At 41.5% G+C, this 144,179-nt stretch overlaps 2 protein-coding genes across 2 annotated transcripts in view; one reads left to right on the top strand and one right to left on the bottom strand.

The window, feature by feature from the left end:
• Window positions 1–44,108: 44,108 nt before the first annotated feature.
• LOC124802858 lies at window positions 44,109–108,513 on the top strand. The gene is made up of 5 exons (XM_047263891.1): window positions 44,109–44,358; window positions 72,278–72,490; window positions 73,855–73,974; window positions 85,861–86,036; window positions 107,986–108,513. Exons 1-5 carry the CDS (start codon window positions 44,262–44,264, stop codon window positions 108,037–108,039), a joined length of 660 nt encoding a protein of 219 aa, XP_047119847.1. The 5' UTR covers window positions 44,109–44,261; the 3' UTR covers window positions 108,040–108,513.
• A 35,539-nt stretch (window positions 108,514–144,052) lies between these two features.
• Window positions 144,053–144,179, bottom strand: part of LOC124802709 (39S ribosomal protein L4, mitochondrial) — a gene marked incomplete in the record, with an annotated part of 43,183 nt that continues 43,056 nt past the window's right edge. Inside the window, 1 exon segment of the mRNA XM_047263671.1 lies at window positions 144,053–144,179. This exon segment is cut by the window's right edge and continues 187 nt beyond it.

Genomic DNA, 144,179 nt, shown 5'->3' with positions numbered 1-144,179 from the left:
AAATTCTAGAGATTCATATAGCTGTAATTATGGGTTGTAAGCTGTCTAAAATTCATCAAACAGTCTCTCTTACTTATGAAGAAAAGTGTACCTATAGCAACAAATGCAGCCAATAGAAAGTGAAAAAAAGATTAAATTTCATATTTAAAACAAATATTTTGTTATGTTTTTGAAATTCCACTGCTATGAGTGTTAATCCTGAATCCTTCCCAGTCATGTTCACAAAGTTCTAATAATTTATTTGTAAAAATTATAGACAGTGGAAATTAAAATGTCCTGTGGTGCCTCTCCTGCTCCAGGTCGGCCTGTTTGATGTCCTGCCACCTTAAAAGACTAGTTGACCATGTACTGGTTGGATATGATCACGTAGAACAGTTCATGATTCAGACACTGTAACGAAACTCCTAAAGAAGTAGAGGCTACTATGTAATAGGTGTAAAACAAAGCATGCAGCTATAGATAAAGAGAAGCTGAACGAAGCATGTCCAGCTGACAAGAGAGTGATGCATAAAGGCTCCAATGACCACTGTAGCAGAATATTGTGAAAAGATATTTCTCCAAGTCAAAAGAAATTCTGGTTCTATGTAAAGGCAGTTAGCGGCACAAAAGTTTGTGTCCAGTCGTTCATAGATGAGACAAGATCTGAAATGATGAGTAGCAAAGCAAAAGCAGAAATGCTTAACTGTGTTTTCAACTGCTCCATTACAAAGGAAAACCCGGGAGTACTGCCCCAGTTTAATTCTTGTAGCACTGAAAAAGTAAGTGGACTAGATAACAGTATCAGTGACGTTGAGAAACATTTGAAATCATTAAAACTGAACAAAGTCATTACAAATTACTGGCCAAACCCCACTGAAAATTTTCTTCTGGGGATTAGGTGGAAACAGTAACATAGCAGGTCGTGAACTGCGTGGCATAATCTCACTAAACTCAGTGTTACAAAGACATCACAAGTGAGTGGTCTTTCCAATCCATAAAACTGTGACCAGCACAATTTCAAACAATAGGCTTGACTTTCCCAATTTTTTTTTTTTTTTTTTTTTTTTTTGCATAATTAACACTGTCGAATCTTTTGGTCGGACACAGATAGTTAATTATTATTTTTAGTACCTCATTGGAAAAAGTAGCATGAAAAATTTAATTATCATCTTGTTCATGTGTCTATTGTTCTCGACTTCAAGGTGCTTTTCAGAGTTATTATTCACAGTTATGAGTTCAGAGCTCAGAGCACTGTTGAGCAGTGGAATGAGTAATAAAAATTTTACTTCACAATATTTCCATGTTATGTGTCATTGATCCAAGGACAGGTGTGGGATGTAGAAAATCAAGAGTGATGGGAATGAGGATTGCTAGTCTTCAGCTCGTAGTCTGTTGTGGCAATAAATATTACTACTTGGGCAGTGGCTTGTGTTTTGGAGAGGAATGGAGAGGGATGAGAACGTTAGCAGCAGGGACAGGCTCGCATCACCCCACATTGCTTGTTGCAAGCATACATTCAGAAACAAACCTATTGTTCTGTTTCATCTGACGGTCCTTAACCTATTGTTCTCCGTAGTGGATTATGACACCCTGGGGATAATCTGCCCTTCCAAGAAACCGCCAACCAACCCTTCCCCCTCCTCCACCCCTCCCTCTCCTCCTCCGTTTCCCCTCCTGCTCCTGCACCTCTCTGGGAACTTCCCTCACCGATGCAAGCACACTTATGATATCAAATTAATTGACTAATTGTTTAAATCGATCAATTAATTAACTCCTCCCCCTCTGGGAAATCCCACAGCCCTCCCCCTTCCCTCCCCTACTTGTAAATTGGAGCAAAAAAGACTCAGCTGATCGGCCATTTGGTGGGAAACACATTGCAGTGTATGGAATATTGTTTAAACAATTTATAGTAGACAAGGCAATGTGTGAAATATTGTTTATTTAAACAATTTATAGAATACGATGTAGTGAATGGAATATAGTTTATTTATTTAAAGTATTTGGCGGGAAATCGATTGTAGTGTGTGGATTATTGTATAAACAATTTCGGGTGGACTAGGCAATGTGTGGAATATTGCTTATTTAAACAGTTTACAGGATACAAGGCAGTGTTTCGAATATGGTTTATTTATTTATTTAAAGAATTTGTCGAGAAATTACTGCAGTGTATGGAATAGTGTTTATGTATACACTTTGTGGATGACAAGGAAGTAAGGAATATTTAAACAATTGTGGCGCTTTTTTATTCCAATCACGCAAGGAAACGCTGAGTGGATTTAACTTATATTTGCTGCTTGAGTTAGGGACGTTAAGGCGTTTATTATTTATTTTCCTCACTTTTGGAGACAGAACAATTACACATGTATAAGTTCTCGAAACCACAGCAGATCGTGAAGAAAACACAAACAAAATTCGAAGCGTTGTCCTACTGATGAGAAAAATGGCTGAAATTTCTGGTGAATTGTTCTAAAACAATAGTGGTAGGTGGGGGACAGCATCCCACTTGTTCGAACCAGAGGGCAATGGTCTATTGAATTTGTCTCTGAACTTTCGAACAAAAAAGACGTGACTCTCAGACGTCACGGAACTTACTGTAGGTACTTTACACCTGTCTTGTTCGAATCAGTCAGTAGAGGCTCCTACACCCCTCACAAATGGTGTCTTGTGACTCTGACGTCATGGAACTTCCTGTGAATGGAGCATTATGATTGGTTCTTACTGAATTTACCCGCCTAGTTGCTGCTGCCGGTATGGGCGCACTGCCTGCCACTCTCTGCTGATGGACAAATTACGAGAAATTCAGCGGCAAACTATTTTTGACGGATTGAGAAACATACAGCAGTCATATTGCACTGACAGTTAAACCCTGCAGAAATGGTCTATAGATCATGAATGGAATGAAGTGTGGTGTAGTAACCACTATTTGGGGTCTCCCGCGTGTCTTCGTCAGGGTACCGTCACGAAAGTCAAAACTGCCCTATGTCCTAATTACATAGCACGCTACTAAATACCATCGATCACAGACCGGTTATTGGCCTCCTTTAATCTCGTATCATGAAGTGGCGGCATTGTGTTGATTGGGAGGTTCCAGACTCGCTTCCTATCTCTGTCTCTCTTAAGAGGCCACTCTCTGTTTGTCTGTGTGAACCAACGTCTTGAAACACGCAGATGGAGGTTTTCATCTCTCCTCAGAATACTGTGTTCCTATTGGCTAATACTGGAAGCAAAGGGAGAGCTGACGCAATTTCGATATCAAAAATACACTCCTGGAAATGGAAAAAAGAACACATTGACACCGGTGTGTCAGACCCACCATACTTGCTCCGGACACTGCGAGAGGGCTGTACAAGCAATGATCACACGCACGGCACAGCGGACACACCAGGAACCGCGGTGTTGGCCGTCGAATGGCGCTAGCTGCGCAGCATTTGTGCACCGCCGCCGTCAGTGTCAGCCAGTTTGCCGTGGCATACGGAGCTCCATCGCAGTCTTTAACACTGGTAGCATGCCGCGACAGCGTGGACGTGAACCGTATGTGCAGTTGACGGACTTTGAGCGAGGGCGTATAGTGGGCATGCGGGAGGCCGGGTGGACGTACCGCCGAATTGCTCAACACGTGGGGCGTGAGGTCTCCACAGTACATCGATGTTGTCGCCAGTCGTCGGCGGAAGGTGCACGTGCCCGTCGACCTGGGACCGGACCGCAGCGACGCACGGATGCACGCCAAGACCGTAGGATCCTACGCAGTGCCGTAGGGGACCGCACCGCCACTTCCCAGCAAATTAGGGACACTGTTGCTGCTGGGGTATCGGCGAGGACCATTCGCAACCGTCTCCACGAAGCTGGGCTACGGTCCCGCACACCGTTAGGCCGTCTTCCGCTCACGCCCCAACATCGTGCAGCCCGCCTCCAGTGGTGTCGCGACAGGCGTGAATGGAGGGACGAATGGAGACGTGTCATCTTCAGCGATGATAGTCGCTTCTGCCTTGGTGCCAATGATGGTCATATGCGTGTTTGGCGCCGTGCAGGTGAGCGCCACAATCAGGACTGCATACGACCGAGGCACACAGGGCCAACACCCGGCATCATGGTGTGGGGAGCGATCTCCTACACTGGCCGTACACCACTGGTGATCGCCGAGGGGACACTGAATAGTGCACGGTACATCCAAACCGTCATCGAACCCATCGTTCTACCATTCCTAGACCGGCAAGGGAACTTGCTGTTCCAACAGGACAATGCACGTCCGCATGTATCCCGTGCCACCCAACGTGCTCTAGAAGGTGTAAGTCAACTACCCTGGCCAGCAAGATCTCCGGATCTGTCCCCCATTGAGCATGTTTGGGACTGGATGAAGCGTCGTCTCACGCGGTCTGCACGTCCAGCACGAACGCTGGTCCAACTGAGGCGCCAGGTGGAAATGGCATGGCAAGCCGTTCCACAGGACTACATCCAGCATCTCTACGATCGTCTCCATGGGAGAATAGCAGCCTGCATTGCTGCGAAAGGTGGATATACACTGTACTAGTGCCGACATTGTGCATGCTCTGTTGCCTGTGTCTATGTGCCTGTGGTTCTGTCAGTGTGATCATGTGATGTATCTGACCCCAGGAATGTGTCAATAAAGTTTCCCCTTCCTGGGACAATGAATTCACGGTGTTCTTATTTCAATTTCCAGGAGTGTAGAGTGAAATAATCCTTTTGTGCTACCCTATCAAATTAATTGTTTAACAATTTAGAAGAGGTAAATAGATGGCTTGAAACACTCATGTCCACTTTATGGTGATGCTTCGTGATAAAACATATTTTCAACGTTTGAGTATCACATGCAAACGCTATGCAAATCAAGTAATGAAATTTCCGCCACAAATAGATTGTCGCGCTAAGTATATCCGAGGTCATATACGCACCGACGTTTGAGAGCACAAACACCCTCCTCCAACACAACTTTTCCACTAAACATATCAGGAGAAAAAAATCCAATCGATAACATAAACTCTCGATCGCGAAGATTGCGCTGTCTGGCGACTGTCTGGAACTTCGCTCCTTCCGCTGCTGGCAGGGACATCGCACCGTCTCGCGAGCGAGGAGGGACCAATACACGTATCGAGTATGCTGGCAGCTGCGCATCCGCCTCCCAGCATGCACACGCCCGCCATCCCAAACGACCAGAGGTGAGAGAAGACTGTCACCAAGCGGTCAACTGACCAATGTATATGGGTGGAATAATCGTCCAGCACAAACACCCATTATTCTATATCTTCTCATGCAATGCAGACGCCTGTTTCTATCGCCACTCACCCAACACACTGCTCACATCGCTAGCTCCCACTGCCACAGGCAAGAGCAGACAGGTCGGCACAAGTCTGAGCTAATCCCTTAACTCCGGTCGTCGACTCCTCGTGGCCATTCTTGCTGTGGCAAAGTCATTATGTGGTAATCAACAGCATACCAGTGGACAGATGGGATGGAAATGACACTGTTGATATGGGGCGATGTACTGTAATAAGCACTTTAGTTGATGGTGAGATCAGTTTTAGCGATTTTACCAGTTTCTCCATAATTTAAACACCAAGTTGATGGTGAGATCAGTTTTAGCGATTTTACCAGTTTCTCCATAACTTAAACACCAACCAATGAAATGGCTGATTCTGCCCAGTTTCTATATCATTGTTATACCACCTGTCTACTAGTTACAAATGTAGATACATGACTATGCAGTATGACCATTGCTAATTCTCAGACATATACTCGGAAGTGTACCAGACAGCATTCTATACAGATGCAGTTAGGTTACTACATATTTCTAGCACTTAGATTATTGTGTTATGGGAGCTATCCACGACACAAGCATGCACACAGACATACAGGAAACAGAGCAAATGCACTGCAACTGTAAAATGTGCAGTTGGAGGTCGCTGGATGCATTCGAGTACAGTGATATACTATAACGTCCGACCAGAAAAATGGTGCATTTGTGCTGCGTGTTGATAACTGTACTACATTTACAAACAATTTTAAAATACGTGGCGAGAAGTGATGTCTTGTTTGCATGGGCAGTAGTGACATAAAATCGATAAAATTACGAAAAATGACGGAAAATATCGTTTAAATTGAGGTAAAATACACCAGAAAAGGGGGGTGGGGCGGAATTGAGGAGTGATAAGGGAGTACTTGCATGTCTTCTGCTCGGTACAGGAAAATTCTTCTGCAGGGGAACGAGTATGCGACAGCATGAGGAATACGAGGAAAGGTTATCATGGAAGCCCTGGATACCAGGGAAATAGTTATTTTTCGTCATCAGTGGTAAGACTTGTTGGAACGGAATGTTTAACGTCAATGACCACCAGATGTAGAGTAATAAACTTATATAACCCGGGTACAAGCTCAGGTGCGACCCCAAAGTTATCGGCAGCTGCCTTATACAGTTTTATTGAGTGTCCTTAGCTAAAGAGCATTGTATTACTAGCAGTGGAGACTGCAATATACAACTGCAGAATGGATCGAATGTTTGACCCAGTGCAAGAGTGTTTAGGTATTTTAAACCCTAACAGTCAGTATTTACAATGAGTCTCTTTGTTCTCTCCACCAATCACAATAATAAAGTGCCGGCTAACAAATATCTCGCAGAACAGTTGGTGTATAGTTTTTAGCAACATTCTACCATATGTCTGTTGAAGTGATACATTCAAGTTAACTGCTGTTTTTTTATGCTTTCTTGGAAAACAGAACCACTTGTCTCTAAACTGGCATGCATCTGCGTTAAAGGATGATAGAAAGTAGATGGAGTGATCCGTTGAGAGGGGTTGTACCAAGGTACGATTTAATGGTAGACTGATAATGCATTCTAGAGAGAGGGAGATGTTGCTGCAGGTCATTTATCACGAATTTCACCATTTTTTACCATTATTCTCTCGGGATACACCAGTTGTGTGGTATAACGTGCGATCGACTTGTATGCAATTGCGTATTTTGTGCGGGACTTAGAGCAATATCTACCTGCAATCGGTAACAGGAAACGTCTCCCCACCACTGTCAGCAGGGGACTTCCAACACAAGTGTGATGAATCATGTTCACCGATGGAAAACCTATTTCAGCACCCTCCTCTAGAGTCTAGACGAACGAAGGTGTATCCAAAGTACTCCATTTCTCTGTCATATCTTGGACATAAATCGAGTCTTCAGTTTCATATAGATACAAAGAGACTGTTACTATACTTTTCATGATCGTCCTATCCAAAATACATGCATGTGTATCATTGGGGAGAGGGCAAGTTTAGGATTTTTAGTAGTAGTAAGATGGGAAAATATTCTCATAAAAAATCAAAGTGTGGTGTCACCGCCACACACCACACTTGCTAGGTGGTAGCCTTTAAATCGGCCGCGGTCCATTAGTATATGCCGGACCCGCGTGTCGCCACGGTCAGTGATCGCAGACCGAGCGCCACCACACGGCGTACTGGCACTCGCCCCAGTTGTACAGCCGACGTAGCTAGCTACAGTTCACTGACCAATACGCTCTCATTTGCCGAGACGATAGTTAGCATAGCCTTCAGCTACATTTGCTACGACCTAGCAAGGCGCCGTATTCAATTGATATTGAGATTCTATTAATGTATCATCATGAGCGATATTCTACAAATGTGGATTAAAGTTAAGTATTCCAGAAGCTACGTACTTTTCTTTATAGCATTCATTACGTATCCTGTTTCAGCCCTCACTCCAGCCTGTGTGAGTTTAAGCACGTGCCTTTCGGCTTCCTCTCCTTGTGTCTAGGCTGTCTTGTCTAGACACAACATACTTGGCGACTCGGATACGAACGGTCGTATTGCTCTAATTTACTTGTGTCATGGCTTTGCCACAATCTCCAGATGTACTGTCCGAATTTTATCGCTTGCAGAATCAGCAGACGCAGGCGTTATTGGATGCCCTTGGACAGCTCGTCCAGGGTCAACGTGCACTGCAAAACGATGCGGCCGCCGCCGCTCCACCGCTACCGCAGCCACAACACGCAGTTGCACCACCTTTTCGTCAATTCGATGCGGCGATGGAAAGCTGGATGGAGTGGTCACGCCAATTTGGATTCCATCTCGCCGCCTACAGAATTCAAGGTAACGAGCGGCAGCCTTTCCTATTATCGTGCGTCGGCGTGTCCACGTACCGTGTGATAGTCAAATTGTTTCCCCGATGCGACGTAGCAACTCTGTCCTACGAAGAAATTTTGTCTGCATTAGACGCATATTTCAAAGAATCAGTCAATGTAGTTGCAAAACGGTATACGTTCTTTTGTACAAAACGTACGGCCGGTCAAACTAATCAGGAGTGGGTTGCAACTTTGCAAGGCCTTACTAGGGATTGTGCTTTTGAGTGTGAATGTGGACTCCCTTATTCAGATACTATGGTACGTGATGCAATTGCACAGAACGTTTCTGATGTTCGTATACGGGAGCAAATTTTGAAACTAGTCAATCCCTCCCTTCAACAAGTGATGGACATATTGGATAGGGAAGACACACTTGACTTTGCTCAGGAATCATTTGCAACTTCGCCAGCTGTGTGTCACAATAACCGGCCCGCCGGGCGAGCTGCACGGAATTGTAAACAGCCCTCGCGCTCGTTCGCGCAGCTGCCGCCCAGCTATCAATCACGTGTCCCGCGGCAGCAAGCAAATGCAGTGAAATCATGCCCGCGGTGTGCTACTAGACATTCGCGTGAAAATTGCCAGTCACGCCAAGATATTTGCTTCTTCTGTAATAAAAAAGGACATGTTCAGAGTGTTTGCCAGAAAAAGCTCAGAACGGACACTCACAAACATTCCAGGCCCTTTGCTTCGCGCCGGAATCGAACCAAGAATACTCAGGCTCGTGAACCTTCGCCCATGGACATTCATGTAGTTAATTCCACTCTGCCCAGTGCCACTCTCTCTAAAAGTGACTGTGTGCGTCCCACAAAAAGTGTGCGTCGACGTCGCCGGAAATCGCGTCAATTAGCAAGTGATTCTGTACCAGTGTCTGTTCAAATTGCACGAGACAGTCGCTCTTGTCGTCAGCAGGACAGTAAACTTTTTGTAGATTTGGACATTCATGGCAATGTGATCCCATTCCAGCTCGATACCGGAGCTGCAGTTTCTTTGATCAATAAAGACACGTACAAACAACTGGGCACACCTCCGTTGCGTCCCGCAAATGTTACGTTAAATGGTTATTCAGGTCAGAATATCCCTGTGTTAGGACAGTGCAGCCTTCTTGCCATATACAAGGGACAAACAAAACTTGTCATTTTACGTACTTCTTTCTTCTTCTGCAGTGAACTTGTTTGGTTTAGATTTATTTCAGTTGTTTAACTTGTCTATAGTAAATCAGATCCTCTCAGTGAACCAGACTGTGCCTTCAGTCAGTGTTTCTCGTCTATGTGAAGAGTTTGCAGACATTTTTGCACCGGGCCTTGGTTGCGCTAAGAACTATGAAGCACATTTGGAACTGAAAGTAAACGCGGAACCGAAATTTTTCAGAGCGCGCAATGTTCCCCACGCATTGCGTGATGAGGTCGCAAGAACATTAAACGATTTGGAATCACAAGGTGTGATTGAACGTGTGCAGGCTTCTCTCTGGGCATCACCCTTAGTAATTTTGCCAAAGCCTTCCGGAAAATTGATACTTTGTGTGGACATCAAGGCAACAGTGAATCCACAACTAGTGATTGCAACTTTTCCTTTACCCCGCCCGGAAGATCTTTTTGACAAACTGTGCCCGGGTACATATTTTTCGAAGTTCATCCTAGCATATGCGTACTTGCAAATACCAGTGGACGACGAATCCCAGCGCGTCTTGGTGGTTAACACGCATCTTGGTTTGTACCGATTCAAAAGACTGCCATTCGGGTGTGCATCCGCCCCTGCATTGTTTCAGCAATATCTGCAAACTGTTTGTGCGTCGGTCCCTACTGCAGCAAACTATCTGGACGATATTGTGATCTTCGGAAAGACGGAAGAAGAACATTTAGCCAATCTCAGGACATTATTTCAGGTCTTGCGACAAAATGGTCTTCACTTGCGGAAGGACAAACGTGTGTTTTTTGCTCGTGACTTACCATATTTGGGACATGTAATCAATCCCCAAGGCATACATCCCAATCCAGAGCACCTCTGTGCCATACAAGACTTGCCTTCGCCGCAGAATTTGCAGCAGCTACAGAGTGTGCTGGGAAAAATGAATTATTATAATAAGTTTGTGCCACGCACTTCTTCTATTTCAGCTCCGCTTCATCGCTTACGCCGTAAAGGTGTTCCGTTCGTCTGGACGACGGAATGCGAACGCGCCTTTCGCCAGTTGAAAGTGGCGTTGCTTTCAAATACTTGCCTTACGCCATTCGATCCCCGGAAACCCCTTTTGTTGATGGTAAATGCATCGGATTTCGGGATCGGTGCTGTGCTTGCGCACAAAGATGGATCGCATGATCGCCCTATTGCCTTTGCGTCCAAATTGCTCTCGTCTGCGCAAAGACATTATTCACAGATAGAGAAAGAAGCTTTGGCTCTCGTCTTTCGTGTTACTAAGTTTCATGATTTCTTGTATGGTCGTCACTTTACCATCATCACAGACCACAAACCTTTGACGTCACTTTTTCATCCGAACAAGCCTGTACCTCCACGTACAGTGCAGAAATTCATTCGCTGGTCTATTTTCCTCTCGCAGTACCGCTACGATATCTTGTATCGGCCCACTGCTAAGCATGGAAACGCCGATGCGTTGTCCCGTTTGCCTGTTGCTGAGGATAGAGCATTCGATTCTTCCGAACTTGCTTGCATGTTCATTGATTCGGAAACCGATGACGTGGTCGAATCGTTTCCGATTGATTTTCGTCGTGTAGCTATAGCCACAGCTGCCGACCCTGTCCTTGCTACCGTTTTGCGTATTGTTGGCACGCAATGGCCCTTGTCGAAGTCACGGATCGAGGATCCGTTGGTTCGCCGATTTTTTGCTCACAAGGAGAGACTTTTTGTACGACGTGGTGTTTTGCTGTTGCGGTCTGATAATGATCAGTCCAGGGTCGTGGTCCCATGTTTGTTACAGTCCTCTGTCTTACGGCTTCTCCATCAAGGACATTGGGGTATAGTGCGAACGAAACAACTTGCTCGTCAGCACTGTACTTGGTTCGGAATCGATGCTGCGACTACGAATATGTGCTCTTCTTGCATGGCGTGTGCCGAACAACAATCCACACCACCGCGGAAATTCTTTGCATGGCCGAAAGCCACTTCCCCTTGGCAACGATTACACATAGATTTTGCTGGTCCATTCTGGAATGCTCAATGGTTGGTTGTGATAGATTCCTTCAGTAATTTTCCTTTTGTTGTCCGGATGTCTTCCACGACGTCATCTGCCACCATCCAAGCGTTATCTGCTATCTTTTGCATTGAAGGTCTTCCCCAGACTATTGTTTCCGACAATGGCCCACAATTCATGTCCGCAGAATTTCAGTCATTCTGCAAGGCCAATGGTATTCAACATCTGACGTCCGCGCCGTTTTCGCCTCAGTCAAACGGTGCCGCTGAACGATTGGTCCGGACTTTCAAGTCACAGATGTTGAAGTTGAAAGAGTCGCATTCTCGGGAGGACGCGTTATTGCTCTTCTTGTCTTCGTATCGCTCTCAGCCCCGAGATGGTCGCTCGCCGGCTGAGTTGCTCCACGGTCGTCCTCATCGAACCTTGATGTCTTTGCTGCTTCCGCCGCATCAGGTTCCTGTGCAGCGGCAGCCACCTGCTTTTGCTCCAGGCGACGTTGTATACTATCGCAACTATCAAGGTTCACGGCGTTGGCTCGCAGGGCGCATTCTTCGCTGCCTCGGCCGCGCTATGTATCTGGTTTTGGGGGCCTCTGGTGAGGTGCGTCGGCATCTCAATCAGCTGCGCCTCTGTCGTCGCACGGGTTCTGCCGCTCCCTGTCTGCTTTCAGCGACGGTGCCGTCCGGTCAGCGCCCTGGGGACCCATCTACTGTCTCGCCTCAGCCCCAGGTGTTACCGACGCTGCCTTTCATTTTGCCACATGGCGACGCGCCGCCGCCGCCGCCGCCTGTTCTCCCGCCGGCGACGCCCACAGTGGACGCTTCGCTGCAACCGCCAGGCGCCTCCGTGGGTCACGCGCTGCCGATCGCTTCCCGTGACCAGCTGTCCTCCGACATGGAACTCTTGCCCGCTCCGGACCACATGTCGTCTACGCCCGTCGGGTACCCCGACGCGATGGAGGTCGACCCTTCGGCCCCTCCTGTCTCTTTACAGGCGCATACACCGCCTGTTGGCGTTCACCCTGGACTAGGTTTTCAGGCGTTTCCTAGCTCCCCTCGGACCGAATGGCCGGGTGCAGGTGGCACAGCCTCGCCTGTTGTTAGGCTCCCCACCTCGTCGCATACGTCAACATGGGGTCCTCCCCACGGCGGGCGGAAGCCTTATAACACAACCGTTCGCCGATTTGCGGGGGAGGAATGTGGTGTCACCGCCAGACACCACACTTGCTAGGTGGTAGCCTTTAAATCGGCCGCGGTCCATTAGTATACGCCGGACCCGCGTGTCACCACAGTCAGTGATCGCAGACCGAGCGCCACCACACGGCAGGTCTAGAGAGACGTACTGGCACTCGCCCCAGTTGTACAGCCGACGTAGCTAGCTACAGTTCACTGACCAATACGCTCTCATTTGCCGAGACGATAGTTAGCATAGCCTTCAGCTACATTTGCTACAACCTAGCAAGGCGCCGTATTCAATTGATATTGAGATTCTATTAATGTATCATCAAGAGCGATGTTTTACAAATCTGGATTAAAGTTAAGTATTCCAGAAGCTACGTACTTTTCTTTATAGCATTCATTACGTATCCTGTTTCAGACCTCACGCCATCCTGCGTGAGTTGAAGCGCGTGCCTTTCGGCTTCTTCTCCTTGTGTCTAGGCTGTCTTGTCTAGACACAACACAAAGAGCACACGAGTACGTCAGAAATATGAACCTATACGTATGGAAAACTGTGGAAAAGATATGAAAAATGACATAAAATTGGTAAAACTCGAGGAAAACCTGGTATAATCGCAAAAAACTAATGTGAATTACGTAAAAAAAAGAGGGAAGTACGATGAAGTATGTAAAATTGCACAAACCGAGTAAAATGATGGGAACTGACTGAGAATACATAAAATTTGAGAAATATACCATGAAATGAATACTGAGCAAAATAAAAAAGAAATTGCCTGTTCTGTAGGAGGAGAAAGACTGATTCCACATGTACACATCTTAATAGTGGAAAGAAGAGGCATTCGAGATGTGTGATGTCAAGGTGATACGTCAATATTATCCCTCACATGAGCAATTTATCACAAATTTCACGGACTGTGACTTCTGTGTGCAGGAGGAATGTTACCAGGGCCGTGGTACAACTGCGATAAAACTGTCACATCTCCTCCGGCTACTGATCGTGGTGTTTATTTCTTCATAAGATGTAACTGCTTCTTCATTTGCGTTATCACTGCTGACAATCATTTCAAGGGGTTGGTGTGAAAATATCATAATTTCTGAGCCGTTATTGGGCTTGAACTTCGTAAATAGAAAGTCTGTGATGCACTGGGAATATAATTCTTTCATTGAAATATTAACAGCGTTGCATTCCATATGACTGATAATTCAGAAACACCACCACTTTAGCATTGTAGCGTGTTTAAGTGCAGAACTCTACAGCCTTTGGAATATGTTTATATTCAACGATCATTTCTCTCTTTCCAGTATCTTCTTGGTATGTACACCAAACACAGGACAATGCTTCAGAATTAATAGCATGGTTGATTTACGTAAAATGTTTCAAACTCCATCCTTCTGGAGCTCCATCATGCATAAAACACGTGTTTCTTCTTAACTGTCTGTTATAAGATCACAGCACACTCATATCTGCTGTACACATAAGGGGTGCTAACCTCCTCGACATGCGCGCATCTGGAGGAATCTTGCGTATTTGGATGGGCGCTGTGAGTAAGATTGATGCAGACCAGTCTTTGCTCAACACCAATTATTATAGACTTAGCTCACACTGTTCTTTCATGAAACACGGAATCTGGTAGGTATAGTACCCTCCTACTTCTGATCGGTTGCAAATTAAATCAAGAACTGTATTGCAAGGAGGGTTCGTCAAAGACAATGTGGAGAGATCTTTCAGTGCCTGACTTTTTCCTATGAATGCGATCCACATACGAAATAGATGGTCAGTTGTAATCGTAAACTCAGCACAATAATCTAAATGCTAGAAATATGTAGTAACCTAACTGCAGCACTTCAGTGTGCACTTCAGTGCACTTCAGTGTTTATGTCCCAGAATTAACAATAAATGGATGTACTGCATAATCATCTGTCTACATTCGTAATGGAATTTATGGTACTCACAAACTAGTGGAGAGGTGGTTTAGCGATGATGTAGAAAATGGGAAGCATGAAGCCATTTCGTTGGTTGGTGTTTAAATTACAAAGAAACTGGTAAAATTGCTAAAATTGATCTCACCATCAACTAAGGTGCTTATTATACTACATCGTCCCATATTGACGGTGTCTTTTCCATCCCATCTGTCCACTGGTTCGCTGTTGATTATCACATAATGACTGACTGGCGTAACTTGTCTGAAATGGAGGGTGTCTTGGTGGGACCAACACCTTCAAAGGATAGCCAGCACCGAAACAGTGATTGCGTACATGACTGCAATAAGAGGAATGAATCAAAACAGAACACGAAGACATTTGCTACCCGGTCAGAGTCGGAGGGAGGAGGAGGAGATTAGTGTTTAACGTCCCGTCGACAACGAGGTCATTAGAGACGGAGCGCAAGCTCGGGTGAGGGAAGGATGGGGAAGGAAATCGGCCGTGCCCTTTCAAAGGAACCATCCCGGCATTTGCCTGAAGCGATTTAGGGAAATCACGGAAAACCTAAATCAGGATGGCCGGAGACGGGATTGAACCGTCGTCCTCCCGAATGCGAGTCCAGTGTGCTAACCACTGCGCCACCTCGCTCGGTTGGTCAGAGTCGAAGACGAGAATATGTGTGGAGGTGATTGTCTTTGGACAGCTATTTGGAAACGCTCCACAGTGCCGCAAACTCTTGCAGTGTCCATATGTTGCGATTTATTCCATATTTTTTGTCAATAAGAGACACAGCCACTGTCTTTTATTTCAGTTATCCTGTGTGTTGTGAGAGCAACAGCAGCACAATTTACACCATGCGATGTCTAGCTTTCAGTCAGAGGCAATGGATCAAAACGTGTTAATGTCAGTCCAGCACTTGACACAGATCTCAAAGTCATGGCAGAAAAACAAAATGTATGGCTGTGTACACAGCTGCTGTCATACAGTGTATAAGTGTGTTACAGCAAAAAAGCAAATGCATCAAGTTGCTTATGAAAGAATTATCTCATTGTGATCGACAGTCAGTGGGATATGGTCCTCCTGCACTACAGGCGACAAAACTTTACACTGATCCATGGAAGTGACTTCCAGCACTGGTCGCCTGCACCAGTGGGCGAATACATGCATATTTAATGGGATCATCCCATAAGGTCAGTGTGAACATGCAGACAGCATTTGTTTTCCAATGTATTGGAAGAGAGAGATGTAGTAAAATCTTATTCAGGTCTTTATGAGGTGATTTAGAAAAGTTTTCATAGATCTTAGTTTTTCTCTTTTGGATGGTACAAAATATCAAGGAGGGAGAGATGGTTTGGGTGACAGACATGAATGCGCCCTGAGAAATGAAGATCTCCTTCAGACTGCAGTACCTGTATGTAGTTTGGAGACGCACTGCAAAGCAGTAGCACAATCCTCGTCCTTCCTCCAGTTCCTGTATGACGTGGAGTCTTCCTAATTTTCCCAATAATGAAACACCACTGTAACTATTCGTTCTGTTGTACAACTTCGTTTGGCGCTGGCTTACACAGTGTACATGGTTGACAGAGCTACAACAACATTTTTCCATTTTGACCAAGTGGTCAAAACATGGTCCTGCCCCATTAACTCAGCTCACCCTGTATCTCCATGGGATACAGGTCTTAGATATAGTGCTCTCCGACTTCCGTCCAGTTCCGACTTAAGCTGGGACGATAACATGGACAAAGCTACAGGAAGGCAGGGGCAGACAGAGGGACAGTTACAAGATGCAGAGAGACTGTCGAAAATACCCCACTGGATTTTTGCTGTATGGGGTCCTTAGCAGATAGCTTCGAAAAAGGCAGTGGCGGATACAGAAAAACTTCAAGGAGGGGGCGCTAAAGACATCTTCAGCTACCTTTACTTTTACCGTAGTAAAAAAATAATTCATATTTTTCCTGAGAAACTACTATGAATTACTATTATTAATACTTCACAATCAACTAATCCCTCTCACTCTTGACTAATCTTCACACTTTTACTTGCTACAGCTAGGACTTTGTACTTATTCATTCTTCAGTCTTAATATTTCTGCTTCTGAATGTAAACTAGCTTCCTATTCGGTGAATAGTCTGTATTTATAACGCCACATATCGAAGGTTCCCTGTAAAAGAAAACAGTAGAATATTGCCGACTTTTCTCGAACAAATGCCAGACAGAATAACGTATCGAGATCACTACAATGGCCGCGACTTTTATCGTAGGTATGTGTTAGCTGTCTACTGTATGTGCCAGACCGAAACGTACAAAATACGATGACGCGGACGCGCGTGCTACATAGGAAAGTACAACTACTCGATAACTCGATTCAGTATAGTCGACTTACGAAAGAAACGAATGAATAGCAGGCAGGCTGACTGGTAGAGGCGGCGTGCCCCCCATATGTGTCCTTCACTGGAAAAAGGTGACTCGGTTTCGAGATATGAGAGTGCTACGAATATGATTCACCAGTGCCTGTAATCATAAAAAGACTTCTCCATAGGACCCAACACAAGTATGTGGTTGAATGGATAGACTTGATCTGGCTTTCTGCCAGAAAGCGCAGCTCTAACAACGACTCTTGTGTGTGCCTGTAGAACCAAGACCGCTTTTTATGCAGTATGACAGTAATGTAGTCGTTGTGATCGTGTTTTCAGTAGCGCGCTCTTTACGCTAAATGTATGTTACCGGCTGTAGGATCCTTCTGCGGTCAGTTACAAATGTATGTTCTCATTAGTCTTCCTCGAAAAGAACATCGTCTTTCCTCCAGGGATTCCCATTTGAGGTATTTGAGTGTAATCCGACTGCTGAAAAAAAAAAAAACATACTCGCCGTGCGAAGTGACTTTCATGATCAACTTAATTAATTAGCCCATCAATTTGATATCAATAACATGCCGCCTGGCATGTGGAAGGGATGGTTAGGATACCAAGGATATGATTCGGGGCCGGCTGCGGTGGTCTAGCGGTTCTGGTGCTGCAGTCCGGAACCGCGGGACTACTACGGTCGCAGGTTCGAGTCCTGCCTCGGGCATGGGTGTGTGTGTGATGTCCTTAGGTTAGTTAGGTTTAAGTAGTTCTAAGTTCTAGGGGACTTATGACCTAAGATGTTGAGTCCCATAGTGCTCAGAGCCATTTGAACCATTTTTTATGATTCGGGCCTTAGAGCGTTTAATCAGGCGTTTTTTCGTTGTGGTGAGGTCTTTTAACGGAACCTACACAGGGCGAAATGATCATCGTATAAGAATCAGACGTATTACCAAATTTATACAGTGACACAGAGTATAAACCTAATATTTACAACTTCTCTGTGCTGTTACCTTAAGAGACTTCGTGTGTGGTGATTCATTTGGGTACTTTAAGGTACTTCGAAAGTATGGAGGTGTACTGTGACAGAGGTAGGTTTTAGCTCTCTGTCATGAGCTAAAAATGAGTATAATATTCTAGTCGTGTGGTGCAGAGTGTGACAGATATTAAGCTGATTAGAGCACTTCTTTTTCACCTGATAAGAGAATTGTATTGTATTGTATTGAACTGGGGCCCTAGAAACGATGGAGAGGCTTCTTCCCCGCCATAGCCCTCAGTGGTACACAACCCCACAACAGGCTTCTGCAGTCCACTAACCCCACCGCCGCCCCACATCGAACCCAGAGTTATTGTGCGGTTTGTCCCCCAGTGGACCCCCCCCCCCCCCCCTACCCAGGAACGTCTCACACCAGACAAGTGTAACCCCAATGTTTGCGTCGTAGAGTAATTGTGGTGTACGTGTATATGGAGACTGTTTGTGCAGCAATCGCCGACGTAATGTAACTGAGGCGGAATAAGGGGAACCAGCCTGCATTCGCCGAGGCAGATGGAAAACCGCCTTAAAAAATCATCCACAGACTGGCCAGCACACTGGACCTATACACTAATCCACTGGGCGGAATCGTGCAGGGGACCGGCACGTCATCCCGCCCAGAAAGCAGTGCGTTAGAGTGCACAGCTAACTGGGCGGGCTTGATAAGAATTTGTAATTGTACAATAAACGATGAAAGGTTAATTGAAGCAGTTAGGCAGCAGTCTGAATTGTGTGACATGAGTGTTCTAAGTTATTTGCCATCTATGACATTTATATAACGGATTATTAAACATGCCAATGCTGTATTTAATATTTTAAATGAAATGGCTTTGACATGAAGTGAAGAAAGTACTGTGGGTAGAATCAGATTGATTAGTGAGTGCAATTTATTTGTATGTTGTCAGGCATTTGTGATGTTTCATAAGGATATGGACTGAAACCTTCAGACACTCACTGGCAGTTTTTTTTTTTTTTTTTTTTTTTTTTTTTGCGAGGCATACATCAAGTAATGTATTGGAGTTCTTTGTTAAAATGTGTTATTGAGGCAGGCTTATTTATTGATAAGCAGCTCTATGGCTTGTGTTTGAAACAATGTTGCAACCATTAGTGATCAATATTTATGTGATCTCATTAGCCAATCCCAGTGCAAATAAGACACTTGAACTATTAAGAACCAAATACAAAATATCAAGAAAACCTATAAATCTTGAAGGGAAAGGTATTGAGGGACATATGACTATCACACAAAAATTTGCACTGGACTGACAACTAAACTTAATCTTCAATCGACTTTTCATGGGATGTGATGGCAGCTCGTAACACTCACTATGTTTATATGTGACATATCTTCCGATAGACGAATTCTGAAAACCGTTTTTCGCTGTTGTGTTTACATGTGGAGATCTGAAGCGGATTTGCTAGCCCATATAAGTGTAGCATCTGGAAAATAGCTGTTCCAGTGTCAGCACACTCGCGATTTCTCTTCACTTAAACACTAGAGATAGACAGCTTCATACTTAGTGTAATAAATCTACTTCTCCTTCAATGCACAGTACGTCACTCCATCCGTATTAGTCGAATATTTTGTGAGACCTAATATGACAATCAAAGCCCGTTTACATGGGAGCAAAAATCGATTGTGGAAGTGGAAAACCAGCAGCTAGAAACAAATTTCCAGAATCAATTTTGAAGTGTTTTTTACGATCAACCATAAAAGTAATTGTGAAATCGGTTTACGAAATACGGTTTTGGGAGCAAAAATCCGGATTCTTCTTCCTGAAGCTCCTTTTACAATGTATGAAATTCCCCTTCTGTACCAAACAATAACAATTTTCGGACCCACACTTCTTTCTTGCTTTGCTTTGCATTTCTGTCTTCCTTATCTAATATAGCGAGTACCGAACGTTGGGACACCTGTAGTCTTTGACCAGTGGTGTTACAAGTTACCACAGATGACGCGTGTTGAGTCACAAACGATGTCAGCATCGAGAAAACAGATCGTGGACATACTTCATGTACATCCGTATCTCGAACGTAACGTCATGTATATAACTTTTTTCACTGTAGAAAAGTCTAATATTTTATTTTTCAGTTTACCTACGTAGGTACTTGCATGGAGCACCTGAATCGACATATAAACAAATTTTATGTGTGACGATTTTTTAGCCTTTACTAGTTCTATTATCAGCTGAAAAATAGGATACTAATACTAGTGCAGGCGAAAAAAGCGACAAACGTAAAATTTATATCCTGCCCTTCAGCTGACTTTTATAGGTCATCTGAAGAATAGAATACTAGCACTGGTCGAGGGAAAATAGCAACAAACATAAAATCAAAGTAAAATTGTGTCCTGTTCTTCAGTTGACCTATATAGGACCTATATTGGTCAACTGAAGGCTAGGATACTAATACTAGCCAAAAAAGTGACAAATGAAAACTGTGTATCCTGTTCTTAAGTTGACTTATATAGGTCAACTGAAGACTGACAGACATAAAATTTATATCTTGTATTTCGGTTGACCTATATAGATCAACTGAAGAAGAGGATACTAGCATTAGCGATAAACATAAATTAAACCTAAAATAAGCGTCCTGTACTTGAGTTGACCCATGCAGCTCAGCTGAAGAATAGGATAATAGTACTACCGAAGGCGAAAAAAGCGACATACGCAAAATTTGTATCCTGCATAATGTAGTGGCAAGTACACACTCTCTCTGTAATTTGTGATCATATTTCGTCAGTAAAGTGTACTATATGTCGTGAAATTGTGATAAATGGATTAAGAATTTGCGCCTTCAGTCATAAATGGTCTCACACCCATTGTTCCTCACGGCTGGATGTTCTGAATAAGTGCACCTATGGTACGGGATGTAATGACGGTGCCATTGAAATGTACAGCGCAGTTTTGCAAGTGAATGTAGAGAATGATCCTAGAAAAGAACTTGATTTTATCATAAAATACGCTAAAGTGCTTCAAAATTTGGTAAGAAGGGATAGTAATTCTTCAAAATCCAGCCAACATGTGTTCTCCAGTGTCAAACTAAACAGGAGTGCACTACCTATAACAAAAACCGCACCACTTACTATACAACAAAGTAATAAGATTAATGTGCTTGAAAATAACACAGAGAAGAAGAACAGTCGAACTGTGCTACCATCCAGGGATGGGCTATGAACGCGCTCGAGAAACGCGCGACGCGAAGGCAATTTCTCGAGAATTTCTCGGGTGCGCTCGAGAAGTTGACAGTGCTGCGCTCTTTGAAAAATTGCGCAAACCTTCAGTACACGAAGCACTGAGCTGCAGCTGTCGTACTCGTCGTACGTACGTGCACGGAAAACTTTGAAATTCTATGATTGATATCAATTGTTCAAATGGCTCTGAGCACTATGGGACTTAACATCTGTGGTCATCAGTCCCCTAATATCAGCTGTACTACCGTTATTAATGTGTACTGAAGTATTAGTATATGTCTCATAAGACAAAAATCATAGAATTGTTGTTTAAAACAAAGCACAGAATTCGTATAAAACAGAAGCTTCATTCTTACAAAATAAATTACCTCGTACATTCTGCATGTATGCATGCATGCTTAAACGTAAAAGAGAAGTGCTATAGCCTTTTTTTTATATACAGAAACTGCGTACATGCGTTTACTTACTGAAGAAAGAAAGGAAACAAAAGTTGTTCAGCAGAAGTCATTTTTACATCCCATTGCTACACTGCCGTCGACTTTTGTTTAGAAATATGATTTTATTAACCAATTGGCCCTTTGGTCTGCTTCTTTGTTTGTTTATAAGTAGTCCTGTTTTCGAAAATATTCTTTCACTGGGAACAGAAGTTGCAGGTATTGCAGGATATTTTTTTGCCACGACAGCTAGACCTGGGTAACTGTTTTCATTTTTTTTTCCAGTAGTGTAAAGGATTATCCGTGCGTTGTAGGTACGGCTCTTCCAAATATCGTTGTACCTCCAGGCCTATGGTATCACAACCGGTTTTAATTAGATTTTTATTGGAAACCTTTTCATCGAAAGAAGACCATTAGGAACTACTGGCGTTTTGTACGAAATGGTACTTGTGGCTAGTGTCGTTAGCAGCCGAATGAGTAGCTCGTACGGTCTCTACCACGTTTGTGCCCTCTGCAGTTAGGCTTGCAACGGCATGTTTTGAATGAACGGGATTCGTAAATGGTAACGTTTTGAATCTTGGGTCGAGAACTGTGACAACGGCATGTACTTTGTTTGTTTCTATTAATCCTACCCAGGCTATTAGTGAGTTGTGCAGATGTTGCTGTAGCTCTTGCGCTGTCGTGGTAGCCCACTTCCCATGGCATACGGTTAGGATTAGCTGTCTGATTATTGGAATAGCTTTCGAAAGAGAGGTATAGTTTTCAGTTGAGATTTCACTTGTTACCACTTCAAATGGCTCCAGTACACATAAACATTCGCTCAAAATTCGCCACTCGTCAGCTGTGAGGTTCTCTACACCTGAATAAAAAGATGATAAACAGGCTGCAATGCATTCCTTTTACTCCACTAGACGTTGTAGCATATAAAACGTACTGTTCCATTGGGTTTCGGTTTCCTGAATCAATTTATGAACAGGTTTTTTCATTTGATCCTGGATCTCATGGAGTTTTTCATTAGCATTGCAACTTGTTTTAAAATAGCTAACAAATTTTCTGGCCTTTTCCCGCATTATGAAGAGCTCACTGTTGCTGTTCAAAGAACTTTTCACGTCTAAATTGATGGTGTGTGCTAAACAAGGCACATGTGACATATCTATGTTGCCACTGTGAATAAGTTGTACGGCTGCCGTCATGTTACTGGCGTTGTCAGTTGTGGTGCTTACAACTTTGTTTGAAATCACGTTATCTAACGCCTCACTAATATTTAGCGCTGTATGCTTTTCTGGGAAACGGAATGTCTCAAGAGCTAAAATTTTCAGGCACCAAACAGTGTTAATGAAATGACCAGTTACAGCAATATATTCCTCACTATTGAGTGAGGTCCAAATATTGGTCGTTAAAGAAACACAAGTAGAGTCTTCCACACCCAAGTTTACAGCCTCTTTCTGTTTATGTTAATCGTCAATCATGAGGCGAAACTTTTTTCGATTTGGTATCGAGTATTGTGGGTCCAACAGTGAAACAAAACTTCGAAAACCAGTGTCCTCGACGATTGAAAGCGGTTGAAAATCGTCTGTTATCATGGACACTAGTGCTTCATCTAGTTGCTGTTGCCGTTTACTTCCCTCTGTGAAGAGAAACGTAAGATTTAGAACAGTGCTCCTGCGAGGGGATACATTATGCTCGACAACCAGTCCAATAAAATTCGGACACTATCCGAACTTTTGCATGGAATTCACCTTTTGTACCATACGTACCTGGATATTTTGTCTGCCTCGCACTATTGGAAGAATGAGCCTCTGTATCCACGGACGTCGCTGTTGTATTGCTCAATAAATTGTGCAGTTTAAGATGTCTAATCATGCCCGTTGTATTTTTTGATACATTACGGAGATTTTTACGACAAATGTTGTAAGCAACGTTATCTCCATCCTCCGTAAAGTATTGCCAGCACCATAACGTTCGTTTTCGAGTGTCCATGTTGATTTGAATAACAACTTTACTCGAATGAAACCTGAGACATACTAGTTACGAGTACATTGAGCGTGTTTGTCTAGCGGCGGCATTCAATTCATAAAACAACAGCAGCGCGGCGTATGTTGTCGCAGCCAACTGGCGCGCAGCGGCACACGCCGCCGAGCAGTTTCTCGTGAGCGTCTCGAGAATTGCTTGAGAACTAGAGGCTCGAGGAATTCTCGGTGCGCTCGAGTCGCCGCGCCTTGCCATCCCATCACTGTTACCATCAATTGGACAGTTGTATGATCAATGCTAAATTGAGTTTGCAAAACAAAACAGATAATTCTATTTGTAAACAAAGCAAAATATACACACTGGAAAATAGACAAGACACCTTTATTCTCGCAGGCAGCCATGGAAGAGGTATAGCTGAACTTATGCGTATTAATTAAACAGGATTCGAGGTAACAGGCGTAATCAAACCAGGAGTTCCACTACATGAAGTTTTAAACAGCTGTAAAAAAATTCTGATGAGTGGTAGCACATGTGTGACAATTGAAAGTGCCAACGATGTATGGAAATGGAAATGAAGTCCCGTGCTTCTTGCTGAGCGTAGGGGAACGATGCGGGAGACTCACACCGCCGAACTAGACAAGGTCCTAATGGATGTCGTTTGTCATTGCCTTCCTCGGACCGCAATGGGGATGAATGATGATGAGGTAGAGGACACAACACCACCCAGTCATCTCAGGGCAGGTGAAAACCGCTCACTCCGCCGCGAATCGAACCCAGGGCACAGGGGACACTGTGCTTGGGAAGTGAAAACGCCACCGCGAGACTACAAGTGGCGAACCCAATGACATATACCACAATAAAACTAGATATGCTAGGAAAATTTTAAATGGAGGAGTCTACAAAATGCCTTAAGTTAAATTTTTCGTTGTCAGTATACCTCATAGGTATAATCTCATGGAAAATTCGTGTGTGAGTACTGAGATTATTACCACCAACAGACTTTTTGCCAAGATATGTAGAGGTTATCATAAGGCTACATATATAAGGAAAATAGTGATTACAGAGACTTTTTACAAAGCAAGGTCTCCACAGAAACATGAAAGGAAAACAAACCATCAGTGATGAAATACTGTAAGCTATCAAAGAATCGTAAGTAGTGCAACACACTATCACACTGTCTGATAAAGAACATATCAGCGTCAGTGGAATCAGAGAGAGCCAACGTCCCTCATCACTGATAATGACAGGTGAATCTTCTACATTAAATGAAGTACAACAATCTGTATCTGCATCTGAAGTGTATTCCAGTGCAGCAGCCACAACAGACAACTCATAAGTGGTATCAAAAATCACCATTAACAGTTGAAACATGTTTCAGCTGCAGATTTATAGCTCTCTCCAGTAGTATCGGCAACAAGCCTAGTATCAGTGACTAGTCCAGCAATCAGAAGAACAGAGCCAAGTCCAGTGCTACGAACTGCCACACAAACATCGGCCACATCAGTAGCCAAACTGACGTCATCAGAACATCAATTGTCAGCTTCAATTGCAGCACAAACATTTTTTGTAACTCCAGTGGCTTCTACAGTCCAAGCTTTCAATAAAATTACAGCTTCAGCAAAAGTTCTAGCATCCACCAAAACATAAGCTGCAATAACAGATTCAGCATCAAAACACGCCGCATCCCCAGCATCTATTGAAACATTAGATTCAGAAACAATTCCATCATCCACAGAAACATTAACTACAGCTGCAGATGCAACATCAAGAATGGCATCACCTCCATGGATAAGAAATACAAAGAATGTAAGTACAAATTCCTCTCAAGCTATTTTTAATAATTTAAAAATAATGAGACTCATATACAGTAAATTAAAAACAAAGAAACCTCGAGATTGCAGCCAAAAAGCTAGTATAGATTGTATTTGTGTTCAAGAACATTGGTACAAGAGTTATGAACTAGTCCACATTAGTATTTTCCCATATAATTTAGCCATTCACTATTGTAGGAAGGAAACAAGAAATGGTGGCGTCTGCATTTATGTAAAACATGGAGTAAAAGTTAAAAACTACTATGTAGGTGAATCTATGACTGAAGAAAAACATCATGGGATTGTAGAAATACTGCTGAATAAGTAGTAGTGAGTAATAATAATAATAATAATGTCAGTGTACAGAGCACCATGTGGTGATCCTGAAATTTTTAGAAATAAGCTAGAGACATTGCTGAGCATATTACATAATAAAAACAGCAATAATTATGAGTGCAGACTTTAATGACAACTTATTAACCATAAATACATCTAAAGATGTGAATGTTCTACAGAGCTTCAACTTGTATCTGCATACAACTAGCCCTACAAGAGCAACAAACTCTTAGAACACCTCATAGATGATTTCTTTACAAACGTAAGAGCCATAGATACAGTTATAATTAATGTCGACCTTGGAGTATCTGATCACAATGCACTCATCCCTAAAAGTCAGCCACAGTGACTAAAAATACTTCACATCAAACACACAAAAGAACTCTCCTCCAATAGTTGTAGTCATTTTTTAGTAAATGCACTGGTTAAACAAACATGGGCAGAGGTATTGTTACAAACAAGCACAAATGTTGTATATAATGTTTTCTCTTCCCTTTTTACGTTAAAATTTGAAATTTTTTACGTTAAAATTTGAAATGCGTTTTCCTAAGAAAATTTGTCAGAACAAACTCATCCGTGCATTTACGTACAAATTCCTGGATTACATGAGGTATTAGAAACTCCTCCAGGACACTGAGAATGCTTAATACTACATTGAAAAGCTATACTGACCCCACATTTAAAGAACATGTAATAAACTACAAAAAATGTATAGAAAAGGAATTACAAAAGCAAAATTACTAAGTAAGGATAGATTAATAAGAAAATCAGGCAATAAATCAGTAGCAAAAAGAGAAACAGGTAAGAGCATTGTGTATCAGGAAATAGTATTAAAAGTAGTGAAAATATTGAATAAAAAAATGAAACTTTGTCAAATGTCATTAATAGCTATTTTTAAGCGTACCTGTTTCATTAATCAAAAACTTTACCAAATATGAGAAATTAACAGATTCAAAAGTAGACAGTAGTATCATGTTAACTCCCACAGCTGAAAATGAAATATTAAACGTGATAAAGAGTTCAAAACCAAAAATGTCTGCAGGTATGGATGAAGTGCCTGTGTCACTAATTAAAAAGTTGCCCAACAAACTATAAAGCCCCTGGTACATATTGCCAGTTTTTGTTTCAGCAAAGAGATGTTGAAAATCTCAAAGATTATACCTCTGTTTATAAAAGGAGATCCATATAAGGTAGAAAATTACAGATCAGTTTCCCTTCTCCGATCATTTTCCAAAATTTTAGAGACATTAATCAATATCAGTCTCATAAATTACTTCGATCAGACAAACTTCCGAACTGCAGTCTACATGGCTTCCATTCAGGCCACAGCACAGAATCAGCCATCCGTGCCTATACTGAAGAGATTGTCAGGAATCTTGACAATAAAAACTGTGTACCAGAAATTAACTTACATCTATCGACAGCCTTTGATACAGTAAATCACCAAATTTGGCTAAACAAGATGGAGGCAATAGGAGTAAGAGGAGTCGTGTGGAAATGGTTTGAATCTTACCTTCAAGGCAGAACTCAGGTTGTAGAAATCATCTCAGGTCATAATAACAAGAAAATCAAGTAGGCTTTAGATGCAAAAAAAGTGGAAATAGGTGTCCCATAGAGCAGTGTTTTTGGTAGCTTATTGTTCTTGCTTTAGATAAATGACATAAAGAATGTAAATATTGCTACTAAAGTTATGTTGTTTGCAGATGACATGAACATCATTATACGTGCTGATAAAAAATCACTGTCAACCATGACTGACATAGTCCTGCAACATTCAACAGTGGTTTAATGCAACCCAGTTAACACTTAACTTAAGTAAAACAAATTATATACAGCATGGCAAACCAACCGTAGGAAATGACCTCCAATTAAAACAGTGACAAAGAGAGAGAGAATGTGCAATACAAAAAGTTTCTCAACATGCACATTGATCAAAACTTAAGCTGGAAAAACCATATCAAGTATTTATCCAACACACTCTATTCGGCATATTTTGCAGAGTTGCTATATTAGTGCAATTTCCTGACTTTCAGTCTATGTCTTGTGGTATGGTATTCTAGGGTTAAACTAAATGACACTTATTAGATACCTTCAAACTACAGAAAAAAAGCTATTTCATTTATAACACACAATTCTCCAAGAACTCACTATAAGGCCCTCTTCAAACAATTACAAATACAATGCCATCACTGTATATATTTAAAAGCATTCTATGCACAAGAGCACACCTGAACAATTTACATACCAATGAGGACTGCCAAAATTATAATGCTCGCAATGGTAAAAATTTACATGTAGAAAGAATAAGGATAACACAAATCCAAAAGCATGTGACTTATTTTAGAATAAAATCTTACAATGCTCTGACAATCTACATGAACGAAATTACAGATAAAGTAAAATTTAATACCGAGCTTAAAAATTATCTCTTAGGCAAAAATTTCTATGACCTAGATGAGTACTTGGAATTTGTGTAAAATTATTGGCTTAACATTTGTGTACATGTTCATGAAATACATTGCACTCTCAAATATGCATTAAAAATAGCTATTTAAGTGATAGTCTGTTATTATGTTTGTATTACATGTACTTTACATGTTAATTACATTTGTGACAATTCCGTTTTTTTTTTTTTTTGTCATCAGTCTACTGACTGGTTTGGTGCGGCCCGCCACGAATTCCTTTCCTGTGATAACCTCTTCATCTCAGAGTAGCACTTGCAACCTACATCCTCAATTATTTGCTTGACGTATTCCAATCTCTGTCTTCCTCTACAGTTTTTGCCCTCTACAGCTCCCTCTAGTACCATGGAAGCCATTCCCTCACGTCTTAGCAGATGTTCTATCATCCTGTCCTTTCTCCTTATCACATATTCCTTTCCTCTCCGATTCTGCGTAGAACCTCCTCATTCCTTACCTTATCAGTACACCTAATTTTCAACATTCGTCTATAGCACTACATCTCAGATGCTTCGATTCTCTTCTGTTCCGGTTTTCCCACAGTCCATGTTTCACTACCATACAATGCTGTACTCCAGACGTACATCCTCAGAAATTTCTTCCTCAAATTAAGGCCGGTATTTGATATTAGTAGACTTCTCTTGGCCAGAAATGCCTTTTTTTGCCATAGCGAGTTTGCTTTTGATGTCCTCCTTGCTCCGTCCGTCATTGGTTATTTTACTGCCTAGGTAGCAGAATTCCTTAACTTCATTGACTTTGTGACAATTCCTACATCATGTAAGTTATTTACAAGACGATCAATAAAATGAAATGAAATGTACTTCAGTTTACCTATATAGGTAAACTGAAGAACAGGATACGAGTACTAACAAAGGCAAAACAAGCTACGAACTTAAAATCAAATATAAAAGTTGTATCCTGTCCTTCAGTTGATCTTTATATGTTAACTGAAGGATAGGATACTAGTGCTAGCGAAAGCAAAAGAAACACTGGCAAGAAATACATCATTTGACATATATAAGTTATATCCTCTGTCACTTGACCTACTATCAACTAATGTACAGGATACAAATTTAATGTATGTCGGTTTTTTCACCTTCGCTAGAAAAAGTACCAACTGAAGAATAGGACACTAGTACCAGCGAAGACGAAAACAGCGAAAAATGTAAAACAAAACGTAAAATTTGTATCCTGTACTTAGGCTGACCTATATAGGTCAAGTGAAGGATAGGATACTAGTCCTGGCGAAAGCAGAAAACAAAGAAAAAGAAAGCAACATATGTAACGTTGGCATCGAATACCTCAGTTGAAATGTATAGGTTGGGTACTAGTGCTAACGAAGACGAAAGAAACGACAAACGTAAAATTTGTATCCTATTCTTCATTTGAAGGTCAACTGAATAATAGGATACAGCCTTTGTAGTTCAACTGAGTTACAACATGCTAGTGTTATGTATGCTGCTTTTTTTTGCTTTTGCTAGTACTAGTATTCTATTTTTCACCTGACCTCCATAGTACAGGATACAAATCAACTGTAGAGGAAGCAGCAGTCTGAATGACTTACTATCAACAAAGGTATAAATGATTTAAAATTACCACAAGTGACAATCATTCAAAATATGTACACAAATTATTTACAATTACCACAAGCGAGGAAAATCATACACAGCATCTCTCTCTTAATAACACATTCATTTATTATTATTTAAAATTATCACAAAGAGTGAACGATTTATTAACTGCAGCATATATCTATGACTAAATTATGATGTTGTAGGTCAGAAATCAACTCCACATATACTTGGAGGCGTTTATTTAGTAAGCTTAGAGTCAGAAGTAACAGCTCTAAAAGAAAACAAGTAATAAACATCGAAGTCTCACAAACCACTCTTCCAAGGAATAAACAAAGCACTTCACTGGTCGGTCTCTTGTTCCCACAATGTCACTGATCAAAGTCGGCGAGTTATATGCCATTCTTCAATTGACCCCAAAGGTATAATTCAAAACATGTACACAATAATTTAAAATTATTACAAACAACAAAAATCATACTCAATATCTGTCCCTTAATAACGCATTCATTTATTTCTATTTACGATTATGATGCTTCACCACAGAAGATAACCGATTTATTGTCTACAACTGTAAAATAAACAAATTAATATCTATGACTAAAATATGATGTCATTGCTCAAACCCGACAAGTTGTACAAATATGGACTGCAGCATTCATCTATACAAGCTACCACGATGTGTATGTGCACTTGACGCATAAAAACAGTTGAAAATCATCTTACGAAGATCGCAGTTCTCGCAAATAAAAAAGCAGTTGAGGAGAGCTATGCACGCTGAGATCACATGACTCGAACTGAGGTGAAGGGGTAACGCTCGTTTCGCAGCAATTCCCGCAAACATTACATCATTTTGACGTGTCACGTGGCCCACAATAAATACAGTCCTAAGCGAACGTCTGTGTGACGTCAGCAACGGCCGACACAAAAGAATGCTTTATCTAAGATTTTGCGAAACTTCTTTGACAAAAATACTTCCCTGGAGCTTTCGGGAATTGGTTCAAACAGTTAAAAGCAGCATATGTTGCTGGCGAGTGCAGTGCTGGAAAAGACAGAAATGGAAGCAATTATTGTGGGTGAAACTGTGGATAGTGCATGGAGAAGCTTGAAGTGCTCACTAGAATTTGCTTTGTGAACTACAGTGCGAGGGTATAAAGAGCAACGCAATTTGTTTGAGAATGTGCGACCTTGCCCTCATGAAAGTGGTCCCTCATATTTGCATGCATAATACTCATTTAATAAGAGTCATTTCTTAATATCGTTAATCGTATTTAATGTTTCTGAAAAGCCTGCAACTGTGTTATTCATGATTTAAATAATGAAACACTGCTAGTTACGCATTTTTCATGTTTAATGTAACACTTTTCGAGAATTTCAGAAGGAAATATTCAATTAGATATTTATGCAGTGTTTATGTGTGTGTTATTTTGTCTCACTTGCTCTGCAGTTATGTTATTATGCTCAACTGCAGTTGGGAGATTGCTTTTTGACGATTTTCCGAAACATCACATAAAATCCTAATGAAAATGTCTATACTTGACCATGAGAATAAATTCTCGTAAAATCTTGTGGAAATCGTAAAAAGAATTATGTAAGTGGTGCAGTGTTTCATTCTTTAAATAATGAATACTGTTTCTGCTAAAGATTGTCTCATAGCTAATTTCAGGTTTTCAGCAATAGAAGAAAGCTATTCCAGCTTTCAATATAGTGTTCGGATCCCACAATGAACCGTCCCATGTCGTATTCCAGAAACACGTTAACCAATATATAAATCACCCAATGAGGAATTCATGAACCTAAGGGTATTTGGAGTACAAATAAACACATTTATTTCATGTATGTATACTTTGAACATAGTTGGCTTTTCATGCCTCCATCTCCTTCCACATCCTTTCTTTTTGTATCTAACTTTAAAGTCACCCACACTGCAGCAAACTAGAATGCAGCTGATTGCTACAGCTATTTCTTTGTAAGATAACAATCGCTTTTGCAAAGGTCCCGGGTTCGATTCTCGGTCCAGCACGCAGTTTTAATCTGCCAGGAAGTTTCAATAGCTTTTGTAGTCAATGTGCTTTGTAGTACATACAAGTTCGTATTTTTCATACTTTGCAATGATCACTGTTGTGGTATCCACGCACCAAATACACTTCGCCATTTTACAAAACACACTAAAGAAGCGAAGCGATTTATAAACAGTGGTCTCACTCTAACTTTTATCAAAGATCTTTGCTGAAAGCTTCCTTACTACACTTTCAGAGAATTAATATAAGGGCTTTCACACCATGGAGGTAAATAAGAAGGAGGTGACATTACGTCCACTATCTTAACTAGCCCAAAACTTCAAGTTCACTGCGGTGATACTTTCCTGTGACGTGGTTCTGACGTGCCCATGCACAGTTTCCATAGTGTTGGGCGCTTTGATTGCGTGGAGACGTTGTTGTTTCGTCAAAAATGCCAGCTTGCGTTGTTCACGGGTGTATTAATCGATCCTATTGGAATCTGAAATTTAAAGTAATAACATTTCATTTCTAAGTAGAACAATTCAACCAATATTTTCATGTGTATACATGAATTATAATTGCACTGTTTACTTTTATTGTAATGGGTTTATTTCTGTCATTTGTCTTCAGATTTGCCTTACTGTACTCAGTATCCGTTGATTGTTTTTCTTTGATGTGGTTTTAATTGTGTTGTAAGAGGCAAATGCTCCGACAACCGAGCCACACTGTATCACCGGTTTCATCCCCGTATAACACATGACTATGTAGCCTACCTGATTGTTGGGGAAGCATCAGATACCCTAAATTCCTCTCGCTTATAATTATTATTCATTGTTCACATTTCCTCCCCCTTTAAAAAAGATTCTGGCTAGAATAGCCAGAGATAGGGGTCATGTGCACGTGAGTTTCGTGTGTATGATTTTATGAATGTGTAAGTGTGCTGTGTTTCTTTTCTGAAGAAGGCTTTGGCTGAAAATTTATGTGCACACTCTTTTCGTCGTGCATGCCTTGTGCTCGGCGTGTGAGTAGCAATTTATCTGCTTCACAGTGTGGTTCTTCCTTCCCATAGTTTGTTGTAAATAATCCACTGTGCTTCAACAGGAGGAGTAATGATGTATATAATTACAATACAAGAAGGAAAAAATGACCATCACTACACCATGTTAAGGTAGTCTGTAGCACAAAGAGTGGTTCACAATACTGCAACCAAAAGTTTTGAGCACTTACCCATTGATATAAAATGCTACCCATTGATATAAAATGCCTGACACACAGAAAAGTAAAATTTGAAACTAAGCTGATAACTCCTCCCTTGATAACTTCTCCCGTTCTGCGGAAGATTATCTGTTACTGTAATGTGTAAATGGTGATATGTAGGACTTACTGACTGACATCTGTCTGCCTTTAATTAAAAAACGTAAAAAATAATAAATGATTAGCATGGAGGCACACTTCCAAAAATATTTGATGTCAGTATACAATGACTCTTTCCATATCATTACAATTTATTGTGCAAATGTTACATGGAACACGAAACTAAGTAACTAACTATTGGTATATCACAAAGCATAGTACAGACTTATATAATTTGAAAACCTCCTTCCCCTGTAAGTTGCTATTATTGGTCACACACTGAATGGCGGTTCTTAGGTAAAATTTCAAAGTGAGAGGCTGGGTAAACCACAACGAGACTAAGGCACTGATAATCTAATAAAACAAGAACTCTATTCTGCATGGAGGTATACTTCTATGCAGTACTGGTTCTTTGACATTTCAGTAGTCATTCACAAGATACGACAGAATACCTTGCTTATTTCCTCGTTGCACACGTTTATGGGCTGGCAAAGAGCATGCAGGTAAGTTTTCAACATATGTGAGCTCTAAAAATGTTGTGCATACGAGATGAAAGCTGAATATGTAACGAAAATTAGCAGTACCGATACCAGTACACAAAAAAGCATTGGCTTCGGATTTACAGATTCATTTACTGTCGATACAAATACAGTAAAAGTGGAATTAAATGGATTATGAAAACATGCTTGTCACATCACTTTCTGCTCTTTCTAGATAATAGAAATAAAGCAGCAAAACACAAAATACGTTAACAACGCCAAATGTGTCGTATTACTAGACCAAAACCGCATTCAAGAACAGATAAAGGTAGAAATTGTCTTCCTGCCACTATGTTAGTTACGTAAGTTCTACAATTTTTTGTATTTAAAACAGTTGTAGCGCTCACACGACAGAAATAATGAACAAACAGCAATCGTAAACAGTAGTCTGCTAGTGTTTTGGGCTACTTAAAATGGTGACAAGCCCCACTCACTCTGGATTCAAAACAACATACAGCATAAGTCTGTAGTGCCACGTCCCTTCTTTTTTTTACCTCCCTGTTTAAGATGGACATACATTTGCCTGTCTGTGTCACAGCCCTTTGATCAATTCCTTGACAGTGTAGTAGGGATGTTTTTAGTGAAGATCTTTGATCAAAGTTAGAACGAGGCCATTGTTTATATGTCGCTTCATTTACTTCAGTGTAGAGGTGGGCCAAACGGTTATTCTGGAGTAACCGTTATCACAGTTCCAGTTATTCTCTGATAACCTTTATTGTTAACGGGTGTTAATAACTGCCAAGTTATTTTTCGCTAGTGAATACCGAATACTCCGAGAGTTAAATAACGACATAGTTGGAATCCATTAGTTTAGTTATCAGTATAACTGCGAGTAGCGTGAAATGGCAGGAATGTCGTATGAATCTTGTCATAACGTTAGCTTATTAACTCCGGGTGGATTTTAGTTGATGTTAGAACGATTATTAGTGTTTCATATTATATGTTTGTAGGTTATCTGTCGCTATTAGAAATATTATCTTCCCAGCTGCATCAGAAATTACGCGGAACTTCGCCACAGCACTGTTTAAGTAAAATGTTCACAACGTGCGTTTTTAAGTAGGAAGTAATATGTAAACTGAGTACTGTAGGTTAAATTCGAAGCTTAATTTCTTGTGCTTCCCACATAACAGAATAAAGTGAACAACCTTGTAATACAACAAAAATCTATGTAATGTGACAGACTCGTTTACTCCTGTCCTGTAAAAGATAGTCCTATTGGGGAAAGTGTGAGTACGCTAATCCAAGTTTTATGTGAGATTTGGAAACTGCTCGATTTCTCCAGCTACAGCATGGTTATAACATATGAAGACATGCAGATCGAAAAGGTTGACAGTGTTACATTTCTGGGACTACAACTCGATAATAAATTCAGTTGGGTAACTCATCAAAGGTAGCAAAAGTTTTTTGCATGTAAAAGCGTGTAATAAAAATCGTTTGTGGTATAAATTCAAAAACATCATGTAGGAACCTGTTCAAGGAACTTTGTATTCTAACCACTGCTTCCTAGTATATTTATTCCTTAATGAAATTTGTTACAAGTATTTCCAACCAATAGCTCAACACATAATATCAGTACCGTACTAGAAATAGGAACAGCAGTCTACATCTTGGTCCAAAAGGGGTCCAATGTTGAGGAACATGCATTCTCAATAAACTGCAAGCAAGTCAGCAACCATTAAAAACTTGGTTTCAGATAAAGCACGGTTTACAGTGTGTTTGAAAGACTTTTTGATACAGAAGTGTCTGATTCCACCCGTCATCAATATGCCGGAAATGGCTATTTTAAGTGTGTCCATGACGTCACTATACACACACACACACACACACACACACACACACACACACACACACACACACACACACACGCGCGCGCACGCGCGCGCGCGCGCGGTAACAAACACGAAGATACATATAAATAATACAATAACATCAACCACCAAAAATACAATCAAACCAACGGGACAACTGCGGGAAGTTGGGGGTTTTAGGGTGAGGACAAGCTAGTAAAAAAAAAACACCATGATCCCAAAACACAAAATGAAGATCAAAAAGAAAAAAAAAATACAGCATTCTGCTACACCAACAAAAATCTGCAGGAATCGGACACTTCCCTTGATCACTATAAATCAACCATAGGTGACCATACCAAAACTCCAATACCCACAAACTAAAAGCACGAAAATTGGAATCGGACATTTCCCTTGACCTACATAGGTAAACCTCAGATGAAGATAGCAAAACATCAACACGTACAAATATGAAAATGGGAATTGGTCATTTCCGGTGACCTATATAGGTCCACCACAGCTACTGATGCCAAAAAACCAACACCTACAACTGCAAAAAATAAAACCACAATCCCAAAAGTCCACAAATCAATCATCCTTACATAAATTAAATCACATTCAATACTCCATAAACACACAAAACTTCACAACTAGAAGAAAAAAAAAATTAATTACCACCAGCAAATTCCGGCACTGCAAACTTGATCGGCCAGTCGGCCCCCCCCCCCCCCCACACACACACAAAAACCAACTCATAAACACCGTGCCGTAATGACATTAACACACAACAACACTTTTTTACGTCGAAGCAGACGGGTGGAATCGGACGCTTCCATTGACCCCTCCTACTCTGTAGATGAATATCGTAACAGAGACTGATAGACCAGCTTAGGTAAAAATTCTGCTATATTTCAGTTTTGACAGCACTTGGTTACAACAGTCAAGATCGGGTATTCTGTGTATGATAAATTTATTAAAAGTGCGTAACTGTGTTTTATTCTGACAGTGTATCAATTCTGTATATATTAGCAGTTACTGTAATATATTCACATATTTTGACAATCTCCTGACAAATGATGAGGATAATAATTATTGTATTCAACTGTATTATGTTATTCTTCCTGACATGTTATTTGTCATTCGCGATGGCCAGCGGCTATTTCCGAAAAAGTACGTAAATATTTGTTCGCTCCAGTAACTATCGTCTCTGAAATATCACCGGGGTCTAAGACTGGAGTCACTGTATCAGCAACACAGACACACAGTTATTCCGTTACCAACTTCCAGGTTACCTGTAATGGTAGCCCGATAACTGCCAGAGAGCGAGAACTGTGAGCCAATAACGATAACTGCCAGAGGAAAATACCGATCTCTGACAGTTATTTCCATAGTCGCTCGAATTCCTTATGGTACCTCTCTTTATACTACCCGTCCAAGCGAAGTTGACATATGAGGCGGTGGCTTAAGGGAACGACCATACTTGTTAATGCCTGTACTGCAGCTCCTATCAGCCACCGCTCGGACATTAACTTTATTTAAAAAAGTGCTAAAAGTAACGAAGACGCACGATTAGTACACAGTTCTTATCAACAGATGGTGCGCAGTCTCACAGTTATTCCCATGGCCTATAGAACGCCTACCAAATGGTCTACCCTCTCCCTAGTTCCTAGCCAGATCTCCGATGAGTTGACGGGAAAGCGTAGTACGATCTTCGGTCAACAGATGGCGCGAGGCACTGTTGACATTAGACAGTTATTGAAATAACTGCCTGTATCAGAGGAACGGTTATCGCAGTAACCGTTACTTCTCAGTAACCGGTTATTTCTATCAGTTACGTTATTTTTTGCCACCTCTACTTCAGTGCAACTGAACTATAAAATTATGAAATGTATTTGGTGTGTGGCTACCGCCGCAGTGATTGTTGCAAAGTATTGAAAAATACGAAATCCTTCATACCACAAAACATACTGACTACAAGAACTGTAATAAGCGATTACAATCTTGCAGAGAAATAGCAGTAGCAAGCAGCTACATTCAGATTTGCTGCACTGTGGATGATGTTAAGCTTACACATAAAAAAAGGATGTAGAAGGAGATGGAGGTGTGAAAAGCCAAGTATGTTCAAAGTACACATAAGTGAAATAAATGTGTTTATTTGTACTCCAAGCAACCTAGCATAACCTTCACAAATTCCTCATTAGGTCATTTACTGTATATATTGGTACACAACTTTCTGGAATGTATTGTGAGATTCAAATACTAAATTAAAAGTTGGAATAGCTTTCGCCTTTTTTTAATAATCTTAAATTATCCATGAGACCATTTTCAGCAGAAATAGCGTTCATGATTTAAAAAACTAAAACACTTCACAAGACACGTATTTTTTCACGATTTGGACAATGCTTTGTGAGAAATTATTCTCATGCTCTGGTACAAACATTATGTTTTTTCAGAAAATTGCCAAAAAGATATCTTAATTCAGTTGACCATAATAACATAACTGCAGTGCAAGAGAGAGAGAAAAACACAAATACGAACACTACATAAAATACTATGTGAATATTTCCTTTTGATAATGAGAATAAATTCTCGAAAAGCTTCATATTAAGGATGAAAAATACATAACTACAGTGTTTCATTATTTAAGTCATGAATAACACAGTCACAAGCTTTCCATAACCATCGATTATGGTGAATGACTTGAAGCAATGGCATTTCTTATATAAATATCGTGTTGCAGGGTAGGAGACGAGATACTGGCAGAAGTAAAGCAGTGAAGACCGGGCGTGAGTCGTGCTTGGGTAGCTCAGTTGGTAGAGCACTTGCCCGCGAAAGGCAAAGGTCCCGAGTTCGAGTCTTGGTCCGGCACACAGTTTTAATCTGCCAGGAAGTTTCAAATATCGTGTTTCCAAATACGAGGGGCCACTTTCTTGAGGGTAGACGTTATGATTGTTTGTCCATTCTCAAATAATTTTCATTGTTCTGTATGTCCCTGCACTGTAGCTGATGAATCAGGTAAACACTTCATGCTTCCCCACTCACTAACCATGGTTTCACCCAAGTTTCGGTTTCTTTCTTTTTAAGCAATTCGTGCGCTACCAACATAAGCTATTGTTAAATGTTTGGTATCCATTCCCAAACAACTATGATGCAAAATTTTAAGTTCGTGTAATAGCTCTAGTGAAGTACTTTGGTCAAAGAAGTTTCGAGAAACCGTTGACAAAGCATGCATTGCTGATCTCACGTGGACATGCACTTGGGCCTGTATAGCCCACAAACATCACACACAATGTCGACAACCGCATAATTGGCTATCGACTTTTATTAGCATTCGATTTGGATCTCTCACAAAATTTAATATGTATATACCGGATATTTAGAAAAATATGTCATTCTTGGAATGATCTTTATAATTATTGATATAATAAATTGTCATGTAATGTTTTATCGATGGTTAATGTTTCCATATAAGAGTGCTCTCTTAGAAGTCAGTTATTATCGTCAATAATTTAGAATTAAACACACTTGTTTTATAATATGCAGTGTGCCATTTTAATAATGGAGCACAGAAAATTTATGCCAAATACGTCACCATCATCATTACATGTCACTTAATAATGCATGATAACCAAAACTGGAGTTAAATAGCATCTGGTTAAGTACTACTGTAATGAATAACATTGTGGTTTCTGGAGTCGAAAGTTATTGGTTCACATTCTATTACATGCAATTTTTTCAAGGTTAGTGTTATTAAAACTATCTGTTACTTTTTACTGGATGTAATACAAGTATGTTCTGCAATATTGGATGTTATCAAGCTGATGTGAGAATGAAAGATGAAATAAATATTTACCGTTTTCCGAGTATGAGGTTAGGCGTGAACCTGACGACAGCTTAAATTTTGCGACTGAAACGAGCAACAATAAAATTCTTATTCTTCCTTCCCACAAATATTTCGCTGTTTATTTACGAATGTGTAGCGTTTTCCGGGGGTGTGGTTGCAGGAATCTAAGAGTACAGCTTTAATTGCTGCAAATTGAAACGAGCAGTGATAACGTTCATATTCTACTTTTCCGCTAATATTTGGCTCTTTATTTCAAAATATGTGGTTATCACTTTATTTCTGAATACTTAGCGACTTTTGAGTGCGTGGTAGGACAAGAATGTAAGAGGAGAGCTTAAATTTTCTGTTTGTGAATTAAGAAGCAATAATATTCGTATTCTTTCTTGTCGCAATGTCGTTAGCCGATCATACGGTCTTCGATATTGCGTTTGACGTCAAAATGACATCATGTTTGCGGGAACTGTTGTGAAAAGAGCATTACCCTATGTGTCGGACAGTGGGAATACCCCTTGACATTACGGTGCTGTGACGGCCAGTGTGAACTGGTCTTTAGTCGAAAGCATAACGAAGTTGGCATGGAACATTTGCAGTTTGTCTCGAAAACAAAGCACAATAATGAACTAAAAATTAACAATACACAAAAGCACTAACATGAGTAAGTGAGGCGAACATACGTTAAGTTCTGATGTTAGGGGACGACGTCACTGTCAAAACGATCTTCCCGAGAAACGTTACATGATGTGAAGGCCTATGCAAATGCCGCCATTTGTAACGCTTAAGTTGACATGATAGTGTGCAAGTTTCGTGTGTCACACGTAAGTTAATTCACGTGTAAGGTGCTTGGCGAATGCACATGTAGGAAATTCCTGCCTGTGGAAACTCGGATTTAATGCATTGTGGAATGTTTTATCGTGATGCGACGTGACTGTCAGTGTTGATTGGCGTTTAAGGTTATAATTACAACGTATTGTAATTGTTGTAAAAAAGTCTTTTACTTCTTAAATTTATAAAAATCCATCAATTTATATTGCTTTCACCCCAAAATTTTCGTCTTTGTGTACTTTTAAAATTCACAATAATCACTTCGAGTTGATAGCAATTTAAAATCGATGTAGAATTCGTCTTTGACTTTTTTCTCAGAAACATAGACCACAGCTGAGTTTATGGTCTGTGCTCGGAAATGTATTCTTCCTACCTCCCGCCTCTCAAGCCATAACTCTAAAAAATAGGGCTCTGTCTGAACATGACTCGATCTGTTCGAACAGTTTACGTCACAGTTCGTGAAATCTCGAGTTCCGTTCGATCTCTTGGTCGTCCTGCTGTCTAGCGACTTTTGTTGGTACTATACAAGGGGTTAAGGAGATGAGATCTGGATAAACAGAAAGAACCAGAGGTTGTAGAGCGTTTCAGAGAGAGGATTAGGGAATGATTGAAAATAATGGGAGAAAGAAATTCAGTAGAAGAAGAATGGGTAGCTTTGAGAGATGAAATAGTAAAGGCAACAGAGGATCAAGTAGGTAGAAAGACGAGGGCTAGCAGATATCCTTGGGTAACAGAAGAGATGTTGAACTTAACTGATGAAAGGAAAAAATATAAAAATGCAGTAAATGAAGAAGGCAAAAAGGAATACAAACGACCCAAAAATGAGATCGACAGGAAGTGCAAAATGGCTAAGCAGGGATGGCTAGAGGACAAATGTAAGGAAGTAGAGGCTTATATCACTAGCCTACAGGACAGTTAAAAAGGCCTTTGGAGAGAAGAGGACTAATTCTATGAATATCAAGAGCTCAGATAGAAAACAAGTTCTAAGCAAAGAAGGGAAAGCAGAAAGGTGGAAGGAGTATATAGAGGGTATATGCAAGGGCGATGTATTGAGGGCGATATTATGGAAATGGAAGAGGACTTAGATGGAGATGAAATGGGAGATATGATACTGTGTGAAGAATTTGACAGAGCACTGAAAGACGACCTAAGTCGAAACAAGGCCCCAGGTGTACACAGTGTTGTAATCGCGGACCCAACCGAATAGCGCGCGCGCCCTGCCGTCGCATCGCTTGCCACAGTTTCCCGTCGCGACCGCTGGCGGCGCATAGCGTTGCCGGCGACCGAAGACGTCGCGCCATTGCTGAGCTGGGGCCTACAGCGCCCTCTGGCTACACGATATACCAGGGGCGCTGGCCCCGAGTCAGGGGGTCTTGCAGACAGCTCGTTACAGTCGTCAGTGCCGTCGTTCGTTGTCTGGTTAGCTAACTCGCTGTGTGATTCAGTATTGTATAACGACTTAGGCCACGAATCAGGAATATTCTTTGGACGCTAATTGGAACTGTATCTACGGTACACTCTTCGCTGGCAATAAAGCTAAGTAACTGTTTTATAATAGCTGGTGCTTATTTGTCACTGCCACCAGATTTTAGTCACAACCTGCTCACGTCCTACTCCATATCCAAATTATGGTTGCCACGGCTGGACAGCCATAAAAGACAACATTTCATTACAACTACTGACAGCCCTGGAAGAGCCAGCCCTGACAAAGCTCTAGCATCTGGTGAGCAATATGTATGAGACAGACTTAAAGAAGAATATAATAATTACAATCCCAAAAAAGGCAGGTGTTGACAGGTGTGAAAATTACCGAACTATCAGTTTAATAAGTCACGGCTGCAAAATACTAACGCGAAACCTTTACAGAACAATGGGGAAACTGGTAGACCTCAGGGTGGATCAGTTTGGATTCCGTAAAAATGTTGGAACATGTGAGGCAATACTGACCCTATGACATATCTTAGAAGATAGGTTAAGGAAAGGCGAGCTTACGTTTCTAGCATTTGTAGACTTGGAGAAAGCTTTTGACAGTGATAACTGGAATACTCTCTTTCAAATTCTGAAGGTGGTAGAGGTCAAATACTGGTAGCGAAAGGCTATCTGCAATTTGTACAGAAACTAGAAGGCAATTATAAGAGTTGACAGGCAATGAAGGGGGAGCAGTGATTGGGAAGGGAGTGAGACAGGGTTGTAGCCTATCCCTGATGTTATTCAATCTGTGTTTTGAGCAAGCAATAAAGGAAACAAAAGAAAATTTGGTGTAGGTATTAAAATCCATGGAGAAGAAATGAAAATTTGAGGTTTGCCAATGACATTGTAATTCTGTCAGGGACAGCAGAGGACCAGGAAGAGCAGTTGAACGGACTGGACAGTGTCTTGAAAGGGGGATATAAGAAGAACAACAATAAAAGCAAAATTAGTATGATGGAATGTAGTTGAATTAAATCAGGCAATGCTGAGGAAATTATATTAGGGAATGACACATAAAGTAGTAGATGAGTTTCGCTATTTGGGGAGCAAAGTAACTGATGATGGTCGAAGTAGAGAGGATATAAAATGTAGACCGGAAATGGCAAAGAAAGCTTTTCTGAAGCAGAGAAATTTGTTAACATCGAGTATAGATTTAAGTGTCAGGAAGTCGTTTCTGAAAGTATTTGTATGGAGTGTAACCATGTATAGAAGTGAAACATGGACGATAAATAGTTTAGACAAGAAGAGAATAGAAGCTTTCGAAATGTGGTGCTACAGAAGAATGCTGAAGATTTGACGGATAGATCATGTAACTAATGAGGAGGTACTGAATAGAATTGGGGAGAAGAGGAATTTGGGGCACAACTTGACTAGAAGAAGGGATCAGTTGGTAGGACATGTTCTGAGGCATCAAACTATCACCAATTTAATATTGGAGGGTAGTGTGGAGGGTAAAAATCACAGAGGGAGACCAAGAGATGAATCCACTAAGCAGATTCAGACACATGTAGGTTGCAGTAGTTACTTGGAGATGAAGAAGCTTGCAGAGGATAGTGTAGCATGGAGGGCTCCGTCAAATATGTCTCTGGACTGAAGACCACAACAAGATTACAACGACCTGTCTTAGCGCTTTTAAAGCTCTGCCGATATTAATAATAAAAACAACTATGAAACACGGACAGAAATACCTATGTTGCAGTTCAGGCGAAGGAACAGAAACTAACAAAGCAATATAAGGTTACAACCATGATTCTTTGTAATTCTCGAACTTTCTATAGTCCCGCGATCGGGTGATGTTTGATGGCACTATCTCCAAGACGGGTGTATTCCTATGTAATTTATTCTCCCGATAAATATTAGTTAGTTTATTACGATACAGTTCGTTTATTCGGCATTTAATTCTCGATTAGTTGTATTGATTGTTTCATTTGAAATTTGTTGTCTTGCTTTCAAACTGTTTAAAATCTGATAAAGTTTTTATCTGTTATTCAAATATATGAACAGGGACTGAGTTGCTCATTTGCAGACTAGGTAAACGGTTACCGCCTGTCATATTCAAATAAAATATTATACTGGGTTCAGTCAAGCAATGTTTTTTGGAGGACAAAATTTTCACCTTTGTTTGTTACCCGTACTTAAAAATCGACACCAACGTTTCTTATATTCTTACATACTTTATGAGAACACGTATTGCTGATTTGTTCAAAGTCAATGGAGGTCGTGCAGTGGAAGGCTGTAATGCTATTTCCTCCACTGTTTCATAAAATTGTGAAATTTATCTAGAGTCATAGCTTATTTAGCTAGTTCCAGTTTCTTACTTAGCCCTTGTATTCGCGCCATCGGAGTCATATGTCACGTAATTGTTCGAACTAGCTCAATACTTTACCGAGCGCTGTGCCGTATCGGGAAATCTCGAGCCCGTTTGAACGCCCTAGTTTCTGACGTTAAAGGAAAAACATACTTATCTGCACGACTGGTAACAACTATTTTTAATGTCATATGTTCAGAGCATCATGTACCCCATTGATTCAGATAAATTTTTAGATTTCGGGGTAGGCGCCCTTTGGTGGCCGTGCGGTTCTAGGCGCTTCAGTCTGGAACCGCGCGACCGCTACGGTCCCAGGTTCGAATCCTGCCTCGGGCATGGATGTGTGTGATGTCCTTAGGTTAGTTAGATTTAATTAGTTCTAAGTTCTAGGGGACTGATGACCTCAGATGTTAAGTACCATAGTGCTCAGAGCCATTTCGGGGTATGATTTTTCTTGATTCATGTGTTGGTATTACTGGTTGTAAATCGCATCCGTTTCTCATGCACAAACAAATCAAATTTAAATTTCAAGTGTAACATGTAGGAAGTCTGGTGGAAGTATACACTGTTTAGCGTAATTGATATAATCCGTTTGGTAATCAAATCAACATTTTAAGTAAAGTATGGAAGTACACTTAGACCCGAAGGAAGTCTTGGCTCACCTCAACGAAATGGGATATAGAAACATTACACCGGAGCAGTTACGGGATTTCGTTCGAGGTATGGTAAATTAGTGGATGACAAAAATATGGCATTTAAATGTGTGGTGCATATCACATGCAGTTTTGGTTACGCAAATAGCAGTCTATTATTGGTGTGAAGTAAATATTGCTTACAGTAAGAAGTGAGGCAGTGCGGATCGTACTTATCTATACATTATATTTACCGGATCATCTCCTTCGGGTTTACATTTTTAGATGCGGTTGTGTGATTGTTGACCCTGAAACTGTAGGAGTTGTGTGATTGTTGATCTTGCAATTGTTCAAGATCGGACGTAATTAAAGGCAATAGCAGATGTGTTCTGGAAAATCACCATTTTGACCAATTAGCAGAGTCACCCGCAGAATGCACCATAAGTACATGATCTGTAGCGAAAAAGAATTCGTATGCACTTTATTAAAACAAGAAAATGCGATTCAAGGCAGCTGAATCTTTCGTACCCCTAACTTTGCTGCTCTACAGTGGCATCTTATATTGCAGGTGTCAAATTTTTCAGAAAAGTGACACAATTGCACGTGCTTTTGTGGTTACCAAAAACAAACACACACACACACACACACACACACACACACACACACACGCTCAGTTTTATTTATTTATTTTGAGTTTTGTGTCAGGATAAGGTGTAGTATTTTGCGTGCTCTATATGTGGCAATGTTTGGATGCAAATTGCACATTATCACAGTCTGCCTTTTGTCCACTATCGCATAGAAGTGTAAAAGTATCTGACTTAGTAAATAAGTGGTACTGTGGCAGTCCTATTTATAACTTCAGCTAAATTACAGTTGAGATAGAACTATTTTTTTCTTTATAGTCTGCGCCACCAGGGAGCATTTGGAAGTGAATAACACTCAATATTTAGAAAATATGGGGCACTATAAAATACATGCATTATAAAATAGGATGTCCATGGCAGCCTCTCAGTTTCCTTAAGTGCTTCATCAAAAATAGCTAGCCTATTTGCCAAGAATTAGGAGTAAGTTTTCCTATGTGTTTTCTCAAGAGAATGAGAAGAGGTATGTCTTTTTAACTTGGTCTCAGCTGTGATTTATATGCAACAAAATTTACGTGTTGAAAATCTGGCCATTTAAAATTAAAACTGTCATCTTGTAATATAGTCAACAACAGGTGACTTTCAAGAGGCTGACACAATGTGCTAGACTAATAGAGTTCTATATCTTCCTTGAGAAAATAGCATTGATCTTTAGTGGTGATTGTATTCTTGTAGACTGATTGAGGTACAACTAGCAACTTTGTCTGTACATACATGAAACTGATGATTCAAAGTGTCGGTTGAATGCCAATAACCAGGTAGCATATGGGGCCAGTGTGCCCATGTTACCCAAATATTTCCTATAGATCTTCCGTAGATTACAACTCGATAATTAAAAACTGAGTGACTGAAGGGTGACAGAAAGGGTCAGACAAAAAGTTGCAGTTTGTACATCTTCCCCAATTACATTTTGAAGTAACTTTAAATATAGTAAATAAGATTTTTTTTACCCATTTTGCAATGTATTTACTTTTCGTGGTCACCGAAAGTTACACATAAATTTTAATTTTTCATCTTCTTTGTGCATATCTGTTTTGTTCAGCAGTTCTTATAATTAATGTTAGTACTCCTTGTATCCATATGGAGGGGGGTAGGATGCAGTCTGCCTTTTTACTTTTATCTTCTCAGTGGTTCCCCTTCCGTGATCCATATCTCGTCTCTCATCCTTTTCATGTGTCCATACCATATGATTTGGGTTTCTTCCACTAAATCAATAATTGAATTTGTGACATTCATTTTCTTCCTGATGATTTTATTTCTGACTCTTTCCCACTTGGATAACTGTGCAGACCATCTCCAAACCTACATCAAAGTTGCTATCTATCTTTTCGTTAATGGGGATTTAACTGCCCGTACTTCTGATCCTTGTGTCATAATGCTTGCAATGGTTTTTTGTGCTTCTAATCTGTTCACCTCAGTACAGTTAATGTTCTAATACGGAACTTTCCAGCATTTATTCTTGAATTAATATCCTTATTGTTTTTACCATATTGTGTGGTATTTATTCACAGATATTTGTACTCTTCAGTATGTGTAGTCATTACAGCTCTTTTAGTGTCAATTATTGATCTATTCCTCATGTTATCATGCATTTTGTTTTATCTGTGTTGCCCTGAGGACCTATTTTTTAATCCTGTATTAAATCCTTGGTGATATATTCAATGTCTTCATTTTGGGTCAAAATTAGATGGCCATCGGTAAATTGTAGTGGATATATAGTACTACCACGTATTGGAATTCCCATGTTCTTACATTTTTTCCTCCAATTTTCCAGTGTTTTCTTTGTACATATTTTACCAAGTGTTGGTGATAGGCTGCATCCCTGATGTAATCCCTTAATAACTTTAAATCCTGGTAAGGGATTGTAGATGTTCCGAATTGCCTTAATTATGATAGTAGGAGATCAGCATTAAATGCGCTTAAAAGATCACAGGTGAAGAGCCTTATGATCTAGCAACTAACTGCTCAGTCTTGTTCCTAAGATAATCTTATGTTAAAATAGGTTAAAACATCGTCATTTGGTGTATGAAGAACATGTAAGAATGGCATAGTGGTATAGGCATCAAAATAGCATAGAGTGTTGGATCCTTATGCTGTATCTCCTTATCCGTTCTTATACTTATTCTTCACTTGTATGTCATTATTTGTGCATTCTCTACTTCATTGCTATACGACCCGATAAAAGCTGGACTTGTATACATTTGGCTGGACATGCCTGACTAAAGCTGGACACCTGACAATCCACATCCACAAACTGCATAAAGGTGTATTATCATAGGCTTTTCTATACGTCTAAAAATACTAAGTGAAGGGACTAATTTCAAACAGTTTTCTTTTAAAGTATCTTTGCAATCAGTTCTGCATAATATCTGCTTGTGTTATCCTCAGGGGGCTCACAACTCTTGAGTATGTGCATGGTGAGCGGGCAGTCCCAAGCTGTTGCATTACTTTTTCCTTTCCTGTGGTGCAATTTTACTTTCTCACTATCTATCTTTCCTCTGGCTTACTGCCTAGGACAGACCAGTAATGCCCTCATCTCCAGTTCATAAAAGAATCAAACACCCATCTATAAAACTGCTTCAGATCATTTTTAAAGTTTGTAGGAAGTTGCTAAGTGCTCCCTTTCTGTAATATTGGGTGAATAATGTCTGGGTAATTTGCACTCCATGAGTTACACAGCCTGAAGACGCATATACACGGTTTCTAATTTTAATATTTGTCTTATTGTATTAAAACTTTAACAGTAGATTAGGACAGCATTTTAAATTTTTAAATTTGGTCAATAATTATATGAATTACTGAAATCAAATTTGTGTTGCACATGGAAACTGTTATATAGGCAACCTGCAACTGAAATCGTGCACAGTTTTAGCTATTTAGTGATATAGGTTCCCTGCTTACGACCAAGCTTGCTCTCCGGATGTTGGGTATGGCTTCTCTCACTTTGTTCCCTTTATTTCAACCTGCACATGTCAGCTAACTAATGTTTGTGCCCCCACATAAGGGTTTGACCCCCACCTTGTCAAACTCCTTTTACAGGATGTGCAGGCTGTGCAAGTAAGGTCGCCAAATACGCAGCATGGTAGCTAGTCCGTGTGGTAGGTCACTGGTTACCTGTACAAAGGTAGCCCTTTGACTGCACAATGATTGCACTCTTGATGCCTGATCTGTCGCTTTCCTGTGCATGCCGAGGAATAGCTGCCTATCCATTTGGGGGCACTGGGACTCCAGTCACTGGCCATCACACTGGATGACATTTGCTCTGGCTGGGTGGTGCCTGTGTGAAGAGCCCTCATTTGGAGTACTGTATTTTACGGACTACAAAACACACTTTTCCTTCGAAAAATTGCCTCGAAAATTCAGGCACTTCTTATCTCAATATTAATATAAAAATGTACAGTGTTTCATTTAATATTCTCAACAGTCTAAAAAAATGACCATATAATCGATGCCATGAAAAACCTCCATCTATCTGGCAACACTAGATTCAACTGGCAGCAGCAGTGCGCCAATGTGACAAACATGAGTTGCGGGGATTCACAAACTTGCAAGAACAATCTCCCTCTCATCCTGCCATCACAAACTGAGAATACTGTCTAGCTTATGATACATCATTGTGGTGTATGTTGCCAGTGAACTTGAATTGAAAGTGATCCTTGTTATCGGTAACAGTACAATATCTTTTGTTAGTAGCTAGTTTCGTAATGGGGAAAAAATAAAAGGTATTCATATGATGTGGGCTATAAATTGAAAATAATAGTATATGGCGTTTCGGCTCTCCACCAACCGGGGGGAGGGGGGGGGGGATCATGATTGGCACGCTAGTAAAGAAGAATTGGAAAAAAATGGGGAAGACTAAATGTGCAGATAGAGGACTGAATTCAAAATGGCCAAACCTAGATGATGACACACTGAAATGGATTCAAGGACACTATGAAAATAGCATTGGAATTGATACAAAAATAATTCAAATACACGTGTGTAGGCTAGTGCTACAGTGGAACTTAACAGACTTTAGAGGGAGTGGTTGGTGCTACAGGTTTATGAAGCGTCATGGACGTAGCATGTAAACTAAAACCAAAATATCTCGGATAACGCAGCAAGCGAAATATTATCTTTCCGTCCTTTATTATTATAGCGAATATGAGTGAAACTCCTCTTTCTGTGCCAAGTAACAGAACTGTTGCCATGAAAGGTGGTAAAACAGTAACTATAAAAACAAGTGGACTAGAAAAACATGCACTACACTGTTGTTCTTTCATGTTGTGCTGACTTAATCCAGTGACTATTCTCAAGCTCAAAAGACTGCCAAAACCTTCTAAAATAAGCCAGTTGGTGGTGTTCACGTTCATGAGAGGGGTTGGATGGATGAGGCTGGTATGAAATTATGGATTAACAGTGTGTGGGAGAGAAGGAAATGTATGTTATTGAAGAGGAGTTCTCTGTTTGTGCTAGATCAATTTAGTAGTCATTTGAAAAATTCTACGAAAGAGAAATTGAGAAAAGGGAATACAGAACTTCCTGTTATCCCGAGAACATTTACTACGTAATGGCAAAGGGAGCTTTAAAATGACCTACAATCAAACAAGTGTGTCAGTGGATAAAACAGTCATGGTCTAGAGGAAGAGGGAAGACGTTATTGTTAAATCTTTCAAAAAGTGCGGCAAAATTAACACTCTTGATGACAGTGAAAACTGTCTTATATATGAAGAGGACAATGATAAGACAAAGAGGAAGAAGAAGAAGAAAGTTCAGCTGATGATTTTTGAGGATTTTAAAAAAACGTCAGTTTGGTTTTATAAACCAAGAATTTTTTTTAGTCTGGCTTTGCAACCTAATAAAAAATTGGTACAAATGTTATTTAAAAAAATTACTCAAAAATTGAGGAGCATCTTATAGTCTGTAAAACACAGTAAGTGGCATTATGGTAGATATTTATCATCATGGATCAACCAGAGTTAGCAGTCAGTGGCCATGAGGCCTGATTTCAGCTCAGTGCATATCATTATGATCCCAGAAATTTTCTCTCCTTGGCCATGCCCTGGATGGAAAAAGAAAACCAAACAATTTATGTAGAGACTTACTCCCCTCAGTTTTTAGTTTCCACTTGAACAGATGGAGGGTCCCTCTCTCTACCAAGCCAATGTTCTTTGTGTAGATTGTTGAAAATACATTTGGCAAACTCTCTTCACTTATTCAATTGTGAAGTGATTCCGTCTTACAGTAATTAAAACAGCAAATCCTACCCAGAAAGTGTTACCCTCTTTTAAACAACTTAGTGGTGTATTTGTTACAATAACACCCCAGAAAAACCTAAGCATGCTATAAGGATTAAGTTTTGACAAGGGCCTACCGCAGCAGACAGTTGAAGAACTAGGCGAATACTGGAAGAGGTGAGGAATCCACTTCATATGTCATACACACTATGTGATCAAAAGTATGTGGACACTGAAAATGACTTAAAAGTTCGTGGCGCCCTCCATGTGTAATGCTGGAATTCAATGTGATGTTGGCCCACCCTTAGCATTGATGACAGCTTCCACTCTCGCAGTCAAACATTCAATCAGATGCTTTAAGGTTTCTTGGGGAATGGCATCCCATTCTTTACGGAGTACTGCACTGAAATATCAATGTTGTCGATGAGGCCTGGCACGAAGTTGGCATTCCAAACATTCCAAAGGTGTTCTGTAGGATGCAGTTCAGGACTCTGTGCAGGGCAGTCCATTACAGGGATGTTATTGTCACGTAACCACTTCGCCACAGGCCGTGCATTATGAAAAAGTGCTTGATCATGTTGAACAATGCAGGTGCCATCCCCAAATTGCTCTTCAGCATTGGGAAGCAAGAAGGTGCTTAAAACATCAATGTAGGCCTGTGCTGTGATAGTGCCACACGAAACGACAAGGGGTGCAAGCCCCCTCCATGAAAAACATGACCACACCATAACACCACTGCCTCCGAATTTTATTGTTGGCACTACACATGCTGGTAGATGACGTCCATCGGGCATTTGCCATACCCGCACCGTGCCATCAGATTGCCACATTGTGTACCGTGATTAGTCACACCACACAGCGTTTTTCCAATGTTAGGTCGTCCAAGTGAGGCGTCGTTTGGCATTTACCAGCGTGATGTGTGGCTTATGAGCAGTCGCTCGATCATGAAATCAAAGTTTTCTCGCCTCTCGCCTAACTGTCATAGTACTTGCAGTGTGTCCTAATGCAGTTTGGAATTCCTGTGTGATGGTCTGGATGGATGTCTTCCTATTACACATTACGACCCTCTTTAGCTGTCGGTGGTCTCTGTCAGTCAATAGACGAGGTCAGCCTGTACTCTTTTGTGCTGTACGTGTCCCTTCATGTTTCCACTTCACTATCACATCAGAAACAGTGGACCTAGGGATGTTTAGGAGTGTGAAAATCTCTGATACGACGTATGACACAAGTGGCACCCAGTATCACCTGACCATGTTCGAAGTCTGAGTGTTCTGCAGAGTGCCCCATTCTGTTCTCATGACGTCTAATGATTACAGAGGTCACTGATATGGAGTACCTGGCAGTAGGTGGCATCACAATGCACCTAATATGAAAATCTTATGTTTTTGTGTGTGTCCAGATACTTTTGATCACATAGTGTACATCAGGCACCCACCATACAAGGATGACTCCAGTACATTCACTCTTGATTTTGAGGTGAATTTGCTTCCAGAAGAGGTCAAAATCTGAATTTACCACTGTGATGTGTAGCTGTATTTCCCACACCAAATGCGGTGCTTTGAATGCCAGTGCTTAGAGCATGTATTCCCCTGGTGTACACATGACCCAGTTTGTGGAGATTGTGGCTGGCTACTTCATTAAAATTTCACCATATGCGATACCACCCATCTGCATCTATTGCAGGAAAGACCATGTGACTCGATCCCCGAAATATGCTACCCTACTCAAGGAATGCAAATTTCATGAACTGAAGGTCACAATCATTTCTCATATTTTGAAGCTCAGAAAAATTATGATCATATACATTCAGTCTGTGATACTGACTTCCGCCGTTACTGTAGCCAGGTCATTGGCAATAACTGGTGTATTAACTCCCTCAGTATCGATCTCTGGGGTATCTGCACAGATACACTTAACAATGGAGATAAGTCCTTCATATGATTCCTGCAGCACCATCTTTGTGAACCACTCCCTGTACCTGATGGGAGAAGCAGCATTCTCCTCCAGCATCTACCCCAAAAACCCACAGATCGGCAACCTGACAGCAGTCAGTACTGCTGGAGCCACCGACATTGGGTCCCAGGGCTGCCTGCTCTTCTGTTTCTACTCTCACTGTGGACGAGCCCTGACAAGTTTATCGGCCATGAAAAGTTGTGAAAGGGTAAAACAATAATTCTTGAGAGAAAGATACTCTAGAGCACCTCCCCCCTATGGGTCCGGGGGTTAGAATAGGCCCGAGATATTCCTGCCTGTCGTAAGAGGTGACTAAAAGGAGTCTCTCACGTTTCGACCTTTATGTGATGGTCCCCTGTATAGGGTTTGACCTCCACTTTTCAAAATTTTCCCGAAGAGCGAGCAAATTGGGGAAGGGTGCCTTACGTGGTGTATCATGTCCATCATGCATTGAGATCTTTAGCCCACTTTCTTGTTGTGCATTTCAGTCCCACTCATTCTCCATCTCTTGGGTGAGGACACCTTCCTGGGTGCATTTTCCACCTTGCACGATGCAGTGTTGCTATCTGCGTTGATGATGACCATGGACTTCTTTGCACCTGATATCCAGGACGGTAGCCAGTCCATTGTGGTGGGGCCACCATGAACCCTGTTGGTTGTAGCCCCCTGACCACACAGGGATCGCTCTGCTGATGCCTTCACCATTAACTCCCCATGTATGCCAAGGGAAAGATGCCCATCCCTCTGGGGCATCGGGACTCCCGGCAATGGCCATCTTGCCAGGTGCTGCGGCTGGGTGGCGCCTGTGGGGAGGGCCCCTGGTCAGAGTGGGTGGCATCAGGGCAGATTACACGCGATGAAGCATAGTCCATCTCTTGCTGGTGGTGAACCACCAACAGTCTGAGCGTTCACGAGCTCAATTCAACGCACCGAAGTAAGACCCCAAATTGTTCCCCTCCCTGGCCACACCATGGGAGGAACGTCAGCTTAAGAATGGCGGCAGATCTTATTCACCCCAGTACCTTGTGCGAATCAGAGCTGATGTGGACTCTTTCATGACAATGAAGCCTCAGTTTTTTGTTGAACGTTTAGAGGACAAGTTTGGGGAGGTGGAGGGATTGTCTAAAATGAGATATGGCTCAGTCTTGATAAAAACCGCATCCTCTGTCCAGTCACAGACGTTACTCGCTTGTGACAATCTGGGGCATGTTTCTGTAACCATTGCGCCTCATAAGAGCTTAAATATGGTCCAGGGTATCATATTTCACAGGGACCTTCTTTTGCAGTTTGACAATGAGCTGCGTGCCAATTTAGAGCGGTTTTTGCAACTTCTTTTGCATCAGCCCTTAAAACACCAATAGCTAAGTGTGATGCCTTCACACAAACTCAGACCACAGGTAAAGAAGTACGAGCACATGCACTTGTCGCTGTACCTGTGGGGGGGGGGACTCTCCATTTGCAACTGATGTCGCTCAGAAGCCGTCAGCAATAGACTTACCACCTAAGCCACATACCACTCCCCAACTTCAGAAGCCACCTAAGCCATCCCAGCAACCCAGGCAGCCTCCTCCTCCTCCTCCTGACAGTAAAGAAAAATGTTCTTCTAAAAGTAGTTCCAAGTCCAAGAAAGCGGTAGGTAAGCCTTCGGATCGACGAGCGCTCTCCCTTTCTGATGGTGACTATGCTCTTGAAGATATGGACTTTCAATCAGAAGAACTAGAGAACGCAGAACCGGCTAATGTTCCCCCTGACCTCCCCGGTAAATCACCGCCTACGAGGGAGAAAGGAAAGAATCACCATCACTAACCAATGGCTTCCATAGGGACTTCCGTGCTGCAGTCGAATTTGAATGGATATTGCTCACATTTGGGAGAATTGCAGCTGCTGGTCGAGGATAAACCATTCTGCATCTGCTTACAAGAAATGTATTTTAAAGTCACAGATACACCTACATTACGGGGCTACCACATATACAGGAAAGACGATACTACTGTAGGCAGGGTTAAAGGTGGAGTGGCTATTTTTCTTGATGACAGGTACCACTCCTCTGCTGTCCCTCTTGCCACGACCATCCAAGCAATTGCTGTGAAAGTTTTCTCACCATTTACTATCACAGAGTGTTCTTCGTACGTGCCCCCCCGCCCCCTCCACCCCCCGCCCCCCCCCCCCCCCCCCCCATGACACTTTGGATGCAGACGCACTGGCAGACCTCTTCCAGGCACTCCCGCGCCCATTCCTTCTTGTGGGGGACTTCAATGCCCACAATACAAAGGGCAAATTGGTTACAATACAGTCGACAGGCTATTTTTGAACGAAAGGATTGTGCATAAGAGACAGTGGCCCATATATAGATCCAAAGGGCTGCTGCAGAGTCCATCCCCAGGTCTACTAACCACCTCGGATGACGGCCTGTACCGTGGTGGAATGATGACTGTGGATTGGCAATCAGGGCCAGACGGACAGCTCTTCGGAACTTCAAATGGTGTCCAACTACAGACAATCTTCATGTCTTCAGGTCTGCGAGAGCACATGCGAGGTGAGTGATCAAAGAATGGAAGAGGGCTTCCTGGAGGGAATTCATGACTTCCATTAATCGGTCCACCTACGCTGCGCATGTTTGGGAATCAATAAGACGATTTTCAGGCAAGAGTAGTCCACATCCCCTTACAGCCTTGTCAAATAATGGGGTCTTGGTGGACACACCAGAAGAGATGGCTCACGTTTTAGCTGAGCACTTCTTTACTGTTACTAAGTCATCCAGACAAGCTCCTGCTGTTCAGGTATTCTGTCAGACTGCAGAGATGAGGAAGCTCAATTTTTTCTTGTGTAGTGAAGTAGTCTACAACCTTCCATTCTCCATGTGGGAACTGGAATCAGCTTTATCTGCAGCCAAAGACACTGCTCCAGGACCTGATGAGATCCATTATACCATGCTTCGTCATCTGTGTCTTGAAGCAAAAGGTCAGCTCCTCTCATGTTTTGATCAGATTTGATTTGTTGGACAGTACCCCATGACTTGGAAGGAGGCAATCTTAATTCCATTCTGGAAAACAGGTAAGGACCGGAGCGCCCCTAACAGTTATTGGAGTGTCGCCCTTACTAGTTGTATGGGTAAGACTCTTGAACGCATGGTCAACTGCCACCTCGTCTGGCTGCTCGAATCCCGAGGTTACCTGAGCCGCTCCCAGTGTGGTTTGAGGCGCTACCGTTCCACTCTTGACAACTTAGTTCTAATGGAGACGGTGATACAAGAGTCCTTCTTACACAGGAACCATTTAGTTTGTGTGTTTTTTTGACCTCAAAAAGCATATGACACTACTTGGAGGCACAACACCCTTTGTCAACTTCATGAATGGGAACTACATGGATGCCTGCCGCTTCTGATCCAACCCTTTCTCGAGGACAGGCATTTTCGTTTCGCATTGGTGATGCCGTATCTGATTGCTATGTTGCGGAGAATGGTGTGCCCCAGGGCAGTGTCCTCAGTGTTACATTGTTTGCCATCGCTATCAGTGACATTTCCTCTGCAGTCAAATGCTCTTTGTTTGTGGATGTCTTTGCAATCTTCTACTCTTCCTCTGATCTTACGACGACGAGGCAGCTACAACTGACCATTAGGAGGCTGGAAACCTTCCGGTTGTTGAACATTTTGAAATGCCTTGGCAGAAAAACATAGGGAGCTGACGGGTCCCGCCTCCTACAGTTTTATAGGGCATTTGTTTAATCACTCTTAGACTATGGCAGCGTGGTTTATGGATATGGCCCGTCCTTCCTATCTCCGGATGTTAGATGCAGTCCACCATGTGGGCATTCAGATATCGACTGGAGCCTTTCGGACCAGCTCAGTTCAGAGTCTGTGTGCAGAGGCTGGTGAACCACCACTCTGGATTCGGCGACACATCCTTTTGGCTCGACAGGCGCTGAAAATCTCTGTCACACCAGTCATTGGCATTTAGTTCAGTCATCCAACCCGCCTTCGAACGACTATTCAGGAATCACCCCCACGCGACCCAGCCATTTGGTATACATGCTATGGCCTGGATCTCTTGGGCATGAAAATACACACCCAGGGATGGAACGCACTGCCACCTCGGTGTTTTCAGAGGCCCAAAGTGATTTTAAGCTTGACGCAGTACCCGAAAAATTGTACTGCAGATATGGTTTTTACAACTTTGTTTTCGTCTATTTTAAGTATGTACCGTAGGTTTATCATTATTTATGCAGATGGGTCCCAGCAGGGGAATGTTCTTGGTTGGTTTGTGGTTTTCCCGGATAGGGTTTTTAAAGTGCATCTTCCAGAACAATTTGCAAATTATGATGCAGAGTTATATGGCATTCTAATGGCACTGGAGAGGGTTCACAGGCATCACCGTATGAGTTTTCTTGTCTGTACTGACTTTCTTAGTGCACTGCAAGCGCTTCACCAAATGTATCTGGTAGACCTGCTCATTCAGCTCATCCATGACTGCTTACAGTGGCTCCAACATCGTGACAAGGTGATCTTTTGCTGTGTACCTGGCCACGTTGGGATACAGGGTAACGACCGGGCTGATAAAGCTGCCAAGGAAGCATGTTGTGATAGTGCTGTCCATCTATGTCCCATCCTGTTGCACGCCCTTATCTCATTTTCTGAGAGATGCATCATGAGTCAGTGGGAGACTGAATGGTTGCAGGTGTCGAACAACAAACTGCGGTCACTCAAACTGACCACAAAAGCTTGGCGGACTTCATGTCAGCCTCGCCGCTGGAAGGAGGTTTTGCTTACCAGACTGTGTATCGGGCTTAGCCCTTTCACACATAGCTTCCTCCTCCGGGGGGAGGATCCACCTTTCTGTGAAGTTTGTGGCGTGTTGCTTTCAGTTCAGCATATTGTGGCTAAGCGTGTTCTTTATACTGATAATAGGGCAGCCCTTGGTGTTGCTGGAAATCTGCCCACCGTCCTTGCAGATACTGATACCAGTGTTAACAGAGTGGTGAAATTTTATGAACTGTCAGGCCTCATCCCTAAACTGGTGGGGAAGGGCAGCAGACTTTAGTACGTTATAAACTGCTCTGCATGTGGGGACAGCCTTCGTCCCCACCCATGAGATTTCATGTTGATTTTTCGTCAGGGCGCTGATGACCGTGATGTCGAGCGCCCCCTCAACCCAACTCATCATCATCCAGAAAGAAAGGAAAATCGTGGAGTACAAGACCCTGGACTCACTGACCTACACTGAGGCTAAGAGAAGATTTGAATGCCTGCATCGTGTATGTGTGACATCGTCTTACTCTGTCGCTACAGCAGTTCTAACACCATCAGCTCCGCCAACCCCAGTCACCTCTCAGAGCCGGAAGACTACACCTGCCCCCTTGATTGTGGGGGGCATTTCCCTCCCTGTTGCTCCCGCACCACCTACTTCAGAAGAAACACCCCCCACCCCCTCCCACCCCCAACCATGGGGGACGCCTGTCCCCACTTCTAAGCCGGAGAAGAGTCTGAGCCAGTGAAGTTCTCCCAACCAGAGAAACCCAAGCAGCAGTGAGATAAGTCCAAAAAGAAGACCCCTAAGACCAAGGAAATTGCTGTGGCACCCACACCACCACTACCTACAAGCTCCGTGTCTGAGGATGGGGTGGAGATTCTGGCGTCCGCTGAGGACCTAGATCTCGCCAGACGCTCAGACACAGTGGATATAGACTGCTCAGGCAATAAGTTGGTGGCAGCAGGTGACTTGGAGGTGTAAACTGTCTCATTGAATGTTCCATGTTTTCCCAGTCTCACGGTGACATCATCCTCTAGTGGAATTGTGGCGGTTTTTTCGACCACCTGGCTGAGCTATGGCAACCGTTAAGCTTTACACCTGTTATCTGCATTGACCTCCAGGAAACCTGGTTCCTGGCAATGCGGACCCAAGCCCTCCACGGCTATAAGGGATATTCCAGGAACCATAGTGACTATAATCGAGTGTCAGGTGGAGTTTCCGTTTATGTCTAAACTCAGTCTGTAGTAAACCTGTGCCCCCTTGAAACCCCTCTTGAAGCTGTGGCTGTCAGAATAAGGACAATGCAGGAAATAACTGTCTGCAATGTGTATCTTCCTCCAGATGGTGCAGTACCCCTGAATGTATTAGCTGCACTGAATGATCAACTCCGTAAACCTTTCCTACTTTTGGGAGATTTTAATGCCCATAACCCCTTGTGGGGTGGCACTGTGCTTACTGGCCGAGGCAGTGATGTCGATACTGTACTGTCTCTGTTCGACCTCTGCCTCTTAAATACTGGGGCCACCACACATTCTTTTCGGGTACCAGACCCCCAACAGGTGTTCCCGGTGTTACCATAAATGGCGTGTTATCTACAGAAGCAAACGCGATTGCCGAGCGTTTAGCTGAGCACTTTGCCCAAGCCTCTGCGTCGCACTCTCAAACGGCGGCTGGAAGGGAATGACCTCTCATTCACTACACGCCACAGTGAATCCTATAATGCCCCATTTACCTAGTGGGACCTTCTCAGTGCCCTTGCACATTGCCTCGACACAACTCCTGGGCCTGATTGGATCCAAAGCCAGATGATTAAACATCGCCCATCTGACTACAAGCAGCATCTCCTTGTCATCTTCAACTGGATCTGATGCGATGGCATCTTTCCATTGCAATGGCGGAGGAGCACCATCATTCCGGTGCTCAAATCTGGTAAAAACCTGCTTGATGTGGATAGCTATCGGCCCATCAGCCTCACCAGTGTTCTTTGTAAGCTGCTGTAATGTATGGTATGTCAGTGGTTAGGTTGGGTCCTGGAGTCATGTGGCCTACTGTCTCCATGTCAGGGTGGCTTCCGCCAGGGTTACTCTACCACTGATAATCTTGTGTCCCTCGAGTCTGCCATCTGAACAGCATTTTCCATATGGTAAAACCTGGTTGCCGTCTTTTTTTACTTACGTAAAGCGTACGACACGACCTGGTGACATCATATCCTTGCCACATTGTCCACTCCTGATTTTTTTCCAAAACTTCCTGTCGTTCCGTACTTTCTGTGTCCAAGTTGGCGCCTTCCGTAGTTCCATCCATATTCAGGAGAATGCAGTCCTGAAGGGCTCTGTATTGAGTGTCTCTCTATTTTTAGTGGCCAATAACGGTCTAGCAGTAGCTGTTGGTTCCTCCGTCTCACCTTCTCTGTATGCAGACGACTTCTGCATTTCTTACTGCTGCTCCATTACTGGTGTTGCTGCGTGTCACCTACAGGGAGCCATCCACAAGGTGCAGTCATGGGCTCTAGCCCACCGCTTCCAGTTTTCAGCTGCAAAGTCGTGTGTCATGCACTTCTGTCGGCATCGTACTGTTCATCCGGGCCCAGAACTTTACCTTGCTGACGATCCACTCACTATAGTGGAGACATATCAGTTCTTAGGACTGGTTTTTGGCACTCGATTGACTTGGCTTCCTCATTTTTGTCAGCTTAGGTAGAAGTGCTGGCAGCACTAAATGCCCTCTGTTGCCTGAGCAACACCAGTTTGGTTGCAGATCACTGTACGCTGCTGCAGCTCTACAGAGCCCTTGTCCAATCCCGAATTGACTATGGGAGTGTGGTTTATGGTTCGGCAGTGCTCTCAGCGTTGCATTTACTCGACCCTGTGCACCATTGCGGGGTTCAACTAGCAACAGGAGCTTTTAGGATGAGTCCGGTGACCAGCATACTGGTGGAGGCTGGGGTCCTTCCATTGCATAGACACACACAACTGTTTGCCAGTTATGCAGCACACATTCGCAGTGCTCCTGAACATTCGAATTACCGTCTGCTTTTCCCGCCTGCGGCAGACCATCTCCTGCATCAGCGGTCCAGGTTGGGGTTAACGAATGCGGTTCGAGGGCAGTCCCTTCTCTCCAAACTGGAGTCCTTCCCTTTACCACCTCTACTTGTGGTCCATTCACATACGCCTCCATGGTGTACAACTTGGCCGCAGCTTCGTCTGGACTTTTCACATGGCCCTAAGGACTCCGTTAACCTGCAGCTCTCCGCTGTCACTTCCTCTCGATTCTTGACATGTTCCGGGGATCTGAAGTGGTTTACACTAACAGCTCGATGGCTGATGGTCGCGTTGGCTTTGCCTACATGCATGGCGGCCATATTGAACAGCATTCCTTACCCGATGGATGCAGCGTATTCAGTGCAGAGCTGGTGGCCATTTCTCGTGCAATTCAGTATCTCCGTTCATGCCCTGGGGAGTAACTGACTCCTTGAGCAGCCTGAAAACTATAGACCAGTGCTACCCTCGTCATCCTTTGGTAGCGTCCATCCAGGAGTCCATCTATGTCCTGGAACAGTTCAGTCGTTCAGTGGTGTTCATCTGGACCCCTCGTCACATTGGAATCCCAGGAAATGAACTTGCTGATAGGCAAGATCAGCTTTGGGAGACGGAATGGCAAGATCTCAATACGCACAAGAAACTGCGAGCCATTAAGGGGACCATGAATGTGTGGAAGTCCTCGATGAGGGCCTCTCGCAGGGACTCCTTGGTTCTCTGCCGATGCCGCATTGGCCATGCCTGGGTGACCTACGGCTACCTCCTGCACTGTGAAGACCCACCTGTGTTGGTGCAGCGCCCGGTTGACAGTGGTCCATATTTTTCTGATCTACCCTTTTTTGCCTGCCCTGCGACTTCATCTTCGGTTGCTGGACTCGTTATCATTGATTTTAACAGACAACGCCTCATTGGCTGATTTGGTTTTACCTTTCATCCATGAGGGTGGGTTATATCATTCGATCTGAGTTCTAGCACATGTCCTTTGTCCCAGTGTGTTCTCCACCCTAGTGCTTTTAGGGTGGAGGTTTTAATGTGTTGCAGGGTGGCTGGCTTTTCCTTTATTTTCGTGCTCGGCCAGCCACTGTAATCTGCTCCCTTGTTTTACTCTCTTCTAACTGTTTCTTGCATCTCTCTGTTGTTTTCATGTCTTCTTATGTTCCTTTCAGTGTTTGTTGCCTTTCCTTCATTCTTGTGGTCTTTCATTTCTTCCCGTTTTGTCTTATATGTCTCGTCTGTTTTACTCTCACACTTGTGGCGTTGTTTGATTGGGAACAAGGGACCGATGATCTTGTAGTTTGGTCCATTCCCCCCTCTTTTAAACCAACCAACCAATCTGGAGCGCCTGTAGGTGCTAGATCCTGCCACATCGTTAGACTCAGAACCAGTATTCATTGATGTTGAAACTTCCTGGCAGATTAAAACTGTGTGTCGGACCGAGACTCGAACTTAGGACCTTTGCCTTTCGCGGGCAAGTGCTCTACCAACTGAGCTACCCAAGCACGACTCATGCCCCGTCCTCAGAGCTTTACTTCTGCCAGTACCTCGTCTCCTACCTTCCAAACTTTACAGAAGCTCTCCTGCGAACCTTGCAGAACTAGCACTCCTGAAAGAAAGGATATTGCGGAGACATGGCTAAGCCACAGCCTGGGGGATGTTTCTAGAATGACATTTTCACTCTACAGCGGAGTGTGCGCTGATATGAAACTTCCTGGCAGATTAAAACTGTGTGCCGGGCCGAGACTCGAACTCGGGACCTTTGCCTTTTGTGGGCAATTGCTCTACCAACTGAGCTACCCAAATTTCTAGAATGAAATTTTCACTCTACAGCTTAGTGTGCGCTGATATGAAACTTCCTGGCAGATTAAAACTGTGTGCCGGACCGAGACTCAAGACTCGAACTCGGGACTTTTGCCTTTTGCGGGCAAGTGCTCTACCAGCTGAGCTACCCAAGTACGACTCACGCCCCGTCCTCACAGCTTTACTTCTACCAGTACCTCGTCTCCGCAATATCCTTTCTTTCAGGAATGCTAGTTCTGCAAGGTTCGCAGGAGAGCTTCTGTAAAGTTTGGAAGGTAGGAGACGAGGTACTGGCAGAAGTAAAGCTGTGAGGACGGGGCGTGACTCATACTTGGGTAGCTCAGTTGGTAGAGCACTTGCCCGTGAAAGGCAAAGGTCCCGAGTTAGAGTCTCGGTCCAGCACACAGTTTTGATCTGCCAGGAAGTTTCATATCAGTGCACACTCTGCTATAGAGTGAAAATTTCATTCATTGATGTTGTTCCACACACACCAGAGAGAGACAATGACCCTGTAGTGTGACCTGTCCTCCTACCCCTTCACACATAGCCAAGGCACACTTACCGTGATGGTCCGGTGGACTGCAATGCTATCTACCAGAACTACAATCAATTTCCTCATGTTCTGCAATCTGTGTTGCTGTCCAAGAAACACAAATAATTATCATTTTCCATCTCTTTGAGGTTACTGTGCATTTTGTCAGAAGTGTACTGGCCCCAGAAGTATATGTTCATTGTTTTGCACAGATATCGTCAGTGAATGAATTCGCCCCCCCCCCCACCCTCCCTTCAGTGAGTGAATTCCCCTTCCCCCTTGCCGCACCCTCCCCCCGTACAATATTGGAAGCAGTACCTGTAAGAGTGCAAAAGAGCGCTGTGAACCTTATTTGTAATGTTTATTTCCGTGCAGTGCACGTACCTACCTTGCGATATCCCCTTAATCCAACAATTCTCTCTCCATCACCTCCTTTTCTCTTAGTTGGGCTTTAAATTGTGCACCAACTCACTGTGAGGAAGTATCTCTCTCGTAGAGACTGTCTGGTTGAGCAGCTTCTTTCCGATCTTGATTGCTCTCTCCTCGGTGGTGGTACTCATACTCACTTTGATGCTGCCCATGACTCCTTTTTGGCTGTTGGCCTTACAGCCTCTTCCCCCAATCTAGTGGCTTCGCCACAGTGGTCACTGTACGACAATCTTTTTGACAGTGGCTGCTTTCTGTTATTTCCTTGTCACCACCTGACAGATACTTGCAGTGGGGTCTTCGAATCGCCAACTGACAGTTGTACACCTCTGCCATAACCTTTGCCCCCTGTCAGATTGCATTCATGAGGTTGTGGGAGACCTCCTTCGTGATCACCCCCACCACTGGAACTGTAGTACCCTCGAAAGGCCCATTCCACCATTGGCCAGTGCCATAGTAGACCAAAGCCATTGCAACAGGTATTTAGGATTGTCAAAGGACCCTGCTGTGTCTCAAGTGACAGATCTCACGGACAATCTTCATCACTTTTAAGTGGCTCCATGCTAAGACTCACTATTTGATTAAATGCAATAAGATGAAATGCTAGGAGTGCATCTCCTCCTTGGGAGCCTATAACTCTTCATCCCAGGTATGGGCCAATCTCCATAGTTTACTGGGTTGCTAAAGATCAAAAATTGCCCCTGGTCTCCTCCTTTGTGCATCAGGTCTTATGAATTACCTCAAGACCCACTTTGCAACTGCATACTCCTCCTCTTCTTAGCTGGCTATCTTTCAAATTCATAAAAGACAAGTTGAAGTTATCATCCTATCCTTTACTGTCTATCTCACCGAATTATATGATAAATGTTCCAGTGGCTGGGGCTGCTAGAGGCTTTTGACCAATCTCACAATGTGGCTTAAGGCTGTGGTTGATTGATAATCAGGTTATCCAAGTTATGATGTTGGGTCCCAAATCATGTGGATATCCCAAGGAATGAACTGACTTATCATCTGGCTAGAGAAGTGATTACTATCCCAACGTTTACTTTGATGGTCACAGGTCTGGATTTGCGGGTGCAGATAAGACCACCTCTCACTAGGAATGTCTGGTGGTCTGCTCCACACCATGAAGGAGACTACTGCTGTGTGGCACTTCTCGTTCCATTCCTCCCAGAAGCAAGACATCATCTATGTTGCATTCACATTGGTCGTAGATCAGCCCATAGTTTTATGTAACTAATGTCCCCCACATTGTGATTGTGAGGCCTTACAGGTAGTAGCTTATCCTGGTGGAATGTCTCCTCCTGGCTCCTCATACTATGCATGTTTTTACAGATTCTTTACCTCTGTTGAATTCTCTGTTTTCTCTGTGAAAGTGATGTTTATTCTCAGATACAACATGTTAAATGACTTTTGTGGCGGGGGCAGGGTGGTTGGTATTGCTGCGTCTCCTGGTGCATGCTTGGTCTGGAGGGAGGGGGGGTGTCCTTGATCCTATTATCTTTGCCAGCTGGCTCAGTTACCATTCTCTTGCTCTGTTCTAATTGCCTTTAGATGCTATTAGCCACATTTTATGCTGCATCTTATTTCCTGTTTTAGGGGTAACAAATAATGGATTGGGTGTGGACCAGCTGTTAGAGGGACAGCCCCCATCACATGCAGAGCCCTCAGTGTCACAAGAGTGTCCCCTTATCTACATCTACACTCTGCAAACCACCGTGAGGTGAATGGCAGTGAGTACGTCCCATTGTACCAGTTCTTAGGGTTGCTTCCTGTTGCATTCACATATGGAGTGTGGGAAGAATGGCTGCCTCTTTGCATGCAGTAATTATTCTAATCTTATCCCCATGATCCCTATGTGAGCGATACATAGGGGGGTTGTAGTATATTCCTAGAGTTATCATTTAAGCCCGTTCTTCAAATTTTGCAAGAAGACTTTCTCGAGATGGTTTACATCTATCTTCAAGTCTTCCAGTTCAGTTCATTCAGTATCTCTGTGACACCCTCATATTGATCAAAGAAGCCTGTGACCATTCATGCTGCTGTTCTCTGTCATGTTCAGTATCCCCTGTTACTCCTATTTGGTATGGATCCCACACACTTTAGCAACCCCACAGGGGGCTCAACTCTCTTTGGCAGGTTCGTGCTTGCCTACCACGGGACCCCAGCCTTTGCAGCATCTTTTCCCTTCCATGCTGCATGTGTATCCTCTAGCTATTCCTTTCCTCCTCCCTTGGGAACATATCTTGGATGTTTTTGGGAATGTGTTCCACATTTACAGTAGCTGACACTAGAACAGTCTCACCACTGTTTTTCATTTTGTTTTTCCTTTCTTCAATCACCTTTTCCTCTCCTTCCTCATCTTTGGCATTTGAGGCTCCTCTTTTCCTTCTTCCTCCTTCCTCCTTGTGCACTCCTAAAGGCCAGACCATGTGTCTTATGTATAACAGGTGACTGGGTAACGCTTAATTCCCAGCTCCGGGTCGACAGGTAGGGTTCACATATACTCCCTGGTACAGCCCAGCCCCAGGGAGGGGTGATTTCCTGAGCTGCTACATTCCCAAATTACCGGTTGGTCCCTCTGTCAGGTGTTCCGGAGGTGTGACCTATGTGTGAACAATCACCTAAGGCGGGTGAGCCCCCCTCTGAGGAGAGCCCCCAGTTGGAAGGAGCATGCCATCGGAGACGTTGGCAATCATGGGGAATTTTCTCGCAATGACCCAGTCAGTCATCATCTTCGCAGTCCATGTCTACCAAACGTAAACTGAATGAAGCCGCTGATTCAAAGACACTCCCAATTGCACCGGAGTTTCTCATGGTTTCACGTACTGAAGACGATCAGTCCTTTGCAACGGTAAACTCCTTTCTCAGTCAGAAAGGTGTTGATGCAATTGCCAGCCCTGTGAAATCCTGCTCTTGTTTAAGCAATAGCACTTTGCACTTGGAGACTACTTCTGATTCTGAAGCACAACTGCTTGCCTCTTCACTTCTCCACAGCTGTCCTGTTCGTGTTTAGGCCAATAGAACTCTGAATTCTTCCTGCGGTGTTATTTACTCTAGGCTGCTTGATGGGCTGAGCGAGGCAGAAATCCAAACATACCTCTCTGATCAGGGTGTCATTACCGTCCATCAGGTGATTAAAAAGGTAGATGCATCCTTAGTGCCCACACACACACTTTTTCTCACCTTTGATAGTTATGCTTTCATCAAAGATCAAAGCAGTCTATGTAGTTATCACAGTCTGACAGTACAGTCCGAACCCGATGGGCTGCTACCAGTGTCATCGTTTCAACAACACTCGAATATCTTGTCGACACCCTGCCAAATGTAAAACCCATGGTAGGGATGTATACTAGGGTGATTGTCTACCTCCTCCTCCCCGCTTTATCAACAGCAATGGCGACCATGCCACTGCCTCTCGAGATTGTCCTATGTATCTCGACGAGCGGGCTGTCCAGGAAATCTGGGTGAGGGAAAAGGTACCTTACCCAGTCACTTGCAAATTATTGGCTAGTAGCAAACCAAACCAGTACTGTTCTTGCTACATCTAACTACATGAATTACATGGCCATGCAGACATTTGACCTTAAATTCAGCATTCTGGTTGTGAAATCACCCAGTGTCATGGTAGTAACGCCGTCTCCTCATTCAGCTGTGCAACGAGCCACCAAACATTCGTCTTGTGGAGTGAAGTCACCTGCTACACAACCTGCAGGCCAGAAAGGTCAGAAGGAATATTCCCGTGAAGACTTCCTACGTTCCTCAGTCAACAAACATCTGAGTCTTCCTCTGCCAGCCGGAAAGTCTCCAAGAAGTCAAAGGCAAATGGTCTTCTCCTTTGCTGACTCGGAGATCCTGTTTGACGGTATTGCCTGACTGACCTCCGTGTTACTGGTGCACATTGCCAACCATTTTTTCTGCCCTGAACTCATCAGACTGACAGAGGCAGAATGCCGACGCCTCTGTAGATCTCATGGAGCAGGATCCTCCAGCCTCGGCACTTTGTAGCAGTGAGTCTTTCAAGGCTGGCAATCAGTAGTCATGACACCCATTCATTTTCCCTCCTCCCCTATCCTTGTTATGACTCGCCTTCAATGGAATGTTTGTGGCCTTCAATCAAACAAAGAGGATTTATAGCTGCTCTTAGAATCACAGTGTCCGCTTGTTCTCTGCCTCCAGGAAATAAATTGTGTTCTCACAACCTCTTTGAGCTCTCGCATTTTTTCCGGTACATTCTGACCTCCCCACCGAGGCCGGCAGTCCATCTCATGGGGGAGTCATGCTGCTTGTACGGGATGACGCTCATAGTCAACCAATCTCCCTGACTACCTGCCTTGAAGTTGTTACATGGTTATGATGGAGTGCCTAGCAGAATATTAAAGTGCTGTGCCGCACATGGTAGCCCTGTATTTATCCATATTTCTAATTTTTCTTTTAGGAATGGTCAGTTCCCTGAACGATTAAAGTAGTCAGTAGTAAAGCCGCTTTATAAAAAGGGAGAAAGGGATGATGTAGGCAAGTTTAGACCTCTCTCTATGCCATCAGTGTTTGCTAAAGTTATTGAAAAGGCTGTGTATGTAAGGATAATTGATCATTTTATATCACACGATTTGCTAGCAAATGTACAGTTCGGCTTTAGAAGTTGTTTGATTGCTGAAAATGCTATATTCTCCTTTCTCTGTGAGGTACTGGATGGGTTCAACAAATGGTTTTGAACAGTAGCCACCACTGCTAACATTACCACACAAAAAGTTGAAAAAATCTGAGAGATGTCATGAACAAGTTCATTGGTTGATTTGACATAAGCTGATACTACTGTCATGTGACAGAGTAATTACAAGGGGTGAATGAAAAGTAATGCCTCCACCTTCATTAATAGGGTTTGGATGGGAATACTTTAATAAATCAAATGCAGAAGTAATCATTAGAATGTGATCTTTAATTACCAATATTCACTTTTCCACATAATCACCAGCCAATTGGATACATTTCTGCCAACGATGAAAAAGTTTTCTGAAACCATCATGGAAGAAGTCGACACACTGTTTCCGCAACCGCAGACTCACAGTTCTGTCAATGTCTTTATCAAAAGCATAATGATGTCCCCGCAGATCGTCTTTCATTATCGGGAACAGATGGAAGTCAGATAGTGCCAAATCTGGACTGTATGGAGGATGCTGTACGGTGGTGAGATTCAGTCTCTGGAGTTCTGCTGTGATGACACATGAAGTGTGTGGTTTGGCATTGTCATACTGCAGGAAAACATTTCTCTTTTCCTTGCAGACCCTTGTTTGCCGTTGTTTGAGTTCGCAACATTCTGACGTAACATGCTGAATTTATTGTCGTTCCACAGTCAAGGAAATCAACATGGGTAGCACTATCTGTGTCCCAGAAAATACTGTGGCCATGATTTTTCCAGCTGAGGGCTGCTTCTGGAATTTCTTTTTCTGGGGAGAGTCTTTGTGTCGATATTCCATAGACTGACGTTTTGTGTCCGGGTCGTAACAGTGTACCCACATTTCGCCTCCTGTCACAATTGAATGTAGAGAGGAGTCACCTTCATTCTTATAATGCAAGAGGAGTTCCTCGCAAATTTTAAGTCTGTGCGCTTTCATTTCAGGAGTCAGCATCCGAGTTACCCGTCGTACACAGATCTTCCGATAGTCAAGCAAAGCAATAATTTGATCCACACGTTCTTGTGAAATGCCAAATGTGCTTGCAATTTCTCTCTAAGTGATAAGTCGATCATCCGGAATCAATCTGTCGACATTTTGCTTGTGAAACTCAGTGGTTGCTGTCGTAGGATGTCCAACTCTTTCTTTGTCACGCAGGTCAGATGTTCCCGCCTCAACATCTTTAAACTTACTTGCCCAACAACACACAGTACTCACATCAACACTATCACCATAAACTGCTTTCACGGTGTGATGAATCTCCTTTGGGGTGACACCTTCTGCTGTCAAGAATTCAATGACTGCACGTTGCTTAAATTGCATTGACTGACCGTGTGCACAGAGTTCCATACTTTACAGTGTAACAACACAACCATTCAGTGCTAAGACTTCCTGCCAACTGGAGCTGTAGATGATGATGAAATGATAAGGACAACACAAACACCCAATCATCTCGAGGCAGGTGAAATTCCTTGACCCTGCCTGGAATCAAACCCGGAACCCTGTGGCTATGCAACAAGCTTGTACCTGCCACATACCTATGCTGCCAACTGTTGAAGAGTAGCGAAGGTAGAGGTGTTATTTTTCAGCCAATCCTCGTATTGCTAACTGTAATGAGAGTAAAAGATTCAAGTAAAAAGAGTTTCTTCTATTTTCAGACCTTAATTTTGTGGCTTCTTGTTTTCTAAAATATTTTAATAAATTCTAAACCCATATTTGATATCTTACGGTTGTTTGATGATGAATATCGCTTGCTCAAAACTCTGGCTTCATAAGCAGCCTAGCTACTGTTCCTGTGTTGACCTAATTCTTGAGTGTGGGGACTAGCTGTTTGCGTTGTCCTCTGTGTGTCTCTCTTGGCTGTAGAGATGCTCTTTTTGTAGGCATCAGTGCTGTGTGAGATACTACTCCTGCAGAAGGTCCAGACAACAAATTGTCGGCCTGTAGTAGACCTGGTGGCCCAGCCCATGAATGATGCACGTGTAAGATGTTTCACTAGTATGTACCCTCCCTCCCTCCGGGGGGCCTTTGCAGATAGTGCAGGGTGAATGAACAATTCACATGGTCCATTCACATTAATGTGACCACTGCCTAAGTTTGACATCAGTCTGCAATAACCACTGACAGACAGCAGGTAGCAGTACCAGGAGTGGAGGATGTATGAAGTGTGTCGAGTAGGGGGGGGGGGGGGGGACAAAACAATGCAGTCATTGTTGTAATGCTCAAATGGAGCAATTTATCTGACATCCAAATCGTATGATAAGTGGCTTTTGGGCCAAAGATGGAAGCATTTCCGAAATGGCTTAAGTTTGTAAATTGCTTGCTGCTGTGGTTAAAGTATACTGTGCATGGGAAAAGGGTGCTATCCAAAACTGATGCTGAGGCTACTTTGGTACACCTCAGGCTGTAGATGACGGGATGAACAACAGCTGCAGTGTGTGTGTGTGTGTGTGTGTGTGTGTGTGTGTGTGTGTGTGTGTGAATAGATGTGCAACTGTGGAGCAACTGACTGCACAGATGAACCAAGGGACTACCAACAGTGTCTCCTCAATAACTAGTCAGCAAACATTGCTGTGTATGGGCCTCTGCAGCGGGGCACCTGGTTCATCCATCCATGCTGACTGCTGTTCATTGGCGGCAAAGGCTGAAATTTGCACACCAATAACGCAACTGGACATTCACCAAGTGGCCTTTTCAGATGAATCACATATGGCTGTTAGTGTGTATGGCTCTGCAGTAATTGCCGTAAGGCTCCAGGCCAGAGGAGGGAGTGGTATGATCAGGGGAATATTTTTGTGGCCTTTTCATCATTCTGGGCGATGCAGTGGATCAATAAAATTGTGCACCTGTTCTTCAGACAATATCCACCCTATATGGTGTTTGTTTTTTTTTTTTGTCCTTGGCGCAATGGCACATACCAGCAAGACAATGCAATGTGTCACACAGCTAGGGCATTATAACAGCGTGATTTGAACAGCACCAGGATGATTTAACCACACTCCACTAGCCACCAAACTCCCCAGATTTAACCCCAGTCGAGAATTTCTGGGACCACTTTGATTGGGCTGTTCACGTCAGGGACCCTCAGCCGAGAAACCTAGCTTAGCTGGCCATGACAATGGAGTCAGCATGGCTCCACATCCCTGTCAGTATCTTCCAGAACCTCATTCACACTCTTCCTGCATGTGTGCACTGCAAAATGTGGTCATTCAGGCTTCTGACAGGTGGTAACATAAATGTGACCGGACTATCCATTAATGCCAATCTTCGCTTCTCTGAAATAAAGTGGCTCTTTTGTATACAAACCTTTCTTAAGATAGTCAGCATCTGCAGATTAAACCTTTTTTCTCAGTGTTCCTAAGCTGTTATCAGGCTGAAGTCTAAAAAAGAGCAGTGCCAGCCAGGGCCCTTTCCCTCAGTGGCACATAGGTTGACAATGCTTTAGTGGAGTCAGCCATAATAATAACGAGGATCTTTGTTTTGTTTACCAAACAATTAAAGTAATCATTCAGAAGACAGTCAGTAATCATAGATTACATGTCAATCATTAGTTTGAAATGTCACTTTCACTGTGATTAATGCACTACAAATTCATTGCTGCAATGAATATCTTGTTAACTTCTTTGATTATAATTCATGTTTTTTCAAATACATTGTGCATTTTGGGTTTCTGATAACCTGATACTAACATACACCCTATGTTCCCATCATCATCAGGGCGATGGCTGCCAACATTACCCTACTAATCGCTTTAGTAGCAACACTGCCCTTTCTCTAGATGCTTATCCTTCAAAGAAGTTGCACGGAAGCTTGTAAATTTAAATGTAAAATTCGAGTTTTACATATTTTTGCCAAAACCAACCCTATTGCCCAATAAACTAAATGCTTTTTAGTACTCCTATGTATGAGCCATTTACTTTATCTTACATTATTTGCAAACTGTAGCTGCCTTCATAAATCTTTTTCTGTCCACATAGTTGCTGTTCTGAAAATAAAAACGTGATTATTCTCAACCCTAGTCTGCTAAGGTTGTCTTGAGTGTGGAGAAGTAAGCATACTGATTCCTATCCAACAGTTGCCATCTACAATGAATATGCAAAAATCATTCAGCCACACTGAAGAAATATTTAATAATATATAAAAAAGTAGTCATGTATTATGTATGTACAGAAAGAGCAAGAGTTGAAAGGAACTTCTCTCGTATCATATTGTCGTGAAACAAACCTTTTCCTGATTTTACTTCCAGTCGATTCCTCCTCTTTCCTCCCAAACTCAGCAGAGGTGCTGCTATGGTGCTTGAGATATCACACCTCCAAGAGAGAAGCCCTAGAGTTGTTGCTGAGGGAGAAATTTCTTCAACTTTGAAGGCCTTGGATTGACCAAACTCGCCACTAAATCCTTTCTCTGAGGTGCAGATATCAGAGCACCATGGGGAGGCAGATAGAGTTTAGAAGAAAAGTGAAAAATTTGAGCTTTGTCAGTCTAAAAGACATGCCCAGGTGACTTAATTTGCACAGCACACTGTCTGTGTAATATATGGATTTAGATTTTAATCCTGGCCTAAAACATAGTTTTACTTTGTCACACATAATCAGCATAGCAAATACTCTGCCTAGAGTGAAACATTTTTCTCAGTATTTAGTTTCTTTCTTGTTTTGTGCAATCATTAAATTATGCCAACCAAGATATTTCATTACTGGACTTACGTATATTTGATATAGACTGACATTAAACTTATTTCGCTTTCTTTATCGGTGATGTATCATTATATCATTGTAAATGAAAGTTCCTTTCCAGTATGGGATAACACTTGGAACTTAAAGACAAAAATTTTGTGTATTCTTTTAGTACTCCTTAAATCAGAAACTGATTAGAGTGTTGTCTATGAAATATTTCAGACGAATTATAGGTATTAATTTTCAGTACTTAATACTAGTTTGAGCTTTCATCAGTGATTGATTTTATGCAATTTCTTTTTCTCACCAGATTTGAAAAAACTCATCAAATATGATGTTCAGCATTGTAAATGTGACAATTGGCATAGTGGACTCTGCACAACCTGTAGCAGTAGATCTGCCACACCAAATGAAAGGCCTCCACTCTCATCAGTGAACGGAACACAGCACCAGCCAAGAGGCGACAAACTGTCGGATGACAAAAAGCCTACCAAGACAGATGCATCATGCAGAGAATACACAGGTAGTTATAATTGGGCTTTGGTGTTGATAGAATTTTGGGAGCAGTGAGTTAATATGAATTTTGGTTCATAGTTTCGGAACATAATTTGTAAGGCGATGGTCTTGAATAAAATTTTCTAGGTTTTCGTGTGATGTCAGTTGTGAGTGATAAACTAGGCTTTTGCAATTTCATGCATAATTACCTGGAGCTGCTTGTCATAACCAATGTCTGGTGGTACACTGTTTAACCACAACTAAGTTGGATCTAACTTTATTTAGAAAATACTCTAGGAATGCCAAATTGCTAAGCAGCTTTGACTGTCTCTCACCACTATACAAATGGTAGTCCTGATGGAAGTCACCAAAGTCCTGTTAATACTCAGATCTGTTGTAACTAGAAAACCAAGGAAAAGAATTCTATTCTTGTAGGTAATTTTCTACTTTAATTACATAATGTGGACAATTGAGTTATGCAGTTGCCAAGTTGTAGATTTTCATAATGATTTAATTACACAGTCAGACAAACTGGGATCTCATATTTCTGCATACCATAAACAGCACAGTGAATTCCATGTTTGTGATAGATATTTAGGACTTCACTATTTGCTTTTCTAAGATCCTGATATGCCCAGTAAAGCAAAAGCTTCTAATTTCATCCCCTATGTGACCATCATGTTGGTTACTGTGCTGTGGCAGTTCATTCAACGAGATCATGGCCAACTTTTATACTAAAACGTAGTATCTGATAATTTCCTTGTTGAAAGCTGTTAAACACCCTCAAATGACTGCTTGACATGACTTTGTGCAGCCAAGCTCAAAAGGGAAAACTTCTGAAATTATGAAAGTTTTAGCACCTCCAAAAAAGTGTGACAAACAGTCAGAAACATTGGAAATCTCGTATTGTATACAACTTCTTTTTTTTTTAATAGAGTGGTGAGGGGAGGGAGGGTGGGGGAGAGAGAGAGAGAGAGAGAGAGAGAGAGAGAGAGAGAGAGAGAGAGAGAGTTGATAGTTTGAGAATTCAGATACGGTAAGCTGTATCGTGTAAATGGCTGTCTAGATCGTTCTTCAGTTTTTATGAGGTCTTAAATAAACTGGTTGGTGACTTTGTACCAGGTAGCTTGGCTTTCTGATTTAGAGAAAATGTATATTGTGGTATTCTCACCCATCTTTGTACACAATGAGAGAGCTGCACTTTCATTCTTCCTTAACTATACAGGTGTATTGCTTTTACACTTAGTAAAGTAACGTAAAAGTCAAAGTAATTGTGTTAAGCTTTGTATTATTCATTAGTGCACCTATTTAGAACATTAATTCTTACTTTGAAAATTTGTCACCTGATAATCAACAGATAACCAAATAAGTAATTTGTGTTGTGCTCATTAGTTACAGCTGAAATAAAAACTGGTTACCCAAAAAGCAATAAATTGAAGAAACCAGACAATGTAAAGTTTGAAAAGGAAAATAAAATTGAAATAGTAGAATACACAAAACCAGCACCATCTTGTAAGTATTGCAGAAAACTAATATGATGAAATAATATTACTAAGATATGACTCGCTTAGTGATACAGGTGCATCAGTGAATTTTTTTATTATCTCTTGGTTTAAAAAACATTCAGAAACTGAAGTTAATTGATTTTTAAATATGTATTTAACATGTGTGTTATTCTTTTAACTTTGTTAAAATCGTGCAGAGTGTATACAGTGTTTAAGTAGCAGGAGTAAGTACAGGGTGTTCCAGAATGAATATATAGATTTTAAGGCTTCACGCATTTATTATATTTGACTTACAATTATAAGTAATACATCAAATGAAGGAGCAACTCAAAAAGTTTTGTTTGTATGCCTGCATGCAAAGGAAAGTGTGTGGAATGACTAAGAGTTACTGAAGAACTTGTTGTACGAGTGAGGGTCTTTCACACACAGCCCCAAGAAATCAATTCAGAAGGCTAGTTGTGAATTAGCAATTCCAGTGACGTTTGTGTGGGCACTTTCAAGGAGATGCTTACAACCACATCCTTATCATTTCCAGTTTTTACAAGCTCTAAAGCCTACAGACTGTGGTTTACATGCCAACATTGCAAACGAAATGGTGCCGCATGATGATAAAGATTTTCTGGATTGTGCTGTCTTCAATGATAATACACATTACACCTAAGTGGAAATGCAAACACACATCATGTATGTATATGGGGGTCAACAGATCCCAACAAAATGGTACAATTGCAACAAGACTCCTCTAAATTGAATTGTTTTTGTGCCATATCTCGGTGGAAAGTTTATGGGTCTTTTCTTTTCAATGAAGGAACTGTAACTGGTGTTTCTTATCTTGATGTGCCAGAACTGTGGCTCTTTCCTCAGTTGGAAAACACTGAACCAGAGAACTTCATTTGGCAGGAAGATGGTGTGCTGACTCAGTGGCATAACTCAGTACATGATTGCGCTGAAGCTATGTGATTTTTAGCTTAGGTATTTCATAAATTATCATGTGTATATGTCTCTACTACCAGCTGATCTACCTGACATTAGTATCAGCATTGTTGCGTCAGTGACTCCACACTGGGAAGAACTCTCCTATTGACTCAAGGTGTGACACACACTGCTTGCTTTGAACATTTACAAGAAAACCTGTTCGAATTGCTCTTTCATTTGATATATTATTTATAATTGTAAGTTGAAAGTAACAAATGCTACAAAACCTTAAAACCTGTATATTCATTTTGAAAACCCCTGTCCTTGTAGTGGTGGTCATGTGAATCGTTTGCAGTACTTCATATACAAATAGCCAGCATTCTCTTGTTACAACTTTTTAAATTCTCATTATATGTAGTGTGTATGATGTGATGACAAAATAATGGAATCTGAATATGCTCTCAAATCAAAATATCAGTTATTTAAGTAAAATATCTATTTTTCAAATCTCATGGTTCAAACAATGTGATGGATTTCTCTCATAATGTTTAGCTACAGTAATGAGACAGTGATTTGAAAACATAAAGCATAACTGAGAACTTTTTGTACTTGACAGAAAAAAAGAAAAATAGTCAAACAATAGAAAGTTCAAAATGAAATAACAGCAATATCGAAAAAAAATAGATTTATACTCGCCATATAGATTAGATATTGAGTCACAAAGAGACCCATTAAAATCTCCTCCTGCAATACAAAATATATACACACACACACACACACACACACACACACACACACACACACACACACGGCCTGTGTGGATTGAAGCTTCAACTTCGATGAAAAGAAAATCAACAAAATTTTGTACTTTTCCTGGGTTTTTCCAAATTACTTCAAAGCTAACTGTTTAATCGAAAAAACCATGGTTACCAGGAATGTGAAGCATTAAATTCTGCAGTGATTATCAGAACTTTGCTATGTGGTTAAATTTTCATATAGAAACGTTACATAAGAAAACAGCAATTTTTCACACCTTTCGAAAAAAGCACATTTTGCCACTATAAAATGCGCAGCATCTGAGAATTGGCTAATCTGATGCAAAATTTTATAGGTGAAAAGTTGGAGAGCATCAATATGTGTTCTTAAAAAGTCGAAGAAAGAGGTAAAAAAGCTAGCTGTAAGTAAATATCAACATTATTCAATGAATTTTTCAAATATTCACTTTCCTTAACCCAAAAGTTTTAGAGATTAGTGGAATAATATTAGGCCTACACCAAGGACAAAATATTGGTTTACAAGGATAAATATGTTAGGTTTATTATTGTTTTATTAGTAATAAAGAAAATTGATTCAATTAACAATAAATTCAGTTATGTGCAATAATATAAAATTGTGTTAAAGTAATACTTTTAAAAAATTATTTTAACTTAGCTAAACAATCTTTTACTTTATGTACAATTTGTTTTTCTTTATTTTATGGTATTACTTCTTTGCATACTTGGAAGATGAGGGTCCAAGTAACATTAATTCTTAAATTTCTTCTGTATTCATGTCCTAGATGGGACCTCTTGTCCCTTCTTCCAAAATGTCATTATCAGTGTCACAACCATCAGTGTCAATAATAGGGATGTCAGTTGGAACATTGGTGCATGGTTGGTTTTTGGATGGTTTGCAAACGCTGGTACACTTAATGCTGTTTGTCCTGCAGGGACAACTTTGACGGCACCCTGTGTTGTGTGTGCAGTAAATGATGTTAAACAGTTCCACAGGTGCAACATTTGTAGTACTGGGAACTGGCAATAGGCCAAATTTTGAAGCCTTCCAGCCCCATTGCAATGGATCTAGTGGGTTATTTTTCTAAGCTTGCACCTGCAAATATGTCGTCAGGGGATGCTGTCAAGCAGCTGCTTCTATAGAAGACAAAGAGGTGAGGGTGACTGATGTCTTTGAGACAAGTTTTTAAAGATTTGATAGTGAAGCACTTTTAATGGCTTTGTTTCATCTTCAGAGTACATTGACCACTATGAACTTCTGACAAATCTCATAAAAGAGTAGCATTGGAATTGCTGAATGTCCCTGTTTCTTTCTGTAGGGCTTTTTTTTTTTTTTGTCTTAAATACATTGACGAGTTTGTTTTCCTTTGCCCAAAAATGAGGAAGTCATGACACAGCATATAGGAACAGAACATTATTTTTGATATTTAGACAAATTTAGGGGCTGTAGACTATGTTGCCTTGTCTGTCCTTTTCTGGATTCAATAAAAAAATGTTGGGTGAAAATGGGGCTGAAGCAGTAGAGTATCAGTATCCTTAGCTCCTTATTTAGTATTGATCACTTTCCAGTTGTGTTAGCAACAAGAAAGTGAGTCCTGTTTATTTTGTTCATTTGACAGAAACAAATCTTTTGCCATGGTTACTGATGTTGTTTCATTAAACATGACAGTTGATGCTGTTGTTTTGGTGGCTCTGTGCAACTGTTCAGCTGATTTCATGCTCCTATCACTTAATACATTAGGGTAACCATCAAACACAATTATAGCCTTTTTGCCATACTAATTGTGGATGTAATTATGGAAGAAAATACACTAGACTCTCGCTTATCTTGTCATTCCTTGCACATGTGGGTGCTGGATTAGCAGACAAGCAAGATTATTGTGTGTGTCTGAAATTTATTTAAAAAATGTAAGGGATATACTCCATTAAATTATGATTGTGGAGCCACATAAATTCCACACCCAGAGGGGCTCACCACTCTTTGGTGAGCTTGTGCTTGGCTACCACGGGGCCCCAGCCTTTGTAGCACCTTTTTGCTTTCTGTGCTGCATGTCTATCCTCTGGTTATTCTTTTTCAGTACCCTTGGGGAACATGTCTGGTATTTTTTTGGGAATGTATTCTGAAGTTTCAGTAGCCTGACACCTGAACAGCCCTTCCACTGTTTTTTCATTTTTCCTTTCATCATTCTCCATCTTCTATCCTCCCTCCCCTTCAGCGTTTGAGTGTCCTCTGTTACTCCTTCCCCCTTGTGCGCTCATAAAGGCCAGCCCATGTGTCTTGATATGTAAAAGGTGCCTGCGTAATGTGTAATTCCTAGCCCCGAGTTAACAGGTAGGGTTCCCATGTACATACTTGGTACAGGCTAGGTCTAGGGAGGGGTGATTGCCTGAGCTTTTACCTTCCCAAATTGCCAATTGCTCCCTCTGTCAGGAGTTCAGGAGGTGTGAACAATCACCTAAGACGGGTGAGCCCCCCTCTGAGGGGGACAATCAATTGGAAGGAGCATGCTGTCGGTAATGCTGGAAATCGTGGGGATCTTTTCACAAAGAGCCAATCACCATCTCAGTCTATATGTACTAAACATAAACGGAATGAAGCGAAATCCAAGACTCTCCCAGCTGCAACTTGGTTCCTTGCGGTATCACATACTGGAGGAGGTCAGTCCTATGGTTTATTATTAAGCAAGGTGTTGACGCAATTGCAGGCTCTGTGAAATCCTGCTCTAATTTATGTAATGACACTTTGGTTTTGGAGACTAATGTGATTTTCAAGCCCAACAACTGCTTGCTGTTTCACTCCTCCACAGCTATCCTGTTTGTGTTGAGCCCCATAGAATTCTGAATTCTTCTTGTGTTGTTCTTTACACTAGGTTGCTCAGTGGGCTGACCGAGGCAGATATGCTATATTCGTCGCACAGTGTTATTTACACAAGGCTGCTCGGTGTTCTTACTGAGGGAGAAATCCATACTTACCTCTCTGATCAGTGTGTCACTGCAGTCCAGTGGGTAATACGAAAGGTTTATGCAATCAAAAAGTGCCTACTTGAACTCTTTTTCTCATGTTTGATAGAGTAGTGCTTTCATCAAAGACCAAAGTGTGCTATGAAGTCGTCATGGTTGCTCCATACATTCCAAATTCGATGCGCTGCTACCAGTATCAATGTTACAACCACACTTGAATTTCCTGTTGACATACGGCCAAATGTGTTACCTGTGGTAGAGATGATCACGAGGGCACTTGCATGCCACTTCCTCTCCACTGTATCAATTGCAATGGTGGCCATGCAGCATCATCCCAAAAATGTCTCGTGTTCCTGATGAGTGGGCCAGCCAGGAGATCCGGGTGAAGGAAAAAGTATCTTATCGCTCACAAGTTGTTAGCTAGTGGAAAGCCCGGTGTTTTACAATTGTAAAACACTAACAGTATTGTTCATTTTACAGCTCTCGCCACAAAGGACAGGGTCATGCAGATGTGCGACCTCAAATTTAGCACCACAGTCATAAAATCACCCAGTGTCACAGCAGCATCCCTGTCTCCTTCGTCTCCAGCTGTGCAACAAGCCACCAAGTCTTTGCCTCCAGCGGCGAAATAACTGCTACACAACTGGCAGGAAGAAAGATCAGGAGTAATGCTCCTGTGAAGACTTTTCTCTGGCTAACAAGCATCTGAGTCTTCATCTGCCAGTTGCAAAGGCTCTAAGAAATCAAACAAAGGCAAACGGTCTTCTCCTTCTCCAACTTGGAGTCCTCATTAGCGGTGTCACCATGTGATACCCTCACCCAGCCAACCGTTTCACTGGTGCGCACACTCCTCCATTTTTCTGTCCTGCAATCTGCAGGCCAACCCTGTGAGAATGCTGATGATACCTCTGTAGAACTCGTGGAACAGGATCTTCCAGCCTCTGTGCCTTGTAACCATGAGTCTTTGAAGGCTGGCACTCGGCAGCTGCCGAGGTAACTTCTCTTCATTTGGTCCATCCTCCCTAATCCCTGTTATGACTCTTCTCTATTGGAACATTTGTGGCATTAGACCAAACAAAGAGGAATTACGGCTGCTCTTGGAACAACAGTGTCCACTTTTTTTCTGCCTCCAAGAAACAAAATTGCATCCTTGCGAACACTCTGTCTCTGGCAGAGTCACGCTGATCACCCGGGATAACGTTCATAGGCAACCAATCTCACTGAACACTCGGCCGCAAGCTGTTGCAGTCCGCATTATCCTTCCCCGCTTCGCCTTTTCTCTTTGCCATGTCTACGTCCCTCTGTCATTCGGTGTCACCAGGGCAGACTTCCTCCAGTTTATTGATCAACTCCCTCACCCCTTTTTGCTGCTTGGTGACTTTAATGGACACCATCCCCTTTGGGGATCTTTTAGAACCTGTCAGAGGTGCCCTCTTGGCTGACCTTCTCAGTCATCTCTACCTCATGTGTCTCAACACTGGAGCACCCATGTTCCTTTCAGACTCCATGCACACCTATTACCATTTGCACCTCTGGTTGTGCACTGCCCAGCTTGCCCGTTGTCTCAAGCGGTCTTTTCTCTCTGACACATACTCGAGCGACCATTTCCTGTGTGCTATCTTTTTGCTGACTTCCACCACATCTTCATGTAGACCCAATTGGCAGCTTTCTAAGGTTGACTGGACGCTTTCTTCCTCTCTGGTGTCCTTCGGTGAACAACATTTCTCCAGTCGTTATGACCAGTTAGAGTACCTCCCGAACCTTATCCTTACTGCCACAGAAAATTCCATACCTCGTATTTCATTTTTACTGTGCCGTGTCCCGATACCCTGGTGGACTGAGGCATGCCGCGATGGGGTTCACTCGATGTGCTCTCTGCGTTTTTAACAGTTAACCTGCGATGACTAATTGTATTCATTATAAACAGTTGTGTGTGCAGCGTCGCTGCACTCTTCGCGATGGCAAAAAAGCTAACTAGATTTCATTTATTAGATCTTTCCTACTCCATCACAGGCATTTTTACCATGGCAAGATGCTAAAAAGTGCCATCAGCCTCCAACCCAAAGTCTACTTTGTGGTTGCACAGATTTGAAAAATTCTTTTTGGTCTTATACTGACTACCACTTCCATCTGAAAAGTATATCAGCTTTTTAACCTTGGGAAAATTTTCTTTTATGTAATTTATTACATACTTTTGAAACACATGTACAGCCAAAGTGTTGTGCTCAAAGTAGTCGCTTACAATGCAAATTGAAGAACTGCAAACTTTATCTTTTTCATTTTTAAAGCAGAGAATAAATGGAGATGCACTGTTGCTTGGTAATTGACCCAGTGGTACCCTTGTATTGCATCCTGAATCACAAATGTAAAATTTTCTGCAAAATCAGCTAGCGCTATGCATTCAGTTTCATGAAGTTGTACTTTTTTGTCCCTCAGAAACTTACTTTGGATTTTAGAAACACAATAGTGACCAATTAAAGATTCCAAGTACTCTTCCTGAGATGTAACCACTGTCATCATTTCTGCCCTTTCAGTGTCACTGTTTGAAAGTAATATTGGCTGGCATTTCCTCATCAAATTCGTGAAAAAATTTAATAACTGTTTTCTTATCAGGGCATTTATTACACAGACTAATCATGCAGTCATAACTGTTAGTGTCACAGACCATTAAATCTAGTAACTCTTTGTAGTTAAGATCAATGAGTTTTGCACCTGCAATCATCAGTTTGACTTTTGATGTTTGATGATGTAAACAAACACATATGGAGTGTGTCCCTGAGGAGCCAGCCAAAATACACCACTTAGGGTGGAGGTCACAAAATTTTGACCTTTCAGTTTTGCATTCAGGATGAGAATTTTTGGAAGCTACATAAAGTTCATTTAAATTTGACAGCACTAGTCGTTTCTGCTTTGTTACTTTAACTCCATTTGTAACAATCTTTTGCTATCTTTGCAACCTGGGCACATTCTACTTTTTTCATCATCTTAAAAAAAAAAACTACTGAGATTTCCCTAAATCGCTCCAGGCAAATGCCGGGATGGTTCCTTTGAAAGGGCACGGCTGACTTCCCCGCCCTTCCCTAGTCCGATGAGACTGATGACCTCACTGTCTGGTCTCCTACCCCAAACAACCCAACTCGCTCAAAAAACTACTAGATCTTTTTAATTGTTTCATCACTTATACCTACTCCTTTCTTCTTTCCTAAAACTGGAAGCACGCCTTGCCCTTGCTAATTTTCAGGTTAGTTTAACCAAACGATGAGAAACGTTGAATTCATTAACTTTTTTTCTCTTGACCATGAGTCAGGGAGCAAACTTAAATTAAAAATTAAATGTTCACTGACATCTAAAGAAGAAAAAGTTAAAATTTTCTCTATTAAGCTCAAATATTCAGTGTCAGATAATGCAGGATGTAGGTTTTCTTCTTCTTTAGAAATAATGTTGGTATCTGTATTATTAACCCTTTGTTGCCTGACGGTACTTAAAAGTACCAGTAAGTTTTGACTCTCATTATTTTCTCGTGGTGCAGTTTCGTGATCTGGGAGCCTGTTCGTACGTAACAGTAACTCTGCTCTACTGTTTCATAGATGTTATTGTGCAATACATAGACCTCTCTGGCGGTCCGAGCTAGAAATTGTTTTTCGCGCGCTGCTGTGAAAACAGAAGATTGTATGTGCTTGTTTCCATGCTGTTGCCTGAATTTGTGCGCAATTTATTGAAACTTCCGTTGAGTTTTCTATTGTACGCACTTAGCTTCTTTGTTTTTTTATAATAGTTTGTAGCATTACGTTACAAGTGAATGAGATAAAGTGGAAAATATAAGGCGGACTTATTAGTACCGTCAGGTTGTGCAGACACTGGACTCGCATTCGGGAGGAGGACGGTTCAATCCAGCGTCCGGCCGTCCTGATTTAGGTTTTCCGTGATTTCCCTAAATCACTCCAGGCAAATGCTGGGATGGTTCCTCTGAGAGGGCACGGCCGACTTCCTTCCCCATCTTTCCCTAATCCGATGAGACCGATGACCACGCTGTCTGGTCTCCTTCCCCAAACCAACCAACCCACCATCAGGTTCTGCGAACACTTTATTGTAGCAACAATGCGTTACCTCTCACTAGTTGTTCTGTCCACTTTTTCTCACACAGAAATCGGTAAATACATTTGCCTGTGGAACAATTAGTACAAACAGGAAAGGTTTGCCAGGGAATTTACCTAAAGAAAAATGTCTAAATCAAATCACAGAGAGTCATCTTCAGACCTAACAGTATTTCAATGGAAGGAAAATAAAGTAGTGTATTTTGCGTCAAACTTCCATGGCACTGAACAGAGCGTAGTGACAAGAAAACAGAAAGATGGAACTAGTATGACTATACCATGTCCAGTTATTGTATGTGATTACAATAAAAACATGGGTGGTGTGGATCATGCAGACAGATTACGTTGAACTTGTGGTCTTGACAGGCGATCAAAGAAATGGTGGCACCGTCTCTTCTGGTGAGCAATACAAATTGCTTTTGTTAATGCTTACGTCATTTTCAGTGATCTACATGGGGCACTGCCACTGCTGGAATTCAGGCGTGCTGTGGCACTAGGGCTAATGAATGAATATGAAGTGCCAAATCTCAGAAAGAGAAACTCTGGTAAAGATGAAATAACTCTCCCAAAGAGAAGGAAGGATAACTTTTCTGTTCCGAAGGATGTACGTCTTGGAAACCGAGGAAATCATTTTGTAGTGTTCCGTTGTAAAAGAGGACGATGCGAAATGTGTGCGAAAAATAAAATTCAGCCGAGACCACATTCACAATGTAGTACATGTAAAGTGTATTTGTGCTGCAATGAGAAAAAGAACTGTTTCATACAATTTCATGAGGTATCACTAAATATGTGATATGTATATACTGTCAAAAATGTATAGCTAAGTTACTATGTATTTTGAAGTTGCTCTAGAATAAATTTATGCGAAATTAAAAAAAAAATTCAGAAATATCATATTTCTCTTAACTAATTTTCTAATGTAAAAATATTTAATATTTATGTGGAATAAAGTACAAGTTACAAAAATTGGAGCATTTTTCTGCGCATGTTGTGATTCTGTCCGTGGAGTCTGACGGTACTTCTGAGTACCAGGAGAGAAAAGAGTTGTGAAAAATAAAATAAAATTTTACAAAAAATCCTACCGTCATTTCAGGCCACAATAGTATAAATTCTGCAAAGAAAATGTTAAAAAGTAAATATTTTCTTATGTCAGGAAACAAAGGGTTAAAGCACGATTCCAAGTCTTTTCCAAAATCAGCATTGGCCGTATTTTGTTGTTTTATTGTCAGCAAAATCGATTTTCGGTCGCTTAGTGACCATCCTCAGTGCTGTAATATACAATTAAAATTGGTAGGCACTGGTATCAAGCTATAACCACAAGCTTAGAGTGATCACATAAACATGTTTAAGTTTATGTGGTCGCTCTAAGCTTGTGGTGATAGCTTGATACCAGTGCCTACCAATTTTAATTGTTTATTACAGCGCTGAGGATGGTCACTAAGTGACCGAAAATCGATTTTGCTGACAATAAAACAACAAAATACGGCCAATGCTGATTTTTCTTCCAATAATTTACTTCTTTATTGACAATAAACGTAAACAGGCATTTTTATTACCATAGAACAAAAGTAAAAGCTCCTATTGTTTAATATTGCATTATTAACAATAAATAAACTAAATGAATATTGGATGATAGTGTTATTTAAATATATGTCACAATTAAATTTTATTACAGTGGAACAATATACCATTTAAATAGGCAACAGCCATAAGATCAGTTGTAGAGTAATGTGAATTATCTCCTCATTTTCAAAAATTCATATCTTTGTTCACAGTCAGATATCAATGTTGAAATTTTTACAGTATGTCGCTAACATATAGGTGTACAAACTGTGCAAAAATCATATGGTTATATTCAGTCCCATCTGAGATAACTAACCCCAAAATTTACAAAAAATGAAAATTTTCAAATTTCAAAAATTCATAAAAAATTAAGGAGACATTTGTAAGTGTTCTTGTTCTATGTGACGCTAGTAGTGTATGATATATAGCTATAGGAAAAAAAATACTCTCATAAATCACGCCTTGTTTGTTATTTTTGGGCCTAAAAAGTTGATTTTTGAAAATTTGGATACCAAACTTTGGAGGTCATTTTGACTGGTTATTTTTTGGGTATTTTGTATAATAGACAATGTTGTAGAGGACACTTTTCTAAAAACAATCATGTCAATTGCAATGTTGTAACTTCACCTAGTGCAGAGATATTCAAATTTTCGCTAATGCCTCCAGACTGAAAAATCATCGCACGCCTACAAATAAAAATGGCCACCATTCAGTAAAGGTGCAAGATAAATTATTTTAAAAAACTGTTTTGAACTTCTCAAATATAGGGCAATCACATATAAAAAATTAAAATATTTAAAAATGGTCAAGCAACCATCACTGGACCACTTCATATGGATTGACCCACCAATATGCTGTCAGTTGTGTTTCATGACAGTCATATAAGAAACATTGCCCAGTTGATACACATGTAAAAACGCTGAAACTCAACTTCAAAACTTCTCTTTATTGAAGCATGTGAATAAAGGAAAGGCCTTTGCCTCACCCACACATGTGCTCAGTCGGAGAGGTACAGCATGTTTGGACATTTGCTTCACAGTTATTGCTGAGTGATTAAGACAGAATACATCTAAGGCAAAATTCAGTGGAGCCATTGTGGCAGTGATGAAGAATTTACTGAGATTTGACCTGCCACTGACTGACCATAGGTGCCTTCATTTCTGTGTTCTGATTAAGAATTATCTGGATAAACACGGAGAAGAATTAAACCTCAAAAGCTGACCTACCTTGTGCAGCACTTTGTATTTGTGTTCATAGTTTAATTATAATAATATTGGCTGAAATTGAACAGAGTGAGCATGTTCTGATGCTCTTTCTCTCTCCTCTCTTTTCTACCTTCTCTCTTCCTGACCCCTTTTCTTGTAGTGTTACATGATACCTTGAGAACGCGCTATGTTGGCAAACTGGGTGCTGTGTGACAGTATTACTCTGTAGTTCATTTTGCTGTCAGTCAGTCTAACAGTGTAACAGAGAACAGTTATAATCAAACATCTTATTTTTGGCCTATTTGAAATGTAAAATGACTATCTAAAATTTGCAGTAGGCTGTTTTGTGAGTAATATTTTTTTGAAAATTCAACATGAACAGTCATCAAACCATGGCAACTTCAACGGGGTTCGATGCCATCACGCAGTGATCCTGTCTCCCTCTACCACAAGTACCAGACATATTGGCGCCAACAGAAAGTTCCTGGAGAGGATAGTCGTGCTGAGTTACGTTGGAGAGTACGTGAAAAAATGATAGGACAGGATCCACATCCTCGGGTATGCAACAGTTTTGGAGTATGTTACATTCATATTAAATTGAACCGAATCAAATTTTCAGAGTTTAAAAACAAAAATGAAAAGAGAGAGAGCAAAGTTAAGTGCTGCTGCTACAATAATTCTTGGTTTTCTTGTGTTAAATTTGTATTTTGTCGATCAATTGCTTGTTATTTTCACTACCCTTTTTTAAATTCTCTTTCCATTTTTTTTCTTTTGTAGTGTGATTTCCTTCTTTCATTCCCTTGAAGGAAAACATAGTGTTCGTGACAATTGATATGGAGCAGTTTGATTGAAAATAAAATGGCTTTGAAAATAGCCTGTGATTGGCAATATTCGTGAGAGGTTTTGCATGCTGTATCTGTAATATTTGATAAACAGCATATCTTTCCTTAGTGCAATCAACAGAGCTGTGAAAACTTGTGATCAGAGAAGGTGGAATGCATAGATAATACATTCCTTTAAAATTTCTAAAATCTTTGGTGGAAGTGACAACGAAACTATTATTCAGATTGGTTCGTGTAGAATCTGTGTCTTAGAGATACCATCAGTCAGAAAAATATCATGCTCACACTCTGATATAACAAGGGCAGATAAGTGAGAAAACTACTGCACAGTCATCTTAAATGTTTCACACATCCAAATTACTGATGAGCATAGTACAAAAAATAGTGTAAAACAAAACTGAGGAACTGGTACATGATGATCAGTTTGGCTTTAGAAAAGGTACAGACATCATAGAGGTGGTTCTGATGTGCTTAATGATGGAAGCAAGACTAAAAAAAAGTCGAGACAAGTCCATAGAATTTGCAGATCTAGAAAAAGCACTGATCAGCATGAAATGGTGCAAGATATTCAAAAAATTATCTTGAAAGTATGTGTAAGTTATAGGGAAATGTGGATAATATACAGTATTCACAAGAATGCAGAGGGAACAGTAAGAGTGTAAGATAGGAATGCACTCTTTTCCCCTTCAATCTATACATCGAAGAAGTAATGATGGAAATAATAGGAGGTTAAAGAGTGGGATTAAAATTCAGGATGGAAGGACATCAGTGATAAGATTTGGTGATGGCATTGCAATCTTCAATGAAAGCAGTGAAGAAGTGCAGGACCTGTTGAATGGAATGAACAGTCCTAGGAGTGCAGAAAATGGATTGAGAGGGAACTGATGAAAGATGAAAATAATGAGCATTAGCAGAAATGAGATTAGCAATAAACCTATCAAAACTGGTGACCACAATATAGATAAAGTTAAGGAATAATGCTACGTTGGAACCAAAATAGCACATGATGGACAAAGCAAGGATGACATAGAAACAGACTAGCACAGGCAAAGAGGACATTCCTGGCAAAAGAGGTCTACTAGCGTCAAACAAGACCCTTAATTTGAGGAAGAAATTAATGAGAATGTACATTCGGAGCACAGCACTATATGGCGATGAATCATGAATTGTGGAGGAACCAGAAAAGAACAGAATCACAGCATTTGAGATGTGTTGGAATAGAAAGATGTTTAAAGTTAGATGGACTGATAAGAAATGAGGAGGCTCTCCACAGAATTGGCAAGGAAAGAAATATTTGGAAAATCCTGACAAGGAGGGACAGGATGATATGACACATCGTAAGACATCAGAGATTAACCTCTGTAGTAAAAGAGGGAGCTGTCGAGGGTAAAAAACTGTAAGGGATGACAGAGATTGGAATATATTTGTTAGATAATTGAGGATTTTGGGTGCTGGTACTACTGAGAGGGAGAGTTTGAAACAATAGAGGAATTTGTGCTGCTGGGCTGCATCAATCCAGACAGAAGACTGATGACTGAAAAAAAAAATCAACTGGAAGATATCTCAAGAAATTTATTATTGAGGCAAAGCAAAAGATAATAACTTAGGCAGTATTTGAAAGTCAGCCTACCAGTATACATTTTCCTAGATTTTTACGGGATCATAAAGGGTCCAAACTATTTATTTTCATTTTGATGCTTGTAATGTGGCAAATAGCAAATTGGGCTTCATGAAAAATATAAGCTACAGATTTTAACAGGACACTTAAAACACATTAAAATGTATTTCATTAAAAAGAGATCACCAGACAAAAATCTGACACACTGTCATAGTGAAATGGGTGATGGGGAGCACTTAATCACCACTAAGTTTGACACATTGTCACCATTCTAAATTCAGAAGTGACTTCAGGGACTAGTCCAGTCACTAAAATCTATAACATTAAATTCTGTACAATACAGCATTGCCAGTTGAGACACACATCACAGTAGGTTACCAACTTACAGAAGGTGAAAGAATTTGGGGGACACTATTTCAGACGATTCACACAACGTCCTGAATAACATTGAAGATCTGATAACCAGAAGTGACCAATGCACTCTGACGCAGTTAAACTATGGGAGTAGTGAACTGATAAAGGTGGTGGTAATAAAGTGTGTAACAACATGAAATGAGCCAATGCCGTAGGGATCAAGTTTTTGAGCAAATTGTTGCCAGAGGGACAATGCTTTCGGTATGGGTGAAAATATGCTCTTCAGAGATGAAAAGCAACCATTCTTTGTCATTGTATCCTATTCTGTTCCTTCCCTTGCAGGTAGTGTTCAAAAGGAAGTGGTGGTAATCTTGAATTTCAGTGAGTACTCCTTATGTGAAACCACCTTTGAGAGAGAAGTGAAACGGGAGAGGGGGAAAGAGGTGCCTGGAAGAAGGAAGCTAAATGTGTTCAAATCTGTCTTTGTCATACAGTGCCCAATCTGAAGCATCTGTACCAAAGTTGTATCGCTTAAAAAACTGTCTATCCTTCAGTGGAATGATTTCATTTTGCAATTAGGATAAGGCATTGCTACTGTGACAGTTCAGTCTGTTGTTTAGAGGCACATGGAGACCTGAATTGTGAGCTGAAGCATGGAGAAAAATGATAAAGTGGAAGAGTTCATTGAAAGTGTTTCTGAACTTCACTGCTAATTCCACAGGGATATTAGATGTGCTCAGGACTTCTGCCTGAACAAGCTGTATCACTAGCAACTGTAGTTCTGAGAAAGGGTGTGTGCAACCAACTGACACATTGCCCGTTTAGTGGTGGAGTATTACTTTAGTTACCACTAAGGACAATTGGGATCAAGCTTTTCACTGACTTCAGATGTTGCTAAAGAGGGATGGTGGTAATTTATGTAGGGATACTGAGGAATAAATTACCCAACCCCCCACCCCCTGCTTACACCCCCTGCTTACCAGATGCAGGTTCTATGTTGTCTCAAGCTTTGGAGATGGAACTGATTAAGGAAGTATCAAGTTTTTGTGTGGCTGTCCATATTTTATCTGATTCTGCAGAGGATAACAATCGGCTGGATTTTTTCCTTGTTCTTATGCTACTATATTCATTATTCATTGGGGCTTAAATCATCAGTAGTGTCTAACAGAAATATTGTTGTGTTTGTGTTGCATTTATTTTTATTGCTTTGTCTTTTTATAATGTGGTGTATTTTATGACATGGCTGTATCTTAGTTTTCCGCAATTTAATTAATACTGATCCATTTTGTACTTTACCCTGAGCTGCGAACAAGCTGCAGTTTGACATTTTGAGTTTTTAATATCTCTCGGTATTGAAATTTTTCTACTATTTCTGTGGAAGACACTTTTGTGAACTAATTCTTAATGGCAATTAGTAATTGATGCTTGACGTGAACATTTCTCTTAACAATTTCTGTTGTCTTTTTTCTTTGTTTCTTTGCCTGTTCAAATATTTATATTGTAACTGCAGACACTATTATGTGCGGCTCTGTTTGTAAGGCAATTTCAACTCTTTAATTGCATAAACCATTAAGTATTGTCTGATCTCAAAAGATGTTAAACACAGTGTGTTCATAGCTCCATGAAGCTATTCACATGAAGATGAACCATTGTATTTAGATTATAAAATTGTACAAAATGCCGGAAGACCTGCAGACATTGTAGTTGTGATGCAGGTATTGGTCGTTGACCTTCTGTATAAACAAATTTAATGTGTTTCAAAAATACACATCCACTAAATATTTGAAACAATGCATATGGAGTGATTGAAAGTGGAATAGCCACATGAAACTAATTGTAAGACAAGCAATCTGAGATCTGTCAGTACAATCCTCAGAAAGTGTTGACTAATCATGAAACAAGTAGCTCACAAAATCAATGCTCAACAGATACTTCATTATTTCCCTTTGAATCCTTACCAGGCAGTATTTATAGAGGAAATAGAGAAGTTCCAAATATGACCAGCATGTGTAGCCAGTCATTGGTTTAGTAAGCACAAAAGCAGCACAGAAATGCTCATCCAACTCCAGTAGCAGATACTGTAAGAGTGCAGTATTATCGTGGTGTAGTTTACAGTTAAAATTCAGAGGGTGTAGATTTTCAGGAGAGATAATAAACATATTACTTAAAACAATGGAAACGCCAGTTCGGAATTTCAACAATAAGGGTAGATTGCTACTCACAGTTAAGATGACCCGTTGAGTTCCAGACAGCCACAACAAAAAGACTGTTGCACATTGTAGCTTTTGGCCAAAGCCTTCTGTTGTATCCTAGCCAGTACTGCCACCCGAGCCCGCTGCCAAAAGGTTGGCAGCATCAAAGTCCGGACGCCGTCCGCATAAGCAGCGCCAGCGAGACAGGAAATGGCCGCAAGTCTGCGCGCGCCACCGCTGGCTTCTGGGTTCTTAAGCGCTGGAGTCGCGAGCGCTAGGACAGTTCTGTATTCGCCGCTCAGTTGTATACTCGCCACCGAATTGTGTATTTGCTAGTCAGTTGTGTGTTCATCGCAGCAGAGTTGTTGTTTGTTGTCAGCCGACGCTGACCTAGCCGCTCCGACTCGAACTAGACCGATTTCTGTAGACACCGAGTTCACTACTGTTACTGTATCTGCGTTAATAAAGATAAGTACCGACTTTTATTTAATCAGAGTGTTTGGGTTTTCATCTTTCTGTTCACTGTTCCAGCAGACCGGTCGGCCCGCTATTAAAAGTGTGGCGGTGACTTCGTAAGCCGTTTCTACAGCGAACTGCTTGTCGCTACGAACGCCGCCACAAAACCTTCTTTAGCAAAGGAACGCGCGCGCGCGCACACGCACACGCACACGCACACGCACACATATAAAAGCAGGAACACCTCATGCACACATAACCACTATCACTGGTGGCTCCAACAAGAATGTGACTGTCACGTTAATAGCAATCTGGATTGGGGTGAGGAAGGGCGAGGGCTAGCAGGGTATGGGTGGGGGGAGAGAAGACCGTTGTCTGGTAGGGTATGCTGGGACTAGATGGCAGCCTGATGAGACTGCCAGGCACAGCGTAGGGAGGTGGGTGTGGGGGAATAATGAGGAGCGGAAAAGGAGAGGAGCAGGGAAGGGAAAGGATGGGTGGATGCATTGGCAGAGGGCAGCAAGCAATGAGAGTTAGAGGACATGAAAAGGGAGGTGGCAGGAACTGTTGAATGAAGGGTGTGGGGACAGCAGGTTAGTGTAGGTTGAGCCTGGGGTAATTCCTAGAGCAGAGAATATGTTGTAAGGACAACTCCCATATGCACAGTTCAGAAAAGCTGGTGTTGGAGAGGAGGATCCAGATGGCCCAAGTTGTGAGGCAACCGTTGAAATATAGCATGTTGTGTTCAGCTGCATGTTATGTCACAGGGTGGTGTATTTGCTCTTTGCCACAACTTGGCAGAGGCCGTTCCTCCTGGTGGACAGCCAGTTGGAGTCATACCAATATAAAAAGCTACCAATATAAAAATCTGTGCAGTGGTTGCAGCAGTCCTGATATACAAAATGGCTGCCTTCACATGTGCCTGGCCTTTGATGAGATAAGCGTATGGCAGGACTGGAATAGGAAGTGCTGTGTGGGTGGCTTGTGCAGGTCTCTCACCTGAGTGTTCAATGATCCTTATGGCAAAGGGTTGGGATTGGGAGTGGTGCAGGCTTTGATTAGAATGCTGTGGAGGTTGGGTGGTTGACTTAAAACTACTGTAGGAGATGTGAGAAGGAACATGGATAGGACATCGCTTAATTCAGGGATTGATGATAGGTAGTTGAAGTCCCGATGGAAGACGTTGTTCAGTTGTTTCTGTCTGAGATGCTGTTCGGTATGACGAAGGGGGCACTCTTTCGTAGCTGGCTCTTGGCGGTGGTAGGAGGGTTGGGGATGTGTGGGAAAGTGGCATGGGAAATCTATTGGCAGACTAGGTAATGGGATGGTGCATGTTTCTGAAGGCCTTGGTGAGACTTTGAGCATACTGCGAAAGGGACTTTCTGTCATTTCAGATACGCCATCCCCTGGTGGCCAGATCATATGCAAGGAATATTTTGGTTTGAAGGGATGGCAGCTGTCAGAATAATAGGTAGTGTTGGTGGTTGGTGGGTTTAATGTGAACAGAGGTTTGGATGGAGCTGTCAGAGAGGAGGTGGTCAATGTCCAGGAAGGTGGCACACTGGGTTCAGGACACCTTGTAAAGTGGGTGGGAGAGAAGGTGCTGAGGTTGTGAAGAAATGAAGATAATGTCTCTTGGCCCTAAGTCCCGATAATGAAGATATAATGAAGATATCATCAGTGAACATAAACCAGACCAGGGGTTTGGGGTTTTGGTAGGCTAGGTGGTTCCATAAACAGGTTGGCATAGGAGAGTGCCATAAGGGTTCCCATGGCTGTGCCACATATTTGTTTGTATACCTTGTCTTCAAAGGAGTAGTAGGTGTGAGTTAGGATAGAGTTAGTTACGTGTATGAGGAATGAGGTAGTGGGTTTGGAGTCTGAAGGACATTGAGAAAGGTGGTGTTCAACTGCAGCAAGACTGTTGGTTCGAGGCATGTTGGTGTATAGGGAAGTGGTGTCAGCAGTGATGAGTAGGGAACCAGGAGGCAAAGGTGTGGGGATGGTGAAGAGTCATTGAAGCAAGTGGTTGGTATCTTTGACATAGGAAGCTAGATTATGAGCAGTTGTTTGCAGGTGTTGGTCAGTGAGGACAAAATTCTTCCATTAGAGGCACAGTACCTGGCAACAATTGGGCATACAGGATTGTTGAGTTTGTGAATTTTGGATAGCATGCAGATGGTGGGCATGTGGGGTATCATAGGGGCGAGGAGGGAAATGGATTCAGGGGAGAGCTTCTGGGAAGGGCCTAAGGGGCTTCAAGCAAGGACTGGAGGCTGTTTTGAGAATGATTAGGTTAGGATCTGTTTTGAGCCTGTGTATGGCTGTCCTTTCCTGCTGAAAGATTGGTGTTCATAGGGAGGGACATGGTAAAGGATGGTTAGGTAAAGTTGGAAGGTGACCAAGGGCTGGGTAGGTAAGGGGGTTGGAGGATCACAGTTGGGTGGTTGTATGTACTGGGAGAGGCAGTGAATGTTGGAATTAATTTGGCTTTGGTTGGAGGGATAGGTGGCAAGGAACTGTTTCCATTGCATGGATTGGGAAAAGGAGAGTAGGTCTTTAAGCCCAATGTGGATAAACTTGGGTGTAAAGTTAAAGGTGAGGCCATTGGATAGGACTGAAACTTCTGTGGGGCTGAGGATTTTGTTGGAAAGGTTAACAACAGTGCTCAGATATTGTTAAGGCTGGGAATATGTAGTGTTGGTTGCGAGTTTCGAGGGATGTGACAAGTTGAAAAGGCACACTAGCCATGGTATCATTGCTGTTAGGGGTTGATGAAGAGGAGCACTGTGGTTACGATAGGGGTTGAATAGTGGTGCCCCAAGGTGGTGGTAGGATGCCAACAGGTTTGATAACTTACGGAGGTGGTGTCTGGAATGCTCTTTCAGTGCTGGTGACAAAGGGGTTTTATTTCAGAGATGTGATGTAAATTTGATTGTACAGTAACAGTATCTTGCAGAAGGAGCAGATTTGGCTCTGAATGCATGTGCCACGGAAATTTGTTTTTGTAGTACTAGGCTTGTGACGGCCAGAGACTTGCAGAATCTGGAAAGAAGGGGAGGGGTCCAGTGAAAGTAATTTTTATGGTTAGGCCATTGGAGAGGAGTCCATGGTTTAGGCAGCTTTTAAGGAACAGGGTGTGGGACTGTGTTTCAGCCTTGGAAACGGATACTTTTCGGAACTGTCGCAGAAAGCTGGGGCAGAGGTCCATTGTGGCAGGGATGGCATTGGAGAAATGGGAAATGTAGGAAGTTGCCAAATGCTATTCATGTGATAGTCGCATTCTGGTCGCTGCTGCTGGTTGTAGTGGTCATGTGGACATGAGATGTGCTTGCTTACGTGAATGTGTGTGTTTCTTTGCTGAAGAAGGCTTTGGCTAAACCTATAATGTGTAACAGTCCTCTCATTGTGCCGTCTGCAACTCAGTGGGTCATCTTTGCAGTGTGTAGCAATCTATCTTTTTCCTTATATTGTCAACATACAACTTCCTGCCACATACATCTGACAAAAGACCATGAATCTAAAATTTGCACTGATTTGATCTCTAATGAGGATTACCAAGAGTTGTCATTCCCATATACCATTTACAAATGGAAAAGAAAGTGACCATGGTACATGCTGTGTACTTGAAGGCGAGTTGAGCTTACAGATGGAGCTGTGTGGAACACAATTATCTAGTTGGGAATCAAGGTGTGAATGCAACTTCATGTGCCAATTCTTGCAGCCATCTCTAAAAGTAACTAAGGTATGGTTTGTAGCTTCATCTTTGAGCCAAACTAGGTGCTACTCAACATTTGAGTTTTTTTATTATACAGCTCAGAATTCAGTGTAAAATCTCCCAAAATATGACAATGTATGTGCCAGAGTACAAATCGGAAAAGAAATTGTGTACTTCTGTGTAATTATCATGTCGAATTCCTTTCCTGCTCCACAGGTTGTACATTCAAAATAAACTGTATTAATAGTAATTTTTTAGTTTCCAAAAGTCTTGCAATGTTTACATGTTTCTTAAGACTTTGCTGGTAGATGAAAACAATTCTTTCACATGTATTACTTTTTTCTGTAGAAAAATACATGGCTGTTTAAAGTGAAGAGCTGTATTGATGATAACAAACATATTAACAAAATATTCTTTGAAGAAGAGTATTACCCCAGTGCATAGTAACAAAAAATGTGTTCTTCAAGCTTTTTGATCATTTAAGAAGATTGTTTTGAGATTGTATAGTGTCTCTCTTCATCAATGGTAAATGTCTGTTTTTTGAAGTTCCTTTGCTTTCAAGGTGACATAAAATTATGAATTGTAGTATAATTTTAAAATTTTTGCTGGTATAGTGTTGATATATTTTGCTAGAGCTATTCATAAAGTAACTTTCTTTTACTTAAAAATAAAGTGAATGAAGTTACAGAATTTGTTTTAGAATACTTTGAAAGTACACACTCTAATTTATTTTTCCATAGATATTCTAGCCACATTGAGATATTTGTTATAGTGTTTGAAGATCTTTAAATTCTGCAATTGCAGAATTCTGTTGTTTGCGACTGCAGTCAACCCAAAACTCTGGTTTTCAACTCGTTGTCACTACCAATGTGCTTTGAGCCAAACCACTTCTTCATTTGCGTGATGAGATGACAGTCGCTAGGTGCCAAATCATGGCTGTAGGGAGAGTGATCCAATACTTCAGAATTGAATGCTCATAGTTTGGTCGCAGCATGCCGAGCTCATGCAGGAGCTCAGAATGCTGAGTTAGTGAATCTGCAGTTTTCTCTAACCCTTTCATCAACCAAATAAATCAGATCTGCATTCATTGTACTCGGTTAACAATTTTTCTCTTCATCATCCATTTTGGTTTACCCATGTTTGAATGTATAGCACCTTTCTCTTAAACCAACTTCACTCATTACATTTGGCCCATGAACTTCACAAATTTCATAATGGATTTCACTAGCTTTACAGTGTTCTGCCACAAGAAACCTTATTACAGAATATATCTCATATTGGTGGGACTTGTAATTGCAGCACATGTTTTGAAAGCACGTGGCTCTGAGAGAAACGGACACAACTTTGATTCTCCACTGCTCACAGTATGTTGGTTTAAGCAGGATTCTACCTCATGGGCAGTGCCAGTATCCGTACTATTATGAATGCTATATGAAAACAGAAGTTACATTATGTGTAGTCCTTGTATAACTTCTACTGTAATGTTGGGAAAAATATTATGTAACTCTTTTAAAACTCCTTGTTCGTTTTACAATGAAGATATTACCTTCACATGAGTAAAGATATGTGCTTCCTGCTGACAGTGTGCAAGCACTGTTTGCCAACAGATAAGAGAGTGAAATAGTTTTAGGGTTAACACTGTTTCAGCAAATAGTGGATGACTACATACATACTTCGGCTACTGATACACGGTGAAGAGGCTGTTCCAGCAGCCATTGAGAAAACAGGATGTCACCAAATGTGTATTGTGGTGCACAATGGAACAAACAATGTGTGTTCTTTGGTCTCAGATGTCATACTTGGATTATTTCAGTGGTTGATGGAAAAGGTTGGGAAGGCCAGCCTAGCTCATGGAGTTTCATCAAATCTTATAGTATACAGTATTGCCCCCCAGAACTGATTGTGGCACTAGTTCTAAGGTACGTAGGAGGCTGTGGCCAAGGACTTAGTAGATTGTGTGACAGGTTAGGGTGTGACTTCCTGAACTTGTGCTATAGGGTTGAGAATTAAAGGGTGTCCGTAAAAGGGTCTGTGTGCACTACACAATATAGTCTGCTGTCCAGACAGCTGACTCTGTGTGGTGACTCTCCATCAGGCTAGATAGTGATAGCTGTAGAATACCCAGAAGTATTAGTGTCTGGATCCAAAGAAATACCCTCAATGGGTGAGAGTATTAAATTTCTGCTGAAGCATTTGCAAGAAAGTGTCAGATATTGAAGCCTTCCTAAAAGCAGTGAGATTTTTGCAGAAAATTTGTGTATAGAAAGGATTGGCTAATGGGAAACGGAGGTGGTGTATTTATCACAGTAGACTAGACTCTCGGATCCCTCAAGATAGAAGCTAAAGCTACATGTCATATAGTTTGAACAAGTCTGAGTGTCAAGGGTGGGCATGAACCTGTTGTGATGGGATCCATCCATCCACTACTGCCAGACTCACCCCAAGATGCAACTGAAAACTTCAGAGAAAACCACTACATCCAACAATCATTTGAAATAATTACCATTTTGCAAATGGTGGGCATAAGACATCCTATGAATCATTACTAATGCTTTATCTGAAAACTATGTTGGACAAGTAGTTCAGAAGCCCACTCATGATGGAAATATTTTTGAACCAGTGGCAACAAATATATCTGACCTCTTTGGGGATAACCAGATTGAAAGGTGACAGTGATCAAGAGATGTTTGTAACAACAATACTTGCCAAAGTACAAAAGGCAACTAAAACAAATAGATTTATATATACAGCAAACTAGATAAAAAGGTAGTAGTGTCATATCTTGGTGAAAAATTTGAAACGGTTAACAGAAGCATGTAGAAAAAGCTTTGGCTCAAGTTTAAATCAACAGTTGATGATGCAATTTATAGGTATGTACATAAACAGTTCATGATTGACGTGACACTCCATGGCACAAAGTCACTGTGAATTAACTCCTAAAGAAACTGCAACTTCTACATAATAGGTGTGAAACAAAGCCTATATCTATAAACATAGATGCTAAATGGAACATGTTTGGCTGTCAACAGCAATATGTGAAGCCATTGATGTCCACTAAGTATTTGAAAGGTAACTCACAAAACACCAAGAAGTGTCATAAAGCCGTGAGTGCCACTAAAATTAGAGAATCACTTGCATGTGACAAGGACTGTAATTGAGTGTAGCTAAGCAAAAACAGAAATGCTGAACTCGGTTTCCAACTGTTCCTTTATGAAAAATACAAGAGCACTGCCCCAATTTAATTCTCACAACACTGGAAGAATGAGTGTAATACATATTAGTGTCATTGGCTTAGAGAAACGGTTGAAATAACTAAAATTTGACAAAGCTCTAGGGCCTGAAGGAATCCCTATCAGAGTTTGTATTGAATTTGCAGCTTAGTTAGCTTCTGTTTTACATATAATGTACCATACATCCCTCAAAATGGGGGGGGGGGGGAGAGGGGGGAGAGAATGTGCAACCCATACCCAATGATTGGAAGGCACAAGTCAATCTTCTTTACAAGGAGGATAGCAGTCAGATATCCTAGACACTCACTTGTTGTAGACTCTTACAACATATTCTGAGCTCAAATGTACTGAAACAAAATGGCCTCCATATCAACCAGTATGGATTCCTGAAACACTGATCTTGTGAAAACCAACCTACAGTTTTCTCGTATTATGTCATGATAGTCATGGATCAAGACAATGAGGTAGATGCAGTATTTCTTGACTTCAAAGAAACATTTGACTTGGTACAACACCTACACTCATTCAAAGTACGGTAGTATTGTGTATCCTACTAAATTTGACTGGATTGAGGATTTCTTGTTAGGGAGGATGTAACATGTTATCTTGGATGTACAGTCATCGATAGCTGTGGGAGTAACTATAGGTGTGTCCCAGAGAATTGTGTTGTGACCCTTGTTGTTCATGTTGCATATTAATGACCTTGCAAACAATATTAATACAATGGAACTTCGATTTTACATTTTCCAATGTTACATTTTCACGATTCTACACCATAAATTCGTAGCCCCTGTAAAAAACTCGCAAGACCAATACTAAAAATTCCCCAATATTACATTTCTTTCTAGTAAGGTTTACCTCTATTCTAAGTTCTTACTCGACGTTTTGCTTCACTTTGTCCCATTTTCTTCCTGTTGAGTTTTGATGTGACTGAACAATTCACAAGTGACACAAAATGCAGATGGTTCACACCACAGGTGTTGGCGAAGTTCAGGGAATATTTTAGGCCATTGTAGAAAGGGGAGATGTGTGAGAGGAAATGCTGATGTAATCCACGATCTTTGTTGCCAACAGAACTTAACAACATTACGCTTCACAGTGCAATTATGATACAACTACCGCTGTGTTGCAACGGTGATGGAAAAACAAGATAGTCAACAAAAACTGATCTGGACCGAGCCAATATGTGACAAATGGGGCCCAGCCACCACCTCAGTGTCATCTTTTTGCATGTATTTCCAATGCACTGTATTTAGCAACAATATCACTCATCAACTTTTTGAATTCAAACACTGAGTCTTGAAGAATATACTTGGTCATAATTGCAGAAACGTCCCCCATTTCTGGCTAGTGAACTTCATTGGTGGCGACTTGTTAAGTCACTCAATAGCCAGTGCAGCCTTCACACCACACTAACTCACGTAAAATGAGCTCATCTACTGCATGTGTGGGGAGGCAGAGTAACCCTTCAGTGATGGGAGTGCTGGTAGGGGTGAAAGCATTTTGTGAAGTGCTGAAAATATACTTTTTGTGCAGCAGATGTGCTATGACAGATTTCACATGGACATTATGAAAAGGAAAGTTGCTACTTACCATATAGCAAACCTGCTGAGTCGCAGATAGGCACAACAAAAGACTATCATACAATAAGCTGTCGGCCAACAAGCCCTGCCTCTCTCTCTCTCTCTCTCTCTCTCTCTCTCTCTCTCTCTCTCTCTCACACACACACACACACACACACACACACACACACACACACACACACACAGAGTCTCTGGCAACTGAAGCCAGACTACGAACTGCAGTGCATGATGGAAGAGGCAACTGAGTGGGGGTAAGAAAAAGGCTGAAGCAGTGAGGGGGACAGGGAGGAAGAGCAGGGTAAGGGAGGGGGACGGTAAACTGCTGCAGGAGTGAGGTGGAGAGAGAGAGTAGGGCATCTAGGTGCAGTCGGGAAGTTAGACAGATGGCTTGGGGAGGGGGGGGGGGGGGGCGTGATAGTTAGTCAAAAAGGAGAGAAGTGAAAAGACTGTGTAGTGCTGGAGTAGGGAAGGAGCTAGATGGGTAAGGGCAGGGACTAACGAAGGTTGAGGCCAGAAGGGTTAAGGGAACATAAGATATATTGCAGGGAGAGTTCCCACCTGCACATTTAATAAAAGCTGGTGTTGGTGGGAAGAGTCCAGATAGTACAGGCTGTGAAACAGACAGGGTGGTCCATTTCTTTCTTTCTTTCTTTCTTTCTTTCTTTTTCTTTTTCTTTTTTTTTAGCTGCAGTTTGTTGATGGCCATTCATGCTGACAAACAGCTTGTTGGTTGTTGTGCCCATGTAGAATGCAGCCCAGTGGTTGCAGCTTTGCTTGTAGATCACATGACTGGTTTCACAGGTACCCCTGCCTCTGGTGCAAGGCATGGTGTTTGTGACTGGACTGGTGTAGGTGGTAGGGGGAACATGTGCGGTACAGGTCTTGCATGTAAGTCTGTTACAGAGATACAGGTCATGAGGCAAGGGGTCGGGAGCAGGGGTTGTGTAGGGCTGGAGGAGGATATGGTGTAGGTTCGGTGGGCAGTGGAATACCACTGCGAGGGGGGAGGGGGGGCACGACACGACGTGAGGTAGTCGGAACCCTGGCGGACAATGTAATCCAGTTGCTCCTGTCCTGGGTGATACAGACTCACAAGGGGAATGCTCCTCTCTTGCCGAACGGTGGGACTTTTGTAGTTGTTGGGAGACTGGATGGATAAGGCGTGGGAGATGTGTGTTTGTGCAAGGGTGGGGGGAGGAGGTAATCATGGTCTGTAAAGGCCTCAGTTTATTTTCAGAGGGATTGCTCGTCACTGCAGATGCAACGGCAATGGGTGCCTTGGTTATATCGAAGGGACTTCTTGGTATGGAATGGGTGGCAGCTATTGAAGTGGGGGTATTGCTGGTGGTTCGTAGGTTTGAAATAGGCAGAAGTACTGATGTAGCCATCTATGAGGTGAGGTGGAGGTCAACATCAAGGAAGGTGGCTTGTTGGGTTGAGTAGGACCATGTGAAGTGAATGGGGGAGAAGGTGTCGATGTTCTGGAGGATTGTGGATGGGGTATCCTCACTTGTGATCCAAATCACAAAGATGTCATCAGTCAGTTTGAACCAAATGAGGGGTTTAGGATTCTGGGTGTTTCGGAAGGATTCCTCTAGATGGCCCTTGAAATGGTTGGCATAGGATGGCCCCATGTGGGTGCCCAGAGCCATACTGAGGATTTGTTTGCAGGTAATGCTTTCTAAAGAGAAGTAATTGTGGGTAATGATATAGTTGGTCATGGTGACTAGGAAGAAATTTGTTGGTTTGAAATCTGTCAGCTGTTGGGAAAGGTGGCGCCACCTCAAACAGCTCTACACCCTTCTCACTTCCTACTCCCGTCTTGGACTACCATTGTCCATCACCTCTACAACAACCTCCAAACATCCCCCACAACCTCTCATAGCTGACAAACCCTGTAAAAAAGATACCAACCATTTCCTCCACAGATTCTCCACAGTTACTGTTTCTTTGCCTCATAGTACTCTGCTCGTCACTATTGATGCCATCTCCCGTTACACTAACATCTCTAATGCCCATGGAATTACCGCTGTTGAACACTAACGTTCCCAACACCTGATGGAATCCAAACCGACAACCACCTTCCTAGTCACCATGACCAACTATGTATTCTCCCATAATTATTTCTCCTTTGGAGGCATTACCTACAAACAAATCGGTGGTATGACTTTGGGCACCTGCATGGCACCATCTTATGCCAACCTATTCATGGGCCATCTAGAGGAATCTTTCCTAGTCAACCAGAATCCAAATCCCTCACCTGGTTCAGATTCATTGATGATGTCTTTGTGATCTGGATTGAGGGTGAGAACACCCTATCGACATTCCTCCTGAATGTCAACATCATCTTCTCTATTCACTTTGCCTGGTTCTACACAACCAAACAAGCCACCTTCCTCGAAGTTGATCTCCACCTCAAAGAAGGCTACATCATTAAGTCTGTCCATATTAAACCTACCAATCACCAGTAATACCTCCACTTTGACAGCTGCCACTCATTCCGTACTGAGAAGTCCATTCCATACAGCCTAGCCATCCATGGTTGTTGCATCTGCAGTGATGTACAGTCCCTTTCAAAATGAACTGAGGCCTTTACAGACCGTAAACCCCTCCCCCCAAATCTTGCACAAAAACAGATCTCCTGTGCCATATCTTTTCAGTCACCCATTACCTCCCAAAGCCCACTGTCCGGCCATAGAGGAGCATTCCCCTCGAGACTCAGTACCATCCAGGACTGGAGCAACTGAAATACTACATTGTCCACCAGGGTTTAGACTACCTCACGTCCTGTCCCGCCTCCCCCCACCCCCTCCGACCCCAACAGTGATATTCTGCTGCCCACTGAACCTACACAATATCCTCCTCCTACACAACCCCTGCTCCAAACCCCTTGCCTCATGGCTCATATCTCTGTAACAGACCTACATGCAAGACATGTCCCATACATCCTACCACCACCACCACCACCACCACCACCACCTGCTCCAGTCCAATCACAAACATCATGTATTCCACCAGAAGCAGGGCTACCTGTGGAGCCAGCTGCTTAAAAAAAAGGGGGGGGGGGGGTGTTCATTTCAGTGACTGCTTCACAGCCTGTGCCATCTGTGCCCTTCCCACCAACACCAGTGTTTCCTTAAATGCACCGGTGGGAACTCTCCCTGCAATATATCTTACATTCCCCTAACCTCCTGGCCTCAATCTTCGTTAGTCATTGTCCTTAGCCATGTAGCTCCTTCCCTGTTCCCATTCCAGCATTACACAGTCTTCTGTTCCTCCAACTCACCTAGTCTTATTACTTCTCTCCCTTTCCGCAAACCCCCACCCCTCCCCACGCACTCTCTCTCCACCGCCCTCTGTCTAACCTCCCGACTGCACTTAGCTGCCCTACCCTCTCTCCACCTAATCTTTGCATGCTCCTGCAGCAGCACTTTACCATCCCTCTCCCTTACACTGCTCTTTCTCTCCCTCCCCTGCACTGTCACAGCCTCTTTCTTACCCCCACTCAGTTGCCTCTCCCATCATGCAAGCTTATTGTATTTGTTGTGCCCATCTGTGACTTGACGTCTCCGCTATATGGTGAGTAGCAAGTATTTTTTTTCATATTATTGTTACATTCCATCTTGGATTTTCCATTGTTTGGATTCATTCATAACAATGCCAGTCTAACTACTTGTTCAGTGAAGTTTATGAACATAATTCTGTCATAGTGAGCAACTCACGAGGAAAACTCAGTACAGTAGAGTTACACAAATAATTCCACACTTTTGATATAAACTAGCGAGTACTAATAAAGATGTGAGCTAATTGTGAACTTTTACAAATATGCGCCCATGTGACACACGTGAGAATATTACTAAAGTGTGGGGGAACCATGCCAATTTGGATTAACAAGTGATATTGAACATATACAGAGAAGGGCAACTCGAATGGTTACCGGTTTGTTTCACCTGTGGGAGTGTGTCACACAGGTGCTTAAAAAACTGAACTGGCAGTCACTTGAAGGTAGTGTAAAGTAGCCTTCCTAGTTACAAAGCTTCAAGAACCAGCTTTAAATGGTGAATTTAGGAACATATTAAACCTTCTATGTTTCACTCCCTTACAGATCGTGAGGACAAGCTTAGATTAATTACAGTCTGCACAGAGGCATTTAAACAATAATTCTTCTCACACACTGTATGTGAATGGAATGGAAAGTAGTCCTAATAACTGGCACAGTGGAAAGTACCCACTTCCGTGCACTTCGCAATAGTATTGGTATATATGTGGGTGAAGTGTTTCTGTTGGTGGTACTGTAGATTTATCTGCTGACAAGCCGTTCTGTCTCCTTGTAATTGTAAGAATTTTGTCAGTAATATTTTTAGTTTCACATGTAAGTGGACTTCTTTTTGAAATTTTTGCTGTTGTGTCTTGTGTGATATGTGATGTTATTTTCTGCAGATTAAAACAGATTCCAACAATCGTTAAGGAGGTAGAGGTTGACATTGATTGTGCACCTTGCTACCACAGCCCCTGCATTAGGTTACAAAAATAGTAGTACTGGACTGCAAACTATAAAAATTATATATGTCCAGGAGAAATTATTACTCAAATAGGAGACCGGTGTTGAATATAGCTGTATAAAAATGATATACTTAAATTTATTCATGAAAAACTTAAGTGCCACTAAATCAATGACAGGATCAGTTTTGCTTTTACACAGACAAGGGGCATAAGTATTCCCCGCCAAGTGCTTGCAGAATGTGCACTGAAAATGAAATAAATCCACTTTGCTATGTTTCATGTGTACAATACACCCATGTGACACCCCCTAGAATATTGTTGAAGTGGGGGGGGGGGGGGGGGGACTGTGCCAAATTGGACTAACAGGCTCTGCAGTTCATTAAAACTCTCACCACAAAGGGCTTCCCCCGCTTCGTAGCAACTCAATGAGCTGCTTACAAGGGATATTTCAGAGCTACTCCAAAAACCATCCGGACATTAACATTCGACGTATTAGTTGACTCTCACAGTTCCAGAACGACAGTAACATTGATCTGGACACACCATAAAGATGTGGTATACTTCTCTCCAGGCCTCTCAGAAAAATGCTGTTGTACTGCATATCAGCCAAATCAGCATTATCCACGAGTTCCTTTTGCACCAACAGAACTCCCCTCAATGTAGCTGTGGTACTCATCTCATGCTCACCCATATTCTTGCCGTGTGTAACCTGTTGGCAGATCTGAGGTGAGCAATCAACCTGCGTGTCTCCATACCTTATATACCTGTAAACAATGGGTTAGCAGCTACTGTAGTCTTAAGGGGATACGGAATCGGATTTTGGGTTAAAAAATCGAATTTTTTTTTATTGGCGTATTATATTCTGCCATGTTTCCTCTTTAAAATGACGTATCATACATAGCTCTACTACAATTATAACTATTTTATTTTTATATATTTGTGAGATCGGGTATTGCGCTTTAGTTATACACGTCTCTCGTGGCTGACCATGAACTTTTTGGCAGTACCTTTAAAGTGACATGAATTCAAATATCCCGGTTTCCAGCGACTATTTATACACTAGTTGCCCGAAAATGTTTCTCTCTGGTTTCCTCAAGTTACTCTTTGACTTTGTGGCGGGACTGTTTTGTAAACAGTGTGATATAAGAAAGTAGTTGTTGTTGAGTTATTTCGTATTTAGTGCTTCATTTTTCGCAGTGAAAATGCCTAGAGCTAAAGCAAAAGTATTTAAAAAGCGTGTGAACTGGCAAAAGAAAAGAAATAATGATTCATTAGCAAAGCAAAGCAGTTCATCATCATCACTGTTGGAAAATGTGAATCCACTTATTACTGATTTGCCGAACGAACTTACACCAAATGAAAACAGTGCTTCTCATAAAAAACTAAGAGATTTGGAGGAGAAATATAATTTACTTGATAGAGGGAATGAAGTTTTTGAACTCATTGATACGAATATATTGTGTGAAGCTCTTGAAAACAGTTTGTGCTGCAAAAAATGTCATGGAAACGTTTCTCTGAAAGTAGAATCCCATGTTGGCCTGGCTGCCCAGTTTAATTTAATATTCAGTGTTTGTAAATACAGCTGTAAGTTTCCAAGTTCGGTTTCAGTAACTGTAAATAATGGATACAAGAAAACTGAACTTTATAGTGTAAATATTAGGTTAGTTTATGGATTGCGAGCAATTGGTAAGGGCAAAGCAGCTGGTGATATGCTATGTGGTGTTCTAAATCTTCCAAGTGCACCTTCAAAGTTTGAAGCTTACAATTATGTACTAGGATCTGCAGTTGAAGATGTAGCACAGAAGTCAATGCAGGTTGCTGTGGAAGAAGCAGTGGAAGAAAATGACATCAGTCGTGACCTCACAGTGGCGTTTGATGGCACGTGGCAGAAAAGAGGCCACACCTCCAACAATGGTGTTGTAACAGCAACTAGTGTTGATACTGGCAAGGTTATTGATGTTGCAATAATGTCTAAATACTGTAGGTGCACAGGCAGGCTGAAAAATGAACACAGTGATGACTGTATTGCTAATTATTATGGTAGTAGTGGTGGCATGGAGGTTGCTGGGGTGAAGAAAATTTTTCATCGCTCTTCACAGTGGTATAATGTTCGCTATGTCAAATATCTGGGAGATGGTGACTCTAAAGCATTCAAAGAAGTTTTGGAAAGCAAACCATATGGGAACAGTGTAAATATAAGCAAACTTGAATGTATAGGACATGTGCAGAAGAGAATGGGTGCCAGGCTGAGAAGGTTAAAATCAGTTATGAAAGGGAAAAAACTAGATGATGGGAAAACCTTGGATGGCAGAGGAAGATTGACTGATTCCATAATAGACCACATTCAGAACTGCTATGGCCTTGCAATCAGGCAAAATACAGGCAATCTTGAAGAAATGAGGAGAGCTATATGGGCTTTATATTTCCACACCGCATCCACGGATGAGCATCCACAACATGGTTTGTGCCCCAAAGGTGAAAACAGCTGGTGTAAATACAATAGGGGACTAACAACAGGAGAGAAATACATTCACCACCACAGTCTACCATCAGCCATCATGGCAGAAATAAAGCCCATTTTCAGAGATCTGGCTGACAGAAGTCTTCTGATGAAATGTCTTCACGGAAAAACGCAGAACCCCAACGAGTGCTTGAATAGTGTGATATGGCATCGTCTCCCAAAAACAGTGTTTGTCGGAATTAATACACTACATTTTGGTGTGTATGATGCTGTGGCAACCTTCAATCTTGGAAATATAACTAAATGCCAGGTCCTTCAAAAGTTGGGTATGTGTGTTGGTTCCTGTACGGTACGTGCTATGTTCTTTTTAGATCAGCACAGACTAAGGCATGCTGATAATATAATCAAGACATTAGTGAAAAAAGCAAGACAGGTGCAGAGGGGTGCCAAAAGAAGACTTGAAGATGATTATGAAGACTGTGAAGGGGGTATTAGCTACGGATCAGGAATGTTTTAATCTTCTTTCTCCGTTTCCTGTAAGTTTACTTTTTACTTCATCTAGGAACATTATCTCAGGTACTGGTCAACCTAGAAGTCTGAAATTTTTATGACGTAGTGACATAGGTCCCTATTACATACTGAAACAACGATTTTTTAATTACTTGATTTACAAAAGACTTAGGGGTGATAGTCTAGTAAAAAGCGATGGAAAAAATTTACTTAAAAATAAATGTACAATATCTCTGTAAGAAAATACTTTGACAATAAACTGTTGTTTCAGTATTGTTGTAACATATGAATGCACATACAGTAAAATTTTTACCTCTCTGTCTCCAGTAGTTTGTGAGAAAATGTTCCCTATAGTAGGCATATATTAACATTGCGGGGATAGGTGATTCCGTATCCCCTTAAGTTTCTTGTAGGAAAGTGAATTTTGTAATGAAATTTAATGCACCTCCACATTGGATATGGGGGTGGTTGTCGGAGGAGTACCTCTCAGTGCAGCATGTGCCGGAAGTGGCTACAGCCTGTATTCTCCCTACACCCTGTTGTGCGTTTTTAAACTTTTATATATGCATTTTATGTGTCTAACTGTTTAACTTAATTAGCTGTCTGGTCCCTACAGTCTGCATTTTCTGACCGCATTTTAATTGTGCTGACTGTGACGATCCTTCTTGGTGTATCCTTTGGAGACCAGCTACAGTTTTAGCTGCCTAAAGCTGCTGTCATGTACATTTTTAACCATGATGTCATGGTCATAGACCCTGGAGCTGACAGGTCTCCTTTTCTTGTTTCATATCTTTTCAAGTCATTTTCCTATGAATCGAGGGACTGATAACCAAGTAAATTAATCTCTTGAAACTTGTAACCATCCATCATCATGAGCTCCTATTGTTATGACCATGTCCTGGTTGCCATCTCATACTTATTTTTGCTTTCCCATTTTTAACTTAAAATATAGTACTTCATTCCATTGTGTGCTGGAATGTCTGATATTTTATCCCGTCGTGTATATGAAGTAAAATGCAGTATTTCTTTTTCTATTTCAGCCAGTTTCGAAAGCTTCTTCCGTGGAATCCTTATACCGAAGAAACAAGAGGTAAATTTCAAACAAGCAGTTGTAAAGGTTTTCGAATGGATTCATCTTTATAGTTCCTTTTAATGACTATTTTTACTGTTTTTGTACATTTGGAAGGTGTGTAATATATTGAAACAATTTGATACTGTTAACAAAAAGTAATTGCATACAAACATACCTGTACGTTAAAAGAAGAGTTTCCTATTGTAATTTCGTGAAAAAAGTACCTGACACTTTTTCATTGTCACATTTACAGTGAAAATATAAATGTTAGATCTATCTGTAAGCTATGTTATGAAGTAGTTTATTTGGATTGACTGCAATTGGTTCATTCTTACTACGCTAAACAGTGTTTTTATATGCTTGTGTAGGTAAGGCAAAATATTCTTCTCTGTGTGACATAATCATAAGTTTATCATCTTTATCATTTTTTATTAATTTTGTAAACATGTAAAAGCCTGTAAGTTTTAACTAGTGATTTTAGTTTAAAATTTTATTGTAAATATTGATTTGTAAATATTTAGACTTACCGAGACTGTCTTTGTTTGAAATCTTTCGGTGAAAAGATAACTTTATAACTCATTGTTTGTTTTCATTTACTATCTGATGTACCTTACTACCACAAACTCAGATTCCAGTACAGGTTACAGTTCCTGCAATTCATATAATTCAGACTTATCCACATTAAGGATTAGCTCTAAAATTAACTTATATTTCTTGTTAACACCTTGATCTGACAGATTGCCAGTATGTAAATTTTATGGCTTTATAGTGTTAATGTTCATAGCATCACACTGTGCTGAACAAATAGAAAATCTGTTGGCTGATGGAAAAAAAAATATTGCTCACATGTGCACAATGCATTTATCATATTTTGGTTTATAGATACTAAGTTTACGATATCCATTAAAATTCAGTCTGAAGGAGATTGTTCAATTAGTTTCACAACTAAAATCCTAAAGAGAAGTAAGTGAAAGATACATGAACAGTGAGTTAATACTCTTCAATAAATGACCCTCCTGCAACAAAATACTTCCCCAAAAGATTTTCCAGTCTTCATACATCTCCTGCAAGCCAGCGACCGCTAGACATCAGGCATCATGTCAAAGCCATATGTCCCCAATCTCACCTTTGGAACTTGTGAACAAAGTCATTGTTAAATGTGAAATGTAGTGTGATTGGGGCAGCAGCGCCATATTGTATTTTGCTGACTCTTCCCTCACAGTTAATATGTGATAGTGCATTGTCATTTTGGACATCTAGATATTAACAAATCTCCCTTCTGGCATGGCTACTCACGTCTTCAAGTATTTTAGCACTTTTATGTTAATTTTACCATTCTCATTTGTTCAGTATGCAGAAACACTTTGTTTGTAGGAAGATGACAAGCTTAAATTTCACCCAAAAATAAATTTTGCTCTTCCATTATTTGTGCAAGACTTTTTGGTGAGGTGAATCATTTAAACTTGACTCATTTCAGATACATTCTATTTATTCACATTATCATTTTGTCCAAAATACGTGAATCAGTCTCCAAACATTCCAAAAGTTGTTGCTAAATCATTTCATGTGTTTCTTCTGGCCATATAACAAAACATTCATAGTTAACTTCACGCAACCTTTCTACATTTGAAAGTCATTGGCGACAATGAATTTAACACGTATGCTATCAGAGCTTCTTTCAGATTGATGTCAAATACCCGGCAGATTCCTGCAGTCTGTTTAAACATTTTTACAAAAAATGTATTGTGGGCATGGGTTTTGTCCCTTTAGGCCTTCCAAATCTTATTTGAAGCATCTGTAACAGATATGTTTAGTGTACTGTAAAATTTGGTGGCTCAACACTGCGTGACGTGCGCTGTATCTTGACTCTCAATGTGATGCACACAGTTCAGGGTTGGAAGCAACTATTTCAGACCCCCTTCTCTTGTGTGTCATTGCTCACCATTGATTTTGTCCATATTATCACCTTTCCCATTGACAGAGCACAAGGCAGATGATTATCCACCTCAACTTGGGTGTGTGCATTGGTGTCTGCAAAAGATTAATGGAAGTTGTTCTGCTCGTGAAAGAGCCACTGTTCACTGGGGAAGGCATGTAAAATTGTAATAACTCACATGTAGGGGCAGATGAAGCCCATGCACAGCAGTTAAAGAGGTCATCAGACAATTTGTATAAATGTGTTGCCAGTATGGTTGGCAACTACTTTCTTGGGCCCTACTTGTTTCTCAACAACTCAGGTGGTCATTGGTATACATTGGTCTAAAAGATCCCAGGACCTCAACACATTAGACTTCTTTCTCTGGGGCTAACTGAAAAGTGTGTTCTACCCTTGTGTACTTACAGGGGGAATTAGTTGCGAGAAGTTTTGCAGTGGCTACACATACACTAAAGGTGCCAGATGTTTACCATCAAAGGAGGGTCTTACTGCTGTTCTGTGCTGTAGTTAATGGTACTCATTTTGAACATTTATTGTAACATGATCTGAAACACATTTCACACTGTTTCATTCTCATTCATGCTCAGATACTGTATGCTCTCAATATACGAGGGCCGTTCAGAAAGTAACCTCCGGTTGATTTAAAAAAATACACCAAGTTAAATAAAAATATTTTAATATATACATCTTACAACTACATCTTTGCACTATTTTTCTCCATAGCGATTGAGGCACTTATCGTATCTCTTCACAAGCTTTGAAATTCCTTCTGCATAAAAATCACCCGCTTGTGCCTGGAGCCAGCCTGTGACCGCATCTTTGAGCTCTTCGTCGTCATCAAACCGCTGTGACCCGAGCCATTTCTTCAAATGCATGAAGAGGTGATAATCACTTGGCGCCAGGTCTGGGCTGTAAGGTGGATGGTTGATAACGTCCCACTTGAAGGACTCAAGAAGGGCCGTTGTTCTGCGAGCAGAGTGAGGACGGGCGTTATCGTGCAAAAAAACGATACCGGAAGTCAGCATACCACGGCGTTTGTTCTGTATAACCCGTCGTAACTTTTTTATTGTTTCACAGTACACGTATTGATTAATGGTTGTACCACGTTCCATGAATTCAACCAACAACACCCCTTTGGCATCCCAAAACACTGTTGCCATCAGTTTTCTGGCAGAAAAATCTTGCGAGGTTTTTCTTGGTTTGGTAGGCGAATTTGAATGTGCCCACATCTTTGATTGTTCTTTTGTCTCAGGGTTCACGTACTTAATCCAGGTTTCGTCACCGGTCACGATTCTGTTTAACAATGGTTCTCCTTCGTCCTCATAACGTGACAGAAAGTCTAATGCAGAGGCCATTCTTTGAGTTTTGTGGTGGTCGGTAAGAATTTTGGGCACCCATCGTGCACAGAACTTACGGTAAACCAATCTTGCTGTCACTATCTCGTACAAGAGTGTCTTAGAAATCTGTGGAAAACCAGTAGACAACTCCGACATTGAGAAACGTCGATTTTCACGAACTTTTGCATCAACTGTCTGAACGAGTTCGTCAGTCACCAATGATGGTCTACCACTCCTCTCTACATCATGAACGTTTTCTCGTCCACTTTTAAATAAACGTACCCATTCACGGACAACTCCTTCACTCATAACTCTTGGTCCGTACACGGCACAAAGCTCACGATGAATAGCTGCTGCAGAATATCCTTTGGCTGTAAAAAAACCTTATGACAGCACGCACTTCACATTTGGCGGGGTTTTCTATTGCAGCACACATTTCAAACTGCCACAAAAACTAAACTAGCGCAGGTACGACGTTCACTCGACCACGGCTTGATGCCGACTGACCTGTTGAGTGCGTGAACGCACAGATGGCGTCGCTACTCCCCCCACAACCCGCACTGTGACCAATCTGAGGTTACTTTCTGAACCGCCCTCGTACATTTCCAACACTTTGTTGGTTAATTTAAAGGTAGAAGATACATTGATAAAATTATTTTATCATACAAGAGGTAATGCTGGTTAAATACAGGGTGATTATAGTTAAATTTAAACTTTCAAAATGCTGTAGAAATAACACTACTGGTCAGAAGGACATCAAATTGCAACAGAATATTATCGGAGAAGGGGGAAAACGTATGGCAGAAGGAAAAAAATGTGAAAATTGATCAATAGATGGCTCTGTATGTGTCAGAATACGTAAATGAAAACGCCTGTCATGCGTGCAACCCATTGAAGTTGGTATAAACATGCCGGGTAACGGCTCTTCTTCCTTTTGTGTCTGCGATATTCGTCATGACGCAGGATCACACTCTGCTTGTAAAGCTGTATCACAGGAATGATGACTGTGCCCATGTTGCTGTGGAAAATTTCTGGACACTGAAGGGTTTGAAAAAAGACATTGGTCAGATGACCTGCTGTGGGGTCTGGAGAAAATGATTCGGAAATTCAAAACGATTGGGTCTTTTGGTATGCAACATGGTATAGGGAGGAAACAAATTGATTCGATGTCGGTGAAAAGTGGCCACAGCAGTGCAGAAGGAGACAAGTGGTGGTGTGCAAACGTCTAGTGTATGGAGAATTGCCTGAACATTGGACATACCTGTGAGCACAGTGTGTAAAATCCTAAGAGACATCCTCCTATCCATTTAAAATCACCCATGTGCATGGGTTGCTTCCTGTTGACTTGCCAGCAGGACAGACCTTTCCTTTAGAATTTCTTGCTCGGATGGAAGTGGACAATGATTGGCCATGGAAGATTTTGTTAACAGCACTTCCATCTGACAGGATATGTTAGTACACAGAATTGTTGAATACGGGCAATGGAAACTCTACACGTATATAACCAGTACCACTTCATCCTGAAAAGGTCACTGTGTGGTGCAGGCGTACGGCGTCATTTATCATAGGGCCATATTTTTTCGAAGAAACAGGTGCTTCTGGTCCTGTTATCTGTACTATCGCTGGTAAGCGCTACGAGTGTCTTTTTGCGCAACAACATTGTTCCAGCTCTCCAACAGCGTGGATGGGATCACTTTATACAAGATGGCCCATCTCCGCACGTTGCAAATCCAGTTAAGCAGCTGCTGAAGTGCCATTTTGGAAATGCTAGATTATCAGCTGCCATTTCCCTACAACCTAGCCGCCCCTATCACTTGATTTTAATCCTTGTGACTTCTGGCAGTGGGGCTATCTGAAAGATGTTGTGTTCAGTGTGCAGATTGCAAACTTAGCTGTATTGAAGGCATGCATTGCGCAACACATTTTGGAATGTGACCCCAGAAATACTTTGATCAGTTGTGGACCATGCTGTTTCTCGATTTCAACTTGTCGCAGAAAACGGTGGACAGCATATTGAACATGTTTTGCACCAGTAACACGGAAAGTAGTAATCAGATTTGATTTTGATTGATGGTTTTTGTGCAATTTTTGGCCTCAGGACAATTAAAAACTGATGCGATTGTTGCTTTTTATGGGGTTGTGGCCTCAGGACAATTGAAAACCTATTTTTCCCATCCAATGTGGCATGACCTTGCTGTGGTGGATGGGCTTAACGTAACTAACAGTATCACACATGTACACCCATGCACACTGAGTAGTACAGTTTAGTGTCAAATGCTTACCTTAGGCATTGTTGTATTCTCATTTGTAGTCGACCGCTATTAAATTACGATGCTTACAGTGCCATCTATAGCTACATTTTGTAACTACTTATTTTTCGTCTGCCATTTCTTTTTCTCCTCCTCCGATAATATTTGTTTGCAATCCGACGTCATTCTGACCAGTGGTGTTATTTCTACAGCTGTCTGAAAGTTTAACTTTAATTATAATCACCCTGTACATGAAGAGGCTAGGAAGACAAGTGCCATGCACTCTAAAATTAATTTCAAGGTTGCGCTACAAAAAGAAAAAAAGCATAACATTCCTGGACCTTGTAATTACCAACAGTGATGGAAGGCACAAAATAGACACACACAGGAAATCAACCAACACTGATGTGATCATAAGTGATAAGTCATGTGATCCCAGAAGGTATGTCTGTGTTCTTCAGTGGTACACAGACTCTTGGAGTTACCTTTAGATGATGATTAAATTGACAAAGAAACTGCAGATAATTTGTGCAAATGGATACAAGAATAAAGACTTATCAAGATGTACAGAAAAATAACTTAGCTAGGGACACGTAAGAATAATAAAGGTTATGTGGTGCTAACATTTAGTGGTATGCATTCTGTAAGCATCGCCCACAGCTTTCAAACCAGAGTTAGCTTTTGGGAATATGCTACACAGCAAAAAAGTGACAAATACAGTGACTATTGGTTGTATAAAATAAACTGACAGACGTGAAAAATTTTTACTTGCGAACCAAAGGAATTTTGATGATTAGGTTTAGAGGTCGCTACTATGATGAAAGTGGTAGCACTATGACAATGTACTTGAAGCTGTAGAAGCATATGTTAGATCAAACAATGGAAAAATCAGGGATGAAATAACAATACATAGAGGACACATGAGTGGCAGCCAGGCACATTTGAAAGACCGACTGTCACTGTCGGTCCCATCTTGTCCTACACTTAAGATCCCCAATGCCCATGGCCCCCCTCAGGGAACTCGCTGTTATTTGGCAGGTTCATACTTGGCTACCATGGAGCCCCAGCCTTTGCAGCATCCCTTCTGTGCTGTGCTGCATGTCTATGCTCTTGCTATTCCTTTTCCTCCCTTGGGGAACATATCTGGAATGCTTTTGGAAACGCATTCTTAATATTCAGTAGCTAATATCAGAACAGCCTCTCCACTGTTTCTCGTTCTTCATTCTCATTCTCCAATCCTTAAACTGCTTCAGCATTTGAGGTTCCTCTTTTTCTTCTTCCTCCCTGTGTGCTCCTGAAGACCAGCCCACAGGTCTGACACACAACAGGTGGCTGGGTAAAACGTAATTCCCAGCCCCGGGTTGACAGGTAGGGATTGCACGTACCCCCTGGTACAGGCCAGGCCCAGGGAGGGGTGATTTCCTGAGCTGCTACCTTCCGAAATTGCTGATTGGTCCATCTGTCAAGTGTTTGGGAGGTGTGAACAATCACCTAAGGAGGGTGAGGCCCCCCCCCCCCCCCTCCGCAAGTTGGAAGGATCACGCCGTCGGACACATTGGCAATCATGGGGTATTTTCTTGCAATTAGCCAATAATCATATTCGCAGTCCACGGCTACCAAACGTAAATGGAATGAAGCTCCTGATTCAAAGACGCTCGCGGCTGCACCATGGTTCCTCCTAGTTTCATGTACTGAAGACGGTCCATCCTTTGAAACAGTAAATCCGTTTCTTATTCAGAAACGTGTTGATACGATTGCTGGTCTTGTGAAATCCTACCCTCGTTTATGCAATGGCACTTTGCTGTTGGAGACTACTTCTGATTCCCAAGCACAACTGCTTGCCATTTCACTTCTCCATGGCTATCCTCTTCGTGCTGAGGCCAATAGAACTCTGAATTCTTCTTGTGGTGTTATTTACACTAGGCTGCTCGATGAGCTGACTAAGGCAGAAATCCAAACATACTTATCTGATCAGGGTGTCATTGCCATATATGGTTCCTTAGAGCCTCCATGCACTCTTTTTCTCACCTTTTCTCATCCAAGATCAAAGCAGGCTATGAAGTTATTACAGTCTGACAGTACATTCTGAACCTGATGTGCTGCTACCAGTGTCATCATTTCAACTACACTCGAATGTCTTGTGGACACCCGGCCAAATGTGTAACCTGTGGTAGGGATGTGTCTGCCTGCTCCCCACTGTATCAACCGCAATGGCTACCATGCCACCTCCTCTAGAGATTGTCCTGTGTATCTCGAGTACGGTTCTTGTTACATCTCGCTCCATGAAGGAGATGGCCATGCAGACATGCAATCTCAGATTCAGCACTGTGGTTGTGAAATCGCCCAGTGTCGCCATAACATCACTGTCTCCATGACCAGCGGTGCAACAAGCCACCAAACATTCACCTCCCAAGGCGAAGTCACTGCTACACAATCGGCAGGCCAGAAAGGACAGAAGGAATACTCCTGTGAAGATTCGTATGTTCCTCCATCCAATAAACATCTGAGTCCTCCCCTACCAATCAGGATGGCTCCAAGAAGTCAAACCAAGGCAAATGGTCTTCTCCGTCACCGTCTGAGAAATCCTCTTTGATGGTGTTGCAACGTGATACCCTCGCCCGGCTGACCTCCGTGGTGCCGGTGCTCACCACCAACCGTTTTTCTGCACTGGAATCCACAGATTGACAGAGGGAGAGTGCCGATACCTCTGTAGATCTCATCGAGCAGGATCCTCTAGCCTCTGCGTCTTGGGGCAGTGAGTCTTTGAAGGCTGGCACTGCATCTTCCTAGCTGACACCTCTTTATCTTTTTTCCCTTATCCTCGTAATGACTCTCCTTCAATGGAATGTTTGTGGCCTTCGATCAAACAAAGAGGATTTATGGCTGCTCTTACAATTGCAGCTTGTTCTCTGCCTCCAGGAAACAAAATAGTGTCCTCACAACCTCTTTGAGCTCTTGCATTTTTGTCTCGGTCTGTTTCGACCTTCCTCCTGTGGGGGAACCATGCTGCTTATATGGGATGAAGTTTAAAGTCACTCGATCTCCTTGACTACCAGCCTTCAAGCTGTTTCAGTTCGCCTTTTCCTTGGTCACTTCCCTTTGTACTGTTTACATCCCTCTGCCATTTGATGCCACTAGGGCACACTTCCTCCAGCTTATTAGGCAGCTACCTCACCTCCTTCCTGCTGCTCGGAGCCTTTAATGTCCACCATCCCCTTTGAGGCTCTCCCAGAACCTGCAGAGAGATGCCCTCTAGGCTGACCTTTTCAATCAACTTAAGCTCCTCTGATTAACACAGGAGCACCCACATTCCTTTCACTCACACACACACACACACACACACACACACACACACACACACACACACCTATTCCCATTTGGACCTCTCCTTCTGGACTGCCCAGTTTGCCCATCATCTCGAGTGGTCCATTCTCTCTGATACATACTCGAGCGACCATGTCCCGTGAGCTATCTGTTTGCTAACTACTACCCGTCCTACGTGCAAACCCAGATGACAGGTTACTAAGGCCGACTGGAGGCTTTTTTTCTCCCTGGTGACCTCTGATGAACAACATTTCCCCCGTTGTGATGACCAGGTAGAATATCTTACAAACATTATCCTTACTGCCACAGAACACTTCCTCTTTATCATGCCATATTCCAGTCGCTTGGCACACTGAGGTGTGACGCAACGCAATTCGCATGCAGAGACTTGCTCTCCGCATTTTTAACCGTCATCCTATGACGGCACTCCTTTATTATAAACACTTGCATGCACATTGTCACATTTTTCGGGATGGCAAAAAACTAGCTGGATTTCAATCAGCAGTTCTTTTAACAATTCCACTCCCTCTCCCGTCGTGTGGATGAACATATGACGCCGCGCTGTTCTGCTGTTGACCATCACATCACTTTGTCCACCCACGTCATAAATGCTTTTCTGCAGAAATCCCAGACTGCGGCCTTGTTTTTAGAGCCTACGACACCTGCTGGAGGACTGGTATCCTCGTACGCTCTACATGTGGGGTTCCATGGCCGCACGCCTCGATTCCTTCAGGAATTCTTAAAAAAGGTTTTCAAGGTATGTGTTGGTTCTGCCTTATTGGACAACATTATCCAGGAAAACGGTGTGCGCCAAGGTCCCATCCTGGTTTTTGTCATCTTTGGTATCGCCAGATGGCCTGTCTCCCGCTGGGCATCTCTGGCTCCCTTTTCGTTGGCGTTTTTGCCATCTATTGCAGTTCTCCACGAACTTCTCATTGAGCCGCACCTTGAGGGATGTTTCGATCATCTTTACTCATGGAGCATCGACAATAGCTTTCAATTTTACACTGACAAAACTATTTGTATGAATTTCTGGTGGCACAATTGGTTTCTTCCACCGTCTTTATATCTTGCACCTGTTGCTCTTCTGTTCGTAGTTTCAACAAAGTTCCTGGGGCTCATGCTCGATAGGAAACTTTCTCGGTCCTCCCATGTGTCTTACCTGCCAGCCTGTTGTATGCTGTCTCTCAGTGTCCTATATGTCCTCAGTGGTACTTCCTGGGGAGTGCATCGGACCACCCTCCTCTGTTTGTGTCAGATCCTTGTCCGTTCGAACTAGACTATGGGTGTGTCGTTTATACATCTGCACGTCCATCCCTCTTACACCGTCTCAATACTGTCTGCCATCGTGGCATCTGCTTGGCCATTGGCGCCTTTTACACTAGTCGAGTTAAGAATCTGTATGCCAAAGAACCCGAACTGCTGATATCATAGCACTGTGACTTTCTCCTCAGCAGTTACACATGCTGTTTGTCTGCTGTGCCTGGCTACCCATCCTACACCTCCTTCTTTGATGACTCCTTTGTTTGCCAGTATGGGGTGCGTCCCTCTTCTCTGTTACATCCTGGAGTTCACTTTCAGCCTTTACTTCAGCAGCTTAACTTGATGCTACCTGCCACTTTCATAATGGGTGTGAACCCTTCATCACCTTGGTTTCATGTGGTGGCCAGTTTTCACCTTGGCCTTTATTCACTTCCTAGACATTAATCCAGCCTCACTCTGTCGCCTTAAAGTTTCACGACCTTCGCGATAGTATCTTTGTGTACACTGATGGCTGTCGATTTGACCGTGGAGCTGGGTGTCCTTTAGCCATTGGCGCTGACAGTTTTTGGTATCGGCTTCCAGAACACTGCTCAGTATTTACAGCAGAGTTCTTTGCCCTGTATCAGGCCATGCAGTACATCCGGCGACACAGGCTTTTCAATTGCATCATCTCATCTGACCCTCTCATTGTCCTTCAAAGCCTCTACATGCTGTATCCCATCCATCCCTTAGTACAACGTGTCCAGGAAAGCTGTCACTTGCTCACCCTCATTGGAGCTGCTATGATATTTATGTGGGTTACTGGTCATGTCAGTCTGGCAGGAAATGAGTTTGCTGTCGCTGCCAAGGCTGTAGTCCTTGTACCTAAGCCCACTAGCTCTTACATTCCCTCCAGTGATCTCTGTATTGCCATCTGTTAGCAGGTGGTGTCACTTTGGCATCACCATTGGTCCTCCCTTCATGGGAAAAAGCTCCAGGTTATTAAGCCTTCCCAGCGGCTTGGACGATCTCCTCTCGGCCCTCTGGATTGCGTATCGGGCACCGTCTTTCTAGCCATCGCCATTTGTTAAGTGGCACTCCCCCACCACTATGTGCTCATTGCCCTCAACCTCTGGTGGTTCGCCATTTTCTGATAGAATGCCCTTTTTCTTAACCACTTACGTCCTCGTTTATGTTTGCCATCTGGAGTTATCGGCCATTTTAGTGAATAACATGTGGGCTGTTGATTGCACTTTACTTTTTATCTGTCGTAGCAATATGGTGAAGGACATTCAATCTCCGTTTCTGTATGGCGCATTTTATGGACCTTTCTCCAAGTCCCTGTTTTTAGCTGCCTTTCCTTCTGTCGATTGGGCTTAATGTGTAGTAGTTTTTAACTCCTTTTTTTTATTTAGTGTTCTACGGTTCTGACGTGGGCACTTATGACCCTAGCTGTTTTAGTGCCGTAAAACAAAACAGTGCCCATTGGTCTTGTCGCTATTGAACTCTACCTTTTCCAACACTTTATTGACTCCATTTGCGATGAAATCTGTAGTACAGTAATGGGCACCTCTCTGGCCAACATCCACTAACCTTTTCATGGGCCATCTAGAGGACTCCTTCCTAAACCACCAAGAGTCCCGAACTGCTCGCCTGGTTCTCTGTGACATCTCCATGATTTGACCTAAGGGTGATGACACCCTCTATCCATATTCCTGCAGAACCGCAATACCTTATCTTCCATTCGCTTTACCTGGTCCTCCTCAGCCCAACAAGCAGAGCTTTCCTCAGTGTTGACATCCAGCTCAAGTATGGACACATCAGTACCTCCCATCAATTACCAATGATACTGCTACTTAAACAGCTGCCACTCATTCCACACCAAGAAGCCTCTTTCAGTCTAGTCATCCATGGACGTCACCTATGCAGTGATGAGCAGTCACTCTTCAAATATGGCAAAGGTCTCACAAGGCCTCCACAAAATGAAATTACCCTCCCAATATTGTACAGAAACAGACCTCCCATGCCTTGTCTCACCAGTTACCACTGTCCAGCTTCAAGGAGCACTCATCTCTTGACCCAGGACGAGACCAACTGAATCATATTCTCCATTGGAGTCTCAACTACTTCTCTCCATGCCCTGAAACAAGAAGTATTCTCCCTATTTTCATCCCCACTCGCATACCCTACCTACACAATATCCTTAACCCTCCCTATTCCACCCCTGCTCGCAACCCAATGCCCCATGGCTCACATACCTGCATTAGACATGGACGAAAGACTTGTCCCATATCTCATCCCACAACCAAGGCTAGCTGCGAAAGGAATCATGTGACTTCTGAACTTAGCTGCAACCACTGTGCCTCATCCTATATGGGCATGACAACAAACAGGCTGCCTTTTGCATGACAAGACAGCTGGACATGCAGTTGCTGAATATGCAGCCCAACACAATGTGCTCAATTTAGACTGCTTCATAGCCTGTGCCATCTTGATTCTTTCCACAAACAACAGCTCTTCTGAACTGCACAGATGGGAGTTCTCCTTGCAACATACTCAATGTTCCCGTAACCTCCCTGGCATGAACCTTCGTTACCCACAACATAATCTTCTGTTGCTGCATGTAGCAGCTCACTACACCATCCCCACCATGTCCTTGCACACTCCTAAAGGCAGCATGAGCTTTTTCTCTCAGACTAACCCTGCTATCCCTCATCCTCTGCTGTACCACCACTACCCATCCTCAGCAAAGTTAAGTGCTCATCTGAGATGCAAGAGCAGTTGGGCCTTAGCACCCGGAGACATCAGTGGCCATTTGTTTGTGATGTGCATTTTGTTTGGTCTGCCTAATGGACTAAGTCCTATAGCTGAATAATATCAATCATTGCCTTTCATTGTGCCTGTCTGTCACTTAATGCCTGCACTGTGTGGTAGCAATCTATATTTTACAAAGTGTTGAAGCATAGGTTACTGCAGGTAAGTGACAGCTTGAAAGTCTTACACAGGGCACCATAAGAAAATGCTTCAAGTATAATGGAGGAGCTTGAAATTTTTATCCGTGAAACCAAATATCTGCAGACAGTTCTGGAATTTTTAACTAGTTTTTTTGAAATGTTTCGAAAACTGCTGTTTTGATGTGTGTTGAGCTACACCTCAACATGCATCTGCTGACTGTACAGCACCCAATTTGGAAATTACTGTCTCTACTGTAAGATGGAGCTGCCTTCCAAACTATATTAATTTAATAATTCAATTGTTTTGTTCTTTGTGATTTGTTTCAAAAATTGGCAAATTTTAGTACAGTCTTTAACCAAATTTTGGCTCTCACACAGGTCACAGTTTTTATTTATCAGACATGCAACTATAGGAATAACTATTATAATCACAACAGCATGTGAAGACAAAGTATGTTTAATACTTAAGTTTTATGCAGATGTTGAATAGATATGATTGTGAAGTAGGTGTAATGAAAACCTCGTGTCATATGTAGGTGAACACATTACCTTCTCGGTACTATCTGTACTGGTATCTCAAAGTGGAGCCTGGTCAGGAAGGTGAAGATGGGTGTCGGGGGGGTGGGGGGGTGTTTGAAATAAGAGTTGAATAAACTAAATTATAGCACATACTTGGTACTTGGGGTACATGAGGTCTCATCCAGGTCAGACAAGGGCATTTGCCAGTCTGGTTGATAGTTGGATAAAGAAATTGTAAGAGGGAGCAAGGGTGGTTCACATTTGCACTAGCTGAATATGATAGAGGAGAACTGAGACAGAGGCAGACAGCCTCAGGTGTCTGCTTTGTCACAAGCCAAAAGACAGAGAGCAGGAAGATGTATGTTGGTTATAATGAATGTAGGCCTATCGGAACACTTGCTCTGTTACTGAACTGTTTGATACCATCCAAATTTCAGACTCAAATTAATTTTCTAGGGTTTCTACAAGTTTCTCAAAGTGAAATTCCCTGATTTCCAGACAAGTTTTAGCAGTTTTCCCTGACAAATTTTGAGATCTCAAGGGTAAGTACAGGGTGTTTCAAAAATGACCGGTATATTTGAAACGGCAATAAAAACTAAACGAGCAGCGATAGAAATACACCGTTTGTTGCAATATGCTTGGGACAACAGTACATTTTCAGGCAGACAAACTTTCGAAATTACAGTAGTTACAATTTTCAACAACAGATGGCGCTGCGGTCTGGGAAACTCTATAGTACGATATTTTCCACATATCCACCATGCGTAGCAATAATGTGGCGTAGTCTCTGAATGAAATTACCCGAAACCTTTGACAACGTGTCTGGCGGAATGGCTTCACATGCAGATGAGATGTACTGGTTCAGCTGTTCAATTGTTTCTGGATTCTGGCGGTACACCTGGTCTTTCAAGTGTCCCCACAGAAAGAAGTCGCAGGGGTTCATGTCTGGCGAATAGGGAGGCCAATCCACGCCGCCTCCTGTATGTTTCGGATAGCCCAAAACAATCACACGATCATCGAAATATTCATTCAGGAAATTAAAGACGTCGGCCGTGCGATGTGGCCGGGCACCATCTTGCATAAACCACGAGGTGTTCGCAGTGTCGTCTAAGGCAGTTTGTACCGCCACAAATTCACGAAGAATGTCCAGATAGCGTGATGCAGTAATCGTTTCGGATCTGAAAAATGGGCCAATGATTCCTTTGGAAGAAATGGCGGCCCAGACCAGTACTTTTTGAGGATGCAGGGACGATGGGACTGCAACATGGGGCTTTTCGGTTCCCCATATGCGCCAGTTCTGTTTATTGACGAAGCCGTCCAGGTAAAAATAAGCTTCGTCAGTAAACCAAATGCTGCCCACATGCATATCGCCGTCATCAATCCTGTGCACTATATCGTTAGCGAATGTCTCTCGTGCAGCAATGGTAGCGGCGCTGAGGGGTTGCCGCATTTGAATTTTGTATGGATAGAGGTGTAAACTCTGGCGCATGAGACGATACGTGGACGTTGGCGTCATTTGGACCGCAGCTGCAACACGGCGAACGGAAACCCGAGGCCGCTGTTGGATCACCTGCTGCACTAGCTGCGCGTTGCCCTCTGTGGTTGCCGTACGCGGTCGCCCTACCTTTCCAGCACGTTCATCCGTCACGTTCCCAGTCCGTTGAAATTTTTCAAACAGATCCTTTATTGTATCGTTTTTTGGTCCTTTGGTTACATTAAACCTCCGTTGAAAACTTCGTCTTGTTGCAACAACACTGTGTTCTAGGCGGTGGAATTCCAACACCAGAAAAATCCTCTGTTCTAAGGAATAAACCATGTTGTCTACAGCACACTTGCACGTTGTGAACAGCACACGCTTACAGCAGAAAGACGACGTACAGAATGGCGCACCCACAGACTGCGTTGTCTTCTATATCTTTCACATCACTTGCAGCGCCATCTGTTGTTGAAAATTGTAACTACTGTAATTTCGAAAGTTTGTCCGCCTGAAAATGTACTGTTGTCCCAAGCATATTGCAACAAACGGTGTATTTCTATCGCTGCTCGTTTAGTTTTTATTGCCGTTTCAAATATACCGGTCATTTTTGAAACACCCTGTCAAAACATAAGTTAACAAAAAACTGCAAGGACTCCTGTATTTATAAATGTCTGAGAGCAAAAGTCTTAAGTATAAACATCAACATCTTTTGTAATGAACTGTTTTCAGATGGAGAAAGCAAGCCAAATGGCATGTATAAGATGACATATGTTATTTTATTTCAGAAAAACAAAACACATTTGGTGACAAAATTACACATTTCCTTGGAGTCGCAAGACAGATTTAAAATACCTTCACTGGTTTCAGAAGTAACCTCAGAAAAAAGTAGGCCGCTTGAAAAAAGAGTATAAGATGGAGAAGAGTTGCGTAAACCAACACTATAGGTGACCGCCAATAAAATGTTCGTTCTACTATGTTCATTATTGTCAGTTATTACCCACTGTTTTATGTCTATTATTTTACATATATTGTGTGATTTTTATGTTTCAAGAAATACATGAGGGCATAGCATACAAACTGCTAGCAATAGCCACAATTTTCTGCTTCTTATCATCCATACTTTCTAATATACAAACTACTTTTAAAGTGTCAAAATGTACTAGAATAAATAAAATGTTGCACTATACAATGTACTTGCGATGAGACAGTCGCAGTTCCTCAAATCCATCAATCATGGCCTCTGGGCTGCTGAGGAGTACTGCTGTCCTGGGTCCTTGGATAAATTATGAAAATCCGCTGAGTAATGCCACACACCAACAGACCTGACCTGGGTCCGACAGGCAGGACCTGCACATTTGTGGGAAATGAGTTTCAGATCAGCAGGCCCAATTCATTAGAGATACCCACAGAAATGGCCTGCAGGTGTGGCCCATCATGGAAGTCCATTCATGAGGCCTGCTATTCACTTGTCACAGACACCACGTTGATGAAACAAGACCCTGGTGATCAATCCGTGCAACAGATAACTTGCACAAATACTCTGAGAATCAGTACTAACGAAGATAGGAGCAACTCACCGTGAAGATGATCGCTGAGCTGCAGACAGGCACACAGAAACGACACACACTCCCATAACTAAATTTTTGGCCATTGCCTTCGTCAGAAAATGAGAGCACCCACACATGTACACACTCAGATGCAGCTCATGCACATGTGACAAGTCTTCAGCTGCTGTGTCAAGTGTCTCAGAATCAGATCCAAACAAACCACTGCTCACGCGTCCCTGCCCCTCATCGGCAGCTGCTAGGCTAGTGGCAAGAAGTGGTGGCAGCACTGACTGCAAGCTGACAGGAATGTTCGAAAAGCAGTAAGAATGAGGGTGTAGGGAAGCAGCGCATGTACTCAACTGCATCTAGCTCGTGACAATGTGTGACATCTCAGTAAACAAAACATTTCATCAACTGAGACAAAAAACGAGATCTTTCGAGTTTTTTTCCCCCTCTCCCTTAAATTCCTGTGATATTTCCCTTCGTTTGAAATTCACTGATTTCCAGAACGTGTGGCAACCCTGTTTTCATACATAAATTAAATAGTTCTTTTGTATAGATGTTTGTAGAGTTTTCTAATTTTCAAACACAATTTTTTTTTGTATGTTGTCAGGTAGTGATCTTAAACCATGAAAAGAAGTCTTCATTAGATACAATAATTTTTATTCTTCAGTGTTATGTGCAAATAAAATGTGTGTTGATTGGCGACTCCATGGAGTGTTCTGTGCACCACGACCAAATAGTGGATAGAATAGGAAGGAAAATCGGCATTGGCCGTATTTTGTTGTTTTATTGTCAGCAAAATCGATTTTCGGTCACTTAGTGACCATCCTCAGTGCTACAAGTTAAAAATTTTCCCAATGATCAGAGAGTATAAAACAGAAAATCACAACTACACCTGCATATGAACATAATAGTTGGTAGTAACACACCTGTAACATACAATTAAAATTGGTAGGCACTGGTAGTAATAACCACAAGCTTAGAGCGATTACATAAACTGAGGCTGCTGTTTACATGCACCAGTTCAGCAGACCTCTGTGTGACAGGGCTTGGAACACCCTCTATGTGGCATGTGTTACGTGAAGACTTAATATTACTGGTTTTGCAAGATATTAATACAAAATACCTCTTGTGAATTTGTGAATCATGAAGTGATTCAAATTTAAAATGTATGTAAAAAACATAGCAGACGAAGGGAGAAGGAAACCTCTAAAATACACTGGCGTATTGTTTTTTTAAAAAAAAGCCAACTTACAAAACATAAAACAGATCGATAAGTTGTCAGAGTGCAGGACCAGTAAAAGAGAAAAAGAAAAGGAAAAAGAATAAAATATGAATAACATGAAATGAGGTATAACACATATTTTTTAAACAAAACATAGTACCCACCATTTGGCGTGGGAAGTTAGAAGTACAACGTTCGTGATTTACGTAAAATGTTACGTTAAGACTAAGGAGTCAACATATAAAAAATAGTAATAGTACGCAAATGCCATTATGTAATAATTAAAGTGCTGTGAACCACAATATTCATTACAAAAAAGTTTTGAAGGTGTAGACAAACAATTTTGTAATATTTAACCGACATGATGATGTACCTCTCGTTTGTCGCTTTGGACAAGCTAACAATATTATAACAATTATATACGCTTCCGCATAAGCACTGGGTCAGAACCCATACGTACATGACATCAAACATACATGGTTGCTTAATGTAAAACATAGCACCCACAATTTGGCATGGGAAGTTGGAAGTATATTGTTCTTGATTTACGTAAAATATTACTTTAAAACTGAGGAGTCAAATATATAAAAAATAGTAATAGTACGAAAAATGCCACTAAGTAACAATTCAAATGTCATGAAACAATATTCATTACAACAACAAAAAAGGTTTGAGGGTGTAGACTAACAATTTTATCATCATATTTAACGACGCGATGATGTACATATCATTTGTCCCATTTGGACAGGCTATCATTTTTTGTAACTCTGGTTGTACGCTTCCACATAAGCACTGGGTCAGAACCCACACATTATTACTGTTTTATCAACCTGGGAATGTATGACAGTAAAACAACTGATTACGTAACAAATGAAGATTCGGGTGCTGAGGAAAATCCAAGTGTAGATAAATTACCAGCAAGTCAGCTCAATGCTACTGCGCTTTGTGATTTGGCCATTTCTACCAATGGTAATGCTGTGAATGCAACAAGGAAACAATCCTTTATCTCTGATGTTGTTCCAGGACACTCCAGCAGTACAAAAACAGCAACAATAACAACCACCAACAACAAACCAGCAAGGCTATCGAAGAATAAAGTTCTAAACCTCAAGAAATATAACTGGAAAAGTGGTGAAATAGTTAATCCAACACCTGTATGGCCTCTAATATTCACAGTTGCAATGAAGAAGGGGCGAACACTGCTTGAATATTTCCAACAATTTTTTGATAACGAAGTGCTTCAAATGATGGTCAGTTACACAAATCAGTATGCAGCCAAGAGAAATAGACTAGGTGATTGTTCAGAAGATGAGATGTTGGTGTTCATTGCAATACTTCTGCTAAGTGGATATGTAACAGTGTCTCACAGAAAGATGTACTGGCAATCAGACAATGACAGTCACAATGACCTCGTAACAAATGCCATGTGCAGAGATCGTTTTGACTTCATCTTTTCCAATTTGCATGTAAGCAACAATGACAATTTAGATAAATCAGACCGTTTTGGGAAAATCCGCCCATTACTGTGTATGCTGAATAATAGATTCAAACAATTTGCACCTCACGTGCAGCATCAGTCTGTCGATGAATCGATGGTCCCATACTTCACGTGCAAACAATTCATAAAATGGAAACCAATCCGATGAGGAGTCAAATTTTGGTGTGGAGGCACATGTGGTGGATATATTATTTGGCTCGAATCCTACCAAGGAACTGGCACGTGTAGTAAGGATTATGAAACGAAAGGTATGGGGTATGGCGTGGTAATGACTTGTGTTGACCAATTACTTCCACATATTCCATATCGAATATACTTTAATAACATCTTTACCAGCATTGAACTACTACATGACCTAAAGGAGAGGGGCGTGGAAGTAACAGGAACAATAAGAGGAAACAGAGTTAAGAATTGTACTCTATCATCTGTAGATAAAATGATGTTGTTGTTGTGGTCTTCAGTCCTGAGACTGGTTGGATGCAGCTCTCTATGCTACTCTATCCTGCGCAAGCTTCTTCATCTCTCAGTACCTTCTGCAGCCTACATCCTTCTGAATCTGCTTAGTGTATTCATCTCTTGGTCCCCTCTATGATTTTTACCCTCCACACTGCCCTCCAGTACTAAATTGGTGATCCCTTGATGCCTCAGAACATGTCCTACCAACCGATCCCTTCTTCTAGTCAAGTTGTGCCACAAACTCCTCTTCTCCCCAATTCTATTCAATACCTCCTCATTAGTTATGTCATCTACCCATCTAATCTTCAGCATTCTTCTGTAGCACCACATTTCAAAAGCTTCTATTCTCTTCTTGTCTAAACTATTTATCGTCCATGTTTCACTTCCATACATGGCTACACTCCATACAAATACTTTCAGAAACGACTTCCTGACACTTAAATCTATACTCGATGTTAACAAATTTCTCTTCTTCAGAAACGCTTTCCTTGCCATTGCCAGTCTACATTTTATATCCTCTCTACTTCGACCATCATTAGTTATTTTGCTTCCCAAATAGCATAACTCCTTTACTACTTTAAGTGTCTCATTTCCTAATCCAGTTCCCTCAGCATCACCCGACTTAATTCGACTACATTCCATTATCCTCATTTTGCTTTTGTTGATGTTCATCTTATACCCTCCTTTCAAGACACTGTCCGTTCCGTTCAACTGCTCTTCCAAGTCCTTTGCTGTCTCTGACAGAATTACAATGTCATCGGCGAACCTCAAAGTTTTTATTTCTTCTCCATGGATTTTAATGCCTACTCCGAACTTTTCTTTTGTTTCCTTTACTGCTTCCTCAATATACAGATTGAATAGCATCGGGGAGAGGCTACAACACTGTCTCACTCCCTTCCCAACCACTGCTTCCCTTTCATGTCCCTCGACTCTTATAACTGCCATCTGGTTTCTGTACAAATTGTAAATAGTCTTTCGCTCCCTGTATTTTACCCCCGCCACCTTCAGAATTTGAAAGAGAGTATTCCAGTCAACATTGTCAAAAGCTTTCTCTAAGTCTACAAATGCAAGAAACGTAGGTTTGCCTTTCCTTAATCTTTCATCTAAGATAAGTCGTAGAGTCAGTATTGCCTCACGTGTCCCAACATTTCTACGGAATCCAAACTGATCTTCCCCGAGGTTGGCTTCTACCAGTTTTTCCATTCGTCTGTAAAGAATTCGCGTTAGTATTTTCCAGCTGTGACTTATTAAACTGATAGTGCGGTTTTTTTCACATCTGTCAACACTTGCTTTCTTTGGGATTGGAATTATTATATTCTTCTTGAAGTCTGAGGGTGTTTCACCTGTCTCATACATCTTGCTCACCAGATGGTAGAGTTTTGTCCAGACTGGCTGTCCCAAGGCTGTCAGTAGTTCTAATGGAATGTTGTCTACACTCGGGGCCTTGTTTTGACTTAGGTCTTTCATTGCTCTGTCAAACTCTTCATGCAGTATCGTGTCTCCCATTTCATCTTCATCTACATCCTCTTCCATTTCCATAATATTGTCCCCAAGAACATCACCCCTGTATAGACCCTCCATATACTCCTTCCACCTTTCTGATTTCCCTTCTTTGCTTAGAACTGGGTTTCCATCCGAGCTCATGATATTCATGCAAGTGGTTCTCTTTTCTCCAAAGGTCTCTAATTTTCCTGTAGGCAGTATCTATCTTACCCCTCATGAGATAAGCCTCTACATCCTTACATTTGTCCTCTAGCCATCCCTGCTTAGCCATTTTGCACTTCCTGTCGATCTCATTTTTGAGACGTTTGTATTCTTTTTGCCTGCTTCATTTTCTGCATTTTTGTATTTTCTCCTTTCATCAATTAAATTCAATATCTCTTCTGTTACTCAAGGATTTCTACTAGCCCTCGTCTTTTTACTTACTTATCCTCTGCTGCCTTCACTATTTCATCCTTCAAAGCTACCCATTCTTCTTCTACTGTATTTCTTTCCCCGATTCCTGTGAATTGTTCCCTTATGCTCACCCTGAAACTCTATACAACCTCTGGTTCTTTCAGTTTATACAGGTCCCATCTCCTTAAATTCCCACCTTTTTGCAGTTTCTTCAGTTTTAATCTACAGTTCATAACCAATAGATTGTGGTGAGAGTCCACATCTGCCCCTGGAAATGTCTTACAATTTAAAACCTGGCTCCTAAATCTCTGTCTTACCATTATATAATCTATCTGAAACCTTCTAGTATATCCAGGGTTCTTCCATGTATACAACCTTCTTTCATGGTTCTTGAACCAAGTGTTAGCTATGATTAAGTTATGCTCTGTGCAAAATTCTACCAGGCGGCTTCCTCTTTCATTTCTTAGCCCTATTCCATATTCTCCTACTATGTTTCCTTCTCGTCCTTTTCTTACTGTTGAATTCCAGTCACCCGTGACTATTAAATTTTTGTCTCCCTTCACTACCTGAATAATTTCTTTTATCTCATCATCATACATTTCATCAATTTCTTCATCATCTGCAGAGCTAGTTGGCATATAAACTTGTACTACTGTAGTAGGCATGGGCTTCGTGTATATCTTGGCCACAATAATGCGTTCACTATGCTGTTTGTAGTTGCTTACCCCCACTCCTGTTTTCCTATTCATTGTTAAACCTACTCCTGCATTACCCCTATTTGATTTTGAATTTATAACCCTGTATTCACCTGACCAAAAATCTTGTTCCTCCTGCCACCGAACATCACTAATTCCCACTATATCTAACTTTAACCTATCCATTTCCCTTTTTAAATTTTCTAATCTACCTGCCTGATTAAGGGATCTGACATTCCACACTCCAATCTGTAGAACGCCAGTTTTCTTTCTCCTGATAACGACGTCTTCTTGAGTAGTCCCTGCCCGGAGATCTGAATGGGGGACTATTTTACCTCCGGAATATTTTACCCAAGAGGACGCAATCATCATCTGATAATACAGTAAAGCTGCATGCCCTCGGGAAAAATTACGGCTGTAGTTTCCCCTTGCTTTCACCCGTTCACAGTACCACAGCAGCAAGGCCGTTTTGGTTAGAGTTACAAGGCCAGATCAGTCAATCATCCACACTGTTGCCCCTGCAACTACTGAAAAGGCTGCTGCCCCTCTTCAGGAACCACACGTTTGTCTGGCCTCTCAACAGATACCCCTCTGTTGAGGCACGCAAGCCTCCCCACCAGCGGCAAGGTCCATGGTTCGTGGGGGTGGGGTGGGGGTGGGGGTGGGGGAATAAAGGATCATATGATGTACGTTGGAATGACAACAATGTTGTTACTTTAGCCACCAACTTTGACAGAGTGCAACCACTACACTCTGTAGCAAGATTCTCCAGGGAACAAAAGAAAAGGATTAGCATGCCTCAACCTAACTTATTACACTCCTACAATACTCATATGGGAGACATAGACTGAGCTGACCAAAATGTATCCCTATATAGATGCTCTATAAGAGGGAAAAAGTCGTATTTCCCGATCATTGCACATTTTATAGACATTGCAGAGCAAAAAGCCTGGGATCTTCACAAGCACAACGAAGAACCCATAGGTCATCTGACATTTCGTCGTCGAATTGTCACTGCAATTCTTGAAAGTAACAAGAGTCACTACCAGCAGAGGATGTCCTAGTAAGAGGCCAAAACTAGATTCTAGATTTGTTGGAAGAGAACATTATGTTACTGAATTACCAATGGGCGAGATAACAAAAAAGAAGAAGCAGCTGAAATGAAGTTGCCACAAAAAAACTACTACTATGTGCGTAAAATGTGATGAACCACTTCATGTTTGTTGCTTTTTGTCTTATCATACTAGTGCATAAAATATGTGTATAGGTTATTTTCTTTGTCTTTTGTATTTACTAGCTGGTTTAGCCCATAATTCAATTTTATTTATGTTTATTTGAAAGTATAAAAACTAAAACAAGTTAACTGTGCAAGGTCATATACTTTAAAAACATGTTCCCTTATTGTCCTGACGTCCTGGAAGGACGCCCATTTTTTTGAAATACTAAATAAAAATAAATACTCAAAATTGTTTTTACTTTCTTCCTTACAAACTTGTGAATGAATGTAGATAAGATACAAATCAATTTTGAAAACAAATAATTCAGGGCTATCTGGGTTAATTTTGCTATCAATAATGAAACTGGTTATATATAGCAACAGGAAGTTTCTATTTTCCATATTTTAAAATTTGTAACCTTTGTTATTAACCAGTAGGCCTGTTAATCTTCATTTAAATATTTGTTTTCAGAAAGCAATATATAAATTAAAACCGATAAACAATTTCAATCTCAATTTGATTTACCACATGTTCTCAAAGGTTCTGGAACATAAGATTTTTTGGCACCAAGCATGTCACTCAGAATTTGGTATTGGACTCCATGAGATTAGTGTAGGTTACTCTCAGCTTGCTATGAGTTTTTCATGAACTTCTTATGAAAGATGTGAAAAAGTGCACATAGTAATTATGGAAGCGTGTGCTCAAATGTGAAGGACAAGTAAACACTGATTGCAAACTGAAATTGTCAATTCTTTGGACAATGTTAATAGTAACATCCAGGACTTCTTTGTATAGCAGCAGGAGCAGAGACCTAGATGCTGAAGCCATCCTGAAAAGATAAGTATACTTTCTCAAGTTAATTTAATGCAACCTACCTTTAACCTAAGAAATCATCACTACAACATGAGACATTACGTAGCAGTGTCATTATACAGCATATTTACTGTGGAACATACAAAGGTCGGGTTCATTACATGGTCTGATGACTAGATCACAAGAGAGCACCTGTTGTGTTGGAAAGCTGGAAAGAACAATAACCAAAAATACTAGTCGAACTCAAGGTAAAGATCTGTTCAAAACACTGGGGGGTTTAACTGCTCCATGTGAATACATTTGCCAGTAAGTTAGACACATAAAAAATAACGTTGGTAATTACTGCACAAACAGCTCTGTCTGTGACAATGGAACAAGAGATAGGCTTTACCAAGAAAAAATAAACATAAAACTCAAAACAGCATTTTCTACCAAGGAATAAAATTGTACAATAAATTACTAAAAGAGAGAAAAGAAATTGCAAAAATACACGTATTTAAAAAGGCAGCTAAAAAGTACCTGTTTTGAAAAAGCAATACATTTTATACATTGAAGGATTACTTACATAAAACAGAGTAGCGGTTTGATAAAAAAAGTTGTACAAATAAATAACAATAATGATTATAAAACATCCAACATAACCCCTTCACTTTGTTTTTTCCTTTCTAGAAATACTTACCCCCAAACTATGCATAGCACAATACTAACACCGCTGCCTCTTTCTGAGCTCAACATCTTATTCATTGTGCAGGGATGCTGACTCAGTTTTTCAGGATAGCAAATGGAAAGTTGCGGTACAGAAAATGGCCCAGAGATCACTAGCGTGTGTGTGTGTAGTGTTATGAAACAATGTGTGTATAATGTGTGCAGTAGTGACTGATAGAATGAGTGAACGGTGTGGCATTACATTATTTAATATGTTATTTGTTATCTTATTTTAAATTGGTCTAAACTTGTAAATAACTTGACATGTCCTATATCCTTGTAAAAAGAGAACCACGGATGAATAAAGCTACTACTAAACCAAGGGTTACTACTAAACCAAAGGAACAACTAGGCTGTGCTCTGTCCTCAAAGATGTGGCCACCTACAGATGCATTTAGCTGGTGCAATAGTCTCAGAAGTAAAGTGTAAATGTTCTACCTATAAAAGTACAACTCTTAATGGATCAGTAAAGAGTCTCTTTCTAGTGACAGTGTCATGTACTAATTAGTGTAACCATGAACTTTACTTTATAAAGTTACATGCTAACCTGTTCTCTTCTTGAAGTACGTATCCCAAAATATCCGAACTCAAAAAGTGAAATAAATTAATTTCTCACTTATCTGAACATTACTGTATTTATATTCCAGTCCACACCTGACCATTTCTAAAAATTGTGATATAAAACAAGAAAACCTGGTAGTAAATTGTATGATCAGAACAACATTTCACGTGAGTGCTCACAAACTAAGAATTTTACAACTGCAATAAAAGAACGGTACTGTCGATGTCTTCCTAGCCACTATTTCCTTTCACTGGTTATTTTGCTGCCTAGGTATATGCATTGAGAGTAACGAGAAGTAGCAGAAATGAGAACAGCGAGAAACTTATTAGGATTGATGGTCATGAAGTAGATGAAGTTAAGTAATTCTGCTACCTATGTAGCAAAATAGTCAATGATGGACGCAGCAAGGAGGACATAAAAAGCAGACTAGCAATGGCAAAAAGGAGATTCCTGGCCCAAGGGAGGTTTGCTAGTATCAAACATAGGCCTTAACTTAACACTTTGCCGTCCGCATATCTCATACAAATTTATTCGTTTGGCGCCGGCAGTGCTAATTCGGATTACTTGGTATGTCGCTGGCCGCTTGTCACCTTTCCGTTGATGACAAGCTTCAAACACATTGACTTTTGCGCACAAATTTTTCCGGAAATCCTCTATTTTGCCGTATCGTTCCACAAACTTGAATTTTCTTTTCAAGTAACTTTTCTGCAAGTTCTACACCATTATAATAATTATCCATGTAGAGATAATGTCACTTTCCTAAGGTGTCAATAGTTCCACCACTGCTTTTGCTAAAGGTTGTCCAATGCCGGAATATATCTTGAATGAGGAAATGTGTCCCGTACTCGAATCGCACAGCACCCAAATGAGTATGCCATATTTCATAATTTTCAATGGATTGTAAACTTTAAAATTTAACTGTCCATGCCATGGTATCATTCCTTCATCAACTGAGATGTTCTGACTTGCATTACACATTTCTTTAAACTTTTTGGAAAAATAATAAATTACGAATTGCACTTTGAAAAGCCGGTCGGCATAATCCGGTTTAATGTTGTTGTCGAAAAAAATGTAAGAATGATAATATTTGTCTGAATCGGTTGCGGGACATCATTTTGCGAAATATCGGTGTGTGTATCAATGGATTCGTCGACCAGTAAGCATCGATCCTTGCTTTTTTATTACAATTCCCATAAGGATAGCATGTCCAAACCATTTTCTAAGTTTGAGTGTTGTAACGTCGACATATTTGGCCTTATTTTTTTTTTTTTTTTTTTTTTTAATTCAGCTTCCTTCAATTGCAATTTTGACTGTAATGCTTGGTGATTTCATTGCTAATATATTCAAATAGATCATTCCCAATATATAATTCTACAATATCCACGACGCATTGTCTATCTTTGGGAAATGTGTGTGAACCTGCAGATCCTTCAAATTTATTATTGGTCCTCAGTAAATCGCAGTCTTGTCATCTTTGTCTGATTCATCCAAATCAGTTGGCAACCGTGGCGTTTGCCGAATTGTTCTTCCGACAATTCTGCTTCACTTTCATTTTTTTGATATCCAATGTCTTCTTCCCAATCGGCCAAGTTGTCCAGAACGTCAGACAAGACATCTGTGCATTCACTGTAAATAATCGTATTGTCTCTTTCGCCTGCCATGATGAAAGTGAAACAAAATACTTGTTGATGTGTGTAACTTATTGTTTGTTACCTAACAGAATGAAAAAGATATTAAAGTGCTGTCACTGGCCACTGCGCGATACTATGCACATGACACAACTGTGGTGTCATCGGCCGTTGACCGCTATTTCGCGCACGACACTACTGTGGTGTCACCGGTCGGCAAAGTGTTAAGGAAGAAATTTCTGAGAATGTATGTCTGGAGTACATTTTATGGTGGTGAAACATGGGCTGTGGGAAAACCGGAACAGAAGAGAATCAAAGCATTTGAGATGTGGTGCTACAGATGAATATTGAAAATTAGGTGGATATCTGTGAAGACATAATGGAATGACTTCCTTAGTACTAGAGGGAGCTGTAGAGGGCAAAAACTGTAGAGGAAGACAGAGATTGGAATACATGTAGCAAATAATTGAGGACATAAGGTTGCACATGCTGTTCTGAGATGAAGAGGTTGGCACAGGTGGGAATTCGTGGCGGGCTGCATCAAATCAGTCAGAAGACTGATGACCCAAAAAAAAGTAAAAAAAATTCAAATGTGCTCGAGACGAGATGTGTGCGTGAGCAGTGGCAGCTGGGGCCACTGGCATGGGCCATGTGTGGATGTGGCATGTACCTGACAGTGGGTAGCTGGCTGTGGTGAAGTGGCCTCCAGGATTCCCTGGCAAGGAAGCTGCAGGTGGACTACGACAAGGGAATGGTTGTGCATGGGTCGTGGCAGCAGGGTGGCAGTAATCTGTAGGGCTGGCAGGCCTAGTTATGGTGATAGACGGGTTGGTGTATCTGAGCAACAGGCTAGTGACATTGATTGTATACAGTATACTTATGCACTTCACCTTACTGAGGCAGGTGCTGGAAAGACCATGGGAGCAGCGCAAACTCATAGTGTGGCTCGCACACACCTACACATGGACAGTGTTGACAGTGACACTTGAACTTGGCACTGAGATCCGGCAATGGGGGCTCTAGGTGGCACTGGCTCACATGCAGCACGCACATGAACAGCACGCTGCTTTACGATGTGGTGCAGTGAACTTGCGGTGTGACTCTCCAGCTATGCTGGCAGGCAGGCAGCATGCTTTACTATTCCCCCACTGCAATGGTGGAGCATTTGAGGCTGCACGATCGGCGGTGCTGCAGCAACCAGGTCTTGCGGTATGAGAAATGCCAGCATAGTGCTCGAATTTCTCTCCAACCACACAGCATCAAACATGAACTAAAATTTCACAGCCTCCCTTTACACTGTATGGTGAGGCATCCTCATTTCTGACATCAACTTGTAAAGGTGCCAGGATGGATGAGGGAGTTTGCATCTGATACGGATATAATAAGAACAGGAGATTTGAGAGATAAACATGAAATACAGGATATCCAGTGCACAGCCTAGGGAGTGCTCACTAGCCATTAACCATCAGGGGAGCCATCATAGCAAGCTTAAAACTGACCAAGGTCAAGAAAGTAGGAAGGTGCAGAAGAGAGTGGAAACCCATCTTGCCAGTCCGAAAACAGAGTCCAGAGAGAGCAAGTGTCTTTGCTGGCTGCTCTGGATGTGTGTCCGCAGGTTGCATGTGATTTTGTTCCCGTGTGCTCTATTGGTTGCCTACTGGTGTCACATAAGTGTCAGTAACTCTTATTAGAGTGAACCGCCTCTGTCCTGAAATGTAGATTGGCTTGGCACACAGAACGCGTGAAAGAGTACCAGTTATGTACAGCAGAACTGTCAACAAGAAAATGTAAATTATTAATAAAATACTCTCTTTAATCCTCTTGAACGGATGGTGGCCTGCACACTCATTTTGAGGAATGGGCAACTGTACTCATTTAAATTGTATTTGTGATTTGACTTTGAATGATTATACGAGGGCGGTTCAGAAAGTAACCTCCGATTGGTCACAGTGCAGGTTGTGGGGGGAGTAGCGACGCCATCTGTGTGTTCACGCACTCAACAGGTCAGTCGGCATCAAGCCGTGGTCGAGTGAACGTCGTACCTGCGCTAGTTTAGTTTTTGTGGCAGTTTGAAATGTGTGCTGCAATAGAAAACCCCGCCAAATGTGAAGTGCGTGCTGTCATAAGGTTTTTTACAGCCAAAGGATATTCTGCAGAAGCTATTCATCGTGAGCTTTGTGCCGTGTACGGACCAAGAGTTATGAGTGAAGGAGTTGTCCGTGAATGGGTACGTTTATTTAAAAGTGGACGAGAAAACGTTCGTGATGAAGAGAGGAGTGGTAGACCATCATTGGTGACTGACGAACTCGTTCAGACAGTTGATGCAAAAGTTCGTGAAAATCAACGTTTCTCAATGTCGGAGTTGTCTACTGGTTTTCCACAGATTTCTAAGACTCTCTTGTACGAGATAGTGACAGCAAGATTGGGTTACCCTAAGTTCTGTGCACGATGGGTGCCCAAAATTCTTACCGACCACCACAAAACTCAAAGAATGGCCTCTGCATTAGACTTTCTGTCACGTTATGAGGACGAAGGAGAACCATTGTTAAACAGAATCGTGACCGGTGACGAAACCTGGATTAAGTACGTGAACCCTGAGACAAAAGAACAATCAAAGATGTGGGCACATTCAAATTCGCCTACTAAACCAAGAAAAATCTCGCAAGATTTTTCTGCCAGAAAACTGATGGCAACGGTGTTTTGGGATGCCAAAGGGGTGTTGTTGGTTGAATTCATGGAACGTGGTACGACCATTAATCAAGACGTGTACTGTGAAACAATAAAAAAGTTACGACGGGCTATACAGAACAAACGCCGTGGTATGCTGACTTCCGGTATCGTTTTTTTGCACGATAACGCCCGTCCTCACTCTGCTCGCAGAACAACGGCCCTTCTTGAGTCCTTCAAGTGGGACGTTATCAACCATCCACCTTACAGCCCAGACCTGGCGCCAAGTGATTATCACCTCTTCATGCATTTGAAGAAATGGCTCGGGTCACAGCGGTTTGATGACGACGAAGAGCTCAAAGATGCGGTTACAGGCTGGCTCCAGGCTCAAGCGGGTGATTTTTATGCAGAAGGAATTTCAAAGCTTGTGAAGAGATACGATAAGTGCCTCAATCGCTATGGAGAAAAATAGTGCAAAGATGTAGTTGTAAGATGTATATATTAAAATATTTTTATTTAACTTGGTGTATTTTTTTAAATCAACCGGAGGTTACTTTCTGAACGGCCCTCGTAATTTTAACAAATGTTTGCCATTATATAAGAAAGAACTGAAAAAGAAAGGGGGAAAACATTCTCATAATAGCACCACCTATCAGCTAGCACTTGGGTCACTGCAAAAAATAAATTTGAGGTAAGTTTTGGTCCTTTGTAGACTGATAATTTATACCAAGCACCTCCCATTCTTACAGTCCCCTGATCTTGATTACTAATCCAATGATGGCAATAACTGAAACAACGTTATAAATAAAGTAATACATCACACGATCTAGAATTTTTTCAAATTATTTGTTTCACAGACACATGTTTTGGCTTAATTGAAAACACATCTTGGCATTTACTTGGAGCAACATTTAACTCCATATCTAGCTGTTCTGATTTTAATTTTTGATAGGTCTTCGACACATGGAAATTCAAGACATGACAAGTCAGGACACCATGCATCAGTAAAGAATCAACAGAATCCATAAAAGAACACAGAGCATGTGGACTGAACCAAGGATGTACTGACTACCCTCACAAACGCAGTTCTCCTCCACAGCTCCTCAGAGAGGGGGTAGGTGATGCTATGCTAGTAGGGAATTTGTGTCGGATGGCCAAGGGATGAAGGCAATGGCTTGCATTAAGCAGGAGATCCAGGTTTGAGTCCCACTCTGGCACAAATTTTCAGCTGCTACAATTGATTCATTTCAGTGCCCTCTCCTGGGACGAAGGGAGGAACCAACAGAAATCACTTCCTGCCCCATCGCACAGGCACATATCAGTTCAGTATCAGTTTGATGAGACAAAATGTGTAATGAATGTTGACTAGTAGCAAGTATATCCAGAGCCATTTGTCATGAAATTTCAGGACTATATAACAATTTACTGTGGAAATTATAGGCTCAGTTACGGGGTCCATTCATGGCAAGAACTATGAAACATATTGATGCCATTTTGGTGTTTGTGATCTACCTCACCGAGAAAGCAATTTGATTGGAGTGAATCCAACTACACATCTTCTGAAAGCCATGTGATAAATCAGTGAATTCCAAGCACATACATTTCAGCTTTCTCTATATTTACATAGATATCGATGTTGAAATGAATCAAAGGAAACAGCGGACAATTTGTGCCGGACTGGTATTCAAACCTGGTTCTCCTGCTTAATGCAACCTGTCACCTTAAGTGCCTGCCAACCAACCCAGAGTCCCAGCCGATTACGCACTACTAGAATAGCGCAGCATAGCATAGCATTACTTACCCAAGAACCCTTTACTCTATTTCAGATGCTCACTAGATATCAGGTTTGAACTCACAGGGACACTATGTCAGTTGGAAATTTGCTTCAGTCAGGGACAAAATCCAGATGGCCAAAGCGGTTAAGGTGACCCTCATGAGATGTGGTAAATCTGGCTACAAACCTCGGTCCAACATAAATTTTCACCTTTCCCCACTAATTTATTTCAGTGTTCACTAACAGCTGCAATCTGTCTTTCCTTTGATTCATATTTATTTATTTATGTTAAAAATGAATCCTCTAAAGTAATGGCGAGGTGCATATAAGTGTTCAGTTGCTTTTTGTTGGATATCTTGTGCTAAATTCAAAGAATCTAATTTCTGAGTGAAGAGTCTTCTAAGTCAATAATTCTTGTCATTCTATTCTTTCTTAGTCTGGTTATTTTATCTTTAATAGATTCATTCTTCCAATGCAGTGTATTAAAAATTGTTTCAAAACTGGAATAAAACTCGTAAAATTATTCCAAGACTGTTCTGCAGTTCTTAAAACTGTGTCAGTGCCTTTATGTACACTCCCTGCTAGATCTTTCTCAATAATATGCACATTTCCATTTTCAAGTTTTCCTTCTGAACCTTGTTCTGCCGCCTTACATAGCATATTCCTAATTGCATCACTTTGTGTACACTTCCTACTAGATCTTTCTCAATAATATGCACATTTCCATTTTCAAGTTTTCCTTCTGAACCTTGTTCCGCCGCCTTACATAGCATATTCCTAATTGCATCACTTTGTGTACACTTCCTACTAGATCTTTCTCAATAATATGCACATTTCCATTTTCAAGTTTTCCTTCTGAACCTTGTTCTGCCACCTTACATTGCATATTCCTAATTGTATCACTTTGTGATCTCTAATTTTTTAACTAAGTATTCAAGTACCTATTATGCAAAGCAATCTTTTTTAATGCTGAGAAAGAATTGTTACATTTTCAGCACCTGACAGGTAGTGTGAATTCAATTCTTGCACCTTATTTGGAAGTTTTTTTATAGTACACTGACTTGATAAAAAAATATGTTTTCAAATTAAATTTTTTACAACCAGTGAGAGAAGACGCTCACTAAGCTAAACATATTGACAATATTTTAACGAATTATGTTTTTGAAGATGCACATTAATATTCTTTGGATTTAGGAGTTTTTGATCATTCAGCATGATTCATTGAGCTGAGATCAAGTAAGGAAATTTTGTGTGACTTAGTCTACATAAAAAGGAACACTATTCAGGAGAACATGATTTCATTTAATGACAGGCTGAATGAGACAGAATGGCACTTGGATCAAAATATTTCAAGCAGTGCAAATTTGGAAGCATTCTTAAGTGGTTTTTTAAAAATGTTTTCAAGGAAACTTTTCCACCTAAAACTTTTTTTAATAAAGCGACAACAATAAATAAAAAATTAAGGTATAAAAATCTCTAGTGATGCAAAAAGACAACTGCTTTATAAACGTGCAGAAAGACAACTGCTTTATAAACTAAGATATAATAAAATATGGACTTTGTTGAATATGTTAGATGATACAAAATTACATTTAAGAAAGTTGTAAAGGCAGCAAAGCAAATGGCAAATAACAGTTCAACCTTAAAGCATGAGAATGAATCAAAGACAGTGTGGTCAGTTGTGAAAACTGAATTAGATATTAAAGCCTCTAGTCATGAAATTTGTAATATCGAGCTTGGAGATGAGGTTATTGTAAATCCAGCTCAAATTTCAGAATGCTTCAGTGAATTCCTCATTAATGTAGTGATGTCGTTGTTGCTGATTACCTTCGAACTATATCAAATGTCCGAAAGCCTCACAAAATTTGAAACTGTGTAAGAAGTAGAAGTAGAAAATATTACACTAACACTGAAAAATAAAATTTCTGCAGGTTGGGATGGTATACCCACAAAAGTTCTCAAATTTGTGTGTAAAATAATAGAACACCCACTATCCATAATAATAAACCAATCTTTTGAACAACGATGTTTCCCAGATGTGCTAAAGTATGCAGAAGTAAAACCGCTATGCAAAAAAGGGTCAAGAGACTATATGGGAAATTATCATCCCATATCTCCTCTTCCAGTGATTAAAAATTCTATTGAAAGATATGAGATTTTGAAAAATTACTTTGGATTCCAGTGTGAAAAAAGCACTATAGATGCAATTAACAAGATTGCTGACAAGATGAGCACATTGTTAGACAATAAAAATAAAGTTGCCAGGATCTTTTGTGACCTCACAAAAGCCTTTGACTCAGTAAATCATGCACTTCTTATCCATAAACTCAACAGGTATGGAATTAGACATAGTATTCTACATTGACTTACTTCATACTTGTGTAATAGGAAACAAAGGGTGGTTGTTTCTACAAATGCAGGAAATTATTCTTCCAAATGGATGACAGTAAGATTCTACCCTAGGACCTTTCTTGTTTCATTGTTTACCAAGTAAAATCACCCAACAGCTGTATGTTTTGTGGAAGTTTTTATTTAGACAAACAGTTTCAGCATCTCACTAACACCATTGTCATGCATCTATGCACTCCATGTATAGACCATCAGATATATTGATACTTGCACAACCTGGAACCATGGATTCAGCAAATTCGTTTATAGAGTGTTTATTGCAAAGACTTGACAACAACGGAGCACACCCGCAGTCCACTGGGACCACTTTCTTGGACTGTAGGTGTGCTCAGTTGTTGTCAACTCTCAGAAATAAACACTCCAAAAGCAAATACACGGAATCCAGATATTGATGGCTCCAATTATGCAAGTATCAATACAGCTATTGTCTCTACATGGAGTGCACAGGGGCCAGAAGATGATGTTAATGAGATGCCAAAAATGGTTGTGTAAATAACATAACTTCTCAAAACATACAGCTGTTTGGGAATTTTCCTTGGTAAAAATTTGGCAGACTGCTGTCCCACATCATCAATGGATCAACAGAGATTATTTTGTTTCTATTTTACGTTAATGACCTACAATCAATATAAATGCCCCATTGACTTTATTTGCAGATGACACATCTGTATTAACTGGGAAGCATGAGCCACAAACTATCCTTGTCTGCATCATCAGTACAATAGACCATTTAGAAATATGGTTTCATCTCAATGGATTAACCCTGAATATCCCAAAAACAATTATGATCCAGTTCAGAACAAAACAGTCAACATCCCAGGAAATTAAAATAAACCATAAAATCAAAATCTAGAAGAAATAGATTCTGTGAAATTTTTTGGATGAAACTTAGACAAGAATTTACACTGGAACCAACATGTGGAGCATCTAGTAAACAAACTATGTAGTTTTGCATTTGCATTGCAAATATTGGCAAATGGCACTTAAATGGAGACAAGGAAAATTATGTAGCATAGCTATTTCCAGCCAGTTTTAAGGTATGTTATTGTTTTTGGGTGAAATTCAACTAAATTAATGCACATACTGAAATCACACAAAATAATTACTAGAAACGTCTACTGTTCGTCCAAGGAAGTCATGTTGCCCAGTATTTAAAAAATCTGAAATTATTAACAATACCCTCCCTATGGTATTGTCATTTTTTATGTGAATGTGTGGCGTCCGTTTTATTGGACAAATTTGTAATCATATAACTGATTCACCTAAATGGGCAACAAATCCACCTTTTTCAGTGTGGATGCACTAATATGCTTGACCTTCTATGGGAATCTCTGAGCAGCAAGCATGGAGGACATGGACATGGACAGGGACTGTGAATAGGTGGCACTCGATGGGAGTGTAGGTTGGCCAAGAGGCACACAGAGGTAGCCCATGCCATTGAGATTAACATTATGTTCTGGGTGGTGCAGTGGTTAACACAACTGCTTAGCAAGCAGGAGATCCTGGGTTTGAATTTTCACGTGAATGTCCTGATGCAGCTGACATCAATAATCCCTCCCCTTTCCTTTCCCTTCTTCCCCCCCCCCCCCCCCTCTTCCACCTTCAATTTTACATATAATGAATTATGATGTCAAGGTTGGGCACTATTGTATTAGATATGATGTCGAACATGATTACTACAATGCTGGATATGTAACATACCTGCTAGCAATCACTCTGTGTATAGTAGCAACAATAAATATTTTCAACTATTAGAACTGCCCTTTGGACACAAAAAAGAATATTTAGTATAGAACATTATACAGAAAATACTTAGGCATACACATTAGGTCCAAAACCATGATTCTGAGACTATTCAAGAAAGAGGGTTAATTATAGCCTTTGATCAGTAAACACAAATCATAGCAAAAATTAACATTTATTTCACTCTTATGGACAGAGATACGTACATAACTTCTGATACAGTAGCCAGTAATAAATATAGTCAAAATTTCACAATTAAACTTAAATTGCCCAGCTATCACAGATT

This window comes from Schistocerca piceifrons, chromosome 6, assembly GCF_021461385.2.
Source record: "Schistocerca piceifrons isolate TAMUIC-IGC-003096 chromosome 6, iqSchPice1.1, whole genome shotgun sequence".
Taxonomy (NCBI): domain Eukaryota; kingdom Metazoa; phylum Arthropoda; class Insecta; order Orthoptera; family Acrididae; genus Schistocerca; species Schistocerca piceifrons.
This window is presented reverse-complemented; position numbering and strand designations above follow the sequence as displayed.

Coding starts and splice junctions, on each gene's coding strand:
- LOC124802858 (XM_047263891.1), top strand. CDS start 44,262: ATGGAAGTACACTTAGACCCGAAGGAAGTCTTGGCTCACCTCAACGAA. Junction 72,491..73,854: donor ATCATGCAGAGAATACACAG/GTAGTTATAATT, acceptor TGTGCTCATTAG/TTACAGCTGAAATAAAAACT. Junction 86,037..107,985: donor GACAGGATCCACATCCTCGG/GTATGCAACAGT, acceptor TTTCTATTTCAG/CCAGTTTCGAAAGCTTCTTC.